We start from the raw sequence: 125,747 nt of genomic DNA, 5'->3' as shown, positions 1-125,747 counted from the left end.
GGGAACTTTTCTTTACAGGGGAGTGCCTGTAGCCGGTAGCCACTTACTCGACCTCATCAAGGCTATTACTCACGCGCGTCCTCCCTCTTCTGCACCCCCACCTAAAGGCTTTGATGTGTTTATGACAGCTTTGGCTGAACTCAACACCCCTGCTTCCGTCGCGGGCACCCCTGCTACTAGAAAAATACTAGAGGGCCTGAAAAGCCCCCAGCCTTCGGTTTTAATCCGCCCCCCTGCTTCTTCTTCTAAAAAGAAAAAAAGGAAAAAAACAAGAGGTACCGGCACAGTGGTTGACCGAAGAATAAAATATTTTTGAAATGTAAACCTTTGTCTGAGTATTTTTAGACAAAAGACACGGTTAAATTTTTTCAGAGGGTTTTATTAGGGGTACAAGAAACACAGGTTTGAATCCGCGTGTACATGTTTTGTAAAGTCTTTGAATTCTCTCTGTTTTTCACAAAACTCATGACCATCCTGTCATTCTGCTCGGGATTGGGGGAATACATCTTCACAACCGTGTCAAAGGGGGCTCCTCTGCAGCGCTGATGTAGAAAAAACAGACAGTGGTGACCGCAGGTGTTAGATGTGGGTCCTTGGAGCCTGTTCTGCTGAAAATGGACCTCCTCAGAATTTTTGTTTAAAAATTTCATGATGGCTTTGGGGAAGAGGCGGCTGCTGGGTGAGTTCCCATAAGAGTCAAAAAACTCTGCTGTGACATGGTCTGGTAGGTATATTGCTAGCCAGTGTTCCCCGGGGAGGTAGTGAGGATGGGTGTTCACCACTAGAGATGCCGGCCTCCGAACCACTCTTTTAACAGGAAGTTGATCGCTGGGGAAGACCTCTAAGAAGGTTTTTCGGGTGCGCGGGTTGTCAAGTAAGGCCTGGGATAACTGGATTGTGTCCATCTTACATGTAATCAAAAAGCACGTTACGGTTGTGGTTGATCTCTATGACATTATCAAACACCCCATACACAATCAAATTAACGGTTCGTGGTAGGGCCGCAGCAAAACGTATTTCTGCTCTCAGGTTCCCGGTTTTAATCAGGGAGTAATGGCCGGTGCAGTCCTGATCAGGAGAGAGGTCAAAAGCAAACAGGGTGTACCCGTGCCTATACTCTTCACGATCTACCAGGAGGGGCCTGTCCTGAAGGTGCTTCCCCGCTGTTTGCACGAGGCTCATGTATTCTCTCACGTTGTTTCCGGCTTCAAAGTCGGGCTGGAAGGGCTTGGAGGGGACCTGCTCCCCGTCCACGTACAGGGCTACAAAGTTAATGTTGTAATGTTGGAAATGAAAAGGGTTTTTGGTGAAGGCGCCACTGAAAGCGTCATTGTCCACGAGCCCCATGACCACCATTTTGGGGAGCTGTCCCAAAAACAGGTTGTCTTGGTTGCTCACGCGGGCACCGGTAGGGATGCTGAACACCTTCATGTCGACACGGTCCACAGGGTATTTTGCTGTGGATGTCAGCAGAGCTTCAGCGTGGGCCAGCCGTACGCCTGGGGCTACTTTCACTTTCTTCACAAAGAGCGCCGCAGAATCCATGTGGAGCTTATAGCGCACAGCAGCCCCTTCGCCACTCATCAGGCAGAAAGAGTCTTTGTTACGAGCTAGTTTGATTTTGACATCCACGCCATTTAAGAGCAGCTTTTCTTGAAAAAATATATCGGCGTGGAGATGGCCTAAAAGGTCTACTGTTTTGCTTTCAGCTGCCAGCAACGCCCTTTTGGCAAATCCTTTGTTACCTTGGTTCAGCAGGGTGCTGTCCATCAGACTCGCTGTATCCTTATAAAATCCGCCTGAAGAAAATTGGGTAGATAGGGTTTCAAAGCTGTAGTTAAGCACTGTTTCAATGAGAGCCCTGTAGGGATAGCAGTTGTTACTCTGGCTGATGAGCCGGTCGCCTAGGGTAACATCCAGCTGACTGAAAATGGAAGCAATTGGGTAGTTCACCAGTGCCACTCTAGCATTCTGTGCGATGTCGGTACCATCTTCTTGAGTAATTTTACATTTCACATACAAGAGAGTATTGTTTAAATCGAGGTAATCTTCACCATTCCCGGCTATGAAAAACTCTAGAGGTGCTGACCCCGTGAGGGCCGAGAGGGGCGGAACCTCGATATATACGCTTTTCTCAATGCTGGTCTGGGTAGGGGCTATCTGGAACAGGTCGAGCTCGGACTTTACACACTCTTCCGACCCGCAGTGGATGAAAGCCATAGCCGTTTATAGTACGTCTTTGAGCCTCCTGTGAGACTCCTTCTTCTTCTTGTTCTTTACTCTCCCCTTCTTCACATTTGTCTGTTTCTTAGCTCCCCCGCGCCTTCTTTTAATGGGTCCTGGGGGGCCTCTGCGTGTGCTGGATGCTTTTCTTTTCAGCCCTCCCCTTCTTTTAAGATATAGAAAGCCTGACCCCTCCTGGGGGGCCAGTTTATTCATAACGCCGTGAGTCACGCGGCTCACAACATCTTGAGCGATATTACGCGCAGCGGTTTTCAGGTGTGGCTTGACAATATCCACCCCTTTTCTAAAAAGTGGCACTGCCATTCGAAAAAGGCGCCGGAAAATCCCCCCCACCCCCGCTCCATACATAACGGGTGCCCCGTGGAACCCGGGGAGGCCATAACCCGCCTGAGATTGGTAATATCTCCTAAGCATCGCGGGGTCTCCATAGTCTTTCACGATCACCATTTCTTCCGTGGGCGTATGTGCAACCTCACAATCACCTTGCCGTAGCGGAATGGCACGCCCCGATTCTGATCCGTCTTTATTTCTATGCGGATGGTTTCAATGTGGTGCTTATTGATTGGAATATAGTGAGGCTCGTCATATGTGACCGTGATAAAGTCATGGTGCTTCCCCTGTACAGGAACACACCGTAGAAGGGGCACCGCTGTGTCCCCCACTAACTGATGTTCTATGATATCAGTGTACAGGTACAGGGTATTAATCCCTCCTGTAATATCTCCGCAATTGTAAATTCTTTTGATCGGAACATTAGGGGGTGCCCCCATCACATGGGCTAATTCTTCACTCATTGTGACAGTGTAAATATCAAGCCCGTTAAATCTGAGCATTGCACACGTTGGATCAAAATAGAATTGTAGATCAGGGGGCGTCCCAGCCTGTCTTCTGACGGCTGTATTCATAAAATCTGATATGCTGCGTAGGTCATAATAATAGCCTGAACGCACATGATACTCATTGCTATTGGCACCTTCAGAAATCCTGAATGATGCATTCTGGCTAAATGTGTACCAATTGCGAGGATACTGAATTTCAACCAGCCCCACTTCCCATTCTCCCCGCAAATCAAGTGGCTTAAACAGCCGCACTGTGAAAGAGGCGCTGGTATTTTCGGGAAATAAGTCCATAGACGCATTGCTAGGGAGTGTAATGTAAAAACCGTCATCCCCCATAGTGGCCTGCTATGTCGTCAGCCTGCACCCAACTGTTAAATTTAGGTGGCCAGCCTAACCACTTCACTAAAAGATACTTCTTTTTCTTCTTAGTTCGTGTAGCAATAATTTTCTCAACCCTGTATGTCCTGTCCTCTCGAGCATTAATCTTCTGCAATTCCTCAGGGTAGAATCTCCCTACTAATAGTTCACCATCAAAGTCTTTTAGGTGAAATAAGGGCCGCTCGCCTCTCCTTGTGATATCTTCTATTATGAAAATTTCATCGGTGAATGTCTGCTCATAACCCTTCTCAAAAGTGCCTTTAGTTTTCGATACTCTCACGTGATCTCCTTTTTTTAACATGGTATCTGTTTCTTTTCTTTGAAAGGACGGGTCATAAACACGCCTCCATATCAGGAGAGAGTTAGATGCGTTAACATCTATGGGGCGTGCCTGAATAGTTCTATGAAAACTGTGATTGTACCCTTTTAGAAGCTCTTGTAACACATTTGTATATCTGTAAGTATTATTGGCTGTGAAATACCGCCACATCTTTGACTTTAAAGTCCTGTTAAATCTTTCAACCACCGCTGCCTTGACTTCATTGTTGGTCACAAAGTGGTGAACCCCATGTTGTTTTAGTACATTGCTCACTTTTTTATTAAGAAATTCTTTCCCCCTATCTGTTTGTAACTTGCACGGAATGCGGCCCTGCTCGAATATATTTTTAAAAGCCGCTGATACTTCAGCCCCTGTCTTGTCTTTCAGTGCTACTGCCCACGCGTATTTAGACAAAATGTCAATCACCGTTAGAATGTATTTGTACCCCCCGTTGTATTTAGAAAGCTGTTGCATATCTGCTAAATCAGCCTGCCATTGCTCATCCACATCACCAACATAGGTCTTGTTTCTTTTAAAATGAACTCTTGCTGGCTTATGCAACGTGTACGCATCCTGATCCAAAAGCCATGCTTGCACATCCTTTCTAGTCAGTGTTTTACTAGTCTTAGAAGCCTCTCGAAAGAGAGATTCTGCTCCCCCAAAGCTACCTGCTCCCCCGGATTATAGTAAATCCCTTTTAATACCGTCTCTTGAGGCATCATGAACCGACTCAACGCTTTTACACTGGGAAAAGGCATTTTATTAAAGTGTGTACAGATTGTGGGCTTTCAACCACAACTCCACCCCCCCCCTTCAATTTCCTTCTCTGGTCATAGTCTCGGGTGCTGCTCCATCAGCCCGCAACTCGGGATCTCCTTTTCTCCCCCCTGGTGTTCCTAAAGGCTCAAAATCACTATCATCGGTTTCAGTTATCGACCATTCATCAGAAGACTTGCAGCAACTAAGATTACAGTATGGCGCATATGGTCTCCACTCATCATCTGAGCTGTTAGAATAGCAGCAATTTTCATAGCAGTAACTCAGCAGAGGTCTCCTCTTTTTCAGCTTCTTCCCTACAGAGGGCTGTGGGTAATGCTCATCTTTAGAGCTCTCTATGCTATCCCCAGCAGGGCCCCACATTGTCTCCTCATTCAGTAGAGTGGGGACTGGGGGCACCTTGGGTGCGACACCATCAGTTTGCACCCCCTGCTCGACATTTTCACTCTCAATATCGCTATTATCATCAGTTTCTGTTAACGACCACTCATCAGAAGAGTTGCAGCAACTATAATGACAGAAGTCCAGGCGCGGTCTGTCCGAGTCATCTACATAATCAGAATCACAACAGGTATCACTGCAGTAATCCGTCTTAGGTCTCCTCTTTTTCAGCTTCTTCCCTACACGGGGCTTTGGGGGATGCTCATACTCAAAGCTGACCGGACCATCCCCAACCGGGCCTCTCGCTAGCACCTCATCCAGTAGAGCACACTCGATCAGCACATCTGTTGGCTGCAGGAATAGGAAAAAGAAAAACATTTTAGAATTGCTTCTCTAGCCACCCTACATTCTTCCAGGACCCTCCTTCTTTCGTACTTACATCTGGGACCAGGTATTGAATGCGCGGCTTTACGCCTTCTTTCACCGGGTCTGTCGCTTTTGCACTATCAGAAACATCCAATGTTGGATCTATTTCCCCAACCTCTATGGGGACAGCATCCTCTGGTTCATCCCCTGAGTCCTCACAATCTGCTCTGGCACCCTCATCATCTTCATCATAGGGGACTTCTTGACAATATGCTATGTGGTTGCAAAATCTGCAACAGTCAGGATCAAACTTGTTCTCCTTGACCTCCTCAGCCACCGCTACATAGTTCAGCTCCGCCATCTGCAAAATAAAAACAGCCGCCCAGTATGCTATACCCTGTTTCCATTTTCCCCTTTCCCCTAGTCTCAATACTCACATTAGGGTAGAGAGTCTGTATGCACTGCGACACTTTTTGTTTCAGCAGTCCTGGTACTGTGACGTCTTCCTCATGCACTTCTGGCCGCTCTTGGATACCGTGTACACTCTGCATTTCTTCATAAATGGGCTCCACTTTCTGGTCTGTCACAGGCTCATCCCCTCTTATGCTTTTCGCTCCCTCAGCCGTCTCCTCCTCCTCACATCTCAGGCAACCGCATTTTTGCCAATCTGCTATTTCTTCACAGTACGGACAGCACTCTGGGTACACTTCTGTGTGCGCCGCTTTGACTATTTCGGAAAACACCTCCCAATCCACTTCATAATCATCTAGCTACAAGAGAAAAAAACTCTGTTTTTCTACTTCCCACAGGTGTCTGATTCTTTTTCCGCTCCAGCCTTCCCCCTTGTACTTACCCCCTGTACTAAAAAACGCACGCACTCGGGTCTGTCAAATCTAGCATCCGGATCGTCACCGGGTTGTTCAGGCTGCATGCATTTGAATTTTTGCCAATACATTACACCACGTCCCAGGCATCCGAATTTTTGTCGATATGCTACTTCAAAGCAGTGATCACAACACTCCGGGTAAACTTCTGTGTGAGCTGCTTCAACTATTTCTGAAAACACTCGCCACGGTACTTCTTTATCCTGCAGCTACAAAAAAGAAAAAGGCCTGCTTGTTTTTCTGCCACCTCTGGGTCTGATTCTTTCCCTTCTTCCCCTTCCCCATGCACTTACCCCTTGTACTAAGTGAATAATGCACTCTGGAAAGTCAAATCTCGAAAGCTCTCTACATTGTGCATCTTCTTTGCGGGGTTCTTCGCAAGAAGCTCGCATTTCTTCCACAGCTTCAGTTCTGTATGGCTCCGGCGTATTCATTTTCTCGTAAACAGGCTCTGCTCCCTCAACAGCGCTGCTAGCCCAGCAAGAACAGCCGCAGAAGAAGCTGTGATCGTCCTGCTGCTCTTCCATTTAAAGACCAGGCTCCCCTGCCATCTCCCCGCTCATTGGCGCATTTAAACAACATCCAGGAGGTAGGTCCAGTCATGACGCGTGCATAGCAGCGTCACATGAGCCCCTCAGGGGACCTATACAGAGACAGGGGGCTAGGGCCGTCAAAAACCATTTCTGGGGGTTCGGGAGCAGGGGGGCTGGTCTGCCCCCCAATTTTCCACCCTAGCACCCCATAAACTCAAAACTCTTTCCTATTGGTCCACAGGGGCAGGCGGGACCCTGCTAGGCCCTTCCTGTCAGGTGGGGTACTGCTTCCGGGGTCTAGAGGTGGTACTTCCGGGTCTAGAGGTGGTACTTCCGGGGTCTAGAGGTGGTACTTCCGGGTCTAGAGGCGGGACTTCCGGGGTATAGAGGCGGGACTTCCGGGTTATAGAGGCGGGACTTCCTCCCAGAAAGGGGCGGGGCACCTGTCACTTTTTGTTATGACATGAGGTACCCCCCTTATTCTTCTGTTATTTTTCTAGAATAAAGAATTTGAATCTATTTTCTTTATTTGAGTAGTGGGCTTCCATTGTTGGAGTTTAAATTTCCCCCATCATTGTGAATTCCCTACCACATTTGTCTTACTGGAATATTGACAGCTTGAGTTTGCAATAGCTCTTGTTTTAGGAGAGCCCACCCTTCACTTGCTCCTCTCCCTTCCAGTATTTTTTGCCATTAAATGACTCTCATCATGCCTCTGAGTTCCTTAAACTCTGTCTTCCTATTATCTAACATGCATGTCTGCCTATGAACTCCCTTAGCTCCCTATAACAAAAGGAATTCTAGGAGGAATGCTTAGCTATTGATGGATAAGATAATGTAAAGTTGTTATTATTAACAATTCATAGAAGTCAACACAATTTATTCTGTTTAAGAGTTGTTTATCTATCTATATTAAAAACATTGATCATATATGTATATATAAAGAAAAATATAAGGGGGTGCCATTTTTCACTTTTGCCCCCCCTCAAAAAATATGTAGATCCGGCCCTGGTTCACAAATTGCTTAATCTCACCATTTGCAGAAATGTGGTTCTTGCACTTTTGATTTCCAACCATTTAAATAGCTCACTCTGCTCAGGTGTCCAACAGCAGCCTTATGTAAAGAAATGAAGCAGGTATAACTTTTTCACTACTTTCTTTCTGTAACACCAAAATCACTACCTGCTTAACTTTTACCATTAATGCACCTGTTTAGAGGGGCAGGGGCAGTAAACCAGAGTACAGATTGCAAATCACACCCACTGCCTAAATAGAATGAGCTCCAGGTTGAGTAGACAGTAACACAAGCAGTTGTGCAATCCCTTCATGGGAGCAAGAGGATTATGATGACTGAGAGCTCTGGAGAAGACCTTTATCTCACCCAGCAAACTAGGGTTTCCAGATGTGTGAGAACATTATGAGAAGGAAGACCTTCCTATCTAAGAGATTGCTGTGTGTCCCTTTAGTTCCTCCCAGAGTCCTCTCTTAGAAATATTGGATTGGCCACCACTTGGGCTTGTTTTGCCATGTTTAAATGAACCTTTGACAGAGCTGTGAAAATATGTTAGTGGAGGAAAATGTGGGCGTGTTGCTGATATTAGCAGCTGTGTGAAGTTGATTTGGCTTTTAATGTCTCCCCCCCCCCCCTGCCACTTTTGGCTGATTTGTAAGTAATCTTGAGTCACTATGCATAAGCAAGAAAGAAACGTGAGACAAAAATATTTAACCTCTAAGAGAATTCAGAGTTATTCGTTGTAGCACTCACATCAGCAGCACTGTCAAGAGTTCCTAGTGTGGTTAAGGGAGCTTTGACTCTCAAAAGCTCATATCCTGGAAATCTAATTGATCTTTAAGGTGCTACTGGACCTGAACCTTGCTGTAGTATGGCCAGTAATTCTCAAAAATAGGGAGAAAGGTCTTGATGTGCAAAGCACAGTTATGTTTGCATAATTTCTGCTGCTCCCAAAATAACACTGGAATGGGCAGAGGGGGCTTTTTTGTTCTAAATTTTTTAAGGATGGCAAGGCGTGCAGCCCATGTCTGAATGCAGCTCATTTGCAGAGGTTCTGCTGATGGACAGGAGAAGGGGGATGGATATACCACTCAACACTTTTCTTAGACAAACTGGATTTTCCTGCTTTTGAGGGAAATGAGGCTATAGCCAAAAACAAAGGAAAGTCTCTCTCTTTCACTTTCTCATCAATTTCTCTTTACATATTCTCAGGGCTTTTTTTCTGGGAAAAGAGATGGTGGAACTCAGTGGGTTGCCCTCAGAGAAAATGGTCACATGGCTGGTGGCCCCGCCCCCTGATCTCCAGACAGAGGGGAGTTTAGATTGCCCTCCGCACCGCCAAGCGGCAATCTAAGCTCCCCTCTGTCTGGAGATCAGGGGGCGGGGCCACCAGCCATGTGACCTTTTTCAAGAGGTTCTGGAACTCCGTTCCCCTGCATTCCCCCTGAAAAAAAGCCCTGCATATTCTTTTACTGACTTGAGCCACCTACCTCCATTTAATACTATTTACCAAGCCCCAGACTTTACAAGAAGGATCTAATCTATATCCAGATAGGTGATTTGTCTTGCAATGAGAAGTTGAAATGCAATTGAGTTATTATAGCAACTAGCTTTATGCCCATGCTTTGCTACGGTATTTAACTACTTTAAATCCAGTTATAGTATTTATGGGTATGTAACATTTTTTTGGTTTGTGGGGGGGGGGATGGTTGAGTTGGTTTTGTAGTATAATAGCATAGTACCCAAGTGTAATGATTTTAAGTAGATGTGTGTATATGTCTTTAAATGCTTGGTGTGGTATAGATGAAGTCAGGAGAAAGCAGGCAAGCTGTGTGCAGCCTGAGCTTGTATATGTTGTCTGAGAGAAATATAACCTGTATGGTGGCCTGAACTGTGTTTGTGAAAGAACATTCAGTCAGGGAAAAGCAGGCAAACTGTGTGTGCATCTGAGAAAAGGTCTTACTTATAATTGAGAGAGAAATTAATATGAAAAGCAAACTGTGTGAAGCCTTAGAGAAGATCTGTGTGACTGGGTTTAAGTAAAGTAACTTTAAGGATTGAGAACTACTCTTTTAAAACCATCAAGATTAAGAAATAATATGAAACTGATATGCTTCTTATAAAAATAAAAGTTTACTTTGTTTTATTATATCCCAGAGTATCTGTCATTCCTATATCCCATTTCTATCCTCAGGGCCACATAGTACCACGAAATGCCTGACCCTTGGGCATGTTACCAAAAGGGAAATTTAAATAAAATATCTTAGAATATAATATTCCTGGTGGCAGCAATTTACCTAGAGGGTGTAAGAGAAAGATGAAAGGAAAAATCTACCCAAGAGAAAGAAAGGGTCATAACGGAGCTTCACAAAGGTGTTTGAATAAAGCGAAGTGTGTTGATGCCAAAAACTGATGACGTGAATTTCTAAATGTAACATATATCGAAGAGTATATTGTCGAAGTCTTTCACGGCTGGAAAACATTAGTTGTTGTAGATTTTCCGGGCTGTATGGCCGTGGTCTTGGCATTGTAGTTCCTGACATTTCGCCAGCAGCTGTGACTGGCATCTTCAGAGGTGTACCACCAAAAGACAGAGATCTCTCTGTGTCAATGTGTGGAGATGTTAGCAGGTAATTTATATCTACTCAGGAAGGTGGGTTTGGGCTGAGTCATCCTGTAAGAGTTTCCCAGGGTGTGGAATGCTAATGGGGGGAAGTATCACTGTATCTTGAGGAGGGTCTTTTGCATATGGATTGGTGGTTGATATGCTAATTTTATCTGCGGGGCTATTGTAAGATGTATTTTGTTAGTCTGGTGTTTTTCAGGACTGGAAACCATGCACTTATACAAAGTCTAAGCCAAACAATGTATCAACCATGCCCAACTAACTAAGCAGCCTACTGGCTGTGTAAACTATAATTTCACAAGTCAAAGAATTAATCACTTATTTAGTCACCAGTACTGTACCACAACTTATATTTCATAAGCATTTGAAACTGTGTGTTTATCTTCTAACCACTAGGGTATACTGCCCACTACCACTCAATAGTTTATAACAAGCAAGTACATATGCAACTGGACTATGATTCCATATATATCTCACAATGAAAGTAACTGCTTATTTGAAACTGCGTGTTTATTTTCCAACCACTAGGTTGTACTGCCCACTGACCATTCAATAGTTCATAACATAAGCAAATACATATGAATTCTCACAATGAAAGTAACTGCTGACGGGTTCGCCAGCCAGAAGTTCCCATTCCGGATACCCCTTTATCAAAGCAGTTACCACTGTAAAAATATAAAAACAATTTTTTTACAATATATAGATCAGCTTATAAATAGTACCCTTTTAAAAGTGCAGACATTACAACCATACCATCATATACTCACAACCAACAATTTTCAGGGATGCAATATCTCAATAAATACTGTAAAACAAAATCATACAACAATCTTATAAATATCTCTACATAATCATATACAAATATTTGCCATTAGAGACATTCTCCATACTTACAAGCAAATGATCAAAACATCTTTCAGCCTTCAAAATACAAAGTGGCAGTATACACAACCATCAATCACACACCTGTTAAGTATTACAATCAATAAAGAGTAAATCAAGATCTTAGTAACATTTAAAGTGCTAGTGCTCCTAGAGTATCTCCTACAGATATGAAGTTAAATCAAACGCATTGTTCAAGCCTTTTGGTTCCATAGACTGCAGTTTAAAAATCCACCATGCCTCCTGCTGCAACAGGTCTTGTTGTGTCAGCAGGGGCTCTCTGCAGCGACTCACATATAATACAGTATATGTAAAATCCTTGTCAGAATGTCCCATTTCTTCAAAGTGTGCAACCAACGGTGCCTCCTCAATTTTCCTTCGTAGCCTCGACCGGTGTTCCTGTATTCTTACTTTGATAGCTCGTCCTGTGCAACCTACATACATTTTTCCACATCTACACAATATTAAATACACCACATTTATGCTATTACAATTAGAAAACTCCCTCCAGAACAATCCTAAGTCCTTAAATTGTCTTGGTGACATAACTAGATCACATGTATTGCATTTGCTGCACTTATAATGTCCCTTAGGTAATTCCCTTGTTGGAGCCCTCCCTTTCAAGTCTGTATGTATTAACTGATCTCTCAAACTTTGTGTTCTACGTAGGGCAATGAGAGGCTTTTCCTGACATCCAGGCAAACTCTCCACCAGGGGCCAGTATTTATAAATAATGCTCTTAATGTTTTTTGTCAGAGGTGTATAATCTAACGTGAAACAAAACCTGCCCTCCTGTCTGTTTTCTCTATTCTTTAAGAAATCCTGTCTATTCCTCTTTAATGCCCTATTCTTACAATCGCTAATTACCTGAGTTGGATACCTCTTTACCTTAAGCTGTTCTTCTAAACGTGCGGCATATGTTTGAAAGTCCTTTATTGTTGTTGAATTTTGCCGCAGCCTTAGAAATTGACTATATGGTAAATTATTTCGGAGGTGTGGGGGATGGAATGAGTGAAAGTGCAACAATGCATTCTTATCAGTAGATTTTTTATATGGCCGCACCTGTACTATATTCCCTCTTGATCTTACCACTGAAACGTCCAAGTAATTAACACTATTCTCGTCAGCCGTCCAGGCGAATTTGATGTTGCTATGCTGGGAATTCAACCATGTGCATAATTCCTCAACTATACCATTTGTGGACAAAATTAGAAAAAGGTCATCAATAAAACGACAATAAAAAAGAATGTGTTCAAAAAAAGGATTCCGGGTAGGATTTTGTAAGCAAGCCTCCTCAAAGCGCCCCATAAACAAATTTGCAACGCTAGGTGCCGCGGAGCAGCCCATGGCAACTCCGCGTACCTGCAAAAAGAATTTTTCTTGAAACCGAAAATAATTATGTGACAAAACTATATCCAAAAGTTCTAACAAAAAATGCAAGGGTGGATTGGACGATGTTCTATGCTCCAGTGCTAGCCGGACGGCTTCCATAGCCTCCTCTTCTGGCTGGCGAACCCATCAGCAGTTACTTTCATTGTGAGAATTCATATGTATTTGCTTATGTTATGAACTATTGAATGGTCAGTGGGCAGTACACCCTAGTGGTTGGAAAATAAACACTCAGTTTCAAATAAGCAGTTACTTTCATTGTGAGATATATATGGAATCATAGTCCAGTTGCATATGTACTTGCTTGTTATAAACTATTGAGTGGTAGTGGGCAGTATACCCTAGTGGTTAGAAGATAAACACACAGTTTCAAATGCTTATGAAATATAAGTTGTGGTACAGTACTGGTGACTAAATAAGTGATTAATTCTTTGACTTGTGAAATTATAGTTTACACAGCCAGTAGGCTGCTTAGTTAGTCGGGCACGGTTGATACATTGTTTGGCTTAGGTTATTCCGTGCCTCTCTTTCTTTTTGCTTATACAAAGTCTGCCAAGAGACTTCTTGGGGGCAGTAAGAGATGATGGCGGCAAGAGGTGTGAGGTGGAATTGGACTGAGGGAGGGGTGGTGTGGTGGGCACTTTGGCAGGTTCATGTGAGAGGTTCGCATTGAAATGGCCCCTAGAAATGTCGTGCACCTTCTCCCCATGAACATTCAAAAACTCAGTTGCCTTACTTTTATATAAAATCCTTTTTCAGGAGCCTTGTACTGTCTTTCTTCAGCTGTCTGCAGTTTCCTTTACCTGATTTTTACCTCAGAACCCAGAGTTCCACAACTGACCCATCAGCCTGCGAGCCACACAGGAAAGCCAGGCCCCACAGGGAGATTGGCAACCCTAGAGGGACAATCTGGGAAGTGTATTTTTACCTCAGGACACATTCAATGACCTGGAGTCATTGAATGTGTCCTGAGGTACTGCGTGTGTCCTGCAAACTGTTTAGAAAGTTGGGATGACCAATCAGGCGGCATATGCAAATGACCTCAGGGAAGAGTGGCTGAGTTGGCAGTTGGTGCCGGGGGGCGGGGGGAAGAGGAGCACCCTGCCAGCCACCCAGGGAAGCTGTATCCCTATGGGAAAATACATTTTACCCCCTTAGTGAGTGAATTTCTTAAAACCCCTTCTTAGTGAATCTCTACATCATGAAAGGAACATTCTCCCCAAATTTCACGTTTCTAGGTCCAGGGGTTTGGGCTGGGCGTTGATGAGTCAGTCGGGACATTTGTCTTTATAGATGGTTCTGTAAGCCTCAATGACTACTCTTGTGGATAAAAAGAAATATCAGAATTATTACTCAACTTTCCCCTCTTCTGGTTAATGCCACTGTTTTCAGTTGGGTTAAGTGTGGACAAGATTCCTGCTGAAGGGATATGCTGAAGGGATATCAGACTGTTGCCACGTAGAAGATGCTGTGCACAGAGCAGTAATTCCAACCCAATGAGCCATATAAGCACCTTAACCTGTAGGGCAGGTTATAGATTTTCTTTCAGACTGGAGGTAAAGAAAGACCTAGCCCTGTAGAAGTTCCTGGATTCCCGGCATTGAAACAAGGGTAGGAAAATAAATCTCCCACTGGGGCTGGTTTGAATGTGAAGTCTATCTCAAATATGTTACTTGAAAATTTTGAACATGGCAATAGGTTCAGGTAGCAGGCTCAAGGCTGACTCAGCCTTCCATCCTTCCGAGATTGGTAAAATGAGTGCCCAGTTTCCTGGGGGTAAAGTGTAGATGACTGGGGAAGGCAATGGCAAACCACCCCGTAACAAAAAGTCTGCCAAGATAACGTCATGGTGTGACATCTCCCCATGGGTCAGTAATGACTTGGTGCTTGCACAGGGGATTGCCTTTGCCTTTAATTTGCATGATGATCAGGAAGTGGAAAGCACACTTTCCCCAAGATCACAGCAGCTCTGATTTTTGGAAGGAGCTTGAGAATCTGTATGCAGCCAATTATTTCCCTCCGTTTCTCTCTCTCTCTCTCATGTGCAGATCCAAATTCGTCACCACTCAATATGGTTTTAATAAAAAATCATGATTTTGAGTACAGTATTTATTCAAATGCAAGACTAGGTTTTTTCACAGGTATGCCATTAAGGGGGGCGTCTTATATGTACACACAAGTTATACTTACTTCAAATAATTTTTTTGACTGCATAGCATTTTTAAGGGGGTTGACTTATATTCAGGGTCATCTTCCTTTTGAGCATTGTCTACCTCTAGATGAAAGCATGTATACTGTAGGGATATATATGGATACACCATTTTTTCCATATGGTGCTACCACTACAAAATGGACACTTCTATCTATTTGAGCATTCACAGAACAGGGATAGGAGCTCATGGAGTAGATTGAGTTTTCACAGTGAGAAAGTTAAATTTGCAGCAACAGACTAAGATTGCTTCCAGCAGGCTGGCTCTTTCTGTTCTCTTCCATTCTTTCCCCAACTGCTGCCTAAAGACTTACTCAATAGTGTGTGTGTGTGGGGGGGAGATTCACTGGTGTGAGGTATGATGATTGTTAGGGGCACAATATCAGCACGCAGCAGGCCCTCCTATTTGCTTACAAAGCGCCACAGCACAACTCAAATATGAGGGAGGGGGAAAGCTCCCAATAGCCAGAGGTGCTTCTTCCTCTTCTGTGGATTCACTCTATTGCTGTACCTTCAATATTCATGTCAGATTAAGCAAGCTCCTTGCTGCTGGAGTCTTCTCTCTCACACTTTCTTCAGGAAACGGTAGTCTTCACAAAAGCTCCCAGGGCTGGATTTAGACATAACTGGAAGGCATTCTCTAGAAGTTAATACACTGACCTTGATGCTACTAGATATATAGAAGGAATCATACTTTTAACTTTATCTTCCTCCCCCAATTGTTTGCCTGTACTGAAGTTAACTTACAACTTAATGCAGGGACCTGCATTTCTGTTCCCTTGTAAAACATAAGTGTCACATTAAACAATTAGTATTTCCAGCTTCTTAGTATGCACCAGGAGACTCTTGTTCAGAATAAATATTGGTCACTGCTGTTACTGACTTTGCTGGATTGGAGGTGGGGAGAGAATTGGATCACAGCAACTTTTTTTCCATTTAACAAGCCACTCATATTTCAACATCTACTTGGTAGACATAAGCCTAATTTTTGCTGTGATGGTTTACAGCAGCATTGGGGCTATTTTCATTTTTTCCAGATCCTAAATCCTTCCTAGTACTGCCCCATGCCAGCCAGCCCACTTTCAAAGTGTGCAGCATGCTGCACATAGGCCTCAGTGATCTTGTATCCTCAGAACAATACTGAGAACATCAATTACATCTTAAAGCAAATGTAAGCAAAATGGCTCTGTTGTCTGTACAATCTATTTTTTTAGGGGGTATCTGATTTTATAGGGGTACAACTCAGTAAGTTCTAATCATCACACCTCTTGGAAGAGTTTGCACTGGAGATAGCAAGAAACTTGCTTGTTGGGTTAACTTAGACCAGTTGAACAGAGTAGAAAGGCTCCTAGAAAAAACTAACACCTGCTCATAGAAAAAGACTAGTATGATAAATTCAGCTGATAACTGCCATTCGCTATTATTGTTTGTAGATGCACAATGGCTTCTCTTTGTATGCTGAAATACTTTTCACTGAAAGGTAGTGTGACAAATAGCTGAGTTTTATACCAGAATAAATTAGGACTGTACTTCCTTGATACCACTCAACCAATTAAGAATTCCTAAGGATGAGCTATTGGTTTATGGAAACCAATCAGTATGATTTTTGGCTAGTGCTCTCAGGTAATCTGAAAATTAGGTGATTGTGAGCAGCAGCAGCACAATGAACTTCTCCCTTCATTTCTAGAAAACCAAGGGGGCTCCATTCAGAGAAAAAGAAACATCCCCTTTCCATTTCTGCACCACCACAAACTAAAGAAATGCAGATATGTAACCCAGCCATTAAGAAGTAGGTGTCTGGCTTTCCGTGATAGCTTCTATCAAAGACACTTTGTCCATAAACAAGCACAATGCAAGCCAGTTACCATCTTTGTCCCCTAAAAATGGATCACATACTCATCCTTCATGACCTAAGGGACTATAGGGTCTTCTCACGAAGTTTCTGGATTCCCTACGTAGCCTTTTTAGTGGTCAAAAGGTACTCCTTTTCACCAGTAGAAAAACCGATTGGATGCAATCTAATATAAGCTGTGGATGACTAAACTGAAACATTTTGAGTTACTTTGTATCTATAGGCTAGTACAAGAATGATTAACTTGCTCATCATAATGTACAGGAGCTTGAGAATCAGTAATTTTGAAAATTTCAGCCCTATTGGCCGGAAGTGTTCACAGAAGACTTTAGATACTAAATATGTTTGATGCTACTGTTTATCTGGCATTTTACCAAAAGGTTGGAGCCAAGCATAAAGAAGCACAGCCTGACTGGAACGGAGATCAATTTGAAAGGAATGAGGCAAAGCATCTTACAGACTCCTTACTTTTGATAGTTCATGTAGGCACCAAGCCAACAGAATTTCTCAGCATCGGAACTTAGCATGAAGTCTTTCTCAAATGCTCAGGAGCCTTTGCAAATGCCTTACAGAATTTTAATGTATTTATCATGAGACATATGCATCAGTATTAGACCAGCTAATTTAATGGGCATGGAAACCATAAGGCTACAAAAAAAAACAGGTGTCTCTTGTTGGCATTTATTCACAGAAAGAGGCGGTCTTCAAACCAGCGCTACTTGTTACTGTCAGACTGGACTGTCATTCTTCCAGTGTGCCTGCAACCTCCATCACTCCTAAAACGCTTCAATCACATGACCTGCCACCCTGAGAGACAAAGGTGTCTAAGGTTCTGTTCCAACATTCAGAGTACGTTCCAGAAGTTCTTTGGGCGATGAGATCGTACTTAAGTTGAACATGCAAATAGGATCCCACCTGGACTGCAAAAGAAATGGTTGTAGTTTCCACAGCATCAATAGAAGCAAATACAGAGTCATAGCAAAATGGACATTGAAAAATCTTCATTACAGCCCAAAATAACAAATTAAAAAAAAAGAGACAATGGTATGTTGCTACACACAAAATAAATCTCCAAATACTGACTGGTAAAGGCTGTTGCAAAAAGCATACCATCTTCTTTCCCCATTTTAAAATAAGCACCAATAGTCGGGAAAAGGAGAAGGGAAGCATTAAAAATCAGTCTGTCTCACACAGTTTATTTAACAATAGGTAATAAGAAATCAATTTTAACAGTCTATACAGTGATCGAAAGTTCATATTTATAAGTAATCAACTTTAATTGCATGATTTACAACATTTGAGGGTTTTTTGCTTTCTATTTTCAAGTTTTACAGAAAATGGAAGAGGAAGAAAAGGGAAGGGAGGGAAAGAGAAAGCAAGCATAAAAGAAGAAACCCCAGGGATTCTCTCTCAGGTTAAAATTTATACCCTTGGAATAGTTTCTTACCCTCTTTATTTTTCCTTTGTTAGATGTAAAAATAACAAAAAAATTCTTTCAAGAAAACAAACCACAATATATATACTACATCCATTTGGCAGCTGCCCTGTGTATTTGCAAAATGTCTTCTCTCTACATGTACAAATTTTAATACTTGAAGTTTAAGCTCAGACTCTGGTATAGAAAATTCTTGGAGGACAAAAGTAGACTTCGGGAGGGAGACTGGGTTACTTAATTTTTTACAATTTTAAAAGAATTGACATCTTTCCAAACAAAGCGGAAAAATTGGTATTTATCTTTAATATATATTTATATATATGCACTGTATTTTTAAAGCAACATTCACCCTTTTTGTCCTCCAGTTTTAGGAAATGTTCTCCTGTTTTTTTTTTCTTTTCTTTTTTTTGCAGTAGATGTGTGGGGGGAAAACAGAATAGGAAAAATGTTAACCATCTGCCTCAGTAAATAACTATCAATATTACATATTTTCATTAATTTAAAAAAAAATAAAACCTATTGGAGGCTAGAGAAGGGAGCCATTTGGTCAACAGCCAAATAACTATCCCCCTCCCAAGTACCTCCCCAACGCACGCGAAGGGAAAACAAAAACAAGGTGGTGGTGGGGGGGGAGAGGACTGGTTATGATTCCAGCCATAACAAAAATATATTTTCTTTGTATTCTACTGTCCCTCAGGTTCATTTTGTTGGTTTCTTGTTTTTAAAACCAAATACTACTTCTGCAGAGTTCAGATGCGTTCCAGGGAAAATTGCTGTTTCTGCTAAGAAAGATTCAAAAAAATTTTCTTCAGTACAAAAAGTCTTGAGAAAATAAGTTCTTTTTTGCTCCCAAAATGCTACAATGTGTCTTAGTGTATGTCTAGTGTACTCTGTGAAAGGTTTGAATTCAAGTCTGAATTATCTGAGCTGAGCCCCAGTTCTGTGGCACTTGCACCATGGAGGCCTGCCATGCCTGGATTACTAGCAAGCTGAGAAAGCATTGCACTCTGGTCCGGGCTGGCAAAGTGCCCTTGATCCATGGGGTTAGCCTGGGCAGCTACCAGTCCTGGATGTGGGGAGCTGGTCTGTGGGGAAACATGATGTGGAGAAGGTTGAGGCTGCATCCTAGGTGAAGGGCTAGAGTGTGGGGGCTGGGACTGGGGCCGTGGTGAAGGGACAGGCTGTGGAGAACGCACTTGATTGGCGAGTGACGATGGAATCTGCTGGCCTTGTAAGTGTGGGGACTGGGCCTGGCTAGGCAGCATGTGCTGCTGGGGACTCATGGGATTAGGCTGAGCTGGTGATCCCATCTGCTGCTGGAGTAGCCGCTGTTGGAAGGCCTGCTGCAAACTCGCTCCTGTGTCTGCACTCATTGCTTGAGGAAGCTGGCTCATTTGTCCCATATTTCCTTGTTGCATCTGCTGCATGTGATGCTGCATACGCTGCTGTTGCTGCTGCTGGGGGTACCCGACTCCCTGGGGCTGCTGAAACTGGTTATGGTTGGCCATGCCTGGCCCCAGCCCAGGGCCTGCTCCTTGTTGCTGCTGCTGCTGCTGCTGGCGCTGTTGTTCAATCATCTGTCGTCTCATCAGGAGGTCCCGGAACTGGGGAGACATTGCTGAGTGATTCATGTTCATTGGCTGTGCCTGAGGATTCATCCCACCCATGGCCTGCTGAGTTGGAGGCTGCTGGGGTGGAGATTGCTGGGGCATGCTGGGCCTCTGGACGCTGGCTTGCATCGGATTCATGTTCTGCATGGCTGGGTTTGGGTGCACCCCTTGCTGCCCTGGCATGGCCTGTTGCTGCTGTTGCTGCTGCAGCCCTGCTTGATGCTTGACCCGCTCCTTGATGAAGGCAGCCAACAGCTGAGGGTTGGAGTGCAGGATGTTAAGCACCTGCTGCTGCTGCAGGGGAGAGCTGGGAGACCTGAGAGTCCGCAGCAGGTTTTGTAAGGCTGCCTGGGGCAGAGAACTTCGTCTTGGCTGAGCTGCACCTGGTACCTGACCCATCCCTTGTGGTGACATGTTCATGGGCTGCCCTGGCTGGGCCACTGACATCATGGGTGGTCTCTGCATTCCTGGCTGCAGCTGCGGAGGTTGAGGCAACCCACCTTGGGCCCATGCTGGCTGCTGCTGAATTCCTGTTGGTCCCATCCCTTGATCTATGTGGCCACCAGGACCTCTGGCCATCTGAGGAGGTGTAACACCCATAGGCTGTATTGGGTTCATCTGGGGCATCTGGTGTTGAATTGGCCTCTGGAAAATGGGAACATGAGCCATCTGCCGCTGGTGATCAGCTACTCGCTGGATCTGCATGGCTATTTCCACTGCAGCTGGAGGAGGACCCTGGATAGATGGCTGAGCAGTCTGAGGAGTTGTTGGAGGAGTTACCTGGCCACCTGCCTTGCCTTGGGACACAGCACCAGAAGACTGATTTCTTGACAAACTATATGAAGGAATAGTATTGGGAAGTGTAGGTTGTGGCTGCGAGACAGGCTGAGTTTGAGGTTGCAGCTGTGCAGTCTGAGAAGTTGGGGTCTGTGGGCCTGTTGGAGTAGTCGGTGTGGCGGGTGTTGGCGAAGGCAGCCCTTGCTGCTGCCCTACTATGCCAGTCCTCTGCATGCTTGCCATCCTCCTTCGAAGCATCTGGGCCTGCTGCAGGCGATGCTGAAGCTGCTGCTGACGGAGCTTGTGTTTGATGTTGAGGCAAAAGGGCACTGGGCACTTGTTCTCCTGGCAGTGCTTAGCATGATAGCAGCAAAGAGCAATGAGCTGCTTGCAGATTGGGCACCCTCCGTTGGTTTTGCGCTTGCAGCCTTTGGTGTGCTGGACAACTCTCTTCATCTTCTGACAGGACGGCAGTGAACAGTTGGCATTGCGACACTGGCAGGCATGGACCAAAGACTGGATGCAGCGCTGGATACTCAGGCGACGGGAATCACCAGGACTCTGCGTGGTGGCTGTTTGTTGGTTGTTGCTTTCGTCATCAATACCAAGGCCCAGTTTCTCCATCTTGTGCTCATGGTTTTTAGTGCTATAGCAGGTGATGCACAGGTCGTAATCCTGAAAACATAGATTAGTCACATAACTGTTCATGTGGCTCAACAGAAACCTACATAATTTAATCAAGTTTTTAAAAATAAAGTCTTCTCAATAGAAATGAACACCTAAGAGAAGAAAAGCAGGCTGCTAACATAATCCTAAATTATAAATGTTGAAACTGTCTAACTACAATACCTGAAATGTATAACCATCCTAAACGAGAACTGTTAAAGAGTCTGACCTGGTTCATGTACAGAGCCTTTAAACTGGGAGATGTAAAGGAACAGCCACTGCGCAGTGAGCTTCAGCAGAAGACACTCAGAGAAAGTGAAGTGCCTGTTCTTAAAGTAGGACTAATATGGACAACAATAGAAGTGAAGGGCTTCTTTTCAGCCCAGACAGTCCAGTTTTGCAATTCATTCAACACAAAGAAGTCCACAGGCAACTATGGATTTCTACTATGACAGCCTTAAGAGGATACATTTCAAATGCAGCTGTCTGGAATATCCTAAGGGAGCTGCTTATTTTGAAGCAAAGGGGAGCTGTCACAAAAAAACAGCAAAATCTGGAGTGAGGACTGTATGGAATGTTCGCTTAAATTTCCAAAGGTAATACTGAACAGCACAGGTGATCATATGAAAGACCCCAAGTTCATTTTCCCCTCCCCTGCCTCCAACCGTGCTAGAAGATACCTGGCCCTGTATTTTAGAGCTTTAAAGTGCCTGCTGTACTTGTCAGTCAGAAACTAATACTTCTTGAGTTATTTCAAAGCAATCTTTCAACAATATGCAAATGCACAACACAGCAGATGACTGGTGCTGCCTACTGAGAAGTGAAAAGTTTTTGTCACATTCTAAACCACCTCAATACATATTGCATAAGGGCTCTGAATTGAGGCATAACGAACGCTTTCGATACAGAGCAACTGGCTGAATTGACCAAACATACCTCGCAGACAGTGCAGTGCCATCTTGTCTCCACGTGGTGCTTGCACTCATTGCAGGTATAAACAAAACGGTCCTGGCTCTGAGTGTGCAACTCCACCAGCATGCACATAGTTGACCACATTGCCCTTCGCAGGGAGGAAAACTCAAGGTGTTTGTCTCTAGCAAGCGTGAGGAAGGCATCACGTCCGTCCATCAAGTCACAAGGAATGAGTGGATCAGGTTCAATGATAGGAGGCAGAGAATTGGCTGCAGGACCAGCAATGAGACGGATGACAAAGAACACCTGAAAAACAGAGAGTTGCTCATTGGAGGCTCCATTCTAAGAGGCTTTGCCAATTTTGTTTCTATCTACGCAGACATCACTGGTCAGTGTGATATTTGAAGATAGAAGCTACAAGAGTCAGGAACAGCCCTTCTAACTGCCAGCATTTTACAGAGCGTGTACTGGAGCATTTGGTTGATTTATTAAACTTGGGATGCTTCAACATTCGAGAGCATGTCCTCTCCTCCCTTCAGACTAACTGAATATTGAAATGTGACCAGGTTCTTCTACTGATCCAAAAATGACAATGGATAAAAACTATGACAGATTAACAATCTAACTGGAAACAAAGTAAAAAGACCAACTGCTTGAAATTGTGGAATGATACTCATCAAATATAATACTTTATTTCTGGAAGAGTCTCCAATGCATATACCAAAGTTATATTTGGCTTATGATGTTCTAAGTTAATAAAGTAAATGCAACTGTTTAATTATGCAAAGAGTTAGAACATGCAAAGAGTTTAGTTTTGCCAACACACATTCCTAAAAACTGCTAGGCAAGTTTACTAATTTTCAACTTTTTTAAAAAAAAGTTTTTTAAGATGTGGGGAAGTGAATACATTATTTAAAACAAAACCAAAAGTGTAAAAAAAAAGTGTTCCTTGTTATTACCAACGTGTTCTACAGGGTGTGTGTGTAGTCTGGGTTTCATTTCAACACTACAGTACCTCTGAAGCCTAAAACCATTGGATTAAATTTGCAAGGTCCCAATTTGCACAGCAAGTATGAATGATTTGCAGTATGACTTAATCAGCCATGACCAAATTCTACTCAGACAACATGGCAGAAGTCCTCTACTCCAGAGAAATATTGTTGCTTCATTCTCACTTGTTTAACTTCAGTGCTGAATACTTCTCAAATTCTGAAAACCATCTTGTTTAAAAACCACTGCAAGTGGTCAAATATAGTTTTGCATTTCTTCTTACCTCCTTGTGCTTCTCCATAGTGGCATATAATTTCTGGGAGAGGTCATTGGAGACATTGGGCATTCCAGGCTTCTTTTTATTACCACGACTTAAGCTGCTCTTATTTTTACTCGTCTTCTTGTTGTTCTTCTTTTTGGCATTTTTACTATCTCCTTTGCTCACCTGAAAAGTGAACCCAAAACTTAAGACGTGCCTTACCATCCCTACACTTCACTGACCAAGGATTCTACATTTCCTGAGACAACGAAGTTATCACCAAGAAGCAACCGAACTTCGTTTCCAAACTACTAGGGGATGTGGGGAGGCAAAGACACTAAGCACAGTCTAGCTGTACTCCCACCAAGCATGCAGAAGATGGAATGCATTTCAACTCATAAGTAATTTCTGAATACCATTTGCTGTTTCCTATTCCCTTGCTTTTTATAATTAACCTACAACCAATTATTATGGATTCTAAAAAGAAGCTCTATGTTTTGATGCAGACTTTAGAAATGTATGGCAAGTAAAAGCAACTTCCTTACATCAGTGCTTTCATTGCTAGTGTTTTCTTCTCTCTTCCGCTCTTCCTCTTCCTGTTCTAGCTCCTTTATGCTCTCCTCTAGAACATTGGGCCAGAAGTCTCCTTCAAAGTAAGGCAGCTCTTTTGCACTTGTTAAACGGTCTTCTGTTGCCTGCTTAAAAATATCCTGCAAGACAAAATATTTATAAGAACAGCAAAAAACAGACTGGAACACCCCTCCTCCAAATGTCAGCTATTCTCTTCTCAATGTACCTTCCCCCAACAGTGCTTCAATGTTTATTTGGTTTAACAGGCTTCTATAATTTCTAAAAAAATACAGTGCTGGGTGTTACAAGAATGATGTAGCGTTCTCTCAACCCATTACTGTTAAAATCCCTTAAATGGCCCAAGTGCTTTCCAACAAATTGTAAGCAGCAACAGCTGTCCAACGAAGTATTCAAAGTATTTTTACAATTTTTTTTTTTAGGAATACTCCATGAACCAAAATTGATGTTGCATCTAATTCACAACAAACCTTGTAATCATGGACTATGCGCTCAGACACTGATTTATCCAGCATCTTTTTGTACCACTCTTGCAGTCGTTTGGGCTTGGGAATCTTCTGATCAGGAGGATGGCAATGGAAAATATAGTCATCTCCTTCACTGGGTGGGCAAGCCCAGATGTGTCCAGTTGTATACCTGGTAATATATAAAAATAAAAATTATCTCAAATATGTCTAGCTATCTTCATTAGATTAATAGTTTATAACAACTTTTACTTTTTATAAAAACAGCAGCACAAGACTAGCACTTCCTATGCCACCACCATTCAGCTCAGAAACGTCACACTGGAACACTGTGCAAAATAGCAACCTCTGATGAAGGAATTCTTAAAACGTATTCTACAGTTGCCAAAGCAACCTAATTTTTACGTAGTCTCTCACCTTGATGATATATCTTCTGAGGCATATCTAGATGCCAAAATACACGATATATCCTATGGCAACACTTGCCATTATCATCAAGTATACTAGAGAGTAAGAGAAATAATGGAAAGCTTACCCCAACTTCTTGACATACTCTAGGTAGCCTATTAATATTTCATGATAGACTGCAGTCCTCAAGCATTTAGGGCGGAAAAAGTGAACACTGTCAAGGTAAGATATGTATACTCTCCTAGAGACAAAAGAGAAATCAATCAGTCCAGGAGCAGTTTGCACAGTAAAACGTACAACACTTTCCATTTATTTTCCATCTTTCAGATAAGCAAAAAGGTGTAATTTATGTTTCAACTACAGTGCAATTGACTCCTGATGAACTGGCCTCCTTTCACATTTTCTCTCCTTCCATCTTAAAATTTCTACTTCATCGCCCTGTCCCATCCATTTTTGTTTATTTTCCACATAGCACTTGATCCTTGGTTACAGATCTCTCTCTCGTATTCAAGTCTAGATATGTGTTCAGCCATATTTTGATGGCTCAAACACAACTGGCATTTGCAATAAAACCAAGGAGATAAAATTAAATGTAGGTGACCACTAAAATCATGTCACCAGAAGAGAAATGCCTCTACAGTTCTCAAAAAAAAAAAATCCTCCCATGGCAGAGCTTATCTATATGCTTGTCAGAAATGCAATCCTTTAGGTTAAAGGCTTTTATTAGCCTTTTATTAGCCTTTCCCTATTTAAAAGATTTTTTTATTCATTGTATTTTTAGGGTAGAGGAGGGAGATGTGCTAGTATAAGTGACAATACTGGAAGCAGAGTAGAGAAAGCATGTTATTAGTAGCAGATGGGAATAAAAATGCTGTGACTGGGTCATGCACTGGGTCAAGTTGTATGAGAGTCTTATCTTAGCAATGCAACCAACCAACCAAACTTAGGTTAAGTCAAGGTGCTTCTACAAAGAAAGCAGGTATTCCTGTTTTAAGCAAACTAAAGATGTTCATGCAGTTAGTATGGGAGAACTGGGACTCAGAGAGGTTTGCCATTAAGCAAAATTTAAGAACTAGCAACAACCCAATTATGAAAAGGGTATATTTCACTATCACAGCACAGTTCCTTACCTCTGGTTGGGTTGTGGGCAATCTGACCCATACTCCTGAACATGCATTCCAAAAAAGCACAAATCTACACCATCAATTTCCTCAAAAGCAAAAAGGGCTTTTGTTCGATAAGGGAACTGTTCTGCCATCTCTCCACTATCTACAAATCTGCAAAAGTTAAAGGGATGATTAAAAGGCATTCCTCATAGCCAGAAACAACATAGCAAAATCAACAAAACAGCATACATAATCCAGTAACAAAAATTACTCCACAAAAGTGCTTTCAACTACAGAGAAAGGAACACCACATGCATTGTGAGCGTTTGTTCTCCAGAGTAGACTATTGTGGATCAGGTTGCCCCTCCTATTCACCTCCAGAAAGAGAATGAAAAAAATGCTCCAAGCGTACCCTAGTTTTAGGACTGGGAACAGCTAAAGAAAAAACAAATTACTGAAGAATAAACTATATACCGTGGTAACAGAACACACTCTCCACCAAAACAAAAGAATAACTAGAGTGAACAGCATGGAGGGGAGCTGGAACAGTGAGAATGCCCCATGACCTGCAAGAAAGCTATGATGGAGAAATGCTTCTGTCTATTCAATGATTGTCCCATTTCCCTTCAGTAAGATTCCTTCGTGGTGGACAGGATACCCTTGGTCCACTAAGCAAGTACAAATGTTTTTATCTCTTAGTGGAGGAAAATAGACTGTACTGAGATATCTAGTAGCAATATCCCACACCACAGGTGGAAACCCAAGTGAAAGACAAGAATTGGAATTTATAACCCTCCTCCCAATATTGATTTAATGAAAGTGTGAGGATTTGAGGTATGCAATGAGATACTGGCAACCTGAAGGAATGCCCCACATTTCTGGTATCATATCAACACTATCGGATACTGAAAAAGGCACCCCCAATATTCCTGATTCCAAAATAAACAAACAGCGGATTTGAGAATTGTGTCAGGGAAGCAAAAGGAGTAACTATGGAGGAACCGACATATCTTAGCTGATCCACAGCACATCATCCTTTTAAGGTTTTAAGGACCACTATTTTCAACAGGTGACAGACCTGGCCTTCTCTACTGTTTATTATTTTTAGTACACCCAAGCTGGTCTGTAGCACATTGTGCCTTTAAACTTTAGCGCTATTTTCTTCAGTGGGCACCAGACCTGGCCTCTAGAGTTCAGGTTTACCTCCCACTAAAACAGTTGCCCTTTAAAGGGACATCGTGCCACAGACCAGCTGAAGCAAGCTGCAAATAATGGGCAGTACAGGCCAGGTCTATTATTCATTGAAAATAATGGCTGTTGAGAAAAAAAGTGCACACTCCACTTGGGTAAGTCACCAATAGCACCATCTGTCTGGTAATCATCAATCAGCAGCATGAAGGCTAGGCTAAATGGAAGCACTTAAAATGGAGTTGCTGCTCCCGGTATGGGAACTGCAAAAATCTTCATTGCCTGGCTTGATCAAGATCTGCATGTATGCTTCTCTCAGATCAAATGGACAGGAAGTTACCTACAGGGAACCTTCCAAGATGGTGCAATGGCTCTCAATTCAGAAGACTCAATGGGCCATGTATCTGTTCAAAATCTTGAGGTCCAATACTGTGAAGATCAAAAAACTGTCACAGGACTTTTTGTGCTGAAGAATTAATTCCATCATCCTAACTACTAGGAGATTGTCTATGGCTGCTTGAGTTCTTCACAAAATTTGTCTCCCCTCCTGCCCCCGAATGAGCAGAGGAATCAGTTTGGTGTTGTTGCAGCTAGCTCCGGGAAGTAGTTTGACTGACTGGTTTCTAGTATTCAACAATCAGAGGTTGATGCTCTCATTTTTAGGAGAGCGTCTGCCCTGACTGGCTGATATTTACTTGCTGTCATTCAGATGGTTTCATCTGGGCATTCTAGGGGAGGTCCCTTGCTGTAGGGGTATGCACCAGAAAAAAAAATTCGGGATTCCTGCTTCAGGTTTACCCAAAGTGGGAAAAAGCTTTGTAAACACTCGAAACCCTAAGCAGAAAGCCACTTTGGATTCAGGCCAATTGCTTTGGCATGCTCCGTAAAGATTTGGAGCATACCGAAGTGAAGGGCGGACGCTTACAGCCCCCCACTTACCTGGCTCTGGAAAGGGGTATTTAAACGCACACACATACGCCAACAGCTGCTTGGCAGGGATTTCCCTGCCAAACAGCTGATCCTGGGGTTTAAATACTTCTTTCCGTGCTACTGCACAAAAAGGGGTTTTAAACCCGGGCTGGCTGGACTGACAGGAGGGGGATTCCCCTCTCATCAGCTGAAAAAAGCAGCAGGCATTTAAAAGAGCTTTTTTCAGCTGATGAGAGGGGAATCCCCCTCTCAGCTGGAAAAAAAACCCTTTAAAATGCCAGCTGCTTTACAGCTGATGGGAGGGGATGTAAAGCGTCCAGCATTTGAAAGCAGAGGAATTTAAATGTTCCTTTCCCTGTCACTGAAGCAGCGGGGAAAGGGCATTTCTCCCTCCCCTCCAACAAGGAGAGGGTAGCTCCTTTCTCCGCTGCTCGGCAACAACAGGGAAAAAAACATTTAAACACCCTTTCCCTGTCACAGAAACAGCATTCCTCTCCCCCCCCTGGATCAGCTGCCTCGCCAGGCAGCTGATCCAAGAGGAGGGATGCTCCTTTGCCTGCCACTTGGCAGTGACAGGGAAAGGAACATTTAAATTTCCTTAACAACAATAAAAATATTAAAACTCAAGAACAGAATATTCTGCATTAAGGATTGACAAATCATACCTTGCTTTCATTCCTGGTTTAACTTCTACAGTTTTCTCTGAAGTATGAACAACTCTAACAATTACTTCACCCGACTCAGGATGATTCTGTCTTCTCAGGAAATCATTCACTCTGTTCTCCAAGAAAGTACCAAGCCTTGTGGTTGGTAACCCTATATACACAAAACAAAACAACTTCTTAATCTACTGTAACAGTAGCACACAAGAACCAAATCAGTCTCATAAAATGGAAAAAAAACCCATGCCCTTAATTTTTGGTTCTCTCTGATTAAGATATCCTCTCCAGTCAACTAAAACTTTACCTGAACTATCATTAAAGGCTTCCATTCTGAAGAACAATTAATTACCCTGGAATATGGAGATTCCATTTAGCTCACAAGGCTAACAACAGTTGATGGACTAATTTTTTTGTTAGAATTTGTGTAACTTTTTTTTTAAAAAAGAATCTCAACTAATGGTGGTCACTATATGCTGTGGCAATGAATGTTACAAGAATTCTTAAAGAAATACTTGAAACAACTCTATCCACATTCTCTATGTTATTCAAAATTTCATACATTTCTACCACAGCCCCCTCTCCCCAGCTTGCTTAACTAAGAGGCTACAAATTGTGTTAGCATAGGTATGATGCTGTAACTTAATTGTTCATTGTCTTCTTTTGACATTAGGATTCTTGTTTAATTTCAAATCCTTTTTTCCAGTGCTGCCACACAGAGCTTTTTTCAATCATCTATCAACTACAACCACAAGATCTTTCCTAAACTCACTGTGACCATCTAGGAAAGAGACCTCAGCAGATAACTCAATGAAGACGGGGCAATGCATGGCAACACTAAAAAAGAGTGAGTCAGTGTCTAAAATTACTAGAACAGATCAAAATCAAGCAGGACATATCAAAGAGGCATCCCTACCCCAGCTTTCAAGGAATGATTGTAACATATCCAGAAAGTTTTAATTAAGGGGAAAAGCAACCAGATGTTCAAGGCTTGAAATATCATTCACAATATAGTTTGGATTCCATTTTGGGAGAGAATGCAGCCAAATAAAACTTTTGGATAGTTGTAAGTTACACTGTAAGTTAATTTCTTCCATACTTCAAAGACGTGTACAGAACTGGACCTCTTAATTGCATCTTGTCAGTGCAAATTATCAGGCAGTTACTAACAGTTCTGAATTTTTATGCTAGCCTTGAGAGCTGTTTTTTTTTAAATAGAAGTGACCAAATTAATTAAAAAGACAAATTTATGCTGGAAATATGCCCCTGACAGGGCAATATTGCAGGAGATAGAGGCAGAGCTTTTTTTCAGCTGGAACACGGTGGAACGGAGTTCCAGCACCTCTTGAAAATGGTCACATGGCCTGTGGCCCCACCCCCTGATCTCCAGACAGAGCGGAGGGCAATCTAAACTCCCCTCTGTCTGGAGATTGGGGGCGGGGCCACCAGCCATGTGACCATTTTCGCCGAGGGCAATTTAAACTTTAAAAAACTCCCCCCTTGTTCCAGCTGACCCAAAGTGACGTCATTGTCCGGTTCTGAGTTCCACCACCTCTTTTCCCAGAAAAAAAGCCCTGGATAGAGGTAAGAAGGAACTTTATTTATTTATTTATTTATTTATTTATTTGATTCAATTTCTAGCCCGCCCCTGCACGAATGGGCTCAGGGCGGGTTACAGTAAAATGCTCAATGAGCATTAAAACGTATAAATACATTTAAAAACCAGAAAACACCACCAATATGTACAAAACAGCATTTCGGATGGCGAGCCCCCTCCAATCTCCCAAATCATGTTATAAAACAAAGCAGAACAGAAGGGGTGGGGCCACAGTTTATGTCAGTTTATATGGTGACTGCACTTATAGGGAAGCAGATGATTATGTTGTCCCCCTGGCGGGAGACCAGTAGGGAGGCTACTAAAACGATCAAACACTGGCCTCAACTGTAAGCCTGGCGGAACATCTGTCTTACAGGTCTGCCAAAAAGATACAAGATCTTGGCGGCGGGTGTCCTTCGACAGAGAGTTCCACCAGGTTGAGGCCAGGACTGAAAAAGCCCTGGCCCTGGTTGAGGCCAGCCAGGCCTCCCTGAGTCCAGGGACCATCAGAAGGTTCTTATTTGCTGATCTTAATGCTCTCCGGGGTACGTGCGATACTCTTTCCATTCTACAATTTATGAAGTATAAATATGTTAGAAAAATGGAAGCATGTAGGTAACATCCATCTTCAATAAGCCTGTAGTTCTGAACACATTACCTGTATATATGGTTCAGTGAAATTAACATGCTTCACTTGTAAAATAAGTGTATGATTGAATGTACATCTGCACTTACTTCTAGCACAGAATTTATTCTCTCTCCTGGTTCGTCCTGTTTTCTTTAGGCAACCGTCACAGACAAAGCTAAAAGAAGTGAGAAAATGGTGAAAAATGTTTACTATGCTTGAATAAATGTGTAACAACAAAAATATTCTCGCTAGGTTATAGCATTCTAGCACTAATAAGCAGAGTAAATTTCAAACATTATCATGGCCAAATAAGTGGATTTGACCAATTGAGCAGCTTTACTGTAAATTAAACTGAACACTACTTTTACCTTGATCCAATAATCTATAGCACACCACCAACTCTTGAAGTGCTACTTATGCTAGGAATAGCATGAAGCCGAACTTGGTCAGTATTATGGGAGGAATATACTGTGGTATGATGATTTTATCTGTCTTCTACAATACTGGCTCATGGACTAGAGAGATAATATACAATTCTACAGGCTAGAACCTAAGATGAGGAAATGTTTCCTTCTGCAAACTTTCGACAATAAGGAATCTACTATTGGAGAGTCAGTTTGGTGTAGTGGTTAAGAGTGCGGGACTCTAATCTGGAGAACCGGGTTTGATTCCCCACTCCTCCACTTGAAGCCAGCTGGGTGACCTTGGGTCAGTCACAGCTTCTAGGAGCTCTCAAGCTCCACCCACCTCACAGGGTGTATTGTTGTGGGGATAATAACAACATACTTTGTAAATTGCTCTGAGTGGGCGTTAAGTTGTCCTGAAGGATGGTATATTATTATTATTATTGTTATTACTAATTACCCCCCCCTTGCAAGCTTCTGAGATTTTGGCTGTATAAAGGCCTAAATTCCCTAGGGGCAACAATTTGACCACACAACGGTATTTTAATTCATGTCTCAGATAATCTGTTAACCAACTATGTAATCCACCTTGAGTTTCAGTGAGAAATGTGAACTGTAAATAACATAAATAAATGAGAAAACTGTAAGCCTTTGTATTATTAAGCCATAATGACAGGCATTTTGCAGTTTCAAATTATGGCAATACATGATCTAGATGGATTAGTGTTAGCGTGATCAAAATCTAGTTGTCACCCCAATACTACAAAGTAGTATTCTTAACAAGAAACGAAGAGAGCAGCAAGCAACTCACCCAGAAGGCCAGATTATCTCATTGTGAAGTACACAGATCTGATGCATTTTTCTTCCACATTCTATACATTCAACAAATCTGGAAGAAAAAGAAAGTCTAAGCATACAAAGCGATCATTAATTGAAAACAGAATTGTTTAGGGAAATGTCTGTGTTAAAACAATTCATAAATTATGAAACACAAGAACAAGGGTTTGGGGTCCAAGCATAGAGATTTACTGTAGATTTACTATAAACAGAGGGTGTTACTCTTCAAATGATACTTCCTACTTCAACAGTACCACCTTTCCCAGCCTGCCCCCCAATAATTTCAGGCGGATTTTGAGTACTATAGCTTCACTTTTTCTACACTCCTCTAATAAAGAAATCAGAGCAACTCAGAGCAATGCATATATTATTGTTAGGAACTGGTTATGCTTCTGAAAGAATCTAATGAAACTGATGACATCCTGTATACCAATACAAGTTATTGCAATATATTCTATAATATTTAATAGTCCAGCATTCCAGCATTACCTTGTCTAAAGTTAACATAACTCCTCCCAGGTAATTTAAAAGATTCAGGGATTACACTTATGCAATATTCAGGGGGATGGCAGGGGGAAATTGTGATGTTTCTCAAGACAGACAAAAGCTACCATTTGCCACTTGAAGTGATACAGAGTGGGAAAGTGCTCCTTTTTTTAAAAAAATGAATAATTTTAAAAAGCAGGATCTGAGCTGCTTTACTTACTGTTCAGGGTCCAGTGTATCATTTTTCCTTTTTGAAAACTGGTCTTTATTTATTGTGCTGAGGAGGCAAATGTACAATCTTAGTTGCAACAAGAATAAGCAATTGCTCATAATTTTTAAAAGCCTTCTTTTTGCAGCAGATTCTGCAACAGGATATCCTAAACAAACTACTTAATCTTTTAGAGCAGGAGAGAAGAGAGAGACTGAATTGGACAAATTGGTATCACAATACAGTAAGAAATACATTTTCATATTCAAATTTCCTATTAAGCAAAAACAGCTTTTAACAGAATACTACAGGTGGATTAATACCACAAACAGCAATACAGCAACTGCTTAAATATTTACAGTGCAGTACAGTGGCTACCAGTAGCCTGTGACCACTGTACTTGGACCTGAAAATTGAGAACAGCAGAGTGGCAAAAGGGTTTAACAGAGTCATCAGACTGTTTACTTCGCACAGGGTTCCTCCACTTTGTATAACTCCTGTTCATCTGAATCCACAGTGTGTTCGACAAGGGAATATGAGTGCAGAGGCCTTGAGAAAGCTTACTGTTATCTGTTAAATCAGCTCCACAGCTTGAATTAAAAGTTTATGTTGTTTTATGAAGCCCCACTTAATGAAAAACATCTTTAAATGTTAATAAACATCATTAAATAACATTTTATGACTATTCAATAGCTGGATTGATCAGGTTCTCTCATGGACTCAACGTTGAGTTATTTTGTGGGAAGACATACTAAAAAGCTGAACATTAAGAATACTTTTTATTTCTGTCAAAGAAATTCACTATATATTTACAGATAAGGTCTGTAATGTTTATAGTTTCATATTGCTCATGTCAGTATAAAGATATCTAAAGGAACATCACCTAGAAAACGCCCTCCACATTATTTGGTACAAATGACCTTTTTTTTGGCTTAGGAACTAGGACCTTGTGTATCGAGTCTTAGACTAATATAACTGCACATACAATATACAAGATTCTCTCCAAATCTAGCAATTTATTCTGCCGTGTTTCCCTCCCTCCTTCCCACACAGCTTCACTGTGCTCTAAAGAAAACACCACAGGTTTCATGGAAATCTGATGGGCAGCATCTTTCTATGGCTATATGCTAGTGGCTGATTTCACAAGATTTCCTACTTCAACTGCACCAGATGAAGCTTATCAGTAGAATTCTACCATATCAAGCTTTCATATCTAGCGGATACATTTTTTATCCTGCTTTTCCTTCAAGGAGATCAGGGTGGCTTTCCAACTTATTCCTGCATGACTCTTCCAGTTCCTACTCTGTTTAGACTTACACATAAACCCAGAATCCATCCTCAACTTAGATCCTCAAAACCTATCTTCACTTCAGAGGCTCCTGCTCTTACAGCAATCCAGAGTCATACTGATGTTTTCACAAACACATACACAATTATATAAAAGACAGGTGGTTTTGATTGTCAGTATACAAGTACTAATGTTACAGGAGAAGCCTCCTGCAACTCCATATCTTAATGTAACAAAATTTGGAATAAAAAAGGAAATTTGAAAATGAAGATTAAATAAACTAGCCTCTATTTAGTTACTTATCTGGCACAATTTATTTCAAGTAAGCAGACTCCTAGATCTGCTACTTGAGCCAAAGATGGGGGGATGGACTGGTAGAGCTCTTTGCAGGCTGGTACTATTCTTTACAATTAGCCTTGCACATTTAATATAATTGACACATGATTTGGAGTTGAAAAATATCTTTACATGTCTTTAAGCTTTGGTCTTAAAGACCATGGTTTTTAAGCTCTCTAGCTCATAATACACAGAAATATTCCACTCTTTTTTTAAAGCAAGATTACTCTCCATAAAAATAGTATCACTTGATGTTTTAAACCAGTTTGTTCTGACACCCACCATGTAGCAGTTTACTGCAGTTTTCAAGTGCCTCAACATTTTCTGTAATTGTTACAAAGCTTCAGCATTAAATAAAATGTTTCCTCCAGTTTGCTTTCCTTTTTCTTATACATTGTAGTAATTAGACCACTAGAATATGAAAAATATTACAAAGCTATTATTAAAAAGGAGACACATAGTTACTCACGTTTGAGGTTGTGATGGGTCATCCCCCAAAGAAACGCTCTCCCCTTGGATTTCGTTGAAGCACTTCTCGCAGAAATGATACCTGTCGGCAAGAAGGCCATATTTGGGTGAACTGTTCCGTCCACACAACACAGCCCAAGCCAAGCAACGGAGCCACCAATCACAGCAGGCCAAGGAGGGGGGCGGGAGCAGAGAGCAGGTCGTCAACGGCGACAGGGACATTCAATGATGAAGATTTATGGGACCCAGAGTTTGTGTTTGGTTGGTTTGGTTTTTTTTGGGTTGGTTTTTTTGCAATCAAAGCCAAGTGCAGACAACGACAAGCATGAAGGAGAAATAAAAACACACACACACACAAAGAAATGGGGATTTGCAGGACGTAAAACAAAAAACACAGAAGCAAGACAGGACAACACAAAGCAGAAAGCCAAGGCAAAGCACAGATTAGCATTAAATCTCTCAAATGGGATTACAAGCAGCAAATTATAGCAAATAAAAAGAGTATTCAATTTTAGTATATCCATGCCCTCTTCATTTCAATAGTCAATGCCATATAAAGCAAAGCATCAAAATGAAGAAGAAAGAGGGTAAGAGCAATTGCTGCTCCAACATCTGTATCAGGGTAGCAAGTCTTTTCATAAGAACATCTGCCAGGAGAGGGCTAGAAGGGGATGAAAACAAGCCATCTTGAGAATGTTCAGATATTGACATAACAGTCTTTCCCTCCTAAAGTGGCTGTTTTCAGCATCTGTTTAAAGCAGCAGTAATGACCACCCCCCAAAATTCTAGACAATGGTTTGTGATCTGCCAAAATGTTAGGTACTTCAAAGGCATTTAACATTAATTTAGAGGAATGGAATAGTCAAGATATTAAAAGGATTCCATCTTCATCTGAAGAGTTTTTACTCAGGATGTTTTCTCCCCTCAAGAGTGTATTGAGAATGCAGCCTCTCCATTACTAAGCGAGTTAATTTGAATGCACAAACACATTTAAACAAAAGGAACAAAACAAAAAACAAAAACTGACAGTATTATAAAGCAAAACAAAACCAACACTGTGGACCTATAATTGGTTAAAAAAAACCCTTCTAGTTAAGGTTAATTTGTTTATATGAAACAATGACAAGCATCTGTTTACATATTCAGAAGTATAGCCTGGATCCAAAGAACAACACAGCTAGTTAAATGTTCCCAAGAGGTCTCTTAAAGCTTGTGCATCTCAAAAGGGGAGTTTTGAAAGCAGTATTACAGCATAAGGGTCTCTTGATCCAAGTAAACCCTACTAGCATGCCTGTGCCTGAGCTCATATCTAGATATCAGAGCACTTTCATAAATTTAAGAGTAAGAATACTATCTTGTGGTTTGAAACCATTTAAGCTACAAAAATAAACAAACATTTATTTAGGCTTTTTTGTTTAGAAGGAACTGAAATCATCTTACAGTTCCAATGAAAAATCTGTCTTGCCACAATATTCCTGTCCTCTCTTGGGGTGGGGGAAGGAAAGAAACAGGAGGAATCTCTCTCCAGCTCAAGGGTCCTCAACATTGCTTCCTCCCACAAGAAAGCTCCAAATAAAACCATCCCATTTCAAACATTTCACTGACCACAAGGGATAAGACTAACCGTTTTCTGAGGAAGATAGGGAGTCTTGAGAGAGACAACCAGCACAATGTAGGGACAGCGTGTAAAAGGATCAACTCCAAGCAGCTCATCCCTGCACACTAAAAGTCAATTTCCATTCCAGAACAGACTGGACAGAAGTAAGACTGCACATCAAGAGCAGATAACCTGATGGTTGCTGGAATATGTGCAAAAGATGCTGGGATGAGGTGGAGCTTAGTCTGATCCAATCAGGGACTTGTGTTCTTAAACAAAGGGGATTACAAAAGATCAGGCAACCCTCCCCTGATGCAGCAAGCACCCTTTAAAATATTTTTTACCCATAAATATAATCTTGTTCAACCACTATAGCTTGGGATGTGATGAGTAGGTTCAAACGAAGAAAATGCAACTCCCTCAGATGGATATTAAAACAAAACAGTCAGTGATCTCAAGATGCAAGCTTGCATGCTTAAAGAATGCACTGGAACGATATAACTGCCTAACATGCTGACATACTGCACTGCAGTTCAGTAAGGAGGAAAGACAATGGATTTAGTGCAAGAGCTTTGAACTTATCTACAGGTACGTACAAAGTTTAAATTAATATTTTAAATTTTTGAAACATGGAGAAAAGACAAATGATGCAACAGTGCAACTTGCTAACCTAAGAAGAAGTGACCAGGCTGTTCATGATGTAAGAGCATGGCTGCTTCTGTCTAATGTATTACAGCAGGCATAACTCTGTACCAACACTCTCTTACCTGTTTTGGTAACTGTAATATGTAGCATCTCGTGGGATTGTACATAACTGTTTTCCATAGCAACATAATGTCTGTGGTGAAAACTCCAACTGCAAAAACAGAAAAAAGATTTTATAAATATTCGTGTAAGTATTGAGGGAGCCATTTGTTTGAGTAGGAAAAACCAGTTTGGTTAATCATAACACAGTTTTCTAATACCATAAAGCAATGTGTAAGCTTAACTAGGCTAATGAAGACACATTAACCCATCCCAGTTTTATTTCTCCAGACTACTAAAAATGCTGTGTTTCTACAGTACCATAATGCATCTTGGGCAGGCAACTTTCTGCATGGATACTTTGGTAGTGACCGTCACAAACTCAGTACTGTTAGAAATGGAAGCATCTTTAATTAAACCTTAATATCCCAAATAATGTAAACATCTTATATGTAGCTGTCTGCAAGGTTAGACAAAGTACAGCCAATAACTTATATCATGAAGGTCATTACCTTATGCTAAAATACAGTGCCACAGCATTAAAGTACATTTAATCAACTCTGGAATAAAAGTAAATTCACAATTTTACAACACATAAAATGAACACAACTGAAATATTGGCATTTAAAGTCTCTGCGCTTATTTTTCTATTGTGGATTTCAACTCTCTAATGATCTTCACAATAGGGCAAGTCCCTGTAAGTAATTTCACAGGGGACAAATAAAGCTGGATGCTGGCTATGCTCAAGCATCTATATTTAAAACTCAGAACTTATGAAAAGGATGTTTACATTTGTGTTCTTAAATATCTGACAACTAACTGCTACAGTTTCTTGAGGTTCAAACTCTGAGGCTCTTACCTTTCTTCCGCAGCAATAGCCAAGACTTTGCATAACTGGATCAATTTCCTGTTCAAACACCTCTGCCAACTTGGAACAGTACTTATATACTCTGGATGTTTTGCGGTTATAAAGCCAGGCATTGTTGAACATAAGCCAAATATCATCAACATATTGCCAAGGTTCCTGGTACTGTCCTGTGTCAAGCTTCCTCTTGATAGTAGAAAGGTCCATGGGATTCTTAACTATATCAAAGTAATCCTACAGAGAGAAAAGCGGAAATGGCAACACTGAAATCAGAAGACTGAAATACTAGAAAAAAGGAACTCTGAAACCTAGGATGCACACCTGCACAGTTTTTTTTTGCTTCCCTTTTTAATTGAATGTTTTGCTGTTATTTTACTTTCTGAATTCAGTTTTACACTATAGGGAGAACCTGGTTCTCTAGGTGAAAACTTGGACTGTAGGTTTATACAACACAAAAATAATCAAGCATACCACTATGGGCAGTCCTGCATTAGGCAGATGGGGAATTTAAGTAGTCTACTACCATCTGTGACTTACATCTCATGCTCCTTCAGTGCTATTAAAAGCGCTTCTTTCTGTGCTTGTAGTACTTGGAATCAGCATCAAGATATAGAAAGAACACAAGAATGATCAAATTCACTTTGGCCTATAGGATCTTTGAGGAAATTTTGCTCTGAATGAGACATCTCTTGATTTTCCATCCCAATTCCTGACTTTTGATCAGAAGAGGGGAGGGGGACCAGGACAGACAAAGCGATACTACAGTTTAGTTAGGTACAAAAGCAGGAAATTGCTTTTCAACACACTTACAGGAATTCCTAATAGCTGGGGATCCACGGGCTGTCGGAAGGGAAGGGACTCTGGATCCTGACGGTAAAGTGCCTCCAATGTTGGCATAAGTGCCTGCCTCAACTCTTCTGGCTTGAAAACTTCTCATAAAGAAAATTTGCAAAACGAAAACAACAAAAAGTTAGAAATCTGCTGTAACATCTGTGCAAAACATAAGCAGTTCCTCTGGTGTTCAGTCTTGGTATGGTAAAGCTTGTAATTTGATATTCAGGCCTGGTATGGTAGAGCTTGTAATTTGAATTCTTGGTATGGAAGAGCTTGTAATTTGATATGCCTGGAGGCTAGAATTGAAAATAATGCTCACATTCACAAGTATAAAGTTTTGCTAACATTAAATTCAAAACTGAGGATGCACAACAAAAAGTCGTGGCTTGGTAAGATTTTGTATTAAAAAGAGATACTTCCTAAACTCCCAACAGATCTGCTACATATTCCCATCCAGCCCTGTGAAAGTGTAGAACTGAGAACTGGAAACCATAAGTGAAGGTGTGCAATCTGGGTCTAGGAACTGGCTAAAAAGCTGGATTTATGCTGACCCATCATAATCTTGCTATGTCAGTTCCCCAGGGTGAACCCCAGATTGGATCTGGGCAGCTGAACTCGCTGGGCTGGATTATCTGGCTATAGACAGCCACTGCAGGCAGCTGCGGCAGTGGTGAGGGGACAGTGGTGCAAATGGAGCCAAGGTCTGCACCGCTGCAGGCAAGCATGGCGAGGGTGGTGGGGCAGAGGAAGAGGTAGTAGGCAGAGTGGATTCCCATCCTGTTTGGCCCCTCCTCCCTGCCCAAGCTCCAAAAGAGGCCCCTTCAAGCTGCTGCTGGCCACCTTTTTTAAATTCCATGACTCAGCAAGCTTCATCTGCCCTTGCTTCAGTAAAGAGATTCTCTGATTTGGCAGCAATAAGCGTGAATGGAAGTTATGTAAAACCAGAGAATCCCAAGCTGGGGCGGGGGCATGGATTTTAAAAGCCTTGGAAATGTTTCTTCCCAGGAAACAATGGATAATGGCTGGGGCAACTTGTGAAGGGTCCCACAGAATTAAACTCAGGTTGAACCCTCCTGAAATTTTGGCAGTCTTACTGGACAGTAGGCAGGAGTAGGTTTCCTGCAAATTTGGTGGAAAGTCCTTAAATATGCAGCCCCCAAACCCCTGGACATTATTACCCATAGGGAATAATGGCCAGTTAAATCTGGGATTCTCTAACACAGGTGAGAGAATTTGATCTAGATTTCAGGGACCCCGGATTACCCAGATTTTTTTTTTTGGTGCACACTCCCAACATAAAGCCTTAATACTGATATGGGGCAACAGCCCCTTAACCAGGGCTTTTTTCAGCCAGAATGTGGTGGAATGGGGCACCTCTCCCTGCAGCCCAAGACTTCCCTGTGGGCCAGCTGAAGCCGGGGAAGCCCCAAATGGGCTTTAAACTTCAGCTGAGAGGAGAGGGATTCCCCCCTCCCAGCTGGAGCCTTCCTTCCTCTCTCTCTCCTTCTTTCCATGTCTTTCCTTCTTCCTTTCCCTTCCTTTCTCCCGGGGTGTGTATGTGTGTGTGTGTCTGTGGGGGTCATGCCATGCGCAATGATGTCACTTCCCACAAGTGACATCATCACGTATTACCTGGAGCGCACGTGCATATAGTGACAGGGGTGCTGCCTCCTGCTGGGAGTTCCCCTGGGTGAGATTTCCCCCACCTCTTTCCTCAGGAAAAAAGCCCTGCCCTTAACGCTCCAGATGAGGGAGGTGAGATTGTTGGCTCTTCTCTCCACCCACCGCTGCAATTGTCTAAATCCAGAATTGGATACTCCAGAGGCCTGATCATGGTAAAGCTATGTTGCATTGCACTCTACCACTTTCTTTGCAATAGAATTAGGAGAGATAAGGAACTGCTCCTCCACTACCCAATTCCACCACATCTCAACAAAAGCACTATGCAAATCTATGGTGCGACAGCTCTATCATGTTTTTGTTAGAGGAAGTGGTACAAGTTAGACAGAGCTTGCTCCTTTCCCCTGTCTACCCCCAGAGGGGATATTGTCCCATAATCTTTTAGAAAGGAGTGTGTGTCGGGGAGGAGGAAGCTTATTTCCTATTCTTCACTCCACACGCTCCAACAATAGTGCTGTGAGACTCCCCTAGCCTATGGCCAGGGAAACTTGAAAAGCCAACTCTAACCAGGGTGGTGATGGTGTTCAGTCCACTATACAGCACAGTAGTCAGGCACTTGGTTATTAAAGGGCATGAATGCTGCATTTCAGTCCTGTCTTTCAGCCTGTGTTTCACCAGACAGTTCTGTAAAAGCCTTAACTGTTTCTGTTACCAATTTGTTAAAATATGTGCACAAGTTTCAGATTTTAAAAAGCTACTCTGGCTCCCCATGCAACTGAAAAGCTACTTACTTTTTCTTTTTGACTGTCCTGAAGCTGGAGAAGACTGAGTACCCGGAGTACTCGGTCTTTCCTCTTCTTCCTTCACTTCTGACTTAATCTCTGGTTTCTTTTCCTCCTGCTCTGCTGGTTCAGATTTACATTCCTCTGAAATGGATTCTACCTTAACCTGGAAAAAGATAAGACCTCTGAGCAAGAAGTCTTGTACAACTTGCACCTCTAAGTAAAGAAAACAGCATTATCTGTTCCCCCCCATAAACAGTGAAGATCCCCCTTCTCACAAGTTATTATTCACATATGCTTTTTTCTTCATGAAAGTATTTTGTGTGTCACAGTCAGGGCAGTAGACTATACCACGAGAGGGGGAGAAGGCAAGCCAAAACAGCTTCCGGGGCCACCTTTCAGCTTTCTCCTCTAGTGGCCTTCAATACTGCCACCAAGTGAAAGGGTTTCTTTTGTCCTTTTGAACTACCTCCACTTGAACTACCTTTCCCTGCCAATTCACAATTACTCAAAAGAAGGCAATGGCTTTTAGAAATTAGTGGAAGATAAAGACTTCAAAATTATACAAAGTTATTTTTTTACTAAACATTTTTAAAGCATCAATATACCAAAAATATTAATGAAGTAGCTCAACAAAAAAACACCAAAGCATTTCAGTAAAGAAAACAAAACACACTAAGCCTAACTAGACATTTAAAAACAAATCTGTTTTCTTTAGCTCAGTTGTATTCCTTTCTCATGTTAGCCTTGTCTTCCTCGCTGCAGCCAGTTTCCACAGCAAAGATTTCATCTTGGATCTCTTCTGTGGTGCTCAGCTCTTCCTACTTACTACTTGGGTCTCTGGTTTCTCTTATTTATGCAATTTAGTTCTGACACTTCATCTCAGATACTGACCAATCAAGGGCAGACCTACAGTTCCCTGCTCAAAATCTGTGTTTCAATAGAACTTCAAAAAATACTTCCTTTTGGATGCTATTTCTTAAAACTGTCCTTATGAACTTTCTACCTGAAGCCAATTTAAAAAAAAAAATCCTTCTTCCCAAAGGCACTCATTTTCTACATTAAACATAGTAGGAACCAAATACAAAAGGGTGGAAACAGTGTTTCACAGTAGGAAACACTTATCCCTTTGAAATAGTGCTGAGGAATGCAGTTGCATAGTTAAGTCTGAAAAATAAATGCATCCCATTGCAAGGGAAACTGTTTCCCCATCCTCAAATATGTAATGTATAGCAGTCAGTGGTTCTGTTGAAGCACCCAAGTGTAACTATGTGAATGATGCTGTCTCATATCCAGCTGTTAATACTGCCTGAGCCAGGCCTGATGGACCAAGCTTCTCAAAGACTTGGTAGTTGTTAACTCTTATAGCATAGTCAATATACCACATTTGGACTGTACCTCCTTGGTTCCACTCAACCAATTAAACAGCTCCTAGGGTGGAGATATTGGTTCTCACCAACTAATCAACACACTTTCTGGCCTGTGCTTTGAGACTATCTAGAAGTCAGGTGACTGCAGGTGGTGACAACTCTACAACTTCTGCCCTTTAAAAGAAGTGGTAGCCAATTCCACCATCAGCCCTTCCCCTAAGGTGCAGAATCTCTGCTGCCATCCACAGAAAACTATTTTCAGGTTAGACAGATAATATGAGAATGTTTTACTCTTTGTCCTTACCAAGAACTTGCAAATTCCCAGATTCCTATTTAAGAAAGAGTGGTACAGAAGCTGTGCTTTGATTAGGCTCAGTCACGAAGCCCACCTTTTGTCAGTTACTATCCCTCAGCCTAACTTAACTCATAAGATGTTTATAAGAATAAAATAAAAAATACCCTACTTATGCCACCCAGAGTTTTATGGCCCGGCAGCAATCCAAATCAATAACATAAATCACTATGATCTAATATATATGCCCTACTCACCTCTGGTTTCTCTTCCATTGGAAGATCTGTCTGTTCTGACTCCTCTTCTTCCATTTTAACCTCCATTTTTATTTCAGGCAAAGGTTGCTGCTGCTGCTGCTGCTCAGGAGCAGCCTGTTGAGAGTTCACATCTGCACTGCTCGTGGAGGGAGGGTTCGATACTTGCCCATCTATGCTTACACCTGGCTGTGAAAGCTAAGGAACGAAACACAAAATCCTGATCTTAAGCAATGACTTTGCAACAAATTTATTCTTTACTTCATTTTATGTCTGTAAATAACACCATACATTGGGCAACCTACTTGCATTCCAGTATGAAAGGTGCTACACAATTAAGATCTGTCAACAATGGAACGCCTAGTATAGTGTTCTTCAACACTCTTTTCTCAACCCACCCGGTACTGATGATGTTGAATTGCATCATTTATGGAGTGCTGCACTCCCTTAAAACTCAACTATGCAGAACACAGTATGGGTTCTAAAGGACTGTGCACTATTTTAGTTTTCCAATGCAATGCATGCCCCATCAAGTTTGCAGAATCCGTTCAGTCACTTATGCTGTACTAAGAAAGGAAAAAAACAAAATTGAGACTATGCTGAAACTTTTGCATTTAAGCATAGGGATATCATTAAAAGTTTCCTTACTGGTGTTGTTGGATGTTGAGGCTGCAGGGGTGCTGTTGGGGTGGGCACGGATGCAGTCGTGCTCTGTTGTGAAAGAGGCTGCTGTGGCAGTTGCTGTTCTGCTGAAGGGGTAACTGAAACTGGAGGCTGCACTTGTGGAGTCAGCTGAGCCTGTGGAGGTGTTGGAGTCTGCCTCTGAGGAGGATGCATAGTTTGTGATTGTGGTGCAGGTGGCATTGCTTGGGGAACAATGGCAGGAGCAGTGGCAATTGTTGCCTGTGGTGGTGCTGGTGGCTGCTGCTGTTGAGATACCAGACCTGGGGGTGTATGGTGAGGTGTGGGAGTACGACTTGGTACTGGAGAAGGAGAATTTCGATGCAAAGTGGGCTGTGGAATAGGAGGGCAGTGAACATGACTCCCTTGAGTTCCTGAAGCCACCGCTGGAGAGTTCACAGGACAGGAAGAGCTTGTCATTTGTGCCTATGGAAGAACATCAGACCTATCAAAACCTGAACAAATGACATTGGATATCAGCTATTAGAGACTCCAGATCAAATCTGGCTCCCTGAATATGACTAGTTCTCTCCCTGCCCACTCCCCCCATACACTCTCTATTCAAAAGGCAAGAAAGGGGTTGAAATCACGGTGGCTGAGGCAATGATAGTTGCCCTCCCTCCTGCAAGGGGCTCTCTAATAAAACTAGTTGCCCACAACAGGCTACGCAGATGTGAGCAAAATGGATATTCCCCAAGAAACTGAGAGACAGAAAAAGTGTATTTGCATAAAAGATCCCAATTAGATATTGAATTTGAGAGCTTCTGTAGTACAGTAATTAAGTAGTTGCGATGTGAATCAGCACTCTGCGGGTTCAAATCATGACATGAGCTCAGAAGATAGCCTTGGGTAAGACAATCCTCTCACCATAGCTCCCCAGCTTTATTGTGGGAATAACAACATCAATTTTGTTCACCACTCTGAGTGGGGCACTAACTTACCTAGAACAGCAGTATATAAGCGCAGTTATTAATATTATCTATACAAAGTAGTCAATAGCATTATGGGCTAGTTTCTCAGTGACAATGATTCTTCTCTCGAAAGCTGAAACATACTTGAGAAGTTGGTGTCTGATTGCCAGGCTGAGACATAGGTGTGCTTGCTGCACTCATTCCTGGGGATAATGCTGGAAACTGGTTCTGCTGCAGGAACTGATTTTGATTGGAAGGCTGTCCTGGCTGTTGCATACGCGAGGGAAATCCCATCTACAAAAATCAACATTTATTATCAATATAATATTACACCATAGTTATCCATCCTTTGCAATAGCCAGAATATAATCTGACATGATATTTCCAGGAACTCCCAACCTAGAATCCTTCTTGATACCCCCTTCTCTTCAAAAAGTTACGAAGTACACTTGCTTCGACTATATGAAGGCATACTGGGGACAACTGGGGAGTCTTCGGCCTCCCTGTCCTACTTGTAGGCCTTCTTGAGCATCTGGCTGGCCACAGTGTAAAGCAGGATACTGGACTAAAGGGATTACTGGTCTGATCTAAGAAAGCCACGAAAGAGCTGTGTAAAGGATTCTCGCTCGCTCGCTCGCTCGCTCGCACACACACACACACACACACACACACACACACACAGAGGATATCACAAAAAAAATCAACTGACCTGGCTCATGGTCCCTGTCTGGCTTAGCTGTCCAGGGTGCTGAAGAGGGGGAGCTTGCCTGGGACCACCTGATGGCATCTGCATGTTCATTGGGCCAAACTGATTGATTCCTGCAGGTTCACACATTTAAAGCAAAAGGCCAAGTTGATTAGAACATTTACACCATGCCAGAAAAGGTTAATACTGTAAAGAGTAGAGGATCAAGAATTTTTAATGGACAAGACAGGCAAAAGGTGAATTAGGGACAAACAAGTATTAAGACCAAGTAGTGAAGAATCAAGATGGCATCAAAAGTGCAAGTAGGATGTAATCATAATAGTTAAGGAAAGGTTTTTATGGAGGCAAAAAATAAAGAGGAAGCAAAGAAATACGCAAATCAAGTACAGAGAGGTAGTGAGATTTGAGTGGAAGACCTAGAAGCTGAAGTAAACAGACTCAGGGAGTAAAAGAAAAGATCACAGGAATGTACTCCTATGTACAACCAGCGCTCCATGTTGTCTAATGTTAGTCCTAGAATTGATTACGTTTTCCTTCAGTATTTTTTACTATGTCTTGGATCCTTGCTAATGCTATGTATTTAAACTTGTATATGTTTACCTTATGGTATTGTATTGAAATGTACTTACTTGATATTGATTGTATTAACCTCATACTGTGTAATCCGCCTTGAGTCTCAGTGAGAAAGGCAGACTATAAATGACGAAAATAAATAAATGACATAGATTCGTTTTCGTTTTCGCGGCCATGTCGGACGCTCTTCTTGGCAGGTCCAGGAAGAAGCGGCCGAGCCGCCTGGCCGGGCGGCTGATCTGCAAAGGTTAGCCCCCAGACTCTCAGGCAGGGAGCCTGAGTCCGGGGCGCGGCGGGAAGAGCCCTCTGACAGATCGAGGCAGGGGGTAAATTGCCCGTAAGTCCCTATGGAGGCCGGCAGACGAGCGCGGCACCCAGTGTGCTGCCGGGCCATGGAAAACGGCAAGGAACAGGATTAGGCGAAAGCCTGCAAGTAAGCGAATCCCTTCTGTTACTACAAGCGATGTGAGGAGTGGTGGGGTCTGAAGGCTAGAAGACTCGGATTTTTCCCCCCTCGTAGAGGCTCGGAAGACTGGCGGTTTCCCCCCCCCCCTAAAATGGCAGCGAAAAAGCAGAGCCCTGCTCTTGGCAAGTCAGTTACGGCGGCCTTGCAGAGGGGCGAGACGCTTGAGGAACTGGTTAAAAGAGCGGTTATGGAAGCCATAAAACCCTTTGTTGACAAGCTGAATGAAACAGATCAAAGGGTGGGCTTAATTGAGAGCGATGTGAAAGCCATTAAAGAAGCAGCGGGGGGGGGGCAGAGAAGTCTGCCCGGGAAAGTGCGCCACTTATGAGAGCAACGAACAGGGAGCTGAAGCTGGTGGAAAACCAGCTGATCGGACTGCAAGTGGAGCGAACACAGACCATTTTGCGTCTCCAGAACGTTAAAAAGGAGGAAAACGAGGATTTGTGGGATCTCGCCTCGGAACTTTTAGCGACACCCGCGAGGGCAACTAAAGAAGAAGTGAAAAGCGCCATTTTGGGAGCCCGTCGGGCATCTTCAAAATATGCAATGAAGCGGCAGCTGCCTCGTGAGATTGTTATTGAGTTTTCATCTAGGAGGGTCCGGGACAGTATCCTATATAATTCTTACAATGTGGAGTTGGACTTTCTGGGAAATAAAGTCAAGATATTGAAGGACGTTCCATTCTTAGTTCGGAAGAGAAGATTTAAGTACAAGAAGTTGGCAGCTCTTTTGAGGGAATGTGACATAAAGTACAAATGGCTACTCCCGGAAGGAATCGGGTTTAGTTATAAAGATCAAGCTTACAAGATTAATTCGGAAGATCAGCTAAGGGATTTTGTGGAAAAAAATCCAGAATTTGGACCAGATACCAAGCAAAAAGAAGAAGATCCGAAGCCTGAAGGGAGGGGGAAGGCAACGAGCGCTGCGGCGGTAGATGCTCAGAGAGAATTGCGTCCGAGGCCCAGGGGAGGGAAAAAGATTTAACTTGAACTGTACTTTGTAATTTGTATGATCAACCACTCCTCTACTATTTTATTAAGCTATTTTCTTATTATGGTAGTATGAAGGGAAAGCATTGAAGTGTAGCATTTAGTGTTTGTAGGCTACCTTCCCTTTCCCCCCCCCCTTCTCTTTTTTCTCCCTTCTTTTCCTTCCCTTGTGCTATTGTAGTCTTTTGTAGTTACTGTTATTGTAGTTTTGTATGTTAGATATTGAAAAATAAAAAACTTTAAAAAATAAATAAATAAATGACATAAATAAATGTCAGGAGGAGAAAGCCGTTTAGCATAGGCATTCTGAAGCATATGAAGATGGGGAGCACAGCAGGAAAGAACAAGGAGGAAATAATGGGGAACTGCCTAGGAGATGGACAAAAATAGAAGGGAAAGGGTGTGAAACGCTGAAGAGAAAAAGGAGCAAGATGCTGGCAATTCTGTGAGTTTGAGAAGGAGTCAGAGATGCCTTAAAAAGTGAAGATTCTGTGATAGTGAGATGGTATTTCTAACAGGGTAGCACGAGAGAGTGACAGGATCTGAGCTGAAAGATAAAGAGTTCTATTTTTGCAACATTCAGAAAGAGGGAGGTAAATAGAAAACCCAGGTAAGAACATGCCAGCAACACAGAGATGGGGATCAGACAGAAGGTGAGAAGTTAGGTAAGAGAACCAGTTAAAAAGTATGGAAAAGCAGCCACGACAAATCACTTGGAGAAAGTGTAGAGAATTAAAAGTTGGGAAATCAAGAACTGAGCCCTGCTGGTTTCCTTTTGAAGCTGAAAATGGCCATGAGATTTATGAAGTCAGAGTATGAAAACAACACTGAAACCTAAGGAAACCAATGTTGAAGAGAAGATGTGTCAAAGACAGTCAAAGTCAGGCAAGTCAAAGAGCACAAAGTCTGAAGAGAAACTTAATGAGAATTGTTGAAAACTTCAGTGGAAGCAGTTTCACAGCAGGTAACAGAAAAAGCTTACATAGTGACTAGAGTAAAGTGGGTAGAAAGAAACCAAACACAATGAGCAGGAGAACTCAAGACAGCATGAACTGATAGGAAGGGTGAAGACAATGGCCATTCAGACTCTTTCACAAGAACAGTGAGAAGGACTAGGGGCAAGCAGAGTCAAAAAAGCAGAACTACAAGTTCAGAACAGTAGATAAAATTTATGGTAGATATTAACACAATCTTTAGTGGTTCTCAAGAGCTGAGAAAGCATACAGTGGAAGTTGGCTAAATCAGCCACAAAAGCGAGTGGACAGAATAGGAAAATAACAGAGTACCGGAGCATTCAGAAATAAAGCAAGAAGGGCATTTACAAAACTAGACTAAACAGCAAGGTGAGGTATAGAGGAAGAGCAGCAGAGAATAGTCAAATAAGCTTGGAATGTTTGAGTAAGTAAAAGACACACATTTCATTTCAATGAAATCCTACTGGGATTTCCATGAAATGATGGAAAACGCAAATTGTTCTCTTTTTTGAACTTTTCCTCATCAGGCTTGAAAAATATACAAGACACTAAATAGTAATGAACTTTTCTCTATGTGTATGTATTACTATACTGACAAACCTCACCAGAGTTTCCCATATCTCTTATCTAAATACATTGTGGACTAGTCATTGTGATTTAGAGGTTAGTTATTGCTATGAAGACTCTATAATGGTGAAAACGCCGAGATGAAAGAAGTGTTAACTAGTTAAGAGAAAACGCCGAGATGAAAGAAGTGTTAACTAGTTAAGAGAAAAATGCCAATAACTCTGTTGCATTGAGGGGGGAAGCACTACCTGCCCAATCCATTCAAACTTCTTTTCTTTGAACTCTCACCTGGTGGTGTGGACATGCGATTCACCATCTGGTTTGGCACACTGGCACGGATCATATTTGGATCAGGAAGAGGACCATCTATATCACGGATGAAAAAACAAGGTTAATGAATTAAGACAGTTTTTATAAGACCTAGATTTATTGTCTTTTATTAGGGAGAGAAAACCTGACTTTTGACATACACAAACCCTAAAATTCATCAACTAAAAGACAGGAATTTAAATAGCTGTCTTAAGCTGTTTATTTACATGCAACTGCTTAAGATACTTGAACTTTTCTTTCTTGAAAACTTCCAATGCATTACACTGTTCCAAAAACCAACACACGCACTTAACACCCCTGTATTCAAATGGTTTCAAAAGACACACAAATGCAACTGAGTATCAAAATGGAAATGATAGGTGGATGGATTTTGAATCTGATTATAACTATCCTTAGCTATTAAGTTTCCAATTTGAGTTTGTGTGTGTGGTTTTTTTTCCATATGTGGTTAATGCTATTGTAAATTAAGTTGGGTCATATGCTGAAAATTGGGGTAAAATCTTTTAATAAAAAAACCCTCATAAGCCAGTCCAATACCAACATTCAACGAAGTGCAATATGAGTTTAGAGAATGAAATCTCCAGGGAAAATAGGAATCTTTACTGTGAGCTCCTGTTCTTGAAAGAGGCAGGAGGGTATATTATATCCTTTGGGATTATCACTCCCCACATAAGGTAGCAAGAACAGTTTTCAGGGGACCAAATTTCCAGTGGTGAGGAACTCGGATCAATGATATCAAATATGACAGTGATAGGCCAAATGCCCTCATAAGAACAGGAACAGGAATTCCCATTTTTACAAAAATGGCAAAAACAAAACCTTTCTTGGTACGAGAGATATAACTTAATCAAATCATTTATAGTACCTAAGCTACTATTTCTCTTCAGATCACTACCGATACAGATACATGGTACATTATTAAAACAATGGCAATCAATATTAAATCAATTCCTTTGGCAACATAAACACCCGAGAATTGCCTTCAATACAATAAAGAAGAAAAAATCACAAGGAGGATATAATTATCCACATCTAGAAATTTACAATGCAGCTACAAGAATAATCAATATAATACAAATAATTCAGGATAAAGGAAAGACTGACTGGATCAAAACAGTAACAGTACAGCAGCACACAACTACTTTACAAGATGTAATTTGGAAAAATGCCAAGCATAGACCCAAAGAATTGAAATATAACCCATTTCTAATAGCAATCCTAAAAATATGGGACAAATATAGGAACAAGCTAATCCCCAAAATTTCTCATTTTTCTACTATTGCTTCGCAAGAAGACTCAGCACTTAGTCAAAGGATATCCAAATTAAGAAATAATATAGACTACAGTAATATTCATTTGATAGATATCACATCTAAAACAGAACAGTTAGAGAAACATATGTTAGAGGAGAAAATAGGACAAAGAATACCTTGGTTCCTATACTTCCAACTAAGTTATTTTGCAAAAGATATCAAATTAAAAGAAATATCAGCCAAACCAAAAACAGATTTTGAACAAATTATTGACACGAAAGAACTCACATGCAAAGGCTTAGTTTTTAAGATTTATACTTTATTGATGCGTACCAATGACACAGTAAACAATGCCTTACACAAAAAATGGCAAAAATATTGTGAAACCACCATCCCAATCACTGATTGGGTACAGATATGGTCCTCAAGCTTGCTCAACTCACAAATCATTAATGCTGACCTTCAATCATATAAAATTATTAACCTTTGGTATCTCACCCTACAAAAGTTATCCAAAGTATATTCTAGGACTAGCCCTTTATGTTGGAAACAATGCAGGGAAGTAAGTGGCTATCCTCACTGCTGGAGGAAATGTCGCTATATTACAGAATTCTGAAACAAAATATTAGATCAAATTGAGCATATAACATCCTACAGAATACCTTTAAAGCCGGAAATCATTTTTTTGGGCATCTGGAAGGGCTTAGTTATACCTTCTATCAGGAAAGATCTAATTACAATATTGCTCAATGCAGCTAAATCATCACTGGCATCACACTGGAAGTCAAAGTCAATCCCTACAATTAACACATGGTATAACAAGGTTTGGGGCTTCCTACTGATGGAAAAAATAACTGAGAAGCTGTATCTTCAAGCCAACCCAACAAGAAATACAAATTTTTATACAAAATGGGAACCTTTTTTGATTTTCTAGCTAAAAATGAACTTTTACTAACAAAATTGAGATTTCAAGAAATTATGGAAATGGAAACATGGGGTTTCTGGTAAACATAACTATTGGGAAACTATACCAAGACAGTTACTGTTATAAAGGCATGTTTCTCATTTCATAATTGGATGAAAGTTTAAAATTATATATATTGATAAGATTATCTCTGTATTACGATTTGGTTGAGATTTGAGTATTTAATATTGTTATTATTATTGTTTGTACGTTACAAGTTAATAATAAAATAATTTTTAAAAAATTCCCATTTTTTCTGGAATAGGCAGACATTCCATACCATTTAGGATATGAGATTGTAGTATCCCTACAGACAGGCATTCAAATGAAGAAAGTGACCTTATGGCAGTAACACCTATGCAGGTATCACCTTCCAAAGGCTGCCACTGTACAATGTCTAGTGAACGAGTGCACTATGCTCATGTGGCTGCCCTACATATCTTGCCCATAGAACAACTTTCCCAGAATGCCACAGAAGCAGCTACTCCCCTAAGAACGGACCTTTGGACACTTACCATGAAGGTTCCTCCTCTGAGGAATGGAGGACATCTTGGGTGATTCCCACCATCCAATCAGGGAGGCAAGAAGTTGATTATTTCTTCTTCTTCCTATTGGTGTATGGGTCACCCTCTCTTTCAGTTCAAGGCGACTCCACGAAGCAGTCTCTTATATATATATATAATTTTTTTTGAACAAACAACTCTGTATGAGAGGAAGAATAGTAAACCAGAACTACAGAACTAGTAATCAGAAGGAAAGGAAGACGAAGTACCTGGGAGGGCAAGATGTCCTCCATTCCTCAGAGGAGAAGGACCCTTCACGGTAAGTGTCCAAAGGTCTGTTTTCCCTCTGAGGCGGAGAACAACTTGGGTGCTCCCAAAACAGTTATTTTTCACCGGGTGGGTTATGGTCTTCATCTTGTAATACATGCTGCAACACCCTTCTTCTGAAGGTGGTGTCTGCTGAGTCGTAGAAATTTAACTTGTAATGTCGCATGAACACTGAAGACCAAGTAGCAGCCTTGCACACTTCTTCGATGGATGCTAGGTTCTGGAATGCTGCATTGCTTGCCGCACTTCTCAAGGAATGAGCTGTTACCCCCTTGAGTATCTCTTTGTTAGACGCCCTGTAAGCTTCTGCAATGCAAGACCTAATGCATCTTCCTATGGCTACAGATACTATCTTCTGACCCATGTTCGGTGGGCCGTCGTGTATGAACATGTAATCTGTTTTCTGTATATTCTCTGTCCTGATGAGATATGTTTTCAGAGCTCTTCTCACATGCCATTCCCTCTCCTCAGGGTGCCTGGGCTCTGAGCAGAATGACAGGAGGTTGATTTCCTGCATTCTGTGAAATCTTGGGTAAGACCGGAGGATCCGTGCGTAGAACCACCTTGTCTCTATGGAAGACGCTGAGAGAAGGTTTTATTGATAGAGCGTTGAGTTCTGAAATTCTCCTTGCCGACGTGACGGCCATCAGGAAAACTGTCTTCATTTTGAGCCATTTCAGCGATATTTCCTTCACCGATTTGAATACTTTCTTAGTTAGGGCCAAGAGCACTACATTGAGTCTCCATGTAGGAAACTGATGGATCTTCGGTGGACTCAGTAGTGTTGCCCCTCTCAGGAAGTGCATTACACGCGGGTGTCTAGAGATTGTAATGTCGCCCATGAGTGGCAGGACTGAGTCTAAAGCCACAATCTGCTTCCTCAATGTGGCAGGTTTCAGTCCTGAGTCTAGACCATCTTGCAAAAACGACAGTATATCGCTCAATTGAGGATGTATGTGGTCTACCTTCTTCCTTCTGGCCCATCTAATGAAGACCTTCCACCTGGTAGTGTTATATATTTTGATGGCTGATCCCCTTCTGGAGGCCAACATAGTGTTCACTACTCTAGGAAGGTATCCCAGGTTGTCTAGTGCATCCTTTTCAACTTCCAGGCAGTCAGGCATAGTCATTCTGGGTGCGGATGAAGAATCAGACCTTGGTGCAGGTCTGGTGTTGCTGATAAGGGCAGTGGGGAGTTCGTCGCCATCCTGTGCAGCGTTGAGAACCACGGTCTCCTCGGCCACCAGGAAGCTATCACGGTAACAAGAGCTTCCTGCTCCTTTATCTTCCTCAGGAGCTTGGGCAGGATCGGGATAGGAGGAAAGGCGTATAGGGTCCCCTGCGGCCATTGTGTGTCTGTCCCTTGTCGGAGAACTCTACCAGCACCAGCTTGATCGCTCGTAACTCGAGACTGATCTGAAGGCAGGACTCTTCCTGGGACCATCATCTGAATCATGATTCCTTCCAGGGACGCTCCCCAACCCAATAGGCTGGCATCTGTGAATATCTGGACCACCTGGGGATTCAGGAAACTCTTGCCCTGTTCTAGATTTCTGTCCTTGGTCCACCAGAGTAGGGTTTTCTTGACTTTCCTTGGTAGTTTGAGAGACATGCTTGATTTTGCCATGATGTGGAACTGGTACGGTTGCAAGAATGATAGAAGATCTCTGGAGTGCAGTCTCTCCCAGTAGATGCTTTCGGCATTTGCCACGAACATATCCATGAGCTTAGAGCGTGTCATTAGGGGTACCGATCTGCCCTGGAGTACCGAAGTGACTAGGCTCTTGGATCTTCTGAGCTTTTTCTTTGGGTAGAAAGAAGTGACATTTCTTGGTGTCGACTATCATCCCAAGATGTTGAATAGACTGAGTGGGCTGCAGGGAGCACTTTTCCAGATTTGGAAGCCGTGGGCTTGCAAGAAATGTATGGTCTTCCACGTGTCTCTGTGGGCCTTCTCCTTGGAACTGGCTCAGATAAGGCTGTCATCCAGATATGGATAGATATGTATCCCTTTCTCCCTCAGGCGCACTATTGGATTGATCAGTACCTTGGTGAAAACCTTGGTAAACGAGGTCAGACACCCACCTTGGTAAACGAGGTCAGACACCCACCTTCCCCTGCAGGTTGGCTGGATAATAAACTGACTAAAGAGGTTCTGCCTGGATTTTCCTCCCTACATTTCTTTGGAGCAGCCCTGCATTTCAGTGGTTTTATTCTTCTGGATGAAGACCTGGAAAAAATAGAACCTAGGCAAGAACTGTAAGTGCTCCTACTGGAAGAAAACAAACTCCAATAACAGTCATGTCTGGAATTGCCACAAGAACAGGACTATTTCTGCAGCTGTTGTGCTTCTTCTGGGTCTTCTTGTGTAGGACCTAGAAAGAGGTCTGGTGCTAGGGGGCTGTCCTCTATCTCACATGCCTCTGATACTGTACCTCTATGCTATAACTTTTTGCACCCATTTAAATTGTTTTGGGTATCCTTGTTCCCTGTAAACTCAAGCATGTAAGAAACCAGCATGGGCTCTCATGAACTCTTGTCCTCATTCCTTGGGGGTAGCACCTTCAACTGGGGTCATATTTAACAAGAGTTACCTCCTCCACCTCCTTGCAGGTGTTTCTCAACTCCTTGTTCATGACAGACAAAAAATGAGCATAAAGGATCATGCCTCTTCTCCACTTAGTTTGGAAGAGAAGGAATGAGTGAGGAAACACCTAGGCACTGAAGACCTCCCTCTGCTGACTTGAGTTGTACGCTGCACTGTGAGGGAGGGTCAGGCAAAGCCCATCCACTATATGCTTCTTCTTGCATCACTTTGATCTGTTAGGATTCAACAACATGGTCCTGGAGAAGAGGCTCAAGATGGAAACATGATAAAAAGCAGGCAATACTGATATGGCTGCTGGTGGAGCATCTGAGATGCCCTTGGAACTCTTGCCTGACTGATATGGGAATGGCTTCCGTTACAGATCTCCAAAACATATTTCTGTAAAGAGCTCTTTTATCTGTATTTTGAAATCTTGAAGCTGGTTAGGGACAAAATCTTTTAGTATAAACCATATTAAATGACAAACTATCTGGCACTTACTTGCTGTCATCCCAGGTTGTGGCTGCCCCATAGGTCCTTGATTCATGGGAGCTGGTGGCATTCCAGGGGCATTTGGTATCATGTTCTGTCTCTGCAGTCTGGTCCTCCTCTTTTCCTCTAGTTCCTTCTGGATCTTATAAATCTTCTCTGCTAGTAAGTGGTAATACTCTGCCTGCAATGGGAAAAGAATTAGGATATACACAATAAGAATACGTGACAAAACATATTTCTGATCAGAGAGAAGACGGGAGAATTCATCAGGGAATGCAAGCTTTTGGGTCCAAGTGGCAAATGAAACATCTACTTGGAATGATGTTGGTGTGTCAATAATGAAGAAGAAGAGAAGTGTGGCAGCTGTGGGGAGAAGCCAGCTGTAGTGATGACTTTTGCCCTTCAGAGAAGCAACAGCACCTCATGTCTAACTGGCAACCTCCTGTACCAAACTCAGAGTCAGAGCACACTAAGCAGCAACACTGTACACCGGCACAGTGCAGTATCAAACTTTGGGGAGGGCTGCTGGTATTTAATGGGGACAGGCCAGAAGGGGTTCCCCTTAATCATCACTGCTCCAGGTCCAAAAAAGCCCTGTTTTTAAGTTCTGTGCAAAGCAAAATGATCTAGGGATGGGAGGAAATGGAGTTCTTGTCAGAGAAAGGCCAGTCCTTCCAGCATTGGTCACAATGGGTTAGTTTTGGCCACACTTCAGCTTTTCTCAATGAGTAAAAAAATTTTCCTCATAAGAGTGAATGTTGGTCCTTCACTTATGTGGGAAAAAACATACAACCAAGAGACAGTGATTGGATGAGTGCAAAAATAGTACTCCAGGAATTTCACTTTCTGATGGAGAACCATTTTGCTCCTTTCACTTATCTTGCTATATACTTAATACCCTATTAACTTGGCTGGAGCAGTTTAGAATCAAGACTGCTTCTTGCTGTATATCGCCTAAACCTTGGGTTTGGTTTCTTGGTCATGCTGGAGTGTGACCAGATTCCTGTTAACTGGCTTTATAAGCAGCTAAATACTACTGACAAATTTAGTTGCATTATTGAATAAACCCTTTCAAATAATTTGTTTTATACATGTTATATTGATGGAGAAGAATGGTACTCTTTTTTTGAGGAACAGATGAACAAGCCAGACACTAAGACCAAGAATTGAGAAATGGACACATCCTGTAGGGGAACCTGTGATTCCAGAAAATGACTGTGCTTGGCTATTGTGAAAATTTTGGAAATAATCTGTTCACATCTATGCACAACTTCAAACACAGAATCACTTTCATACAAATGTTTGAATTAAACTTTATTATACTCCCAAATACCAGAAACATCATTTAAAAAAAATAAAATTTGATAACTCACCCTACTATTTGCCGATTCATACATGTCTCCTTCTACTTTCCGAGCATAGGAGACAAGATTTGCCATGCGCCTATCTTTTAGTGCTGCGGGGTCAGGAGTTGGAAATATGGCTTGCACTCTGCAGGGAAGGAATCAACAACTGTTTCAACACTTTTTCCTGAATACCTAGATCCCAAAACCAAACATCCTTTAATTACTATCCATTTATAGGCAAAACAAAAGGCCTCCAATTCTGTAAATTATAATTTAAAGAATACACTTGCACATAAGTTGTTATCCTGATTTCCTTTTGAAAGAAATAGGTAGTTGGACTCATGAACCTCCTCCCATCATTCCCAATAAGCATATCAAACTATTCAGAAAGCTTCATCATCATAAGCTAGACAGTTGCAACAAACCAAAGGGAACGGGGAGGGGGGGGCGGAGGATAACCTACTGGGAAATCAGTTCCAATTCTTTTAATAACAGCAGAATAAATTGTCCAAATAAAGTTTATTTCATTTTCCTTAACCATCTCCCTTTGGGTTATTATCAGACGTTACCAAAACAATCACAGATGCAGTCAGTAGCTATGCTGACTCAGAAAGGAGTAAAAGGTCCTCATCATATTAGGACCACCACAAGTTGTTTAAAAACTTGCAGCATCTAAACATCATACACTGCCTTCTTTGTGAAGCTGACGGTCCATACATTTGGCTCAATAGGGAGCAGGAGTTTAGAACTGAGGCCTAAAGAGAATCCAGCAACACACAGTCAACTAGAGCAGACAAAGTTAATGATAACTATTGCCTGGACAAAACCTGATCCATTAAATTTTATATCCCTGCTGGATCAGGAGAAACCAGTGGGCTACTGGGAGGTGGGATGGAACCACCATGGAAGGACATCATAACTCTGGGAATTGTTCTGAGTTTTTCAACACAAGGGACAGCCCCTGACTCTTAACAGTTGTTTGATTTCTAGTCACATGCACTCTGAATACTATGTCCAAATAAGAGCTATGTTAGATTTAAATCATGCCACTTTTAAACACCTAGATAAACCAATAAATCTTTCCTTATGAACTGAAAGATAGACCTCTCTTAATCAGAGCAATTATGTGAATCTGTTTGCCATGTTGGCTCCGTAACCACGATGGGTCTCTTAATGAGCACTGGAATGTCCACTGAGCAAAACTTTTCTTTACAGTACAGCTGAAAAGGCCCTTGAAATATGCAAAACACATGCCTTGGAACTGCCATTTCCAATGAACCATTCTGCTCTTATCACCAAGAACAGGCAATGCTCTGGATTTTCATGCAAGTAGACTTTATTCAAACCTAACATCAAGTCATTTTTCTTTTTTCATTGTAAGTTCTCTATGAAATGCTAGTGCAATACCCTTAACTAAGAATCTGGAATTTCATTGTTTTACTTTGAAATGGCAAAGATTAAATAATCAGAATGAAGTCTAGGCTACCGTAGAAACCTTATTAAGGAAGCTAGTACAATTATAATTTACTTCAAGATTTATAATCCTTTGGATGATGAGAAGCATTTCCCAGAGAGAAATGGGACTGAACATCCAGTCAGCTGATTGCGATCAGCATCTGCCATGCCCCTTTTTTCAGTTATCTTTAGATCCTGATGGCAACAGCCAAAGGGCTCTTGGCCCATGGCTCACAGCCTGCAGCCCTTCTAGCTAAAATGCATTCTAAGAGATTAGATAATTGCTGGCTCATATATATACTTTGCCACCAGGATACATGACAAGGGAGGGAGAGACTTTTAACATCTAATATATTTACTCTTCTGGAATTTGTTCCCTCAGGAATATCCTGAGAACATAACCTCTTCCTTAAAGGTCAAACACTTCGATGATACTTAGGGGGAAAGGTTCCTCGGAAGCCCCTTGGCCCTTCAGGGTACCAAAACATAGCCACTCTTGTTAATGCATCTAGAAAGAGCTACAGAGCCCACTGTATTTTATTCACTTATTATACTGATGAAGATGCTAGGCCTGAAGATTGTATGGATACCAAATAGTAAAAAATGTCAGATAGAGAGCGTGTTCCTGGATTTACTGCCCTGGCATTTGCCCATAAAACGAACCTGTTCCACTTATAAGCATATGATTGCCTAGTGGATAACCTTTGCGCATTAAGTAGCACATTCGCCACTTCCATCGAAAATTGCATACCCTCTACCCTAGGAACCAAGCTGTTAAGTGCAGTCTGTTCAGATCGTGGTGATGCGTGCGTCCATAGGCGAGCAAGTCCGGTTTCAGTGGCAGATGAACGTAGCGCCCCTTGGTCATCTGTTTCAGTACATGATAACAAGGCTGTCGAGGCCAGAAGGGCACTATCAAAATGTACGTAGTCTTGTCTGTCTGCGCATTGCACATTACTTTGTGGATCAACGGAATGGGAGGGAATGCATAAAACAGAAATTCTGTCCAACTGATCTGAAATGCATCCCCCAGGGAATTCCTGTCTTTCCCTCCCCTGGAGTAGAGATGGGCATGAACCAAAATACAAACGAAAATTCGTGACGAGCCACGCTGGTTTGTGGTTCGTGAACCAGCAGTTCGTCAGATCCCATTTCTGATGAACCGCCATGAACTTTAGGCTGGTTCGTTTTTCAGTTCATCACTGCAGACAGCCTGGCGGCAATCAATCAGTTTCCTAGGCAACAGGGGATGGACTTCCTGCAGACCTTCTGCTGACCCGTAAGTGGTGATTTGCTGGCCCGGAAGTGACATTTTCACAAACCAAAATGAACCAATTCACAAACCAGGGCAGGTTCGTGAAAGTTTGTGGTTCATTAAACATGACAAACCACGAACCGCATGGTTCGTTTTTTTCTGGTTCGTGCCCATATCTGTCCTGGAATAAAACCTGGGGGCTTTTGTGTTGTCCTGTGTTGCAAACAGTTCTACTTGTGGAAATCCCCACAGACGAAAAATTTGGTGCAGGTACTTGTTTGTCAGCAGCCACTTGTGATGCAACCTTCCCATTCTGCTGAGGAAGTCTGCTTTTGTATTTGTCTACCTCTGCAATGTGAAAGGCTGAAAGCATAATGCTATGGGTGATGGCCCATTCCCATAAGCGAATGGCTTCTCCGCAAAGTTCCCTTTAAGTGGTTCCACCTTGTTTGTTGATATAGTATACTGTGGTTGTATTGTCCGATAGGACTTGAACCTTCTTGTTTGAAAGCATATCTGAGAGTGAGTTAAGGGTATAGTAAACTGCCCGTAACGCTAAAAAATTAATATGGCTCCTTCTTTCTGACTCAGACCAGATCCCATTTATGAACAAGTCCTCCCAATGACCACCCCAACCTTCTAGGGAGGCATCTGAGGTAATCGTGCCCCTGTATGTCAAACCCTACTCCTTTAGATAAATTGTCCTTGTTTAACCACCACTCCAAGGACCGCAGGACCCTCCTAGGGATGGACAATCTGGTATGAGGAGACTGAGTCCCTGGGTGAAACCGTCTAATGAACCAGAGCTGTAAAATCCTCTTTTTCAAACGAGCTAGTGGGACTACATCTATGGTGGAAACCATCAACCCTAGCAGGACTGAATGGAATATGCAGACTGGACTGAAAACTCCGAGCCAGGGTGATCAATCGAGTAAGCCTGTTCGGAGGTAAGCAGGCCCTCTTAGACAGGGAATCCAACATTGCTCCTATACATTTAATGGTACGTTCAGGTACAAATTCCGACTTCTTCCAATTGACTATCAGTCCCAAAGAATCGCACGTGTGCAGAATAATGCCTATGTGGTCCTTTTAATTCTTTTGGTGAGCTAGCCGTAATTAGCCAATAGTCAAGACAGGGTAGATGGAACACCCTAAATGTTTAACATGGGCAATCACCTCCACTACGCACTACGTAAAAACATAAGGTGCTGTAGCTAAGTCAAAACGGGAATGCTAAATATTGGAAGACTTCCCCCTTGATCACAAACAGATATTTCCTGTCTTTCTGGTCTGTGGAAATATGAAAATAAGCATCTTGCAGGTCCAATACTGCAAACCAAGCATCCAGGGACATATTTATTACCCAAGGGAGAGTTACCATTCTAAATTTAGAAACCTTCAAATGAGCATTTAAACCTCTGAGGTCCAGTATAGATCTCCCCCCGCCATCTTTCTTGTCTACTAGGAAAAAACGGGAAAAGAAACCAAAATGGGACTCCAAGTTAGTGACTCTTTTGAGGGCTCCTTTCTGCAACAGTGATCTCCTGCCATGCACCAAAGAACTTGCATAGCCTGTTCTCAAACAGGGTTGCAGTTAGAGACTCCTGCATTCTAGTCAGAATTGGCTTTTCTGGTCATGTCCTTGCTCTTTATTAGTTTGGCCTTGATGCAAAGCCTTAGATGGCCCGGATTGTTTCCTTCTTGACTGATTCTGATTCATTTATGGTGTTTTATAGGGATACGGAGGACAGTGTGGTTGGAACTGATATGAGTGAAAGTCGTGTCTCTGGCCATAATCTCTTCTCCCCAACCGTCTAACCATTGGACTTCCAGCTACTGCAAGTAGGACTCGTAAAATCTAGCTGTTTGTCTTTTTAAAAAAAACTTTTCCCAAATTTTTGTTTAGTTATGCTTAATAAACAGTTACAATATTAAAGGAAAGTTGTTATGCAATGGTATCTAATACATTTTCTATTACATATGTTACCAATGATTTACATACCATGATAACAATTAAGTTTTCAAGTGTTTCATCTTTGGATTTCAAATAGTTAATATACTTAAATGATATCCTAAAACCTGACATTACTATTGAGAATTCTTTATATATACATAAACAATTGTATTCTTTTTTATAATGATCAGATTATTGTTAAAGATATTTGAAATAGACTTCTTAATAGTAATGATTAAATAGGTATTATTATAAAGTCAAACCTTTTATGGATCAGTTACAGATATTAATAAAAAGAAAAAAACAACAGTAATTTGTAACCATTATTATAGCCCTTATGAACCTTGCTAAAATAACCCCCCCTTCCCTTCCCCCTCCCTCTCTTAACTCTATCCCGTCTTACTTGCTGATTGATACAATAAAAACTAGATTAAATTAAGTTGCTTACTAAACAGTTCTCTATAGCCCAAGAGTAACGCCCTATAGACTATTTGGTATTTCTTATGCCAACCTGAAGAACTGTAAAAAATAACTGGAGGCCCTATCTGTGAGCTCCCCCCCACCCCCCACCGTGCCTCTATTCTTAAACCAGATTTATACATTATACAGTCATAACATTTAACAAGTTGTTTTAATTTGCATTCAACTTGAATTTTAATATCTCAGTCTGTTTTTTCTTCGCTTGTTAAGATATGTCTCGCTAGGGTCTTGCCTTCCTTGTAAGGTGATAAAGGGATGGGCATTTTTCTTTTCTGTGAAATTCTGTCGCAGTTTGAAAAAGTCTCAATGCCAAGGTCCTGCAATAGTAAGTATCCTTCCAGTTTCCTGATCTGTAGCTTGGTAGATAATATCTTGTATTTTTACCTGAAGAGTCGTATAGTTAGTTCATTTGTATTTTATTTGAGCTTTTCTCAATGCTTCTGTTGTAGATCTAAGTTCTTTTCTTTTTTAAAAAATTGTGGATGGCAAGTCTGTGAGTATTTGGATATGTATCCCTTTATATGGAATTGAGCCTTTATTTCTTGCTATTTCAAGGATTTTACTTCTTGTCTTCCAGTCAAGAATCATAGCTAATATGTCTCTTGGTTTATTGTTTTTAGGGTTGTTTTTTAATTGTTTTGTGTTCCCAGGTGAAAAGCCTTGGTTATTACTGGGGTTGCTAGTTTTTCAAGCTGCAAGTACTGTGTTAGCTATGACTCTAAAAATGAAGGCAGATCTGCATTTAGTCACTTGCTCTTCAAAGTTTCTGAATTAGATTTTGTCAAGATTTCCATTAGTAAGTCTTTCTAGAAGTTGTTTATTCTCCCGCTGTAAGACAGCTATTTCAGACAACAGCAACGTGCTTAGTATCAGCGCTCAGTTAGCCTTTTGTGCTACTCTGACTAAAGACATTTTGGTTTCTGTTAGTTGTTCTTCAAACAGTTGAAGTATGGTTAAGATTTTATTCATTATTTTTTGTTCCATTTGGGGAAATATTTTGGCAAGCATCGGATCGGCAGAGATTGGCAAATTAATCTTATCCTCGCTGTTTTCAGCTGCCATTTTTGGAGTTGTACCTTCCTTCTCTGCTGCTTGCTGCAAGACTGGGAAATAACCTTGCAGCTTTTTAGCAAAATTTACCTTTGTTTATTTCTTCTCCGCATTTTGTTTATGCATATTTCCCTCATTTTTTGCTTTTGGTTCCTATTATGATGATTTAATTTGAGGCTTTAGGGTGGAGAGGGACGGAGCTCACTTTCCAAGCACACTTCTCCCTCGGAGCTGGTGCCACGCCCCCCGTTTGTCTCTCTTCTTTTTAGGCAGGTATTCGTCTGTCTTCTCAGCAAAGAGAGAAGCACCCTCAAATGGCATATTCTCAATCTTCACCTGTGTTTCAAGGGGCAAAGCGGTAGCCCTAAGCGAGGCATGACTATGCAATACTATACCGCCATAAAATTGTTTAGGGCCAAATCACTAACTCAGATGCTATACGAGTCACTCCTTGGACCACCAACTTCTTGTTTTGCACCTTTAGAGTTAGTTCAATCAAAATTTTTGAGAGCGGTCCTTCAAGTTCCAAAGTGTGTTTCTAATGCAATGGTTCGCCTTGAGACTGGCATGGAGAAAGTTGAAGCAAAGATCACCCTGCATTCCATTTTCCTACGGATAAGGATAAATTCAATCCCTTGTGTTTATTACCCCTAATCTTAACCGATGATTTCCAGTCTAAGTGGATGATTGCCACTAGACAGAAAATTATGGCAATAGGATTTTCCCCTCAAGTGCTTCTCATGATGGGAAGCGATCAAGTAAGGCAAATGGTTAGGCAAAGGATTGATGATATTGAACGACAATCTGACTTACAGGGCACTCCAGCTTTTATAGCTCCTCCTAGTAACAGATATATTTCTGCACCTGTTCCTTACTTATCCATTCTGGAGGTAAATAAACTCAGGAGAGCGCTTACTTTGGCCAGATGTTCTGCCTTACCCTCTGCTGTTCTGGATGGCAGATTTAAGAAGATTCCTTGGAATGAGAGGATATGCCCTTGTATACTTGGGGAGGTTGAAACCCAGGAACACGTGTTCCTGAGTTGCCCTCTCTATAAGGAAGCACGTACGAGATTTGTTATTCCCTTTTTGGAAGGTATCTCAGAACATTCAGATAAGAACAAATTAGAGAAATTGTTATCAAACACAGATTTTACTGCACTACACCAGATAGCGAAATTTTGTGCTCTGGTTGTTAAAGCCCATTAGAATGTAGACCTCCATTTTGGTTGCTTGCTTAGAACTATGCCGATTTCCTGGTTTTTACAAATTTTGATAGATATTAGGAAATTATGGTTTTAAACTGTATATATTCATATGTTCCATGTTCAAATGGTTGTAAAATGTGCACTTAAATTTCTATGGTAAATGTACTGGCTAAGTGCTGTAATAAAGAATCATCATCGTCGTCAATACTATACCCGTGCTAAGCGTTCTTGTGGAGGTGTCCAGGACATGCCTACTGGCACTAATTATGGCAAGGTAGTTTGCCATTTTGATCATCAGGAATGAGCCCAAACAGATCTTTCTGCCAACTGCATCTAGCTTCCTTCCTTATCTGCAGGTGTAGATGTGTCACCTTGTCTATGTTTGGACTGAAGTTCCTCAGCAATCATTGAGGATGCTGGGTGTGTGTGTGAATAGGTGGGGACATTTATCTTGCTTGATTTTGTACAAAGCCTCTACTTTTCGTGCTGTTGCTAGAGTTAATGCTGGCTTCGGGAGCAGACTGTCCATAAATTCCACGAATCCCGCTATCATGGGGAAAGCTACTGTGTCTGGTGTATCCAAATAGATGTATTTAAGGATATTATTTCTGGGTTTCTATTGTACTGCAGAGACATCAATGTCCAGTGACTTAGCCATACGGAGCATCTGCTCAGCATATAGCTTAAAAGTCAATACTGGGCGAGTTGCATTCTGCTTCTCCAACAACTTCCTCAGCTGATGGTTCCAAGGTGCCCATCAGGCTCTGTTTTGACCCTTCCACCTACGGTTCCGTCCCTCAGTCCAATCTCTGCTCTGATGCAGGGGTGAAAGACTGACTATACAGGGGTGTTTCTGCATGCATGGGGAGCTTTGTTGGGACTGTCCATTCCGATGTTGAAGACGCGCCCGAAAACAGTGGGGACACTGTTGGCAGGTAAGGGGGGTAACCAAGGTGGATGCTGTCGAATCTGTCCCGATTGGTCCCATGGCGGGTAGCCTTGCCATTGTGAGCCAAGCTCCACCCAGGTATCTTGCCCCAGCGAGGGTGACCACGAGCTCGATCAGCATCGAGGTGTAGGCGGTCTATCTGAGCGCAGATCCAGTACAGAGCCCGAAGTGACTTTGGTATGGCTCCAAGACTTGTGTGTGGCTTTTCCAAGTATTTGGTTTTCTCCTTGTGCTTTTTAGGAGGGGGGTCCAAAGGCTTTCCCTCTGTTTCCGTCTGAACTGGAGATCTGGCAGATTCATCCGTAGCCTCAATCAGAGTAACATTGGCTGTCAACTGGACCGATGTAGTAGTCTCCTGAGACCAGGACTGCTTCTGCTGCTGACCTCGGGTTCAATCAGCCAGATCCAATGATGTGTTGGGTCTCTGATCCAATGCCAAAATCGATTCACGAGTTGGTTCTGAAACTACTCAGACTGTGCAGTCTACTGGGGCAGATACCTTTACTTCCAGGCTGCTAGTGCTTGACATGGTCTTATTCCACAACATTTCCTTTAGTCAGGAGGCACAATCCCCTCTCGTTTTAGGGGTGAAGAGTTGGCAATGTTTGTACTTCTCCACAATGTGGCCTTCTCCGAGACATGCCAAACATAACTAATGCCCATCAGTCTTAGCTATCTTGGTGCTGCATTGTGCACACTTTTTGACCAGAGATTTGTCCACCATCCCAACCTTCTGGTAATAACAAAAAAGGAAAGAGCAGTGCGACTTACCACTCCTACGAATTCCATCTTTGGAAGAAGAAATATATATATAATTTTTTTAAACTACACTAAACTACAAACTACAACTATCTAACTAACAATTAACCAACTAATAACTATTATAAATGCTAAATGGAACCCCGATAAGGCAGAGAGCTAAAGTGTACATTCTCTGCGGCAGCAAAAAACAAACTAGGGGGAGGAGGGGGCAACCTTCCTGAACACGTCATCGCTCAGGCGGGAAAAACCGGCTCAGAGCAGTTGCGAGGAACGTCGCCCCCTTAATAGTACTAGAGCTTAAAAAGTCCTGTTCCGAGCAGCAGGCCTGCACAAGCACAGTCCCAATGTGTGCCAGCATCAAAGACTGTAGATGAATGTTAGCTCCAAAAATTATCTGAAATCCTAGGTTATCTTCTCTGTAACCTAAAGTCCAATTAGCTAAGCAGCAAATCTGAAGCACTGCTTAGCACCTTAGGACACATGGTTATTTGCACCATTTATTAATAACACTGTTCTGACTCTGTTTCTGCCCCGCCAGCGGGGCGGGGGTGGGGGGAGAACCCAGCAGATACCCACCACATATGACAAGAATGCACCCAAGACGATTTTCCTTCAGAAGCTTCAAGTACATTATACCTTTCACACTTTCAGTTCATTTGTTCCTGGAAGTCTAAACCATCACATAATAATCAAATACTTACAGTTTATGAACAAGATGATTTCGGAGGTCCTGAGTAATATCTTCGTGCCATGGTTTCCGTATTCCAAGGCCAGATGGATGTGCTGCTGTTGGCATGGCCCCCAGACTAGCAACATTAGCATTTTCATTCATCAGCGAACTGAGAAAAATAGAAGCTTATAAGAGACTCCGAATGTACCACTAGAACTCACCATATCTACAGGCAACATAGGATATTGAGTATGGACATAGGCAGCCCATATTCAGCCATAAAGTTCTTTTAAGGGGTTCAGTCCAAGATTATTTCTTTAGGTGGTTGTTGTGGGTTTTCCTGGCTGTATTGCCGTGGTCTTGGCATTGTAGTTCCTGACGTTTCGCCAGCAGCTGTGGCTGGCATCTTCAGAGGTGTAGCACCAAAAGACAGAGATCTCTCAGTGTCTTTTGGTGCTACACCTCTGAAGATGCCAGCCACAGCTGCCGGCGAAACGTCAGGAACTACAATGCCAAGACCACGGCAATACAGCCTGGAAAACCCACAACAACCATCGTTCTCCGGCCATGAAAGCCTTCGACAATACATTATTTCTTTAAATCCTGTCTACCCTTCCAAGGATTGAGAGAGTAACACAAAGTACGGTTCTACTGTCTCCTGTCACTAGCTCCCTTGGAGTTAGAAGAGAACAAACATCCAAATCAGAGCTCCTTGGTTTGTTAAACGTTTCAATAAACTGATGAATGCTGGCTATGCTTCCAACTATAGAAGAAAGATAAAACTTATTGCTACACAAATGTACACAACTGCATTTGACTCTTCCAGAAGTATATTTGAGCATCTTATTCCTTCGCTGTTTTAATCCCTTTGCCCTCTTAGTCCACACATTCAAGCACATCAAGAGCACAGAAGCCCCATCACAAGTAGTTCTACTCAGATCCCCGCAGTTTCCAACTCTTTGGCCGAGGACTACTCGCCCAACTACTTCACTCTTCTCTGTGACTGTTAGTTTCCTTGAGGAACAGAAATGTGTTTTTATAATTTAAGCAATTCAAGCTGTATTCAGGGCTTTGTTCATTCTGTGATTCAGGAGAAGTTCAGAATCCAACAGACAGGAACTTTAAGCTTTCATTTTAATACTGGTATGAAGAGGAACTTCAAAATTTACAGATGTTCCAATGTCTTGTGAGATCTCTAAAGCCAGGGTGGATTCAGTAAGATTAACCGGGGGGGGGGGCTGGTGCAGCAGCACTGTTAGATTTTAGTCCAATCAATGACCAGTAGAAACAGAATTAAGTAAATTTGTTTTAACTTGTATAATTTATACAGAGTGCAAAATTAGATTTTCCTTGCCACAGAATTCAATTTTCTATGACAGCATAGACATAGCATTATTCATACTGCACCACTATACAGAACGCATTATCTTACAAATGGGAAGGGTGGGGAATCACTTCCCATATAAATTCCACCAGATTATAGGATGGGCTATTCAAGTACGTGCAGCTGAACTACCACATGCAGGCCAACAGAGGAAGATTAACACCTTCTAAGAAAAGAGAGCAGCTGCTGAAAGGAAACTAGCTCTGTTTACCTACAGGAAAAGGAGCTTCCAGGTACAGGTGGAGCCCTTGGCAAAGAGAGAATAGATTACATACAATGCCCTAAAAAAGCTAAATATACTGTACCCTGATACTAACCCTGTGCATTTTAATAAATATATTGACCTCAGGTTTAGACCAGCTGAGCATCAGTGAACCCACTGTCAAGGATCATACACATGTGAACTGCAAAGGTGATGTTTAATAAAGAATGCTTTATGGTATGGTATGTTTTAAAACAGTTCTCATGTCCAAAGCTAATTCCTGTTGCTGTTGTGTTATATACTATTTTGTGAATTCTTTGCTCAACAGATGTATTATGTCTATATAATTCATATGTATTATGTCTATATAGTTCAAACAACTTACTTTTGTGAATTCATAGCTGAATGTAACATTGAGTCAGGAAGCAGACTCTGGGCCTGGACCCCAACGCCTCCATTCACTCCCATAGGATTAGTATCTAGATAGGGGGAAAAGCAAACAAAATATGCTCTCTTTGCACTAGGTGACCAAGTGCCCTATGCCGCCATAGCACTACTACAGCATGTTTCAGGAGCTCCACATCAATGAATTTACTCTACTGCATATACACAGTGGCTTGAAGCACAAACCCCCTACAATATCATAATGTCCGAGGAGGAAATCTAGCAGGTTACATACTTTTCAAGATTCACAGTCCTAACAATTCACACAACTCCCATTTTTCTGCACTTTAATTGAGCATCTGTAACCTTTTTTGCTGGAATTAGTAACATTACTAGGAAAGATGCCCATTTTCATGACAACAGCAAATGCTTGAGGAAGGGTCTATATACTACAGGAGAACCATGGTGCATAATACAACACAAGCATTAACTCTCCTGAAGGATTCCTATTATAGCAGGAAAGAGCAGTTTTTGCCCCCCCCCCCAGTATATGTGTATTTTTCACCACAGGAACATATAGCAGCAATTCATTTATAAGAAAGAAAAAATAATGCACTCGGGGATACAAGCTGACTGCTTCCTCCACTGTCTCCCAGACTGCAGCCTCACTAATTCACTTCATAAATTTAATGGGTGCCACTGTGATCTTGAGCAGAGGTGGATTGGCCATTAAGGTAATCTGGAAAAATCTCGGTAGGCCCATGGCCTGGGGGGCTGCCCCTCTCCTCTGAGGTCACCTCACCCAGGGCAGACCTGCACCCAGCAAAACCTTTTTGCCTCACCCAGGTGACCCTCTGTAAGAACTGCAGCCCTCAATACTAGCCAGCCCTTTCTCCATTGGAGATGTGGCCCATTTCTGGGGCTGTTTTGTCTTCCCAAACCACCCATGATCATAAAGCATGACGGAATCTTGAAAAGCACTGCTTGTATGAAGACCGTCATCATTATAACCGTACTTGACCTCAAAGAATGTTTATCTTTACAGCTTTAGAGGTATGTAATAGTGAATGGTTTTAAACATTTTTTAACTTACTTGTGGGATTCATGGGGCGGAGGCCCTGTGGTGACTGTCCTTGTTGTTGACTTTTCACTTGAGCCTGTGTCTGTGTCTGCATCTGGTTCCCTTGATACGTCAATCCAAGAGCTGCGTAAGCCCTCTCAATAGAGCTGGGGTCAATCTGGCTGGTAGTGTTAATGTTAGGCGTTGTCTGCTGACCCACTCCTACAGAACCAGAATTTCCAAGGCCTACTGCAGCACCACCTAATAATGCTGAAGGAAATGAAAACATTATTAAGAGGCATGGCAACATGTGCTACAAGCAACCCCTGCTACAAAGACAAGAAACAAGCTGTTTAGGCATCCTGCTCTCTCAGAATATAAGAAGCAGGTCAAAAAGCAGTCACGCATTCCTCCCTTATACCTGGATCTAATACCATCAATGGAACCATTAGTCAGAGGGCAGGAAGCTGCCAGACACTCCTCTATCTTGCTTAAATCAGCTCAGACGGGAATTCTCTTTTCACCAAAGAATGTATGTATTGAGTTTTAATGTCATTCGTTTTTAATGTTATTAGTATAGTGTTTCACCTCTGCAACAGGATTTGGGAGCCAATTTGGCTGAAAACCATGATTAAAATATAGTCTTTAGTGAGAAGCTGAAAAATTTCACTGAATTACTTTGTATGGCTTAAATCCCATCTAAAATTTTCACAGATGTAAATATTTCCATCCAAGGAATCATGACTTCACTGTCTCCCCCTCCTCTAAAAATGCCCTATGAATTGCTGCTCTTGGAGGATCTTTTAGGAATATCTTGCAGAGGAGTAAGAGGTCTGCTGTGGGAGAGGAAATGGCAAAAATTACGCCGCTTAGTGCATGAAGATTCTAGGTGAAATATGAACCACTCAGGTGAATTCAGCAAAGTTTCTCACTTATTTAGTAAATTTTATCCTTTTATTTGCCCAAATAATCTCAACGCAGTTCACAAGTTACAATAAAACTTGTTAAATCCAGCTTAGATAAGAATTCTCTTTCCCCCAAGGAATGTATGTAGAGTTTTAATGGTGTAGTGGTTAAGAGCAGCAGGACTCTAATCTAGAGAACCAGGTTTGATTTCTCATTCCTCCACTTGAAGCCAGCTGGGTGACCTTGGATCAGTCACAGCTCTCCGGAGCTCTCTCAGCCCCACCCATTTCACAGGGTGATTGTTGTGGGGGTAATAATACCATACTTTGTAAACCGCTCTGGGTGGGTATTAAGTTGTCCTGAAGAGTGGTATATAAATCAAATGTTGTTGTTATTGAAATATCTAACACATTATAAATAATCTTAAATCAACAGCAGCATAAAACAATGCTCTAAAATATTAAATTTGATTTACAAAGAATAAACTAGTCTTCACCTGCCTTTGAAAGGAGGAAAGTAAAGGAGAAAGGGTGGATGGACGAAGTGGAGCTAATTTCAGAGAGCATTCAGGGCTTGGGAGTGCTGCTGGAGCCCAATGTATAACTATAGTGCTCAAGTTTCCTCTGTGGCACCTACCACCTTGTACCAGCTTTGTCCATTTCTTGAAAAGTGTGATTTGGACATGGTGATCCTTGCTCTGATCATATCTAGGTTAGATTACTATAACATGCTTACATGGAGCTGCATTTGGAAACTTTTTGGAAACATCAGTTGGTTCAAAACGTGGCAGACAAGTTACTTTTGGAGGCTAGATACACACTGTACCACCCTTGTCTGAAAAGATCTGTACTGGTTGCCCATCTGTTTAGGGCACAATTCAAAAGCGCTGGTTTTTACCTTAAAAGATCTAAATGGCATGGGACCATAGTACCTGAATGACTGCTTCCTCCCATACTACTGAGCCCACCAGTTAATATGCTCTTCTGTCTTCCTCTCTGTGCCTTTGCCATCTGCCTCACTTCTAAAGGCAACCAGCAATAGGGCTTTTTCAGTGGTGGTACCTTGTCTTTGGAATGTCTTCCTTTGTGAGGCTTGTCTGATGCCTATGTTATTTTCTGCCACTCCGTGCCTTGGATGTTTGAATGAGCTTGGCTTTGTTTTTAAGAGCAGGTCTACGCATCATTATCCACCTTCTCCATTCAAAGGAAAGACCAAAAGGAAAAAATGAGGCTACCACTGCTATAGCCTATCAAGAGCAGCAAGATGCTGAGCCACCCACATTCATTGCTTTTTCTTGCCTAGTGAGAGTACAGGCTGCCACCCCATCCTCTCCCATCTCTGAGCAGCTGTGGCTACAGTTTGGTCTAAGCACACATGATGTTCCTGACATAGGATTTGGGGTGGGAGTATCAGCCTTCCTGACACTCATCCCTCAAAGTACCAGCCATTTTGCTAGTAAAGGCAAATAATGGGGCAGTTGATGACACAAGTTTGTAAAGTCCAAGTGACTAACAAAAACTTCTTAATGACATAGATCTGTAAAAAAAGAAAAGACTGCTTACATTGTTGATTTCTTTTGTCCCCAGCATTCTTGAGAGGGAGACAGACAGGACAATCATGCCGTGTACAGTTCTTCCAATGCGATATGATTTGTCGAGAAGATGCACAGTGAGCCACTAAATAAAAATGATAAAATGTCCATTTTGTAACACTTCTTTTAAATTGCTCAGTTCTTCAAGTTATTTATTTATGTCATTTATAGTCCGCCTTTCTCACTGAGACTCAAGACAGATTACATAGTGTGAGATCAGTACAAATTAATAAAAACATTTCCTTTTAGCCTAACAGTACAACAGCTCTTAAATCAAATCATATACAGGAACCATTTTAACACAGTACTGCAAGATTAACATGAATATTTTTGATATAGGACAAGAAGAATCCCAGTTGCTTGGTTGCCAAATAATTTGTAAATGCGTAAAAATTATGCAAACTTATCCCAAGCTTGTTTACTTGGACTTTGATGAGATTTATCCCTTAATGTATTTCCATACGTTTACAACAATCTTTTAAAAATCCCTGCTGACTCCAAGAACTGGAACCACTACCACCGGCCTTAAGAGATTACCAGTACTCACTCAACTAGGATGCCCCAAGGACCTATTTTATCCAAGTACAAAGTAAGTTTATCTGCACTTGACAATATCTGAAACAAGATTATTTTCTTACCTCATTCACAGTTGGAAGCATGTTATAATTAACAGAACTGCAGTGTAACTATTTCTCAGGGGGCAGAAATTACCATCAACTATCTTATTATTCATGTGTTTGCACACACTTTTAGCTTTCTATTGTAAGGGAAGGTTTCCCAAGTTGTTCAATCAGTGGTCTACAAAGTATAGGACCAGAGCCTCCTAAACAAAGAAACAGATTTACTTACCCTGGCAGGATTTGCCTGCCTGGCAATGTGTCATATGGTTTAGAACATTCTTCATGGTACGACAGTGGGGAAGGTTACACTGTCGCACCTCACCATTTGCTTGTTCCCTCCGCTGACATTTGTGAGCATGCAAGAGGAGAACAAGTTGCTGCTGAATGAGTTTGCGCTTTTCTGGGTCTGCTGTAGGAGCTCCTGATCCCATGCCCTGAGGGGCAGTTGACACCATCCCAGTCTGCTGAACTGGAGGAGTCTGCTGTTGACCCTGAAGAAGACAAAGAAAGAAAGAAGAAAACAAATGAAAATCTAATCTTTCCAGTTTTCTCAAAGTTAGCAAAATACAGAAAAAGTGATCCTTACAATTTGAAACGTTTCAGTTAAACTTGTAAAAAGCAATAGCAGTTACTAAGATAATCTAATGATCCCTTCTATCTCAGAGACAAAGTTGTTTACTAGATGTTTTCCTTCTGCAAAGCTTCTTGGACAGTCATAGCATGACCAATTTACACTCTGGAAAGCAATAAAAAACCCACTCTTATTACTGAAGCAGCCATGCTACCCACCACATTACATAGTTTCTAACACAGACCCCTACCCTGCTACCACAACTCTGTGGAATGGCAGTTACTGGATGTATCTGGCTTCTGGAAGTTGTGTCACAAGCCACACGGGGAGCTGTTAACACCGATGGGGATAAAGTTTGGAAGAAAAGTTAGATGTTACAGTTAAGGATTTTCTTCCAGCATCAGTTTTGATGGGTTGATATTGGGGAAAGTGCGAAATTGATTACTTCTGTACCTGTGGCTTTCCATGTAACAAAATTTTACATACATCTTCTCAGGGTTTGGCTTCAGTTATCAAGATTATTGATCAATTACTAGGTAGAGAATTATGATCATTTTTAATCTTTTAAGGACTAAATTATCAACACTAAACCCATAAGCATTGTAAACACAGATCCCTAGCCAGCACCATCAAGTATGCCTACTGATAAAGACCATTTACTGCATCAATTGCAGCCTATTTTAAGAATACTATATATCTTTGCAACTTCCAACTACAACAGGAATCAAAATCATAAGTTGTTCTAGTTTTAAGGCAAGCATACTGAAGTTTTTAAATATGCTATTTAAAGAAATCTCTTACCTCTGCTTTAAAAATGTGATGGATGATGCTTCCTTTCCCCTGTCATTACTACACTGACACCAGAGAACGGACCTTTGGACACTTACTGTGAAAGGTCCTTCTCCTCTGAGGAAAGGAGGACATCTTGGGTGATTCCCACTGTCCAATCAGGAACTAATTTTCTTCCTCTTCCTGTCTGGCATGTGAGACACCCTCTCTCTTCAGTTCAGGTGATTCCACAAAGTAGTAACATTGAATTTATAATTCAGCAACTGTCAATACTGAGAGAAAAAACACCTATTGTGTTAATATGTACTGTAAATAAAGCATAACCCGGAGGAGGTAGAAGAATGAGGCAGCAGGGCAGAGGAGGATGAAGACCCAGGGAGGGCAAGATGTCCTCCTTTCCTCAGAGGAGAAGGACCCTTCACAGTAAGTGTCCAAAGGTCCATTCTCCCTCTGAGGCAGAAGTAATCTTGGGTGCTTCTAAAGCAGTTTCTACTTTCTGGGTGGGATGTGGTCTTCGTCTGAGATCATGCGCTGCAGTAATTTTCTACCACAGGTGGTGTCCACAGAATAATATAGATTTAATTTCTAGCGTCTCACCAAGGTCGAGATCAACAACCATATTGTTAACTTGCAGACTACTTCTACAGAAGTGTTTCTCTGTAATGCTGCATTGGTAGCAGTGCTCCTCACAGAGTGAGCTGTTATTCCACTAGGAACCTCTACAATGAGAGCTTTGTGACCTTTGATAGTGTATGTTTTGTTATTGGCACCTACGGCTGCTGAAGGCATTTTATTCCCCAAATTGAGGGGAGATATATTGATGAACAGTAAGTCCAACTTTCTGATTTTTACTGTTTGGGGCAGATAGGCCTTGAGCTTCCTTCTGATGTCTAGGTTGTGTCAGAGCCTCTCTTTAGTATATTTAGGGTACAGGTAGAAATATGATAGCCTTATCTCTTGCAACCTATGGAATTTGGAATAGACTTTTGGAAGAAAGGTGAGGACAGTATGAAGTATCACCTTATCATTGTGAAAGATACAGAGTTCAGGTCTGACTGATGGTGCACTTAGGTCTGAGATTCTTCTGGCAGATGTAACCATAATAAGGAAGATGGTCTTCATTCTCAGCCTTCTCAGGGGAACATCCTTGACCAGTCCAAATGGATGTTTGGTCATGGCAGTGTAAAACGTCCAGTGCTTTCCTCCTGCCCCACTGAGTGAAGGCTTTCCAAGAGGAATTTAAAATTCTGACTGTGAACTGTTTTCTGGATGCTAGGAGAGTGTCGGCCACCTCTCCGGAATATCCCTATCTTAGGAAAATTTTCCTTTCTATTTCCACAGTTAAGCAGAGCAAGTCTAAATGAGAGTGCCAAATCATTCCCTGCTGTAATGTGACTGGAGAGGTTGGTGGAGATATCACACTCTGTTGGGAGTGTGGAAAAGCACAGTTTGCGGGGCCACCAAGAGGCAATCACTAGGACTTCGTTCCCTGTTACTTGATCCTTCTCAGGAGTTTGGGTATTACTGGTAAGGGTGGTAATGCGTAGAGGAGGCCTAATGGCCACTGCAATGTCAGAGCATCTGGTTGTGAGTGGAGCAAACCTTGTCATGTACCTTGGTAGTTGATGGTTGTGTTGGGATGCAAACAAGACCATGAAAGGTGTTGCAAAGTGCAACGTTATCCATTAGATAAGATCTTTCTTAAGGGACTATTCCACTTGCTGAATGGTCTACCTGCTCAACCAGTCTGCCTGGACATTGGATATGCCTTTGATTGAGACTAGGTGACCTTCCTCTCAGGTAAGTATCCTTGTCGCCTCCTTGTGCCACCTCGAGGTCTTGTATCCCCCCTGCTTGTTTACATACGTCTTGTCTGCGACCTTGTCCATACAGATCAGGATGTGTGAGTTCACTATCTGATCTCTGAACTGGAACAAGGCCAGACAAATTGCTCACATTTCCAAGACATTAATAGGAAGACGTGCCTAACCTGTGATGCTTGCATCTGTATTTGTTGGTCTCAAGGCGTCATGGAACTTTTGAAGTGGTACCTGAATGGGAAGATCTGTCTTCTCCATGATCTGTTGTTAATATGATCTGAAAAAGGTCTGAAGCGGTCTTGTATGTAGACGACCCCAAGGTATCGCCTTGTTGCTGGCCACTAGCAAACCCATCAGTTTGGGTAGGGTAGAGAGAAGTGATTTTCACTCTGATGACCTATTCTTTGGAGAGGGATAGACAACACTCTTTTGATGATCATACCCAGGTGTTCCAGATTGTAGGAACTGAATGGTGAATTTAGTGTTGCAGTGAGATTTTTCTTTTAAATGCGATCTGATCAGGAGATCGTCTGGGTGCAAATGAACATGAATACCACTCTCTCTGAGACATACGATGGGGTTGATCAGGAGCTTTGTGAACACTCTTGGCGCGGTGGACAGGCCAAAAGGGATGGCTCAGAACTGCCAACTGATTTTTTTTCCTCTGTGCAAATCTTAGGTATTGTTGATGGGCTATCAGAATTGGTACATGGAGAGATTCTGTGAGATCTGTAGATGTCAGGTGTCTTCTGGTTGAATGGCCTCTGCGACTGACTGCAGTTTTTCCATTCAGAAGTGATGCAACTTGATAAACTTGTTCAAACAGTTGAGGTCTAACAACGCCCTCCAGTCCCCATTCTTCTTAGGGACTATGAAGAAGGTTGAGTAGACTCCCCCCCCCCCATCCTCTTTCGTTGTAGGGAATATGCTCCGCAGCTTGAATGCCCAGGTGTTGGGTTACAGTTTGAGTTAAGATTTCGCGTAGGGAAGAGATGACAAAATGTTCTGGTGGGTAGCTTTCAAATTGTATGGAATAGCCTTGTGGGATTATTTCTAAGGTCCAGCTGTCTGCCTGCATGTTGACCCAGGCTTGATGGTAAGGAGTACTGGGCCTCTAGCAGGGATGGCTTTTGAGTCCTGTCATAGAGAGCTTGGTATCAAGGTTGGATCTCTTTCCACGTGCGAAGAACTGTCTGTTTGATCTTGGGACAAAGTAAGCATTATCCTCACAATACAGCTGGGGAGCTGGGCCCGAGAGGAATGGTTTACCGAAGGACATGTGGTAAGTTCATGGCAGTAGTGAGATTTGAACCAACAGAGTACTGCAGCACAGTTCAGTTACTTAACCACTATACGACGAGTGGGTTCTTGAAAGGACCCCTCCCCCTTATTAAAGGGATATCTAGATTAACCCCAGGATGGTCGCTTGGAATCCTGTTTGGACCTTAGTAGAGTGTGTTGCGAATAAAATGGCTGAGGGCCAAGGGATCAACCTCTCACATTGTTGAATGTTTTTTGGCAACACTTTCTTTTGTCCTGGGTCTCAACCCAGATCTTTCCCAGGGCATCCCCAAATAGCTTGCCTCTCTGAAAGTGGTAAGCCAGGATGATATTTTTAGAGGGTAAAACTGCTGGCCAAGCTCTTAGTCAAGGGTGCCTACCTGTTACTGCTGCCAAGACCATAGTCCTGGAAGAAAAAGAACTGCATCCAGGATGGTGTCTGCCTTGAAGGTACTGGCCTTTAAAATTCTGTTTGCCCCTTCAAGGGGGGCATCTATTGTTGTATGGGAGAAGTGGGATCAGTTTTCTGATCCATACTCCTGATGCTCTGGAGGCAATGGCTGTAGCCTTTATAGTCATAGCCATAGCCTCGTGAGCCCTCTTCAGCATGACCCCTCTCTCCTTGTCTAAGATGTCTCTGACTGATCCTTGCTCATCCTCTGACAAGAGCCCAGATGACTGAAGTGTAGCCACTGAAGTGTCGATCGCAGGTACCTGCAACATCTCTGAGCAAAGAAAGTTAGTGAGTACAGGGTTTTGTTTTGTTTTTTACCACATTAGGGAATTGCTTATTGGCTGATGGTTTAGACCACTGTCTAAGTTGAGCTGTCTCCTAAAATATTCTGAAAATGGGAAGACCTTTCTGAGGAAGCTTCCCTAGGAAGAGACTCTTGTTTTCTTGGGGTCTGGATTAGTATTCCCTGTCTAAGAGTCCTCCTCCCCCGAGGGTAATTCCTGCAGCCTAAGGCTGAGAATGTCTAGGTAGTAATTACTCGTAGACCTCAGATTCAGACAGCTGGCCTGACTGTTCTGGCAGGGATATTTCCTCCTCCTCCACATCTGAAGGAATTCTTCCTTCTCTTTGCCATTATAGATGCTCTCTGAGGGTGATCCCCCTACTCAGTGGGGATCCCTGTCTGTTAAACATTACAAGCTGTCTTATTCTGACTCAGTCCATCAAAGCCAGTGTTGTCTACTCAGACTGGCAGCAGGTCTCCAGGGTCTCAGGAAGAAGTTTTTTCCATCATCTACTTGAACTTTTTAACTGGAGTTAATGGGGAACAAACCTGGATCCTTCTGCAGGCAAAGCAGAAGTTCTTTCACTGAGCCTCAGCCTCGCCCATGGAGGAATGAGGAGGTAGACACCACACCACTATTAACAGAGGTTTCAGCCCGGGAGAGATTTTATGTTTCTTCCCTCACGGTTAATCTTGGGAAGTTAGAAGGTTCAAAGACACAGGCAAGTTTGTGCCCTTCATACGTTTCCCATCTGACGGGAAGAGTCCTGTTGTAAAGGCAGGGCTAGATCTGAAGAGAAAAAGCCTGCTGTGGAATCTCCAGCCAGGAGGTTGGCATGGGCACATTCACTGAGGCCCCAGAGTTGAGGAGATTCCTGGTGTCTTTTCCCACCAAAAGCCTGGGCTGAGGTAACACGCCAACTCCAGCTGCAGAGCAGGAGCACGCATCCATCTTCCGATCAGTGGGATGGGCCTTTGAAACTCTTCTGTGGCTCTGAGGCCAACTTGTAGCCAGACGGGTGCACAAGCCGCAGAAGCATGTCGGTGCCGACTCGAGCTGGGAGCACATACAAGCCGGGAGGCATGACGGCACCAGAGTCATCAATCCCCACCATGTTCGATGCGAATACTGGGGAGCAGGGATTTTTTTTTCAGCTGGAACGCGGTGGAACAGAGTTCTGGAACCTCTTGAAAATGGTCACATGACTGGTGGCCCCGCCCCCTGATCTCCAGACAGAGGAGAGTTTAGATTGCCCTCTGCACCATGGTGCCGTGGTGCAGAGGGCAATCTAAACTCGCCTCTGTCTGGAGATCAGGGGGCGGGGCCACCAGCCCTGTGACCATTTTCTCCGAGGGCAACCCACTGAGTTCCACCCCAGAAAAAAAGCCCTGCTGGGGAGCATTCCTCTCCGTTGTCTAGGAAGCTGTCCTCAGAATCCCTGGCATCCATCTTGTAGGCGGCTGCCTCAAATGGCTGCTGTGATCCTCTCAGTCAGCCAGGGAGAGTAGTAAAAGACAAGAGAGGGCAGCAAGAAGATAGGGAGGAACTATGAAAGTTTTAAGTCAACAGAGTTTGAAAGACAAAGGAAAGATTAAAGGAAGAGAAGAGCAAAGGAGTAGGAATGGGAAAGTGAAAGTGAAACTGAAGTCTTAATAAGAAAGTAGCAGAGCTGGTCTGCTACTAGACTGCTCTCCCTGGAGGCAGGAACAGAACTGGAGAGGGTGTCATACATGCCAGACAGGAAGAGGAAGAAAATTAGTTCCTGCCTCCCTGATTGGACGGTGGGAATCACCCAAGATGTCCTCCACCTCAGAGGGAGAAAACTAAAACTGAAGTATCCTGTTATAATATGGTCTCCTTACATATTGTACTACTCATCAGCATCTAAAGCTACTTATTGCAGGAGTCCCTCAAAAGTCAACATGTTTTACTTATAAACAACAATGGTAGGATTTATCGTTCATAAATAGCTTGACTGAGACATCCAAAATACAGTTCAATCCCAACATTTTATTTTATGCAAGCGTTGTACACTTTAATTTGTTTAATCATTAGATCAGCAAACATACACTAATTAGAAGAGGCCAGCATTAAGGCATACTATTTTGGGCAATATTGGTTCTGCTGTACCATCATAATGGAGAATTTTATAAGCTCATGGAAGACCAGAACGTTTATTAAAAATGTTAATTTTTTAATTTCAAAAAGGGACCCATTTTAATTTTTTGTATATGCACAGTTCTTTAAATTTAAATTGTGCAACAATGAATCTTAAAAAATACAAATCAATTAAAATACTGCTGAAAGCCTAAAATATTGACATTCAGCATACCAAGTTCCTAGAAGATGAGATAGTAGCTTTTCAAATTAAACACTGTACTCATTACAAACCAGATTTCAATCAATATCTTAACTGTTCTGTTAATTATATTTCTTCACTACAACATGCCTAATTACTATGGAGATAGCAGCTAGAACAATGGCAAGAAGGCACTTCCTATCATTTGAGCAACATGATGGGATTTATACTCAACTATAGGTAGAATTCTGAATGAGCACTGTAAGAACAATTATACTAACACTGGCTCAAGAAATGAGTTCAGTACATTTACTCTGGTGCCTCAGCCGTGGCCCTCTGGGGTCATGAGGCACCCATCAGAAGAAGTTGCCACAAACCAAGATGCTACTTGGTGGGAATGTATCTGACCAAGGGATCCAAGATGATTGCTGGTGGCGGGCAATCTCCTGGGTTGCCTACCAGTCGTCACTCACCACCAGCAGGCACCCTGGGAACACGTGCAGCACGAGTGCTCCCCACCGATGCAACGATATCAGAAGTGACATCCTGTGCTTCATTCTATCACTTTCAGAAGTGATGTCATCATGCAAGTGCTGGGAGCTCACACGCAAAGTGCTCAAGTAAAAAAAAAATGCAGAAGGCACGAGGTTAGTGCCAAGTCCCTCCTTCCCCCACTGGGAGGATACTGGGACCTAGCAACCCTAATCTGACAAAATTTGTTCTGGGGAGTTTCAGAGCACACGTTTTGCTTTAGCTGAGCTAGAACCAGAAAAACTTTCCACAATCCAACTATCATGTGAATGGAGGGGAATTTCTTACAGCATTTTCTCCTAAATAGTATGGCTTGGGTATTTGATTACATCAACAGTATTTACTGATTTTTAAAAATCTTTATTTACAGCCCAACTTTCTTGCTGTGACTCAATTCAAATTACAAAAATCTAAAACAATTCAATCACACAGCATAAGACTTCGTAGCCACCATGGCATGGTGCATTTCAATTTGCCCATTTTCAAACACTGGCACACATACTAGAATGGCTTGTGTGGCAATTCTGACTCAAGGAAAAACTTTACCTTTTGACAATTTCTAATATTAAGAATGGGAAAGGAAACCGTTTTTAAGAAACTGACAAAACCAACATGATTTAACATGTCAAACTAAGAAGCCAGTGTCTAAGAGTTGCAGCCTATAAATCTTTTAATAAAATTAAAAATATTTGTAGCCTTTAAAGGATTAATAGGCTGTACCCAGTTTTGATAGGAGATGCTAAGAATAAACAATTCAAGAGGAGGAGGCAAGAAACACAGATTTTTAAAATGGAGGGGTAGCAACACAATGTTACACAACATCATTTGAATGCAAAAATCCTTAAGAAATGGTGGTATGCTAAGAATAAGTTTATTCAAGTATCTTGGCAAGGTGAAAGGATAACAATGAACTTTGCCAACAATAAAGTGCCATTTGCAAAGTTAGAGTACTTGCAACGATCAGTAACTGATACACGTACACATGAATTTGTAATTTGTAAAAGAATACACACTATGGCTAGCACAACCCTTGTCTCCTGCTACCCAACTCCATTTTGGTTTTGAGTACTGTCACAGGTAGACAGTACATTAGGCGTTTAGGCCAAAAATGTTCCCTGCCCCTAGTTTGGTGAGAGCCAGTTTGGTGTAGTGGTTAAGAGCACGGGACTCTAATCTGGAGAGCTGGGTTTGATTCCCCACTCCTCCACTTGAAGCCAGCTGGGTGACCTTGGGCTAGTCACAGTTCTCTGGAGCTCTCTCAGCCCCACCCACCTCACAGGGTGTTTTGTTGTGGGGATAATAATGGCATACTTTGTAAACTGCTCTGAGTGGGCATTAAGTTGTCCTGAAGGGCGGTATATAAATTGAATGTTATTATTATTATTATTATTTATACCCTTATTTCTGCTTTGAAATTCTGACCCTAAGCAACACCCATTTTATCACTCCTTTCAAAATTTATTTCCATTAGAATACAATTCAGGATAAACACATTATATAAGCCATTTGATTCAGGAATATCAAATTATCCTGGATGTGCTATGCAAGTGTTCAATATACTATTACCATTCCTACTTACCATGTTAGGCATTACTGGACCAGGCACTGGCTTCTTGTCCATTGGAAACTGGGGTAAACTGTTAGGTAGCACAGGCTTATTCTGCATCTGGGGACCAAGTCCAGCAGCTCCAATTGGTTGCCCAGCATTTTGGCTATATGGTGGGACATAAGGACCGGGGTTGTTCATCATTCCCATCTAGAAATTAAAAAGTGTAAATTTAGAAAGATGTCCATTGTTTCTTTTATATGTCATGGAACATACAATGGTTAACTATAGTTAACTGGGAAATCATGCAACTTTCATTTGCAATATCCTGTAAATGAAAGGCAAAAGCCTAATTTGCATATCCTAAAATTCTTAATACAGTTCAGTTTCCATCTCTCCACAAATTCCTTTTGTACCGAACAAACTGAGGAATAAGAAGTGTTCACTGAATGGTAGCACATCAAAGATGACATGACCAATTCGTCTTCCTTTTTCATCATTTTTAACCATGCATTTCTTCAGACATATTCCTTCAATTTTTTAATTATATTTTCCAATACTGCTAATAATTGTGGTATTCAAGATCATTAAAAGTTAACTTATCCTTGACAGCATGTAAAGCAGGGATGCATCTCCATTTTAAAATCTAAGTATTGAGAAAGACTTAAGTTACAGGTTATAACAATGCTTTCTGAACTATGTAGCTAGATTACAGCTTAGCTGTAACTGCATGATAAAACCCCTAATAGGTCAAGTAACGGAATATACATAGACAATGAGCAGTAAGTACCCTATGGTGCTGACTAACAAGGGAGAAGGGGACAGGCACTCCAGCCTCTAGATAGCAAGTGATTCAAGAGAGGAGGGAAATGAGCCTCCAGTCTTTACCTTACAGCTATTGTTGCAGAAAGGTAGATGAAAGAACTGGAGGAGGAGGAAAGGAGAATAAAATATAGTGGTTGTATCATATCCTACTGCCTTGGAAATACACAAGGAAGACCACTAGGCTGCAATCTAGAGATTTTCTCAAAAAGTCATCATAAAGACTGCTTACTCCAGCTACAAACAGATTTTATCTCTGCACACTATAGGCACTATAACCACAATAATTTTTAAAGCATATTTTACTCATTATCATTTAAGCAAAAGTTTAAATGCCAGACATTCGGGGAGGAGGAAACCAGGGTTACAATCCCATGGGTTCGTGTGGATTATATCCACTTAACAGTAATAATTGTTTCATATTTAATCAGTTTCATAGCTGCGGAAAATTTGTTTTTTATAGCATAAATCTTGCAATATAAGTAGCCTGCACCTGGACTATTTTAATGACTGTTTAAAGATTATTATTGATTTTATAGTTTTATGATTAACTCATTGTATTTTATAAATGTTGTGAGCTGCCCTGAGCTCATTCGTGGGGAGGGCAGGGTATAAATCAAACCAAATAAAAATAAATAAATATAGGCATTAGATTTTTGGCCATTACTGAATGATTATTGGAATCCAAACACCACCATGTCTGAGCAGAGCATCATTCTCCTGGGTTGATGCTCAGAACAGAAAGAAGGAATTATCAATGTTGCCTCGCATCACACTAAATCCCACCTGAAGTCACTTGACCTTCAAGAGAAGCTTCATCATGAAAACATATATAGTTTTGGCACACCACATTATGCATTTTATGCTTCAAAATGAGACCTCATCTACTATTGTAGGCAAAATACATCTCATTCTAAAGCAGTAAGATAAGTATGCTCTTCACAGGAAATATAACCCAGAACAAAGTTTGGCCGCAGATAACACTTATTCCAGGTTAAGTTTTTATGAGTCAGAGCTCATGAAAGCTCATACTGGAATAAATGTTAGTCTGTAAAGTGCCACTGGACATCTGTTTTGTTTTGCTACAAGAGACTGCCCCCACAGATGTATAACATGCATTAATCCACTGCTATGATGCAATCCTCTTATAGTGATGTAAGTTTTCTGGAGAAATCTGAATCAGAAAAATCTCTGATTAAAATTTAAATAAATAATTCAAATAATGTTAGCAAAAGGAAGTAAATAGAGCATGTACCATATAAAGCCTGGACCATATAAAGGCACTGGAGTTTGTCTATGCTTCATATTCCACATTTAGCTTGTCTAACATGATTGATCTGTAGCTCAACAGCCCTGATAACTACAGATAAACACACATTTTACATACGTGGGGAAGAAATTTTTCCACAGAAAAACACAGCACCAGAAATTTTTCCACCTTACATTACTAATCTAAACTGCTAGATTATGTTAATTTGGCATGGAATGACTGATAAAGAGAAACCCCTAATTAAAAGCCTGGGTAAAAAGATGTGCTTTGGCCTGGTGCCTAAAAGAAAAATAAAGCAGGAGCCAGGTGAGCCTCAAAGTGGAAGACATTCCAAAGGCAAGGTGCCACCACTGAAAAACCCCTTTTCTAGCCGCCATCTGCCTCATTGCTGAAGCTTTATGGGTAAGAACCAGCACTTTGAATTGTGGCCGGAAACCAATGTGTAATCCGTGTAGCTTTTTCAGCACAGGCGTGATAACCTATAACCCACCCCTTACAGGGGCATGGCATTTTGGACCAACTGAACAATTTTCAAAGGGCGCCCCACGTAGAGCAAATTACAGTAATCTGTTATATTCAATTCACCTGATCCAAGTACAAGATTCCCACTAGCTCTTCCACAATTAGTTTTTGAGACCACATGTGTACACCACATATATCAAGGGCAGATTGCATACCAACAAAATCCTATTAGAAGCCTGCTGTCAGAGAGCTGGCTGGTCTGTTAAAGTCATATGTTAAATTTGCTAAATTCACCATCTTTGTCCTTAAGTTAGCCTTCCCGCTGGGTTCCTAATTCTAAGCAAGCTTATTTCATTCCATGCTTCAAAATCCCAACCACAAAGAAATTGGCCGCCCTCTTTATGCAGCATGTGGTCAGACTGCATTCGTTTCCGGATAAAGTAATAGCCAATCGCGGAGTCCAGTTCACTGCCAACATCTGGCGGGAACTACTACAAGTGGCCGGGATTGAACAAGGATTTAGCTCCATCCATCATTCCGAGACCGATGGGCAAACCAAAAGGGTTAACCAAGTGCTAGAACAGTTTTTACAATGTTACATTAATTACCAGCAGGATAACTGGACTGATTTTCTAGTTTTTGCAGAATATTGTTATAACCTGGTGCTTAGTTCCACCGATGCCTCCCCCTTCATGGTAGCATATGGCTACAGGGACACAGCAATGCCATTAGTGAAAAGCCCACATGCCAACAACCTTTAACAGTCCCTGTCCTAAGGGCAGGAATCTTCCCTATAAATAACATGATCAACCCCATTCACGTCACTTTTGCCAATCCCGTTGTCTGAGCACCTTTAACTTGATGGATCTCTAATAAAGTTACTTCAACCAATACACCTGCATGTTTGCTGTGGAGAATTTGGGGATCTACCTGCCAAGGACTGACCGAAAGAGCAAATATTAACAACAGGGGAAAGCAGCCCCACCTAAACAAGTGAATTTAACAAAATTAATAGGAACTATAAAACACCAAACAACAAATTACCCACAATAGGATAAAACACCCCCTCCCTCCCAAAGAACAAGCAGCAAAATGAACAGTAAATATAACATATATTTATAGTATTTAAAGCCCTTTATGGACTGGGACCAGCATACCTGTGGGCCCATCTCTCCCACTGTTCCCTGTAGGGCCTTGTGCTCTGCAAATAATCAGTTCTTGGAGGTCCCCAGCCCATGGGACATTCTTCTGGCCTCAACTAGTGTCAGGGCCTTTTCAGCCCTGGCCCCGACCTGGTGGAATGCACTCCCAATTGAGATCCGGGCCCTGCGGGCCCTGTTCTGCAGGGTTTGCAAAACAGAGATGTTCTGTCAGGCCTTTGGTTGAGAGTCAGTAAACTGTCCCTCCCCTGCCCATCATGTTCTGAGCTCCACTGCCGGCTGCCCTGTGCCTGTGCCACAGCTATATCCAGGGTTTTTAGGTATTTATTATAGCCTGCATTGTTCATGGTGCCAGTTTTGGTTTTCAATTTTTTTGTGTTTTTTTTTAGATATTTATACATGGTTTTAATGTATGATGTATTTTCTTGTTAGCCACCCTGTGCCCGTTCATGGGGAAGGTGTGGTATAAATCTAATAAATAAATAAACTTCAAAAGCCAGAAATCAAAGCCCCCCATACACAAAAAGCCTGACCAAAGTACGTTTCACACACACAGCAAAAAAGCAGTATTTAAAATGCAAAGTAAAAAAACCTTTTCCCTTCCCCCAGAGAGAGAAAAAAACAGTGAGTCTATGACTCTCAAACCAGGTACCAAAAGAAGTCACCAGTGCAGAAGGTTTCTGTACAGGCAGCAATAGCCAGGAATCTACCAATTGGGCAGCAGGATCTAGTCACAGTCCACAGCAGTACGAGGTTGTAATTCACGGCAATATGAGGTCACAGGAGCTAGGAAAAGTCAAGTTCATTGGCAACGGGATCAAGGGTGATTCGATTCATGGCTTCCACAACCGGTCGTTCTCCCCCCCCCGCCCCCCGTCTTTTATTGTTAAGGTGCACGTTTTGCTGCTGAGCTGCATCTGGCTAGTGCGTGCATTCCTTGTGCTCTCAATCAGTTCCATGTGCCTTTGAGCTGCTAATCATGCACTCTGCATCCTCTCCAGTAGTTCACACCAGACATTCTTCCGCCTGCTCTCCAGAGGAGAGGTGTGTCATGGGGACCTAGTTGGTGTGTCATGGACCAAGACAGACAGGCAACTGCTGACTGGCGGTGGGTTGCTTGTAGCTGAAGGTGGTAGAGCTCTGCTGTGGTTGTTTCATCCTCTTCCCTCAAGATGTGTGCTTTGTCGGGGCTGTACCTGATTGACTCATGACACAGGCAGTGTGTCTCAATCTCCAGCAGTTTAAAGAAGGCACTCTTCTTCTTGAGAATCCAATTGACCAGAGAAGGAGAGCTGCAGCAAGGACTGGCCACTCCCTCCCCCCTTTCGCTTTCCCCCTCCCTTTTCTGTTTGTCTCACTCCACCCCTTCCCATCTTGTTAAAAAAGGTGAGCAGCAGTGTTTTGTTGCTATTCTTTCTTAGCAAAGCAACAGCAAAGAACAGCGCAGCAGTGCTTCCTGAATTTTACCAAATTAATTTGGCAAGCTTGAGTTTGGAATTACCAAACTTATTCGGGAATACAGATTTAAGCTTGATAACACCAAATCAGGTAAAATTTGGTAATTTTTACCGACTACCAAATTCGAATTGCACATTCCTACTAATATAGCTAGGAAGACTGATTCCTGAAGATAGGTTTTACAAAGTCACAGTCACTGCATCACCTGAAACAAAACTTACAGCCAAATGTTTCATTTTTTAAAACATCAAAAAGCAATACTAGTCACATCAAGGGTGCAAATAATTTTGCATCCGAAACATTATAGCAAAAACAAAGTTTTGCCCACTTTTATAAAACTAAATGCAGATACTCAGGCCAAACTGAAGAGAAACTGAGATCATACAATATGGTTATTGGTGTGCCAATGTTGTAGCAAAAAAGTAAATATGGGCTCTCTGCCAACAACCAAACCAACTGAATACACTCCAGAATCTACCTTTGAGACATCCCCTCCCATCAAACTCTTCCAATGGTTTATGAATGTGCATTAAGGGCAAAATTAATGAGATGATGTCCAAACGAGATGTACAGGCAACAGAATATATTGTTTCTGCTCAATCAGAAAGCAAAAACAAATTGCATTAACCACTACAGTTTCTTTCCTCCTACAACTGCTAAACTCTGAACAATTTCAGGACTTCAAAATTATATTATGCGCTCCCAAATTAGAATTGCCCATTAAACTGAAATTTCATAACATTTAAATATAGCCATACTTGGGCTGTTACCTGGTAAAAGAAACCTTCAAACATAGGAGATAACCACAAATTAATGGTGCAATCCCATGCATGTTTTCCAACTTCGTTCAATGGGACCACATCTGAGTGAACACGTATAAGATCAAAATGCAAATCTGTGCCTATCTGCACTTCGGCGAAATAGCCTTGAAGAAAAAGGCACTTTGATTTTGCATGAAGTTACCTCTTTTGCTGGAGGAAGGCTCTGCCATTAGTGGAACAGAACCATAGGATTTAACCCTTTAGCCCTATCCGAATCAGGAGAGAAATAATATACAATAGAATAAAAGGCAATGTCTGGAAAGTTTCCCAAAGAGGTGGCGTAACAACTCTTGAAAATATATGTGCTAAGTGGAAGAAGAGAAAGAAAGGAACAGGACAGTAGGGTGGAGAAGATACAGAGAGAAATTTTCTCTCCCCCGCTGCCTGTCTCCTCCATTCAATGCAGATATTCATGTGTCTCCATTTATAGTTAATAAGCTTAAAATCTTTGCAACAGGGATCCACAGATACCTTTGCCAGAGGCAACTCTCATCTCCCTCTGGTAACTGCTCTGGATGCCCATTACAAAAATACCACCCCTCCTCCCTCAAGATTTGTACAAACTGCAGATAACTGGGGTGTGTGTGTGTGTGAGAGAGAGAGACTTTACAATGGAAGAAACAGTAATAAAGAACTTTCACTACTTCTATGCTACTCTGAAGCGAAGTGATAGAAGTTATACCACATTCCACCCAAAAAGTACATGCCTCAGGACTTTGTCATTTCCAAAGCCCAATGAGGATGCAGTGAGGCAAAAGCAGCACAAAGCTCTGCCTCTTTAAAGCCCGGTGTCCCTTTCTCCAATGTTCTACACATGGCAAAATGGGGGGAGGGGGGTTGGACAAGAAGAGAAGGACCTGGGCCAAGCACAAATTATGGCTGGCTACAACATTTTCCTATTTTACTGATCACATCTGAAACCTTTTCAGATGGACCTCATTCACCTGAAAGGCAACTAAAATTAGGTACAATGTTCCTGTTTGTGCATGGTACTTTTGTGCATTTTTTCCTACCCCAGCTCAGAATAATTCTTTTTCAGCATCACAGCAGCTCTCAACCCATAACCCCTTTCTTCTTGTGCACTGTAGACTTTTTCCATTCATTATGACATTCTGTTCAATTTTATCAATTTCAACCACCGCTCCTTTGTCAGTTATTTTAAATTCTTGTTCAATTTTCTATGCAGATCTCAGCCATTTCCTGCTCTGATTCCTCAAAATTAATGTACATTTATTTTAAATATCTTAATTTATGACAGCATCTGCCTCAAGGTATGTGAAAGTTTAACACAGGTAGCTTTTGTGAACTAAAGTCTATACAATTCTGGGTCCATATCAGTGTTCTAGATAGTTCAGACTATGATACAGCAAACTGGGAAACCAAGATAAGCATTACAATTAAAACAGAACATCTTGAAAACTCTATTCTCAAAGTGTGTGACTCAAAAGTGGAGCACAACTTGCTTGCAGATAGGTTGTGATGTCATGATAGAGAAGGCACACCAAAGCAAGCTGGGAGTGGAGACTCTGGGAAGGTCGATGGCAAATTTGGGTTTGCTGCCATATACAATACAGAACGGCCACAAAATACAGATTCTTGCTTGATAGTACTTATGAAAATAAAAATTAGTTCAGTGTTAACTGATGTGAGAATTCTTCATTTTATTTTGAGGAGCAGTAAAGTAGTATGCAGTTACTTTCCAAATGGGTCCTAAAAAGAAAGGTTTAGAAGTGGATTTCATTTCAAAAACTTTAAAGAAATAATCACCTACAACTTGGGCCAGCAATTTCATTTTTATTTGTAGATTTTGTGTTTGTGCCTCAAAGGCTTAACAATGACATTTTCTACTGTAATCCTTCATCCATAACCATGCTTCTTATGACGATATTTCTGAGTACATGATGATATATTATACAGGTTGCTAATCGATGCTACATATCTATCTTTGAGAATATTTTGAAAGTGTTTTTGTAAGACTGCTAATACAGCTTCAATGACTACTGCATCAAAAGTTATAGCAGGATTAGTATATTTAAGGCACTCCACGTTACACAAATTTATGCAAGATGCTGTCTTCCCCTAGTATCTGAGGTGCATATAAATCATTAACAGTACAATCCTAAGCAGAGTTATCCAGTCTAAGCCTACTGAAATCAATGGACTTAGAATGGAGTAACTGCTTAGGACTGCACTGTAAATGCTGTAGTAATGAGCTTTAAGAGACAGATAAAACTAACTGCAGCAGCCCTAGTTAGTCTGCACTATGCAGCCCTAGTTAGTCTGCTCTTCTTCTTCACTTCTCAGAAGTGAAACTCAGAGAGCAGAAATATTCACATTAAAACATGATTTCTTTGAGCAAGTTTGCCTATGACAGTTTTGTAAGAGGGTATTTCTAGATAGTATTCTGTGAGCTAGCATTTGAAAGTTGGAAGTTCATTCTAATACTATGAGTGGAATATTTGTAAATGTAGTATATTTGGAATTTAATATGACAAGTGGTCTATAAAATTCCATAATGTTTTTTACATTTTTATTATTTTCTGTAGTGTCATGGTCTACATGCTCGGAGTCTTTACTTCAAGCTTGCCCAATTGTATCATGGGGCTTTGCCAATGTGCTTGTTTTCCAACAAGAGGTTCATTTGTTCTGTTAGAGATCCAAGTTTTAAGAAGTTCATAAATAAGACAAGTGCCAAAAACAGGCAGATGATCTATAACCTGCAAAACTAGAATGTTAACACAGAACTACAGTTTGCGGTGGGGGGGACGGGGGGGACGCTTGGAGATTCAGGTTGAAATCATAACATCTATGGTGATTTGTCAGAAGAAATACATTTTATAAATCATTTCTATAATCTTGGTTTAAAAAAAAAAAGGATTCCAACATGCAAAGGATTGTATTACAATTATACTAATGTTGTACCATTTATACAATTCTTATACATTCACAATAGTTTGTCTTTATAATAAGTTTTTCTATGCTTTTATAGTAACTTGTATATAAAGCAAAGAGCTATAAAGGCAGGAACTGACAAAGAATGGGAAACATTCAGATATACAGAATTCCTCCATTTTTGAGGCCTGAACCTCTTATGAACTATTCTGTTCTTCCAGAATGAGGAAACTTCCCCAAGCAGCACTGTAAAACCATTAAACCTGTGGTTTTCAAACTGAGGGCCTGGAACCAAAAGCAGATTGCAACTCTCTTGTAGGTGGCTCACAAGGTCAAGAGGAAAAGGAGGTTCATTGGAAAAAACTGAGTTTACTTCTGCATAACAGCCATGAAATACAGAGTGTTGTTCAGTAATATGTACTTAAAAACGAAAAACAAATCATTAGCCAACAAAAGATTACAGCACTTGGGAGTAGGTGGGATTACTTTGCAGGTGAGTCTCAAAAAGTATAATGTCATTACAAGTGGGCCCTGAACAGTGCAATAAATTCAGAGGTCAATCCCACTTCAAAAAGTATGAAAAACAAAATCCCTCAGCTGCTTTAATATTACCACACATCTTAAATCCACGGATACAGTATTTTGACTGGATTCCTAAACAAACGCACTTAAATCTTGATGCTGATAAAGTACTTCCTAGTGCTGCAGAATAACTCCTAGTATCTGGTGTAGGAGTACAATCTGGGAGTCTGTCAAGCATACTGCTCCTGCAACATGGTGGCAGTACCTTTACACAATACCATCTCTTGCTTCATACTTGACTCAGATTCCTCCATCTCCTGCATCAAGTTAAGAAAGTAAAGAATATTTTGGAACTCCTGCACACAAAACGAAGAAACAAAACATGTAGGTAGTAGTGCCATGTCGGTCTGCAGTAAAAGAGCATAATTTGAGTCCACTAACACCTTAAATACCAAAAAGATTTCTAGGGTATACGCTTTAGATAGTCAAAGCTTTAGATAGTCAGGTACAAAACAAGTAGGAAAAGTAAAGAAGCTTGCCTTAATTTGTGTAAACTTATTCTGTGCTATGGCTGTCAGACATTCTTGTTACCTAGATTTTGTGTCTGATTGTCACCAGCAGTGGAACCAGGGTTTTTGGTGCCCGCGGCTGGCCGGGCGCCCACGTGCATACACACATGCATCGGCCTGTCACATGTGATGTCATCATGGGCATGCATGCGCCGCCAGCCCGATTACTGCGGCGGGTGGCTGGGACAGTGCATGGGTGGCCTCCCAGCTCTCCAGCTCGGTTGCCCTGCACTGCCACAGACACCTGCCCGCAGCTGCTACACCCGGCCGGGGGCGTGGGCGTCTGCTGGCGGCAGCGGCGCGGAAGGGCTAGGAGGCTGCAGCTCCGTGGAGCGCACTCCCACTCCCCACACACACCCCGGCACCCCGCGCCTTGAGGCCACCACCTAACTGGCCTCAATGGGTGCGCCGGCCCTGATTGTCACAGTACAAGACAGTCAGACAACTGCCTATAGTACACCATTTCCTTAGGTGCACTGCTCTTTTTTTCTTCCAATTCTGACTATACTTTTCAGGTGACATTTTCAAGTACACTGGCTTTGTCCCTCTCCTTTCTCAGAGGTAAAGCAGATGACAGCAAGGAGCAGAGCGTTCTCTATTTTGACACTCCTTCCATTGCTGCTCCCTCGATGCTTGATCTTTTTTTTTTTTTTAGAAAATTTTTATTAGGTGAGAATATCCCTCCCCCCCTTTCCCTCCCCCCCTTTTCCAAGACTTCCAACAGCTTTCCAACCCTATAGCCTAATCTATTCCCAATCTGTCCCCTTTTTCTATAACTCCTTATCTCATGTTTACTTGCTCTTTTATTCAACTAAGCCCTATCTATTAACTTCAAAAATATTGTTATAAACTTAAAATCTATTATCTATTACTTTATATTAGCTCCACATATATTTAAATTTAAACTAACTAACAGTCGGATAAAATATCTACTTTAGTAATTCTAACAATATCTGTTAACTCTAAGTCCACTTACATTTGGGCTAACAATTAGCTAATACTTCACTTCATATGGTAAAGACTCTCTCTCTTCTAATAACAAATCCATTCTAATAATTTTCAAATTGCCATAATTCCCCCTTTATATCCCACTTCTTTTCTAAATATGTTTTCAATCTTCCCCAGTCCGTAAAAAATTCCGCTGGATTCTGATCTCTCATCTTCCTTGTCATTTTATCCATTTCCGCCCTTGATGCTTGATCTGATGTCTTTCTGGCATTGGGTGAAACCCCATATATTGTCCTGGGATTTTGAATGAGATTGTGTTAAATTCCTTTTGCTGTTAGTGTAATTATTGGTTGTTTGGATTTGTTGCTTAGTTATTGGGGATCTTTAAAAATTTTAACGCTTCCTACAGTATTTATAAACCTTTTCTTGTTTGTTAATTTAAATGCTGCAACTTTTGTCACAAATGGGTTCACCAGGCAAGCTTACTCCAGTCAACGGTAGCAGTTCTGGTGAACCAATTACAGGATTAGTCCATTGCTGCAGCAAATTCCCCAAACTCCTTCTGAAACAAGCAACACTTGCAGCACCGACTTCAATAGGTTCACTGGAAATACACTGAATTCCTGCAAAGGTGCAAATAAATTGAGGAACAGATCACAAAAAACAAGAGAATGGGTCAGAAACCATCTCTGAAAGTAGAATGAGCTGCAATCCTCTTTCCTGAGAGTAAGCCTCACTGAATTAAATGGGACTTACTTATGGATAGATCAGCTTAAGACTGCACTCCTAGTCTGGAACTATAGCCCCTATGGTAGAATAACAGTCTCTAGGCCTGCAATGAGCGTAGTTCCAGGGCTGCTTTGGCCTCCCAGCCCACTTCTATGAAGGTCTACTGCGATGTAAGTCTTCCTTCATTCAGCAAGCTTAGTCCCAAAAAGAAGTATATTCTCATTCTGCTTGCAGACACTATATTAGACTCATTGCATTACTTTTCTTGATCAGTTTGTTAAACGGAAAAATCAACTCCATCATATGCTCCTTTGCAGCACAACTGATTTGAATGGGGTCAACCAAGATGTATTGAACGACTGTGAAGTTGCAAAAAAAATGAGGAATGGGTCAAAAACAGTAGCTGAAAGTAGAATGAGGTGCAATGTTCATTCCTGGGAGCAATCCTCGCTGAATAAAATTAGATTTCTGAGTAGACCAGCCTTGAAATAACCTAAGTAGTGTGTGTTATTTAATAGTTGCTGTCATGTCTCCTTTCTCAAATCAAGGGATATGGGATGGGGGGGGAGCGTTTTCAGGACTCCTGTGGCCTCCCAGCCCATCCTTAAGCAGGTTGACTCAGATGAAAGTCCCTAGTTTCATTCTACTTGCAGAGACCATATTAACCCTGTTCTTTTGTTCTTCTGCATTACTTTTCTTGATCAGTTTGTTAAACAGAAAAAACAACCCCATCACATGCTCCTTTGCAGCACAACTGATTTGAATGGGGTCAACCAAGATGTATTGAACGACTGCGAAGTTGCAAAAAAAATGAGGAATGGGTCAAAAACAGTAGCCCTTTAAGATCCCATGATTTAAAAAAGGAAAAGAAGAAGAGTGCGATCTGTAGATGTCATGTATTCTTCTGATGGACATCAGTTGTAACATTGAGAACCATGGTCTCCTGGGCCACCATGGAGCCAGTAGGATCACCTCTGCTCTTGTATCTTCCGTAACAGCCTGGAGATCATCAGAAGAGGTGGAAAGGCTTGGATGTTGAGTACTCCTCAGATATATTCCGCTTGGATCGACTGTAGGTTGAGTTCTGACCAGTTGAGAATCTTGTGAGACTTGTGTTGTAGCCATGAGGATCTGCTTACCCCTTGTCTGTTGATGTAGGTTTTGGCTGCCACGTTGTCCGTGCGAATCAGGACTTGGCATTGAGCTATCTGAGGTTTGAAATGTTGTAATGCTAAGTATATGGCTTGCATTTCTAATACATTGATCAGCAGTGACTTCTCTTTCCTGGACCACTGTCTCTGGACCGGGGTCCCGTTCATTGTGGCTCCCCAGCCTGACAAGCCAGCGTCTGTATGGATTTGGACCAGTTGTGGAGAGAGGAAACTCTTCCCCTGAAAAAGACTGGCGTTGATCGCCCACCACTGATGACTGCCCATGACTGATTGTGGCACACGTACCTTGATAGACCGTTTTTGCGCTATCTGGAGCTGGAAATGTCTTAGAAGAGACTGTAAGGGTCTGATGTGAAATCGGCCCCAGTAAACGGTTTCTGCATTTGCTACCAACAGTCCAAGAAGCTTGGATAGCTCCATTAGAAGGGAGAAAGGTTGCTTGATGACTGTTGACACTAGGTGTTTGGTCTTGAGGGCCTTGTCCTTGAGCAGGACAAATCGTCCCTTCTTGGTGTCTATTAATAGACCTAGGTGTTCCAGTTGTTACGGTTGTAGAGAACACCTGACTGTATTGATGATGAATCTGTGTTTTTCCAGAAATTGTATTATGAACGCTGTGTTCCATGCTGCAGCTTCTCTGGAGTCTGATCTTATTAACAAATCGTCCAAGTATGGATGCAGGTGGAGGCCCATTTCCCAAAGTCTGACTACTGGCACCACTAGGAGTTTGGTGAAGATCCTTGGGGCAGTTGACAATCCGAAAGGCATCGCATGAAACTGATAATGTTTCTGAGAGGCACTTACTTGCGCTCCTTCAGGGGCTCGCCAGGAGGCTGGCAAGGACGTTGTTGCTTGCTGTCGGGAAACTGGCCTCTGTGCCACCGTTTTCTGCCAAAACTCAGCTGCGCCTGGTTGTGTCGCTCTTGGCTGTCTGACTGTGGCGCGCCTTGAGAATGGTCTCCCTGTTAGATAGACGGGGCCATTTGCAGGGCCAAGCATCCATTTTTTATGTTTGTTGGCCAGGGAGCCGATCGACCTGAGGCTTGTTGGCGCCAGCTGGGTCTGTCCCCGCCGCCGGAAGGACGGTTCCCTGGGGACAGCCCGAGGCCCCCTCCAAAAAACTCTCTTCGGAGTCCGATGACTCCTTTGAATCCATCGTCCTCTTCTCCTCTTTCCTCTTCTTAAAGTTTTTAATTCTTTTCTTTTTAAAAAATATATAGAGGGGATAGGGGAAGATATGAGAAGAAAGGAGAGAGAAAGGACAAGATGAAATTAAGGAGAAGAAGAGGAAAAGGAAAGAACAGCGAGAGAAAAAATTATTCCAAGGGAAAGTGAACATAGCTAAGCTAGTCTACAAACCAACTGCTCTCCCCGGGGGCAGGAAAGAACTGAGAGCCTAAGGGGTGGTCCCACACACCAAGGAAGAGGAAGAAGATTTTAAATTCCTGCCTCCCCAAATGGACGGTGGGAAACACCCAAGATGTCCTCCGCCTCAGAGGGAGAACCTGCTTGTTACTGCTGCCAAGACCGTAGCCCTGGAAGAAAAGGTAAGAGCATCCAGGGTGTTGTCTGCCCTGAAGGTACTGGCCTTCAAATTTCTGTTTGCTCCTTCAAGGGAACATCTATTGTTGTCTGGGAGAAGTTGGATCAGTTTTCTGATCCATACTCCTGACACTCTGGAGGCAACTGTCAGTTTGGTGTAGTAGTTAAGAGCAGCAGGACTCTTATCTGGAGAACTGGGTTTGATTCCCCACTCCTCACTTGAAGCCAGCTGGGTGACCTTAGATCAGTCACAGCTTCTCGGACTTTTCTCAGCCCCACTCACCTCACAGGGCAATTGTTGTGGGGATGATAATAAAATACTTTGTAAACTGCTCTGCGTGGGCATTAAGTTGTCCAGAACAGCGGTATATAAATCGAATGTTGTTGTTGCTACTGTGGCCTTGTGAGCTCTCTTCAGCGCGGCCTCTCTCTTTTAGTCTAAGTTGTCTCTGACTGATTTTTGTCCACCCCGACAGGAGCCCAGAGGATTGAAGTGTAGCCACTTAAGCATCAATCACAGGTACCTGAAACATTTTATTAGCAAAGAAAGGTATCTGGGGTGGGGGTGACAATGTTCAGGGATTGCTTATTGGCTGATGGTTTAGACCACTCATTCTTGAACTGTCTTCTGAAACATTCTGGAAATGGGAAGACCTTTTTTGAGGATTCTTCCCTAGGAAAAGACTTGTTTCCCTGGGTCTGTATTTAGTATTCCCTGTCTAAGGTTCCTCCTCCCCCAAGGATAATTCCTGCAGACCTAAGGCTGAGAATGTCTTTGGTAGTAAATACTGGTAGTTCTTGTATTCAGACAGCTGAGTGGACTGTACTGGCACAGGTATTTCCTCCTCCTCCTCCTCCTCCGAAGGAATTTCCCCTTCTCATTGTCACTACAGACCTCTCTGAGGACAATCCCCCTGCTCAGTGGGGATCCCTGCCTGCATTTCTATCCAGGGGTCGTTTGGGGCAGCCTTGGCCAGTCAGTGTCACCCTCCATTTTTTTTAATGTTGCATAACATTCATTCTGGGTCTGAAGGAAGGAGAGGAGGAAGTAGATGACACATCACTATTAACAGAGGTTTCGGCCCAGCAGAGATTATATATTTCCTCTCTCATGGTTAGTCTTCGTAAATCAAAAGACATGGGCAGGTTTGTGTCCTTCGTATATTATCCATCTGACAGGGAGGATCCTGTTGTAAAGTCAGGGCTAGATCCTAATGGAAATAGTCTGCTGTGGAATCTCCAGCCAGGAAGTTGCAGTGGGCATATTCACTGTCATGCCGGAGCTCAGGAGATTCCTAGCATCTTTTCTCACCAAAAGCATGGGCTGAGGTAACATGCTGCTCCAACTGCAGAGCAGGAGTGCATAGTTGCTTCTGGCTCCCACTCAGTGGCTGTTTGAAGTTCTTCTGTGGCTCTAAAGCCAACTTGTAGCCGGGACGCTGCACAAGCCACAAAGGTGTGTTGGCGCTGGATCCATCAATCCCCACCACATTCAATGTGACTACTGGGGAGCATTCCTCTCCTTATCTAGAAAGCTGTCCTCGGAATTCCTGGCATCCATCATGGAGACAGCTGCCCCAAATGGCTGCCACAATTGTCTCAGTTGGCCAGGAAGAGTAGTAAGAGACAGGAGAGGACAACAAGAAGTACAGAGGAACTATGAGTTTGAAAGACAAAAAAAAAGTAAGATTAAAGGAAGAGCAAAGGATTAGGAATGGAGCTAGTCTGCTACTAGACTGCTTTCCCTGGAGGCAAGAATACAACTTAAAGAGAGGGTGTCCCACACAATAGACAGGAAGAGGAAAAAAACTAGTTCCTGCCTCTCTGATTGGATGGTGGGAATAACTTTGTACTCTGCCTCAGAGGAAGAATGATGTAAACTGCTTTGGGTCCCCATTGTGAAGAAAGGTAGTATATTCATGAAGTGAATATATAATAAATATAGCTGAAGATGGGGGGGGGGTAGATAAAAAGTAGGTTGTTTATTGGGTCTGAAGGAAAGAAGGACATAGGGAAAGGTGAGCATATGGGGGTTGCAAGGAGGAGGGAAAGAGGAAATAGTGTGGGAGAAGGGGCTACAAGGGGAAATTGAAGTACCCTCCCTGCAAGTTCTTGCAGGTTCCACAGACCTGGTTCAGCTTGGGCCTGGTTCAGCAGACACCAACCAACTGGGCCATAGGGGAGAATCATAGAATCATAGAGTTGGAAGGGCCCATACAGACCATCTAGTCCAACCCCCTGCCCAGTGCAGGATCAGCCTAAAGCATCTCTGACAAGTATTCATCCAGCCTCTTCTTGAAAACTGCCAGTGAGGGGGAGCTCACCACCTCCCTAGGCAGCTGATTCCACTTTTGAACTACTCTGACCGTGAAAACGTTTTTCCTAATATCCAGTCGGTACCTTTGTGCATGTAGTTTTAGCCCATTGCTTCGCGTCCTACCCTCTGCTGCCAACTGGAACAGCTCCCTGCTCTCCTCCAAATGACAGCCTTTCAAATATTTAAAGAAAGCAATCATGTCCCCCCTCAACCTCCTCTTCTCCAAACTAAACATTCCCAAGGCCCTCAGCCTTTCCTCGTAGGGCTCAATCTCCAGACCCCTGATCATCCTCGTCGCTCTCCTCTGCACCCTCTCGATTTTGTCCACATCCTTTTTGAAGTGAGGCCTCCAGAACTGCACACAGTACTCCAGGTGTGGCCTGACCAAGGCAGTATAGAGAGGGGCTATGACCTCCTGCGATTTCGATGCTATGGCCCCTTTGATACAACCCAGGATTGAATTAGCCTTTTTTGCCACCGCATCACACTGACTGCTCATATTCAGTTTACAGTCCACTGTTACCCCAAGATCCCTTTCACATATACTACTGCCCAGAAGTGTATCCCCCATCCAGTATTTGTGCTTCCCATTTTTGTGGCCCAGATGTAATACTGTGCACTTGTCTTTGTTGAATTGCATCCTATTCACAGCTGCCCACTTCTCCAGAGTATTCAGGTCTTGTTGAATTTTAATTCTATCTTCTTGGGTGTTTGCTACCCCTCCCAATTTGGTATCATCAGCAAATTTAATGAGCAGCCCTTCCACTCCTTCATCCAGATCATTGATAAAAATATTGAAAAGTACCGGGCCCAAAACCGAGCCCTGCGGCACCCCACTGAACACCTCCCTCCAATCTGATGAAACGCCATTGACCACCACTCTTTGAGTGCGGTCCTCCAACCAGTTCCCTATCCACCGAACTGTCCTATAGTCTACTCCACAGTCTTCCAGTTTGCCCATCAGAATGTCATGGGGGACCTTATCAAAAGCTTTACTGAAATCCAGATAAATCACGTCAACAGAGTTCCCCCGATCCAGCAAGCTGGTCACTCGATCAAAGAAGGAAATCAGGTTGGTCTGGCAGGATCTGTTAGGAACAAAACCATGCTGACTTCCCCGGATCACTGAGCGGTCCTTCAGATGCTTACAGATTGATCCCTTTAAAATCTGTTCTAATATCTTCCCAGCAACAGAAGTCAGACTGATTGGCCTGTAGTTTCCCGGGTCATCCTTCCTCCCTTTCTTAAAGATTGGGATAACATTCGCTCTTCTCCAATCTTGTGGCACATCCCCAGTCCTCCAGGAGGCCTTGAAGATGATGGACAGGGGTTCTGCAAGTTCTCTGGAAAGTTCTTTCAGCACTCTTGGGTGCACCCCATCCGGCCCAGGGGATTTGTATTCATCCAGTGCAGCCAGATGCCTCTCCACTACCTCTCTGTCAATGTCAATTAGCCACTCAGGTGTCCTGCCACATTTTCTACTATCTCTAGATCTGCCTGAGTTCTTCAGGGAGAAAACAGAGGCAAAAAAGTCATTAAGCCTATCTGCTTTTTCTCTGTCCTGCATCAGAGTTTCTCCATCTACTCCCAACAGTGGTCCAATTGCCTCTTTTACCTTGCGTTTGCTTCTCACATATCTGTAGAAGTTTTTCTTGTTGTAGCGAGCCCTCCTTGCCAGACCCAGCTCGTACTGAGCTTTGGCCTCTCTGATGGCTGATCTGCAGTACCTAGTAACCCTCATATACTCCTCTTTAGAGGTCTGTCCTTCTCTCCATTTCCTGAACATTTCCTTTTTCTCCCTTAGCTTATTCTGGAGCTCTCTGTGCATCCACATCGGTTTCTTGGAGCCCTTACCATGTTTCCGTCTTGCTGGGATAGTGAAGGCTTGAGCTTGCAAAAGCTCGTGTTTGAGAATGGCCCACCCTTCACTCGCTCCTTTTCCTTCCAGCACACTCCCCCATGAAATGACTCTCATCAAGCCTCTGAGTTCATCGAAGTTGGCCCTACGAAAATCTAACCTACGAGTCTGGCTACGAACTTCCTTGGCTCCCCACAGCAACTGGAATTCAAGAAGGACATGGTCACTTCCCCCTAAGGTCCCCACCACCTTCATCTCATCTACCAATTCTTCCCTGTTGGTTAATATCAAGTCTAGTATGGCTGAACCCCTTGTAGCTTCCTCCACCTTTTGAAAAAGGAAGTTATCGGCCAGGCAGGTCAGGAAATTGCGTGATTCATGACGCTTTGCTGAGCCTGTCTCCCAGCACACATCAGGGAAGTTGAAGTCACCCATAATTACAAGGTTCTGATGTCTGGATACTCTGCCAACTTGTTCAAAGAGGGCAGCATCCATTTCTTCTCGCTGGCCGGGTGGTCTGTAGCAGACTCCAACAACAATACCCTTTGTCCTTCCTCCCCTTATTTCTACCCATATACTTTCCACCGGGCTGTCCACCCCATTCTCCATAACTTCTTGACAATCAAGCCCTCTCCTCACATACAACGCCACTCCACCTCCTCTTCTACTCTTCCGGTTTTTCTTGAACAACTCATACCCATCCACTAGCACATTCCAGTCATGGGAATCATCCCACCAAGTCTCAGTAATTCCTACTATGTCATAGCCCTCTGTTTGCAATAGAAGCTCAAGCTCTTCTTTCTTATTGCCCATACTTTGGGCATTGGTATATAAACACTTGTAGCCTTGTACCTTTGTTTGAACTTTCCTACCCAGGTAGGTCCCCACTGTGTTCACTTCATCATTGCTATCAGGGGGCGGAGGAAGCTGTAGACAAAGGAGGGTGGGAAGGAGAGAGGAAGCTGGAAAAAGGGAGAGGCTAATGGGTGGCCAGGGAAGGGGAAAATGAGATGCCTCCTTGCTGGTCTCCCCATTGCCCCAACCTATTTATTTTTTTGCTGCAGTTTCATATCTTAAAGCTGAAACTATATAATGATTTTAACCGTTTCAATGTAGTGTTAGTTGTCCTGGAAATCAATCTGCTGGTTGAAAAGCCAGACATGATGCATAAACATGCTTTAAATCTACAGCATGTTGGTGAAACATTGACTGGTTATCAGTAAACATGGTGCTTTGGTCTTGTGTTTTGGGAGAGGGCTTTTCCAGAAATCTTGTTTCCAGTGTATGGACTGCCCCTAACCAACACACTGAGATGTGCTTACTTCATTCCCTTTTAGAGTTGGAATACTAGTCAAATATTTCATGGTCAAGTATGTCTTTAAGCAAGTAGCACTATCTGATAGCAATGTTGACAGCTACTTGCTCCAGAACCCTTCAAGCATAAATCTCTGTCTCTGTCTCTGTCTCTGTCTCTCTCACTCACACACTCACACACACACACACACACACACACACACACAGAGTCACCCTGTCTGCAGTCACCCTGTATGCATTTTTTTTTACATCTCTGTTCTATCAATTTCCAGTTAAGTCACAGGACCCCCACTGGCAATGCATGGTAATAACAAGCATCTCTGAATATGTACATGTAATATGTAATATGAAACACGTTAACAATCTACAAAGGCAGGGCCAACCTAAGTCAGTAACACACATACTAGTTCCTAAGCAGCACAACATAGGTTCATGGAAAATAACCTTTAGTTTCCTGGGATGTTGTTTTATTGTTTTAAATATATTAATTCATCTCATGGTATCATAGCTTCAAGGTAGAATACATTTTAATGGGTGTTAAAATTGTTCTCCCTCCTTGCAAATAAGCTTTGTGGCACTTCAAAGATTAACAGATTCATCACTAATTGCTGAATTACCATTTATGAACATATTGAATTGTACTAACTAGGACTTAAATCAAGAACACATTTCTTGACCAGGGAGCCTTATCCATTATGGCTGCAGTGAACGGATTCTTTACTTCAGCAGCTGCAACTTTTACAGTTCATGTCGAACACCACAGTTCATATTGTCCCTCTGTGTGTAGCTAAATGCTGACTACTCGTTTCTTGGAGTATGCCTGTGTTATGTAGCAGCAGCAAGTGATGGTAGAATGGCACCCACACACCCCTGTACTTGCATCACTGTACCTCCTCCTCCACTCCTCCTTATCCCCCATCATACTGGGATCTCTTGCAGCCCTGAAATCCTCACCCCCACCCCCAGGTTCCCTACTGAGCGACTCTGAAATGCTGACAGCACACCTCAACAGGGAGGGGAGCTCTTTGGGCTACAGGGGAAGAGGGAATGGCATGGGGCAGTAAAAACAGGGAGTAGCTCCACCCCCTCCCCATAGCGGCAACAAGGAAGCAACATCTATGCAGACATTCCAGTGCAGTTAATCCAAAGATTCCCCTCTAAGCTATTAAATTTTGCTGTTTTCCTTCCAACTTCAGTGGGAAAGCTCTGGGAATGCCAGAAATTGTGCTTGTCATGAGTATGACATCATGTGGACATTCTCCTTTAACATACAGATTTCATACTTTCTATGGAGGAGAAAATCTTCATATGGAAGCAGTCATTAGCCATTAACACTAGTCTTTGATACTGTTTTAATTTTTAGTATTATGTACATACACGTATCAGCCCTGGGATAACCCAGGCAAGCCCAATCTCATTACATCTCGGATGCTAAATAGGGTCAGCCTTGGTTAATAATTGGATGGGAGACCTCCAGTGAAGACCAGGGTTGCAGAGGTAGGCAACAGCAAACCACCTGTATTAGTCTCTTGCCTTGAAAACCTCAGCAGGGGTCGTCATACGTCAGCTATGACTTAATAGCACTTTCCTCCTCCACCCCTCCAAAGCATTAAATTGATCGAATACCAACTCAATTCTCTTTTAATGAATTAGTACAAATTTCAAGTCAAGATCCTCCTCCTATGTCATCCTTTAGGCTTGCCATTCTAATAAGATCTGAAAGTTCAGGTGTTGTATAGCTTTCTAGTCCATTTCTTTTGGAAAGGTTTTTAACCTCCCCAATGACTGGGTTAATGATGCTCAAGAGATGTGGGGCAAAAAAATTTCCAGTCCTTTCATTTTCACTTGATCAAATTAACTACGAATGGATGTCATGGCCAGTACAAAATCAGGCAAACTTGGGAGTGCCAAGATTGTAATTAATGTTTTTCAGGTGATTATCTAAGAATTATGTGTAAAAATATATGTAGGCTTTATTGATATGTAAACTGGGAGGCTGGGGTGGGTGGGAACAACAAATGCATAATAATCCAAACAAAGTATAAATGTATAAATTCACCTGACAGGGTATGGAAATCAAAGCAAAACTAAATATGCCTCTTCACACATTGTAATCACCCATCTGATATGGAACGAAGATATGACACTATGGGCAGTGACAACAAAGGCAAGGTGTTCCAGTGACTTCGATGGAAGAAATTCTGTTGAAACAGGTGAACGGACAACCGTGTTCGCAGCATTATCATTCAACAGTGGTAGATACTTAGTCCATGGTTCACAGAGAGCCACTATCGCAATTATCATCAACCAAAATACCTCCATTTACTTCCATTGCTAGCATGATGCTTGTACCTCAGAGAGGCTCACAGCTTACTTGTTCTTCCAGTGGTGGCTGTTTCAAGGTAAGAACCACCTGCCAAACCCCACCGGGCAAAGACCTTGTCCACTTTCCTGAAACAATGCAAAAAGTTGCAATGAAAACATGGGATGGAGTTACAGAATCTTCCTCTCCATCCCATGTTTTCATTACAACTTTTTGGTGCTGCAATGTATTTCAATGGAGCCAATGCAAGTCAATTGGCAATGGAACTTTCATGGAGGCAGCCGCTTTGGGGGTGTATAACTCAGACATCCGAAATCCAATCTTCATCAAACTTGGAATGTGGCTGGAGGAGAGCCTGCTGAAGTTTAGTATCTTTGACTCTCAAGGGGGCCGTTCTACAGCCCCTGAAAGTGATGAACCAAACGAATTGGTTCGCGAACCAGGGCAAGTTCATGAAAGTTCATGGTTCATGAAAAGTGATGAACCACAAACGTATGACCCTTCTAACATGTTTCTTCAACAGCACATAGGCATTCTACCCTTTCTACAGTTTGAGGTTAAATAACATGGGGCATGTAGTAACTAAACAATAGAAACCTCAAACAAAAGATATTCAATTTTTTCTTCATCTTGCCCCCCACCCCAGCAAAAAAATCAGGGCAGTATATATGGCATGCACGTGTTAGCTCATAAGCATATTTCAAGGTGCTCTGTCCAACACTGTAGCTACTACACTTCACTGGCTTGTCAGTTACTCTACTCCTGTTTAATCCTGGTCACTGAACACTTGCTCAAGGAGTAAGGTTTTTACGAGTCTCTTGAGGAGAGAACGCAAGCTCAATTTGCAGGACTTTTAGAAGGAAACTTGACAACTGCAAGTCAGCCAAGTATTACCAATGCCCAGTGGTTTATTGTAACTAAGTGTGCATGTTCTTCTTTCATCTCAATACGCCTGTTTTCATGGTTATTATTATAATGGATGGTGCTTTCCCTACTCCACAATACTCTCCTTTATTTTTATCAGCTGTAATGTTTCCCATCCATTCAATGTACCTACAGTAAATGTAATTACTTTTAGCCCTTTGGGTTCTACTCTCCTGGTTAGAGTTAGGCAAGTCCTCTGAAGTTTGCATTCTAGGGCTCATAACACGAATTATCAACTGAGGTTCTGCAATGCCTAAGACTCCAATGAAATGCAGCAAAAAGACTTTCCTGATCTAGCAAGCTGGCAGCCACAGAACTTGCCAATTCTCTTTAAAAATACATACTCCCTTAATTGCAAACTGCACCTGCCATAGTGACAGAGTCATCGAGTCTGAATAATATATTGTTTTCATTGTACTGCATTTAACAGACTGGACTACCAAGCTCTAAGGACTGGAGGCAATGTTGTATTTAAGCATCAGCAGCCTACACAGTTCTATGGAGGCCCTGTTTCACAGTCATGTTTTGCTACAATCTACTCTGGTTTAAGAGTTTGTATCATTAACAAGACTAAACTGAAAGCCAGCTCTCCCCTCTTCTGAATACCAAACTATCCTCTATACATACCTCACCAGCTCAATTTATTACTACGTGCAAATTGTGAAACATAACCCTGTAAAATACATACATGATGCTGCTCTATTAGCACATAATCAAGAACAGCCTAATTTGACCAATACCACAGAGCAGCTTTGCCAGCACTGAAGGCAAATTACTTCTGGGTTGATAATTTCAATTAACTGAAGACTGAGGTCCTAGTAACAACAACTAAGGCTAAAAAATGAGCCCGGAGAACTTCAGTAATTTATCTCCTATAACATATTCTATCCTCATATAAATGTTACAAATATTCAGCCATTACCATGTTGTAACTGTATGTACCACATGCCCATGTGGGGCATGCATTTTGCTACTAGGCATAGTGAGAGGGGCATAAACTCACCAATCATTACTAGTGAGCAGTAACTAGTATAATGGCGGCCCATTCGAATATAGGCACTGCAATACACTGCTGCCAACTAATGACAGTCATAAATGCAGGCCTCTGCACAAGTACAGCACCTGCTTTGTAAATCTCTTGCCACCAGATCTGCTATACGTAAAGATGGATAATTGCACTGATCTACCATGGATCGATCCTGAGCTGTCAGGGGAGAGGTGATCATATAAGTATTTTAAATAAATAATTTCTTATAGTAACTTAGTAGCATGTAGGGGTGTGCACGTGAAAAATATTCGGGTTTCCTGCTTCGGGAAAAAGCCCCAAAATTTTAAGTCGCTTCGGTATGCTCTAGAAAGATTTGGAGCATACTGAAGAGACGGGGAGCGGGGGGAGGCCCACCACCACCCTTAGACTCCCACCCTCACCTTTAAACCCCATCCTCCACTCCCCACCCCACTTACCTGGTCAGGTGGAAGGAGGGAGTGGCCCAACGCCATACTGGCCAACTGGCCAGTGGGGAAAGCCTTCCCTGCCACTGCCGCCGCGCAGCTGCAGCTGGCCAGCAAAGAGGGCCTTCCCTGCTGCTGTCACCATGCAGCCACAGCCAGCATGTCCTGCTGGCAGAGAGGGCCGCTGCTGCCGGAAGCCAGCGGGCAGGAGGGAAGCTGCCTCCTCCAGCACGGTGCCAGCGGTAAGTTGGGGTGGGGAGAAGTGGGGGTGGTGGGGTAAGGGTGGGAAATGGGTAAGTTTACAGAGCCCTGCTGCTTGCGAAAGGCCCCAAAGCTTCCCGAAGCATTATGAATGCTTCAGAAAGCTTTGCTTCGGGATTTCCGAATTGGGGCCAGCATGCTCCCTGGAGGCCCCGAAGCATCCCGAAGCTTTCCAAATTGGGCCACCCAAATCAGATACCCAAAGTGCACACCCCTAGTAGCATGCAACACACACTTCATGCAGGCTAGAACACTTTCTCCAAAAAAAAGTCTTTAACTGTCACTTTAAGTATAATACCAAATTCCTGTCAAAACCGTCAAGGATAAATTCCTTCTTATTCCTTACCCTGAAGATGTGTTTCAAAATAACTGCCTAAATTTTTATTTGGGAAGTGCAGTTAAAGCTTTGTTATCCAATACTCATAGAGAAATGGGAGGCTGCTGGTTAATCAAGTGCTCCAGATACTCAATTTTACAGCTCTGTACCACCCCACTGGTAATGCCATGGTAACAGCTCCCAGATTTGGTAAGACCCACTCCAAGCTACGGAAATTTCTATTCAGCAGGCAGATAAGTGAGCCAGCAGCCTAGGAGCCCTCTGCCAAAGCTAGCTCCCTTCAGCTAAAGGCAGGCTGGGGTGGGGGGGGGAGTATGAACGTGAGGATGATGTCAACTGGCAACGCTGACTGTCACAAGTCTAGCAACACCCAGAGGCATCAAGCTAGCAGGCCAGAGAGGCTGGAGTTGGGCATATGAGGGAGAAGCTTGCCCTCTGGACAATACCTGTTAACTGAGCATTCTGGATAATCAAGTGCTGGATAACAAAGCTTCTATTGTATGTCTCTTGTTGAAACAATTTAACAGATTTACAGCAAAAGTATGTAAGAGTGACAGGGAAAATTTGCAACTTTTACCATTTTTTGTCCCTCCATCAACCTGCAGTATCTACACACATCAACAAGACATGGAAGTGTGCATACACAGCACTGATCACGCTGAACCAAACTGAAGCACCATCTAGTCCAGCACCCTGTTTCCAAAAGTGGCAAGCCACATGTCTCCAGAAGACACGCAAGTGGATCACAATGATTACAGCCTGCTTCCTCCTGTTGGCCCCGGCATCTGGTATGAAAATGAGTACAATTTCTGAACAGGAAGGTGCCAATTTGTTTACAATAGTGAAGAAGGTATTACGTTCTCTTTAATTTGGCTATGACCATCAACTAATCAAGGAAGAAAACTTTAGCTACAGAGAACAGCAATGTTCCCCTCAAATACAAGCAATATTGTTTAGGAACAGGAATACCATACATCCTCTTGGAAATAATAAATTGTAAGAGTTAATTTTTAATTTAATTTATTACATTTATATTCCGCCTTCCCTGCTTTCGCAGGCTCAGGGCGGGTAACAGAATGGTGGTATTGGATGCAGAGATACTTGGTTTCTTTAAAAAAGTTACATCCCACTATATTCCTTCATAAATGAATACTAATAGGCTCTTATATTCATAAAATGTTCTTCATAATTGCTCTGAATGTCACATGCAAAACCTGTTCTCTAAGAAGGTTCTAAAAGGAAAACACTTCAGAACATGGTTGTTTCACTGTTATATAGTTTAAAAGTTTAATGTCCTCACAACTGTTCTCTTACCTTGCTCATTGCTCCAGGTTGTGGGCCCCTCAAGCTTGCCTGTCCTCCCATTTGCGGAGAACCCTGCTGCAGCGTTTCAGCCAGCAAGTTACCAGCATTACCCATTCCTGGGTTAGGATATGGCATGTTGGATCGCCCTCTTCCTGCTCCAATTGAACCGTTCATTACTTGGCCTTGCATCATTCCTTGTCCATTACCTGCAGCCAACATACCAGGATTCATCCCAGCATTTATTCCGGCATTCATTCCCATTCCAGGCTGATTTACTGGACTATTCACTGCTGGCATCATTCCTGCAGTAGACTGAGCTGATGGACCTTGGTTTGGTCCACTTGCACTCATCCCCAGATTTGGAGAAGTCAATGCAGCCTGTGCCATGGGGCTTTTGACCATGCTGTTTAAGATTCCCATTCCAGGATTGTTCTGTTGGGGTTGACTGGCCATACTCTGGCCAGGCCCACCAACTCCCATGTTAAGATTTGGTGAGCTACCAGCCCGCAACAATTCAGACAGCTGTTTGTGTTTCGAAGCAGCATCTTGTGCCATATTAAGGCTAGTCTGTAGCTGATTAATGTCACCTCCATTGGTAAGTCCCAGTTCTGTGGAGCTGATCAGCTCATCTGGCAAGTCATGTTCCAAATCAAAGAGGGATCCAAAATCTAAGTGGGGGGAAAAAAGGAAAGCAATTTAGAGATTTTGGAGCAAACATATCAGAAGAACAAAGTGATCTATTAAATAACACAGTATGTTTCTTATCCATTAAAAGCCTAAATCAGAACAAAACTTTTTCATCCTTAATCATAAACGTACCATTCCATCACATCTTTTATGGTGGTACAATTTCATGAAAACAGATGCTGGACACTCATTTGAATTCACTATTTGTTTACAGTACCTGTATAAATGTGTATAAAAAATACACACATTTATATAGCACAGGTAAGGAGTTCAAAACACTGAACATGCTCTCATTCTGCCCTGACTGGACATGGATCTGATAAGAGTGGCTTGTCTAAAGTCATCTAGTGAGCTTAGTGCTCCACCAATACATGCCAGGAACCTTACAATTCAGCCTGTTAACCACTATGATGCACCAACTCTTCATACACTCATAGCTTTAAGAATGTTATCATTCACAGACATATCTTTATTCAGGTCCAGTTCACAAGTTACATCAGGCCAAGGAAGTGTCTGCTTTTCCCTTTTGTCACCTTTCATTCTTTCCTCCTCTAATCTGTCAACTCCACCACTTCCCCATTAGGCTTTAAGATATGTTAAAAGGTGATGGGAGGACAGAAAGACTGCACTGGTAACAACTGAACTGACTGATTGGGGGTGGGGAGCCAAGCCCAAGCCACTTCTTTCAAAGTCTGTGCAGTAAGCACATGGGAACTGAGGTGGGGAGAGGCTGGCTTTTTAAAATGCTGCAAGATATTTGGAACAGACTAACCCAGCAAGAGTCATCCAATCCTGACAACGGGAACTTCAACTCTTGAAAGCGTACTCCCCCGCAAATCTTAAGATGCTACTGGACTCAAATCTTGCTCTTCTACTGCAGACCAACATGGAGACCCACTTGAGACTAACCCAGTTACCCCATCAGAATCTGTATTCAAATGGGAGGGGGAGTCCTGACACAGTCTTGAAATAGTGGGAGTGAGTGGGAAAATCCTTTACTTATGGGTGGTACAAGGAACTTTAATGGGATTTCATAAGGGGGAGTAGTTCTGACTCTCCCAGCGTTCATGCCAGTGCCAGGTGTGCCTCTAGCCTACCCCATTCATGGAAGTGTTTATATTATCTTAAAAGGAACAACTGTTATTGAAAAAATAACCTATTTTCACATATCGGCTCAAAGTAGTCTATACAACATAAGTCAACATGTTTTTTTTTTTAAATCCCCAAAATATGACAGATAATGACAACATTGGACTTTAACACTAGCTAGTAGAAAAGACCAGCTGGCAACTAAGTCCTGCCAGAATTTGTGGGTGCCTCAATAAAATAAGTAAGTTTAAAGCCTACATAATTTAGTAAGATATAATATACTAATATACTACAGAACCCACAGAAGTTACTAGTCCATCTTCCCTTACAGATTTTTGTAAGTCATTTGTGACCCAAGACACAAGCAAGACACTCAATTTACAACAGTTTCTCTTTAAGTATCATGCAGCAATACTTACTCACTGAAGGCAAATGGATATTTATAAACCTGATGTGATCAAGTCCACATTCTACAGTTTCTATGCACAGCTTGACCCAAAAGCCAAAAACTTGTATTAAGTTTACCATTCCTACATAATCTTTGACAACTAATTACTTCATGGACAAATGAAAACCTATCGGTATCAAAGGGCTAGTTCAAAAATGTGCTGCTTCTTTTGTACAAACATCTGTGGGACTATACCCCCACAGTAGAAGCAGTATTACATTTGATGCATTCCCACTTACGGCTGTCTTGCAGCAGTGTGAGGCAGCTGAAAATATATTTATGTGTTCATGTATGCTACCACTTGGAAGCAGTGGCTATACTAGGGACACCAATCATAAGCAGTTTCATACAGCTGTGCCCAAGATGTGGCTTCTCTGTGTGGAAAAAAATTACTCTTGAATACTCACGGTGATTTTTTTACATAAGTGCACACAAAATGTGCACTAAAGTCCTTGAAACCCTATTATTCCCCTGAATAAATCATAGCCAATCACTGCTAATTTCTCTGCTCTTTCTGTTAACAAGACCTGCTATCACATACGTGCACTTCATCATTCAGACCTAAACTGCATGGCTGCCTCTTCCAACTAAAAGGGGGAGAGGAAGATAAAAGAGGTATCATTGCTGTTGTGTGGACACATGTTATTCTGCACCCCTATAAATTTACTAGATGACACTGCCAAGGTTAGAAAAAGCAGGCAGAGTCCATATAGACTCATACATCACAAATATTCCTCAGATAAATGAGATTACCTTCATCAAAACCCTAACTTCTAATCTGGGTGACACCTTTTACACTAATTACATGTGCTACCTATAAAGACATATCTAAGATCTCTCACACATGACAACAACATAAAATATGATTAGTCTTAGATTTAGCTGATTCCTCATATTTTCAATCATGTGACATTCTACCAAAGCCAAGTGTGATAATATGGTACATGATAAGCTCCATAAATATTTTAAGTCATCAAAAAGTTAGGTGAGCAAGTTATTAGTGGTCCATTCTAACAATTAAAAAATCATTCCTCTACCACCGGCCAACTACTTTTTATTGGTTGTCAAAAGATGAAAGGAAGAGCTGTACATTACACAACCTGCTAACAAACTACACTGACGTTTTTACAAAATTCACCAGAATACAGGTGTAGTATACTAGAGTAAATTGCAATTCAATCCATCTTCCCACACAGTTTGGATATGCATGGACTCCTGGTTACGATCAATGTACAATGCACGACTCCTTCACAGACAGCTTGCTCAGCACCTGCCTTTTGTGTTTCCAAGCCCCTGCTGTGTAGCTTGGTAACACTAAAGGCAGAAGGACCCCCAAGAGGCCAGCAGGTCAGTCCAGTATAACTTCCTGCCAGGATTAGATCAATTTTTTAGGGCAGCCTGTAGTCAGGCAGTAAGATCCCTCGATAGGAGAAAAGAAAACCCATCACTATAATACAATGGCCTGCTCCTACATGACATCTATGGCAGAGAGGAAACAACTGGAAGGGGGCCTAGAAAGAGCAGTGTTCAATGTAGCTGCTGGTCTCTATAGGAAGAATGAAATTTTCCAGTGCTCTAGTCATGATGACTATATGCACACTCTCTCTTATTGAGGGGGGGGGGAAGGTAGCAAATGAACCCAATAGTCTTTGCTCATGTCCAATAAACTAGGAAGCAGAAATACAGCAAAACCAAGTGACTCCTTTAGGTCCTCCTCAGCCAGAAATAGTATGACAAGTTAATTAGCAGAGTCCAGAAAACATTCATACATCTTTAACATGCGAAATCCTGCCCTCTGCCTTGAGGCAACCCTAATACAAACTTCCTGTGGTTCAACATCCACTTCTCCCAACAGAAGGAAGAATGTGGCTGCGATTTAATGTGGCACAGAGTACATTTCTCTTTTAAATGTTTACCATGTAGGATGTTAACACTGAAACTACCTCCCCCATAGAATTTTCAGTGGAGGTAAGAAAATGGTAGCTCTACATAAACATTTTTATAATGCATTACATAAACAAAAAACAATATAGCATATTCTGAATAAATTCACTTGAACACAAGTTCCTCTATATTTATTCTGATGATTCTTTCAGAGGTTAATCACTTTCTGATTTCTAAAACCACTGGGTGCTTATTTTATTTCTCTCTTCCATCATGCATTTCACAATCTTAAATTACTCCTGAGAAAGGGCGCCATGATTCAAAATGCTTCACATACACTGAGCTAGATTCAGATGAGATCTTCACTGATTCCCCCATCCTACTGCAGACCCCCCCCCCATGTATTTCCTTCGGATTCCATATCCACCAGAAACAGCATTTGGGGGAGATCTGTGAGCTGCAGTGCGAGGGGGGAGGCAAGAAATCTGCCACAGGGAAATTTAGCCTGGATGCAATCCATTACTTTGATGTAATCCTGACAATAGCTCAGTTATCAAGTTAGTATTATTGCCATATTGCAATCAGGGAGCGTGACAGAAGAATAAAATCATATAAAGGACTGAATGAATTAGGTTAGTAATGGCAACTTCATATATTATTTACTTTGATATACTGCAAAACTGGAAATATCTCTCAGCACACTTAAAGCATTCCCATGTTTCTCAGGCAGATGGTCAAACACTGAATGGTAAGAAGCATGGACTTGGATGACCTTTCTGATGATAATAACCACCATATTGAAAAGAGAAATGGCAACTCTATCCAGCTTAAATTAAACATCAGATAAATCTTATCACAAACACTAAAGTTGATGCTGTTCAACATCATTAAGGTCATTTTCAACTAAACATGCAGCCCTGCTTTCAAACTATTAATCCAAGAATAAGGTTTGTGTTGGAACCTAGTAATTCCAACACAAACCTATGAAACGGAAAAAAGATAGAAGCTAGGTAATAAGTTACAACAAGCCACAGCACTTTCAAGACATATTTCTCATATTGGTATCCTTCAAACTGACCTCCTCCAAGAAGTGTAATATTTTTTAACCAGAATATGGCAGAAGAACACAGTTACAAAACCTGGAACCCAACCTCAGCTTTTTGTCACTCTTTCAAAGTGCATTTGGTATAATACTAGGCACAAAGTGTAAGTTTGTGAAATCTATAGTGCTACTAGCTTTCAGAACTGAGGTAAAAAGTAATTGCTAAGTGTAATAAAAATAAAATCTACTATGAGATATGTGTTCATAGATTAGAACTATATGCTATTCTGCAGTGTGAGGTTTTAATCTGTATTTTTGTATTACAATATGCTCCAATGTGCCATGACCATGTTTATAAACTGCCCTGGGCCCTGGGCTAAACAGAGCAGATGACAACTGATTTAAATAAGTGCTATCCTCAACTGGCAAAATGCACAGATAGTTAAGATCTGTGACATTTCTATGCAAAGCTTAAATCTATACTAGATTAGAAGAATTATCACCCTTATCTTGCACCAGGCTTGTCATATTGGATGCTGCTAGTGTCGACTAATAAATGCTCTGCCAAGGGACCTGGTAGAGGCTTAGGCCCCTCTCAGATCTATGGCATGTCCCACAACAGGATTTTAGTCCTTCAAAAATTAAATGCATCAGACACACTTAGGTCAAACGAGTGCTTTAGTGCCACGTGTCTCTTTTTTTACAGAGTGCTGCTCTCTGTATACTTTTACCTGATCAGGGATGCATCTACATGGGAGGAATGTCCCTGCTACAGCAGCAAGCAGGCCAGGAAAGAGAAACAACAGAGTCCACACATACTTATTTCCAATCCAGGTGCTGCTGAAACTCTTGTTCACCTCTGCTACAACTAGCTTAAGAGAACAGCCTGGAAACTGTTTGCATGGTGTCAGAGGGATATGCAGTAATATTTATAGCTACCACGCCAATGCAGAGTCAAAGTAGAAAACAAAACCTGATGAGAGTACAAAAAATATTATATTCCATTTAAAGATCCCTATGTATTTTGTATGCTGCTTCATCAGAGGATCAAAATTAAACTTTAAAAAAAAATTATAAATCTAAGTAGACAGACAATTCAGTGCAAACTGAAGATAGCAAACTGAGCACAACAAACGAGACTATTTATCACAGCTTTTAAATTACCAAAGTTTCCTAAATTTAAAGAACTGAGAATTTGTAATTTATTTGTGGCCTATTATGCAGAAAAGACTCAACATTTCATCTCTGTATGGGTCAGAATATTATATAATTCCTGGAAAATATTTCTGCCATGCTCAATCTGTACTAAATTATCTCTGTTTTTTAGTTTTCTGTAATGGTATTTTTATTTTTAATCTGTTCAAGTATTATTTTAGATTCCCTGGTGAAGCAGCACACAAAATGTGCAGGGATCAGAGAGGGGAATATATTTTTCTCTCTACTTTGACCAAGTCATAGCAAGACAGCTCAAACTAAAATGGAAACAGAGGAGATGTTCATCTATAAAGCCCAGAATAGTGTTCTGTAACTTGGTGCCAGTCTGAACAAACAAAGATTTGCCATTGGTTGATAAAAATCCATGTGCAGGATATCAGCACTGAAAAGCCCTTATGGAACTGGGGCTTTCCTTTATATTTGAAATCCTAGAATCATCCAACTTGTATTTTCCAGCATCTGAGATCCTGTACCTATGCTGGAGAGATGGTATCTGATGTGTTGGACTCAAGGAACAGATGATTAAAGGGTTATTTATATTCTTAAAGAAAATCTTGGATCTTCCTAATCATCCACCTTAACCAATATGCTACACTGACTCCCAGATGTCCTACTAATTTTGTTTTTAACATCTAATTGCTGCAGTATTAAGATATGTTTTGAAAGAGGGGCAGCCACCTTTGGTTTACTGCACCAGCGTTTGTGCTATGCATGAAAAGTTATCCTCAGTTGGGAGAGGTATACTCATGCTATGTACTCAAAGAAAAAATGTAAATAGACACTTATGAAACGTAAGGGATAGCATATTTGACAGCCTTGTACATTACATGTTAATTAACAAGTGTGGGGATTTTAAAAGAATCTTTTTTAAAAAAATGTCTTTTCAAGTTGTTCTTTGGGTCAGATTTCAGCAAGTTGCCTCAATGTTCAAAACTGCATCCATTACTTGTATTTTATATTGTTACTGTCTGAATTATAAACTGCTTTGTGGATTAAACTAGAAGAAAAGTGCACTGTAAATAAAATTGGAGTCATTGCATACATTATGATACGCAACACCTTAAACTCTGAGGTTACATTGCAGTAAAATTTATGCAGGTTCAATTTTTATTTTGTGTGAAAAATATTGAATTGTTTAGGCTCTTTGCTGAGAGATATAGCCATAGTATAATAACATTTTTACATGACTGGTGATCAAAAAACTATGAAACCATACATATTTTTCAACTTGGTTGTTACAACATTTAGAATTTATTCTGATTATGTGATCATACTGAAGTTTATTCCCTGAAAAACTCCCTTAAACACTTGAAACACATTTGGGTTTCATTGGTTTTGGACAATACTTTCACCTATTGTGCTGCTTTTCTTACTTGGTGCTTCATATGATGCAACCATCTCACCTGTGGTGATATTATTTAAGTTAAAGTATTAGTTTGTTCTTTGTACATTGTTAAATAATTACACTGCAATGGCTCTAATCCAGAAAGACAAGCACAACCCATAGTTGTGTGCCTCACATGAACCACCCCTCTAGATGGTTAAACTTTTTTTTAAAAAGTCCTCCTAATTGGAAGACAGTAAAACTGATTAAAGGAAAATTGCTACAACTCTGCAGTAGTATCTTTAACAGCAGTTACAAAAAAACACATTTTGAAGATTTGTGTTAAGATGTAAATGGAAGAAAGTCTCCAAAATATCTGAAAGCATATATACTATATGTACAATCACTTCAGATCACAGCCAAATTGTGCATGAGTTTTGTTTTGAAGTCTGACAAGATTCAAGTTAAGCACTCTTGCTTTGTCTCTTAAAAGACAAAAATTAGAAGTGGGTCTTTGCAAATAAAGCAAAAAAAGTTTAAATGGGTCTTTCATATTAGCATCTCATGCCTTTATACTTTAAAAACAGAGGTTCCATTTCTTAGTAGAGGGGAAGCAAAGAGCTACTGTGTTGTATTCTCTTTGCTGAAAGCCTATTACTTAAAGTTATTAGTGCTTCTACTTACAACAACCTACAATGACCTACTGATACAATTACCTTAAAGGCAGCCATATTACTTGCCATATCTGTTTACCAGACAAGTAAAAATTGCTCTAGGTCAGTGATCCTCAACATGGTGCCCGTGGCCACTACAACGCTTGCCATGGTGTTTCCTGGTACCGACTTGCTTCTTCCAAGATATATCTCAATCCTGGCTTCCCTTCACTTAACTGGAATAAGAGATGGTACAGGAAGCACCCATTTGGAAACAGCTACCTTCATCTGAGGAGGTTATTTGGCTTGGTACCTTCCAACATTTTGATTGCACCCAGCTCCATGGCAACCATTTTGTGACACCTCCCCCCACAGTAGCCATTTTGGTATGATGCCCAACACCTGTTCTCAAAACTACAGGAGAGTCCACAGGTTCAACAGATTGTGCAGCTCTGCTCTCGGTGAACAGCAGGAACTACTCAAGTGCACTCTCTTCTAACCTTAGTGAGATTCAAGCTAAATGACAAAGAAACCAAGCTTTGCACAAAGCCAAACTAAGTGCTGCACATACAGAAAAGAGAGGAGCCATAGATACCACTGGGCTTTCAAAATAAGAGGCAAGCATGCAGGCCAAGGAAGGAAGTCTCACTTTGCCGTTGTTTCTTCTGGACTCCCAACTCCAAGGGATGCAACTGTGGGGAACTGGAATCTTTGTTCACTGGGCTGATGTTGAAAAAAAAAAGCTATGAACCCCCCACATTAGCACCTAGGGGTCCCTTGCCCTAAGGACAATGGCAGGGAATTGGTGCCTACGCTGATGGGATGGAGAGAAATGGAAAGGAAATGGTCTCCTCCACTGTCATTTCATTCCTAGCCCACAGCTCTAAGGGCTATGAATGAAATGGCAGTGGAGTACTGCCGATAGATTAGATAGAAAGTGTGCCAAGACATTGGAGTATAAACTATATGGGGAAAGTTATAAACCATCTCTCACTGAAGAATGAGCACAGGCCAGATACAAGAAATGATGGGAAGAGAATGGACAATTCAGAAAGCTTGACTGAAGTGTTAAGCATCAGTTCAGAAGAAAAATTAACAGTCTTTATTTGTGGTAGCCTTACAGACTGGACACAAGATAAGTTTGAGGCAATTAGCTCCACAGAAACAAAAGATGTACCACACAAATATATACCAGTGCACTGAAAATTTGAACTATATGTACCTTATTTGTGGAGTAAGGACTTGAACCCAGATCTCCCAGATGCAAATCCAAGACAATTATGCCGGCTCAAGTTCCAGCAAGCACATAATTATGTATATGTACCTAAAGGGGCTTTGGATTTACTGTTTTTGAAATAGCAGATCCCTGTATCTTACAGTACTTGAAACTGAGAGAAACTTTCAAAAGAATTCTTAAGGAGAGTTAAATATCCCACACCTCTAAGCGTGCCTAAAGTTTGTATTTGAATCGTAGCCTGCAGAATCTGAATAATAAAGCTGTTCTGAATATATACTACCCCTTTACAGGTCATGCTGTGGCCATAAATAGACAAGATGTACAATTGTGGGGGGGGGGGAGCTCTCTCATGTGAGATTGAAAAGCAACCTCATTTCTACCAGCATAAACTGGTTCCAACTAAAGCCCCTCACTTATTATGGATTTCATTGTCTAATACAAAACATCCCTCTATCTGTGATGAGACTCTAATGCAGTTAATGTTAACTCTATCTGTGATGAGACTAATGCAGTTAATGTTAACATACTTTAACAGTGAAAATATAAGTACAGCAGCTGAAATGCAACTTAAGCATTGATATTAACCCACATTACTCGGGCAGAGTACCTTTACTACGTAATATTGACTCTACCATGATAATTCTGTGCACTCATCTTGTGTTTTCTGCAAAGTTCACACATCATTATATTCCACAACTTGGCTTTACTCAAGATGTGCAATGTCTCTGTTCTATATGACATTTGCTCAACACAGAACACATTACTACTGCAGTAAAATATTGGTTTGGAGAAGTGTTATGTCTTAAGCTTGTGAAAAAAATTCATATTGCTGACAGAGAATCCAGTCAACATTACTACCGTTCAGCATTAAGACAGAATAGTACCAATCATCAACTTTGAATTCTCATCACAACAGTAATCTGCTAACAATCTTGCATTCCTCTTCTTTCCATACCACCCACTCCATCAATGAATGTAACAGTTACATGAAACCTTTTACAACTATACAAAGCATCAAGTTGGCTAACTATGCTATATGGAACCAGAGCCCCAGAACAGCACAGAAATAAAGCAGGTAGGGATTCTAACAGCTAGAAAAAGATGTAGAACTGTGACGCAGCATTATGGAAAACAGGCTATTCATTTGTTTCAGAAATGAGGTTTACTCTTATTCCACGTTAGCATCTTTTAAACAATTATTTTGTATAACTACATTCCAGTGAAACAAAAGTAAAAGCCATAATCTCTGCAGTTCTCAAACACTAAACAAAACTATAAACTTCAATACAAAAAAAACCCACTGAGTACTGAACATAGGTAGTTGTAGTTGCAGTACATTGAAGTTAAACTACATTTTGGCTAAAATGTAAAGCAAGTTCACTACAATATAACAGCTCTGGTTGATCTTACTGTATATTCAAGGAATTCTCATTTAGATTCTAACCAAAGTAGGCATAATAAATCTCATTCATATTATTAGTAACATTTAATGGAAAGTCAGAAGCATGCCTTTGGCAGGCAGATGAGATATCAAGAAACCAAGACAAACTCAGTTTGCTTCATTGTACATCTACACCAAAAGCAGGAAGATGCAAAGGCTTATCACTAACATACAGGAAGAAATACAGGTGAGTGAAATATGCTTCATGAAGGTAGGGTCTAACTGAGGACATAATGTTCATGGGCAAAGGAACCATCCAGATAATAAAAACTGTATCAAATCCAAAAAAGTTATAAACTGTGTTTCTACAATTACTTATTTCCCTTGTCAGCTGGCTGATAAACAGAGAGCTGCATAATCTGAAGGCATGTAATACAGAGCTGTGATTTAGTAATTGAATAGACAACCTATTTGCCTACAGTTTCCTAGAGTTTTAAATATGATGCATTTTCTATGTTGTCACTTAGTAGACAATTTACATATTTTCATTCAATCTGCAATGGAAAGGAAAGTGAGATGATAGGAATCTAAAGACTATTCTGAAACCCTATTCTGAGAAAGTTGTACACTTAACTGTATTTACTTTACCTTCAGTACTAACTCTTGGACCAGGGGAAATTGCCTTTCTAACATAATGGGACCTGTTGACATTAAGGCTAAATGTACTGCCCAATACTAAACTATAGTACAGGTATTGTTGCTTGATATGAAGTCATTTCTAAGGTCCTAAACTTACTGTAGAGGCCTTCACTGAAAACACTGAAGAACTTTCATATCACAAGCAGTACAAATTATTCAAACCAGAAGACATATTGCTATGTATCAATTAAATCAGCCATCTTCCCCCTTATTCTCAGTAGCACACATACAGTTAATGAACAAAAACTGGCTATCAGCAACCTCAATACCTAGATGGAGGACTAGAAGAGAATCCCAGATCTTTTATCTGTTATAAGAAGTTTAAAGTCTACTACACAGACTGACTGCCCACTCCACTTTTCCCCTCCCCTCCCCAAACTGCAGCAAAATACTCCTGTGTAGTCAGTTTCATGCTACAACAGAACTCTTCCTTGAATTTCCAACACAACCAATACATATTTGTTACTAAATGTAACACCTGTAACTTACACCCCCAACTCCAAAACAGTTCTAGTGTTTCTAAACTGGCTTACTCCTCTCAGGGAACCATTACAATGTCAGTAACATAGCAAATAGCTATACTCATCTTCACCTCACATATCCAGCAAGCCAATAAAGGAACTTCAGACATTCAGGTTGCAAAACAGAGAAACACAAGATGCAAAAAATTTATGTTATATAGTTTCTCAAATAAATTCAGATTAAATAACTTGACTAAAGTATGCAAATCTTACATACAGATTGACCAGAAACATTACATTTGTATCTCAATTACCACCACTACTTAAAGAGAAACAAAATAAACATTGAAGAAAAAAAGGAGTCAGAGAACTGAATGCCATGTGTAAGAGATGAGAAGATCTACATACATGCACACACAACACACGTTCATACACAAAGTGAAAAGGATATTTCTACAATAGCTTACACACATGAACTAATCAAATACACTAATTGCAAAGTTGCAACAATCAAGGGTTTGAACTGCTGCAGAAGTAGATTATACAGATTTGTTTCCAGCCCCTCCAAAAACCCAAAAGGAAACAGTAATTAAAAATCCAGTAGGATTAATGCAGCAAGGTGTAAAGAAAAACAGGGTACATAAAAAGACAGAAGAGCAATCTATAAAATGGGTTATGAGCAACATACTGAAAAACAAGGCTAGCAAAATGAGAACTACAAAAGAAACCTATATGAGAAGGGGATAAAATAATGGAGATCTATTGCACAAAACTGACCTGTTCCATCGCTTGCAGACACAGAGAGCGCCGGTGAGGAGAGTTTAGGCCTCTTGGCTGAAGGCGGGCCCGACTCCACCACATTCTCGGCCATTTTTAATTCTTTTTAGACAAACAGAGCCCAAATCAAAGATGGGGATCCCCAATGCCGTCACCTCCTTCTTGAATCCGGAGTCAGCTGGACAGCAGTAAGGAGAGAAGGAGCTGAAGAAGAAAGCGACAAAGTTCCTCTTTTTCTGCTCCTCGGGATCGGTCTCCGTGGGGTAGGAGCGATTAAGGGGGAACAGATATAGAAAACAGGGTGTGGGAGCAGTCTTTTCTCCGGGCCACGGGGAAAAATAAGGATGAGAAAAACAAATCAAGCCCTTTCCCAATTAAACAAACAATTAAGAGAGCTTGGAGAATTTCTAAATCAAATTAAATCCGGCTGTTTTGCTGCTGGTGCTTCCTCGTCATCGCCAACACCACCATCTTCATCCTCCGGGGGGTCGTCTTCTCCTCCTCCTGCTGCCTCTTCACCGCCGCCATCAACCTCTTCCTCCTCGGCGTCGTCCTCCTCCTCCTCATCGCCACAAGGAGGCGGGCGAAGGAGGAGAGGAGAAAAAAGGGAGAAAGAATCGCTCTCCTCCGCCGAGCAGTTTCTTCCCCACTCTCTCCTAAACCAGCCTGCGAAGGAAGGGGGGGAAATGCCCACCGTTCGTGGAAAAGGGGCTGGGGAAGGGGGTCAGGCGGAGCGCCGCAAGGGTCCCCAACTCCCCCTGCGCTTTTCTCGCCAGTCGCTAATGGCTGCAGAAAGGGGAGCCGTAGAGATGAGGATGAAGCGAAGTCCCAGGAGTCTCCGCTTCACATCTTGTTGTGCAGGAACAAGGAGGAGGGGTTGTTGTCCCGATGGAGGCAGCGCGGATCCCGGGCTGGGGGCTGCCGAGGGTGGGCTTCAGGACTCGAGCCCCCCTCACACACCTTTTCTTCCTTTCTTTCTCTGGAGCAGGCAGGGTGCCCCCCTCCTGGTCAGACGGAAGGATCGATCCCAGAAGAGGCGAAGGAGGAAGCACCGGCGGCGGCCCCTCCCCCCTCCCCGGGGAACGAGGATGGTTGCGACCGCTCGGTCTGCGGAGAGGAGAAGGCTCTCCTCGCACCTGGAGACGCGGTGCCTTAGGCGCTTCTGAAGAGGCTCCGTCTAGAGTCCGCCATGGAGGACTGGGAGGGGGGGCGGCCGTAGAGAGCTCTCCGAGCCAGCCTCCTCGCCCGAAGAACGGGCTCAACAGCCAAGAGGGGCTGTGGGTGGGGTCCACCCGGGGTCCCGAGTCTCAAGCCGGAGCCGGGAGTGCGTCCTCCCCTACTGAATGCGAGGCTGGTGTTGGTGGGTATAATCACGCAGATGTCGGGCTCTCTCGGGTCTGGCCGGCCAGGGGCCCGGAGTTGCTCTGGCTCTCTCTCGCTGCGTCCCCCCTCCTAGGCTTTGCCCGCCCAGCTCGGTCTCCCCCGTTCGCTCCCTCCCCTCAGTCGCTCACACACAAACAAAATGGCGGCTGTTGTTTCTTCACTCTCCCGATTCCTCAGAGGGAAACGAGCGGCGGCGGCCGGAAATGAGCCAAGAGAAAAAGGGGCGTGGCCAAACTGGAGAGGCGGGGACGCACGCAGCTCGCACACACAATGGAACGCGGAGGGACGGGGGGGCAGGGCCCGAGGAGGGGTCGGGGGCGGTCACGAGACCAGCCTAGCCACTAGGATAGCGCTCCTGGAGAGATCCCTTCCGCAAACTCTCTCGTCTCCGCCTCTTAAAGGGGAGGACGGAACTTTTCACCCTCTCCCCTTCCCGGCCTGTATTTTCCGTCGGCGAAAAAAAACCGCGAGGTTGTTGCCTGGGACGGGCCTATTGTAATCCGGTGGGGGAGGGGGGAGCTTGTGTACCCTGGAACTGGCGATGCCTGTGCTGCGCATCGGGTCTGTGGGCGAGAGGCCCTCCTCCCTTCTCCCCTCATTTGCCACTGCATCAGGCACCGGCCCAGACGTACCGGCCCAGGGATTTTAATGGGGCGGGGGGAGAAGGCGACGGAGCTTTTGCAGGTAGAATCGACAGCGGGGCCGGACTCTTTGCGTCTCCAAGACGGCCTGTGTATTTGCAGACAGAAGTGATGGGGGAAGATGACGCTGCATATATGTGTATAGATCCAGATCTATGTGTAGAGATCATAACATATAGTACATGCACATCACCTATGGCGGTGGTAGGACCGACGAAACACACACATACGCAACCCCGAGGTGAAGGTACAAAGGTCTTAATCAAACGATCTTGCACAATTCCGTGTTCTCGTTTTCCTGCCAGAATCCATTTCTGTTCCACTGAAAAAAGGGAAACTGAGGAGGGGGGGAGAGAAGGGGCTTTACAACGCAGGAAGACGTGGGGCAGCTTTGTGCTTCGACTCTGTGATACATTGAGACGGATTTAACACTTCTTATTTACCACCACGCCCGTTTTTATGAAGAAAACATCGCGCTCTGTTACGCCAGAAGTCTTTTAAAAGCACGGAGTTCAAGTAATTTAAACAATGTAAATAAAGCCCCCTTCCCTCCAATATGTTCTGGATCCTGTAGATGCCGAAGTCCAAAGAGAAACGACCTCTCTTGTACAATTCTTTCTGCAAAGTAAGGGAGGGGATAGTCCATGTTTTTCTCTATTTTCGTGGCCTCAGAGGTGAAGAGATTTACGCTACGAAACTGACCACTTTACCCCTCCCACCTTTTAGACCGGTTGCCGGTGGGAAATGAATTATCTGAAACAAATTGCTATTTGGAATGGTCCTAAATTCACTTTACGAAAGGTCTCCTAAACTGCAATCTGTGCTTCTTATAAAAGGCTTTGATAGACAGTTTGCCACAAACACTGGTTTAAAAAACAAGAGTGTTCAGTCATGCATGTGCTGGGTTTTTTACATGATCTTTATGTAGGGTTGCCAGCTCCAAGTTGGGAAATTCCTGGAGATCTGGGGGGTGAAACCTGGAGAAAGTGGGGTTTGAGGAGGGAAAGGACTTTAGTATGGCATAATTCCATAGAGTTTACCCCCCAAAGTAGCTATTTTCTCCAGGTGAACTGATCTCTGTGGCCTGGAGACCAGTTGTAATTCCGGGAGATCTCCAGCCACTACCTGGAGGCTGGCAACTCTACCTTTATGGCAAGTCGGGCTGTGTACTGAAGTTACTGTTCTGTTTGGGAAGTGGTCATTTTTGAACATTCTTGCCAGGAGAGGATGTCACTGGCTCCACATATCCATATTGAGCCCACTTCCAGAACAGGATATGAGAATCAGCTGGGGTGCAAAACTCCAGCCACCCAGTTGCCCCCAGTGCCCAACATTCAGCTGTGTAATGGGCATCCTGGTCACTGAGAAAGGCAGATTGAAGGTTTCTTATGCCGTATCTGCTATTATTCATAGGACCTGACACGTCCTCCCTTAGCACTCAGCTCACAGGCTGTTTTCAGTGAATTTTTCTCCAAGTTGTAATGGAAGTGAACTAGCAACAACAGAAGCACAGGCCTGGCTATCCTGGAGAAAAGGAGTGATTGCAAAAGAGATCAAAACTCATGAACTATTACAGGATCCCACCTCTCAACTGGTTTGCTCAGTTCTCCATTTTTCCTTTAATCTAGAACCCGAGGGATCTTGTTAATCCCAAATTTGCAAAAGTATTTGCATCCCAGATCATTTGTAATTTGTACTCATAAAGAAGCATTCCACTGACAAATTTTATCAAGAATAAAATGATATATGGCTGTTTCACCCAGCATTCAGACTCCATACTATGCCAGCTAGTTCGCTGCTCATTGCAAATCTGGTAACAAAAATCCCAGCACACTAAAAAAGTAGCTTAAAAGGACTTCGCAAGGCTACTATATTGTACATGAAGGTGTGATCAAAGGAGAG

The 125,747-nt window shown here is 42.1% G+C and overlaps 3 protein-coding genes across 3 annotated transcripts; all 3 read right to left on the bottom strand.

Moving 5' to 3' along the window:
• Positions 1-906: 906 nt before the first annotated feature.
• On the bottom strand, positions 907-2,220 carry LOC129335305 (uncharacterized protein F54H12.2-like). The gene has a single exon (XM_054987742.1). It carries the CDS (start codon positions 2,218-2,220, stop codon positions 907-909), a length of 1,314 nt encoding a protein of 437 aa, XP_054843717.1.
• Positions 2,221-4,592: 2,372 nt separating this feature from the next.
• On the bottom strand, positions 4,593-6,722 carry LOC129336002 (uncharacterized). The gene is made up of 4 exons (XM_054988946.1): positions 6,158-6,722; positions 5,742-6,074; positions 5,378-5,665; positions 4,593-5,289 (listed from the first exon to the last, which is right to left on the bottom strand). The coding sequence occupies exons 1-4, from the start codon at positions 6,257-6,259 to the stop codon at positions 4,594-4,596; spliced, it is 1,419 nt and encodes a 472-aa protein (XP_054844921.1). The 5' UTR covers positions 6,260-6,722; the 3' UTR covers position 4,593.
• An 11,145-nt stretch (positions 6,723-17,867) lies between these two features.
• On the bottom strand, positions 17,868-123,311 carry EP300 (E1A binding protein p300). The gene is made up of 31 exons (XM_054988120.1): positions 121,822-123,311; positions 108,934-109,592; positions 82,500-82,676; positions 73,121-73,382; positions 72,243-72,356; positions 69,808-70,044; positions 68,716-68,809; positions 66,776-66,913; positions 56,990-57,107; positions 55,626-55,797; positions 49,449-49,526; positions 45,595-45,704; positions 45,030-45,179; positions 43,942-44,400; positions 43,297-43,491; positions 41,387-41,543; positions 38,952-39,070; positions 38,136-38,375; positions 37,300-37,388; positions 34,937-35,017; positions 32,856-32,912; positions 32,124-32,201; positions 31,016-31,083; positions 28,690-28,840; positions 25,931-26,077; positions 24,928-25,041; positions 24,399-24,564; positions 23,886-24,050; positions 23,365-23,526; positions 22,116-22,397; positions 17,868-21,188 (listed from the first exon to the last, which is right to left on the bottom strand). Exons 1-31 carry the CDS (start codon positions 121,913-121,915, stop codon positions 18,996-18,998), a joined length of 7,326 nt encoding a protein of 2,441 aa, XP_054844095.1. The 5' UTR covers positions 121,916-123,311; the 3' UTR covers positions 17,868-18,995.
• Between the last annotated feature and the right edge of the window lie 2,436 nt (positions 123,312-125,747).

This window comes from Eublepharis macularius, chromosome 9 (assembly GCF_028583425.1).
Source record: "Eublepharis macularius isolate TG4126 chromosome 9, MPM_Emac_v1.0, whole genome shotgun sequence".
Taxonomy (NCBI): Eukaryota; Metazoa; Chordata; class Lepidosauria; order Squamata; family Eublepharidae; genus Eublepharis; species Eublepharis macularius.
The sequence above is the reverse complement of the archived record's forward strand: the minus strand, read 5'-3'. Positions and strand labels throughout refer to the sequence as shown.

Coding starts and splice junctions, on each gene's coding strand:
- LOC129335305 (XM_054987742.1), bottom strand. CDS start 2,220: ATGGCTTTCATCCACTGCGGGTCGGAAGAGTGTGTAAAGTCCGAGCTC.
- LOC129336002 (XM_054988946.1), bottom strand. CDS start 6,259: ATGTATTGGCAAAAATTCAAATGCATGCAGCCTGAACAACCCGGTGAC. Junction 5,666..5,741: donor TACAGACTCTCTACCCTAAT/GTGAGTATTGAG, acceptor TTTATTTTGCAG/ATGGCGGAGCTGAACTATGT. Junction 5,290..5,377: donor TTCAATACCTGGTCCCAGAT/GTAAGTACGAAA, acceptor CTATTCCTGCAG/CCAACAGATGTGCTGATCGA.
- EP300 (XM_054988120.1), bottom strand. CDS start 121,915: ATGGCCGAGAATGTGGTGGAGTCGGGCCCGCCTTCAGCCAAGAGGCCT. Junction 68,810..69,807: donor CCGCCCCATGAATCCCACAA/GTAAGTTAAAAA, acceptor CCCCCTATCTAG/ATACTAATCCTATGGGAGTG. Junction 45,705..49,448: donor TCGCATGTCCACACCACCAG/GTGAGAGTTCAA, acceptor GTGAACCTGCAG/GAATCAATCAGTTTGGCCCA.